Source organism: Tenrec ecaudatus, chromosome 11, assembly GCF_050624435.1.
Source record: "Tenrec ecaudatus isolate mTenEca1 chromosome 11, mTenEca1.hap1, whole genome shotgun sequence".
NCBI lineage: Eukaryota > Metazoa > Chordata > Mammalia > Afrosoricida > Tenrecidae > Tenrec > Tenrec ecaudatus.
The window spans coordinates 68021870-68166048 of NC_134540.1; the positions used below are offsets into that span (position 1 = coordinate 68021870).

The window sequence follows — 144179 nt, forward strand, 5'->3', positions numbered from 1 at the left end:
TCTGGAGTGGGCTGGGATGTTTTCTTCATGTTTAATTATTCTTTATATAAAGCTTTTTCTTATACACAAATGAATCTCCCTGGATTTGTTTCTCTAGTCTACCTGGACTAACACAACTCTCAAGAGAAAACCCTTGAGAAAAAAGTGTTCTATAGAGGAAATTGGAGGAGACTGGAGGTCAATAGTGGCATACACTGCTAAGGGACATAGTTAATAGGCATTTATTGAATTAATAGAGAGAAGTCCTAGATCGATCTTGGCATGCATTTGTGCAGATTGAGGAATGAATGGGAGAGTACAATGCCATTGTAGAAGTCTGTGATAAGGGGAAAAGAAAGCTTCACATCTGATAAGAATGGATCTATTTATGAAGCCATGTTTCTCTTATCTATTGAAGCATACATGAAATATTTAAATATTTGCTATTCAAACTGTCCTAACATTTGCTGTGCATTTATTACGTACCTGGTACTTTGCTAGGCAGCATTTTGATATTCATCATTCCTGCTATGATTCACAGCGAACCTCTGAAGTACCTCTTATAATGCTTACTTTATAGACAAAGAATCCTGGGGGCACTGTGGTTAAGCACTTGGATGCTAACTGAAAGGCTAGCAATTTGACCCCAACAGCTGCTCTATGGGAGAAAGATTTGGCAGTTGGCCTCCATAAAGATTTACAGCCTTGGAAAACATATGAGGCAGCTACACTGTATTCTATATGGTTGCGAAGAGTAGAAATAGACATGATAGCAGTGGGTTTCAGTTTTATTTATTTATTCATCTATCTATCTATCTATCTATCTATCTATCTATCTATCTATCTATCTATCTATCATTCATCTATCTTTAGGTCCTTCTCCAAAATCATGCAGCTACCAAGTTTTGGAACTAGGATTTTAATGCAAATTGGTGGCTTCCAATATTCTTTTTATTTTGCACTCTGTTCAGTGCTGCATGAAATATGGTGGCTACATAATCTGGTGTCAATTTGAGACTATTAAGAGTGAAGGGGTGGAGTTGAGCCTGTTAATAAGACCGTACCTTCATGACCCCATTTGGAGGTGCTAAGGAGATAAGTAGCTCCTGGAGGCCAGCCCCACATTCTCCTTGTTTGGCATTCCTGTTGACAAGCCACATGAAAGTAGGTTGATGGAGCCAGAGCCCTGGAGTTGGAGGAGCCACATGGAGACCCCATGTGCTGAGATGCTTCCACCCCAACTGGATTCACAAGATTTCCCACCCACTGGCCTGTGGTCTTCCTGCATTTGGCATTATTGCATGGATGTGTAAGTCTAAAGAGGAATTTATGGACTAATATCAGACATGTGGGCTAATATCAGACTTATGGACTTGATCTGTCCTGGCCTGAGATGTTTTCTCAATCTACAATTGCTCTTTTATATAAAGCTTGTCCACCTGGACTAACACAGGAAATAGGAGATTATTAGGAAACTCAGCCCACTTTAGAGTACAATTAATTGAGGCAGAAGATTAACTTGAAGCTGCAAAAGAAAATGTTCTGAAACTGATTATGGTGATGATGCTACAACTTTTCTTGATGTGATTGAAGTATTGAGCTGTATGATATGTGAATTATGTCCAATAAAAAGAATATGAGTATGTGGTATTTGCTGTTATGCACACCCAGAGCCCCTTCAAAAATGAAAACTGAAACAAACACCTTTTCATTATGAAGTAGGTGAAGTTTACAAGGCAGATCATCAATTTTACATTCAACAATTCATATAAATTCTGCTTCAACTCTCCATAAACATTTTGCAGCCCTTTTGTATAGCCTAGCTTCTTGGATTATTTGCAGAGTATACACATTGAAATGATAAAACCCTGCCGAACATCTTTCGGACATCTTTTCCAATTCTGAACCACATGGTATCTCCTCATTCTATTCACATGTCTCAATTCATGTACAGGTTCCATGTGAGCACAAGTGCCCTGAAATTCCGATTTTTTTGCTCTGCACGTTGTTAGTCACATAATTAAAAGCTTCTTTGTGGTAGATAACACACCTTTCCGACAGTCTCTGCTTTTGACCAAAATTTATCCGACATCAGGATTGATTTCCCTTACTCCACATTCTCTTTTCATTGAGATTCTCAAGTTTCTGTGGATGGATGCTTGCAGCTGTTTTATTGAATTATCTTTAGCTAAAACTTGCTTACATACATATTAATTCTATTGTTTGATAATGCCTGCTTTAGACTGGAGTGCCCTTTTTGGCATGGGTACAATTATGGTTCTTGTGTTAGGCTGGGTCCTCTAGAGAAGCAAGACCAATGATGCTTGTATTATGTGTACGCATATAGGAAGAGACACATTGAGAAGAGCTCTCGATTTCTACTTGGATAAGCAATCATAGTTTATGGAAGCAGCAGTCAAGAAATCAAATGCTGTATGACCATGGGTAAACCATCCACAAAAGATTTCTTTAAAGTAGTTGTTGTTGTTATTTTTGTTTATTCATTTGTTTTTCATTTCTTAATGTCATTTGTGGTTTACCAAGAAAATCAATTTTCCATTCAACAATCCATACACATTTCTGTAGTCTAACATCACTTTTCCCAAATCCTCCCTGTGTTTTCCATTTCCATTCCTTCTTCTTTCCGAATTATTTTTGCTTCCTGAACTTTGTTCTTAGGGAAAAAACCCAAACTTCTCTTTTGATCTCAAATTGAACAGCCAACGGAGGGGTATGTACTTTTCTAGTGTTACTAGTCACCAGATAAACCCATTGCGTGTGTGAACATTGGGCCTGGAGTGAGCTCAGTTCCAGGCCTGAAGGATGTCTTTGGGCCATGGGAGGGGGGTTCCAACAGTCTCCGTCTGATCACTAAGCCTGTTTTTGTTGTTGTTTTTTAATGATTTTGAGTTTTGTTTCTGATTTTCCTTCCACTTTAGGACTTTCTAATGGGATCCCTTTCAGCATAATCTGTAATGGTATCTGGGCTCCAACTACTTCTGGTCCAAGTGTCTTGGAAGCTGAGGCTCACATGCTCTTATAGTCCCTTGGACTGATTGTTTCCAAGTGCCTTCAGTTTTCCTCACTCTTCTTTGCTGGGAGAGCTCAAAAGTTGCACCCCAGATGGCTACTGACCAGCTTTTAAGCCCATACATTACTCCACAAAGTAGGATCTGGATCATCGTTTTGTGGCCACATCATGCCAATTAACCTTGGTGTTTCTCAGCCCTCGTGTCCACTGACCCTTCTTCAAGGTGTTTGAGGAAAACTTTAAAACATTTATAACTTGGCCCCCTGTCTACTCGACTACATTCCACGGGTATACTTGTGTTTTCAGCCTAGGTGAATTACATATGCAGAAGGATTCTCTGTTAAACCTACCCATCCTCAAGCCTTCTTAAAAGTTTTAAATTAAGGTGTGTCCTCATGTGGGTGTGAAAATTGGATAATGAAAAAGGAATGCCAATGGGGAGCTGACAGTTTTGAACTATGGTGTTGGCAAGGAGTATTGAGTGTTCCATATAATACCCTTCCCTCCAAATAAAGAAAAAAGAACAAGCCAGTCTTGGGAAAAAAAACACAACCAGAATTTTCCTTAGACACCAAAATAGGAAGACTTCAACTCTCTTGCTCTGGACATGCTATCAAGAAAGACTAATCCCTAGAAAAGGTCACCATCATGTTTTTCAAAGCAGAGGGCCATTACAAATGAGGGGCTGAGTCCATTGAGATGGGGTGACACAGTGGCTGAAACAACAGACTCCAAGGACTAACCATCATGACTGGTCTCTACAAGCAGGAGAGAATCGTTTTCAGAACCACCACCAATCCTCACCAGCATGTGGCGCTAGCAGACTGCGGATATCTTATATACACCTCTAGCTCCAAATGCATGGTGTGCACGTTTAATTCAAGTCATTGAAATAATGCATTCAACAAACTTTGTGTACAGTGCCAAGCTAGATATTGCATTTGTGTAGTTTACTTACGATGGACTCAGCAGGGACTTTGAATTGGACCTGTTATCAGGAGGAATCATCCGTGATGAAAGACCTCACGCTTGGTAAAGTCTAGGTCGGTGAAAAAGAGGAAGGCTCTTGATAAGGTGAATTCACACAGGGGCAACAGCAGCGGGCTTACCACCACAATTGTGCGGATGATATCAGCTTGGGCAGGCTTTTAAAAATAATTTTAAATTTTGAAGTAGGTGGGGTTTTACATTTCAAGTCATCGGTGTTGTATTTAACAATTTAAGCTACATGTCAATCTCTCCATATAGCTTGTTCTACACTCCCACCTACCCCCCCCCCCCCCCCGTTTATCTTTTCCCGTTTGTGTAACAAACTCTATCTTCTTATCTTCGCCTTCACCCGAGTTAGCTCTTTAGCCGGCTGCTTCGTCTTTATTTCCCTGCCGCCCGCCCCCCACCTGATCTCCATCAAAGTCTGCGTTCCTTGCCGCCTCCCCACACCTGATCTCCATCAAAGTCTGCGTTCCTTGCCGCCCCCCCCACCTGATCTCCATCAAAGTCTGCGTTCCTTGCCGCCGCCCCCCCACCTGATCTCCATCAAAGTCTGCGTTCCTTGCCGCCGCCCCCCCCACCTACCTGATCTCCATCAAAGTCTGCGTTCCTTGCCGCCGCCCCCCCCACCTACCTGATCTCCATCAAAGTCTGCGTTCCTTGCCGCCGCCCCCCCCACCTGATCTCCATCAAAGTCTGCGTTCCTTGCCGCCGCCCCCCCCACCTGATCTCCATCAAAGTCTGCGTTCCTTGCCGCCGCCCCCCCTACCTGATCTCCATCAAAGTCTGCGTTCCTTGCCGCCGCCCCACCTACCTGATCTCCATCAAAGTCTGCGTTCCTTGCCGCCGCCCCCCCCCACCTGATCTCCATCAAAGTCTGCGTTCCTTGCCGCCGCCCCCCCCACCTGATCTCCATCAAAGTCTGCGTTCCTTGCCTTCCCCCCCACCTGATCTCCATCAAAGTCTGCGTTCCTTGCCGCCGCCCCCCCTACCTGATCTCCATCAAAGTCTGCGTTCCTTGCCGCCGCCCCCCCCACCTACCTGATCTCCATCAAAGTCTGCGTTCCTTGCCGCCGCCCCCCCCACCTGATCTCCATCAAAGTCTGCGTTCCTTGCCGCCGCCCCCCCCCACCTGATCTCCATCAAAGTCTGCGTTCCTTGCCGCCGCCCCCCCCCACCTGATCTCCATCAAAGTCTGCGTTCCTTGCCGCCGCCCCCCCCCCACCTGATCTCCATCAAAGTCTGCGTTCCTTGCCGCCGCCCCCCCCTACCTGATCTCCATCAAAGTCTGCGTTCCTTGCCTTCCCCCCCACCTGATCTCCATCAAAGTCTGCGTTCCTTGCCGCCGCCCCCCTACCTGATCTCCATCAAAGTCTGCGTTCCTTGCCGCCGCCCCCCCCACCTGATCTCCATCAAAGTCTGCGTTCCTTGCCGCCGCCCCCCCCACCTGATCTCCATCAAAGTCTGCGTTCCTTGCCGCCGCCCCACCTACCTGATCTCCATCAAAGTCTGCGTTCCTTGCCCCCCCACCTGATCTCCATCAAAGTCTGCGTTCCTTGCCGCCGCCCCCCACCACCTGATCTCCATCAAAGTCTGCGTTCCTTGCCGCCGCCCCACCCACCTGATCTCCATCAAAGTCTGCGTTCCTTGCCGCCGCCCCCCACCACCTGATCTCCATCAAAGTCTGCGTTCCTTGCCGCCGCCCCACCCCCTATCTGATCTCCATCAAAGTCTGCGTTCCTTGCCGCCGCCCCCCCTACCTGATCTCCATCAAAGTCTGCGTTCCTTGCCGCCGCCCCCCCACCTGATCTCCATCAAAGTCTGCGTTCCTTGCCGCCGCCCCCCCCTACCTGATCTCCATCAAAGTCTGCGTTCCTTGCCGCCGCCCCCCCTACCTGATCTCCATCAAAGTCTGCGTTCCTTGCCGCCGCCCCCCCCTACCTGATCTCCATCAAAGTCTGCGTTCCTTGCCGCCGCCCCCCCTACCTGATCTCCATCAAAGTCTGCGTTCCTTGCCGCCGCCCCCCCACCTGATCTCCATCAAAGTCTGCGTTCCTTGCCGCCGCCCCCCCCTACCTGATCTCCATCAAAGTCTGCGTTCCTTCCGTGAAGACCTTGGTCTTGACTTTTTCTTTCTAATGGCACTGCCATATGAGAATTGTCCTTTTGTGACTGACTAATTTTACGCCACATTATATTCTCCGTGTCCCTCCATGCCACGAGGTGCTTCGTGGTTTCATCTTTCTTTCTTTCCTATCATTGTTGTTTCGGTGGTGCAGAGTATGCTATTGTGAATATGGAGCAAAGGTTCTTCATCCACTCTTCTGCCGCGGAGTACTGAGGTCATCTCCATTGTCACGCTGTGGTCAACAGCTCTGTGATGGGCGGGGTAGGTAGTCGGGAATGGCGTGTCTGGAAGTCGTTGAATGGTGGGCTAGGCTGCTGTGCGAACGTTCACTGAAAATAGAGTAAAACGTCATTAAAAGTAAATAGATGAATAGAGAAAAGATTTCATCCTGTAGAAAAACATGTACAGATGACAAATAAGCACATGGAAAGGTACTCAACGGTATTATCCAGTAGTTACAAAAGATGGATACTACGACACATTAAAAAACAAGGAGCTTTGGTGGTGTAGTGGTTATGTCTTGGGCTGCTCCCTGAAAAACATAAAGCCCTCTATGCCGTGCTACAGATTCGATTCTGACTCATAGCGACCCAGCGGGACAGGGGAGAACTTCCTCCTGTGGGTTTCCAAGACAGTAACTCTTTACGGGAGTAGAAAGCCCCATCTTTCTCCCTTGGAGCAGCTGTTGGATTTGAACTGCTGACCTTGCAGTTAGCAGCCCAACAAGTAACTACTCTGCCACCAGGGCTCCACTACACATATAAGAAAGGTTAAAATGAAAACGATGGATCATATCAGAGGAACTGGAACGTCGTGTCAACTGCCCCTCTCTCCTGTCAAGAGAAGCTGCTCTGAGTCTTTCTCTCAGGGTCAGGAGGGCTCGTTGCCCTCCCCAGCTAGAAGGCCAAGCTAGAGATGAAATCCACGAATGGGGGGATAAAACAAAGCCCCCGAAACTTTACCTAAATAGACTTTTGTTTTACTTCTGTCCATACTGCTTGCTTAGTGATATATGAATTTTAACTTGCTTTTTCTCCTGCGCTCTGTAATCTGTCCTCCCTGAATAATATCAAAGAGGCGTGGCCAGGGAAGACGGGCACTGCAACCTGGTGAAAGTGGCATTTGAACATTTCCCCCTGCGGTCCAGGCGAGCCTGACACTAAAGACTTCACCTCATTCTAATTGGACTTTGTGGTGGTCTTCTTTTATCCGAACCCGCCACAGTCATGAGTCTGGGGTACACAGTGGAATGGCCTGCTTGGTATGTATCAGCTGGGGAGCATCATGCTGGGAAGAAAAAAATGAAGGTTCATGTTGGGGGCCTCTAGTCAACCATAGGCCCTTGAGTGGCATCAGTTGTTTGCGGTCAGTTTCTAACTCAAAGGTGGGTGGTTCAAACCCAGCCAACAGTGCCACAGAAGACAGGTGTTGATTCCAACTCATGGTGACTGACTCAAGCAGCTGGAGGGTCCGAACCATGGACCTTTTGGCTAGCAGCCCTACTCAAGCTCTTTTCTCAAAGATTACAGCCAAGAAAACCCTACTGGGCAGTTCTCCTTTGTAACACCTGGGGTCCCCATCCGGTTAGGATTTACCCCATGGCAATAACTCAGTGCCATTGAGAGAAGCAGATTCACAGAGACCTGATAGGGCAGGGTGGAACTGGCCCTGAGAGTTTCTGAGACTGTCGACCGGGGTACAAAGCTGGTGGTTTGGAATTGCTGACCATGCAGTTAGTAGCCCAAGGAGAAACAACTGTCCCCTGGGCTCCTTTCATGGTAGCAGGTCTCTTTGGTTTGATTTTATAGTAATTCGTCAGAGAGTGTGTGTCCTCTAAGGAGACCCATCAGTCAGGAGGGAACTGGGTTATGACACTCCTCAGCGACTGACAATACGAAGCCTTCATACTCTCTCACGTTTACCTAGATCTTACCTCTGGGACCCAGGCTGACAGATCTACCCTGGGCCAGAACATCACCAGGCTGGTCACACTTCCAGTTTCTGCTTAAAAGTGACACACACATCACATCTGCCCACATCATTTTATTGTCCTAACCTAGTCCCCTGACCTCGCTGAAGTTCAACAGCAGGATCAATGTATAACTCTCCTGTAGAGTGGAGGAAATTGGAATCTTTGGTGAAAAAGTAACATGATCTACCATGGTTACGTTATTCCAGAAGTCAGGAACCTGTAACCCAAAGATAAACCTGACAGAAAGCAGAGGATAACATCAGATGCTATCAGATATCCTCTTCTACTAGGAGCAGCATACAGAGGGCTTCAAAGAGTTTGTGGGGGAAATTCCCCTGTCTTTAAGGCTAGTTGTCTTTATTCTTGTAATGCCACCAGTTGTTGCTGAGGGCTTCTAGCTCCCTGACTTCCTTAGAGGATTGCGATAGGATGCTCTCTAATGCAACTACTCCCAAGAGATCCGTAGTGTGCCCATTCCATTAGGACAACATAGAAAACTTGGATATCATTTTCTTCTTTCTCCTTTTGATAACTTTAAAATACTGGATAAGGGATACCCAAGAGGAACTGAAGTCCTTGAACTATGGTGTTGGTGAAGAATACCGAATATACCACGGACTTACAGAAGAACTGACATGTGTATCTTGCAAGAAACTCAGCCAGAATGCTCTTTAGAAGCACGGATGGTGAGACTCTCGTGTCATTTGGGCCTGTCATCAAGAGGGATGTCTCGAGAGCAGGACATCATGCTTGGTGAAGGACAAGGTCACTGGAAACGAGGAAGACCCTCATGAGATGGGTTGACACTGTGGCTGCAGCAATGGGCTCCAACAGTAATGATTGTGAGGACAGGGCACGACTGGGCGGCATTTCTATTGCACACGAGGTTGCTCTAAGTAATGTCAACTCAGTCACCTAATTACATCAGAATACAAGGGGGCTTCTGAAAATTCATGAAAAAATCCCATTATCTTTCAATCCCATTGTTCCAGGAACTTTTGAGGCCACCTTGTACATAATATTGTAGAAAGCAGTCATTACATTTTGGACTTCTACAAAGTCATAATGCAGAGATCAAACAGTAAAAAGAAAGGAGTCAGATCTAGTTACATTGGATCAATTTTCTTTCCTAGAATCAAGTTATCATGAACTTGGATTAAACTGTGATAAATCAAGTGTACGCATTGCAGAAACTGTTGAATTGGTGTGTATTTTGCTGTGTATATTCTCAATAATAACAAAACTTAAAAATTTCAAGATGTATATTTAATACCTAAGGAACCACTAAGAAAATAGTATGAAAAATATGGTTTGAAAGGTTAACGAAAAATCTTTTTAAACAAGGTTAACCTATTTCAAAATTTTTCAAGAAATGGTACTGTGACAAATTGCAACCCACCGGCGTGCGTGCAGGCCAGCACACGTGCACACACACACACACACGTGCACACACACACACGCACACTATCCCCCAATGAACTCAATAATGGGAGGTAAAAATGAACTCTTTAAATACTTAAATATAACAGCTAAAATATAATTTTAAAATATGGTTTTCTTTATTTTGAACATGTTTATGGTTCTACGATTTTGTTGTTGTTCTATGCTTTTTAATAACAACTCTTTGCTAACAACAGCTGGGCCTTGTCAGGGAAAATTTCTGCTTACTGGATTTCCACCCCCTCATCCCCCACCCCCACCCCTTGCTTTATATGACTTAACTTTATTGTTTGTTTGCATTTCTCACATATTTTGCTGGCACTGGATCACTTAGATAATGTGTTGCAGCAGCCCTGAATTCTGATCTGCCTCTGCCCCTCCCTGGGTGGGTTTCCCTTCTTTTTGTTTGTTTGGTGAATTGCCTGGACTAATTCTGTAGGTGTGTTTCTCCTTGACTGTGTTGACTACTAACCTCTCTTAGTCACTCTGAGAAATTATCCTTGTTACCTTTATTCTCACCCCCACATCAGCACAGCTCAGTCGTAAGTTAGAGGTGACCTTAACAGCTTAAGCTAGTAAGGCTTCCTTCCACCTTTTGCTCATGGATCTGTCTATAACTTGGAAAATATCTTCCAAGTTAAGGGAATTCACAAATCTGTCCCAGCTTTTACCTTCTACATTCGCACAGCTTCTTGTTCAGCCAGATCTGGATATTAGTTGGGCAGGGTCCTCTCTGGTTATATATATATATATATTTTTTTAAGATCTGTAGGTAATTTACTAGTGTTTTTCAATGCACATATGAGGATATTTATTCTCTTTATTTTGGGGGTGTCAACATTGTTCACTTAACCATACTTAAGTATTTAAATTCTTTCTATTTTCATGTCATCATATAATAATCATCTTTGAAAATCTTTCCCCCTGAATTAAAAAAAAAGTTTAATACTTTTTAAAAACATCATTTTATTAGGGGCTCATACACCTCCTATCACAATCCATACATACATCAATTGTGTAAAGCACATTTGCACATTTGTTGCCCTCATCATTCTCAAAACATTTGCTCTCCACTTAAGCCCCTGGCATCAGGTCCTCATTTTTCCCCCTCCCTCCCCACTCCCCACTCCCTCATGAGCCCTTGATAATTTATAAATTATTATTTTGTCATATCTTGCTCTGTCCCACATCTCCCTTCCCCCACTTTTCTGTTATCCATCCCCCAGGGAGGAGGTCACATGTAGATCCTTGAAATAGGTTCTCCCTTTCCAACCCACCCTCCCTACACACTCCCAGTATCACCACTCACACCACTGGGCCTGAGGGGATCATCTGCCCTGGCTTCCCTGTGCTTCCAGTTCCCATCTGCACCAGTGTACATCCTCTGGTCTAGTCAGACTTGCAAGGTAGGATTCAGATCATGACAGTGGGGCGGCGGGGGGGGGGGGCGTGGGGGGAGAAGAAGCATTTAGGAACTAGAGGAAAGCTGTATGTTTCATCGTTGCTACATCGCACCCTGACTGGCTCATCTCCTCCCCACGACCCTTCTGCGAGGGGATGTCCAGTGGCCGACAGATGGGCTTTGGGTCCACTCCACATGCAACTCTGATTTTTCTTGGGTACCTCCTCAGTATGTTTGAATCAACAAATCCTTCCTGCTTATCTACTTCTATGGCTGTCATTTCCATTAATAACATCTTTGGATACATTGCTCACCACTCCAAATCAAGAGCTCTCTTATGTCGTGGCAGAAAGGCTACCTTTATAGAGAGTTCCTGCTGACCGTTCCAGAGGATTGGGGAAGAGTTGAATGTAGATCCAGCCAAGCACACCACCATAGGTTGCAGTTATTGGGGCAATTCTATTCTCTCCGACAGGCTCGCTATGAGTTAGAATCAACTCGATGGCAATGTATTTCATTGTTATCCAAAGTCAGCTTTTTCCCAATCATAAATCTCCTCAGATTTTTATATGCCTTTGGTTGGCGTCCAGAGCACTGAAATGCTTGGTTTTGTTTTGCCAATTTTGCTAAGCTTTATGGGTGATTTTGGAGGAGAGAATCTACTACCCGCCTTGCTTGGTCATAGCTGGCAATGTTAGCCCTATAAATGCTTTCCCTCAGCAATCTGACTCTAAACGAAGCTTTACATTTACAACTCCCCTGGTTATGATTATGAAATTAAAAAGATATCAGAGTTACAAAAGTTTGTTATGAAAAACAATCTTCCTTCTTGGGGGAAACTCAATATAAGCCATCAGTACCAGCAGGGTTAAAGCAGCAGCATGCATTCCCTTGACGTCTTGCTCAGCCTGTTTGGGGTACAGTGGAATTTTTCATTTTCAAACCAAACGGATGGACCTTTTATTTGAAATCATTTGGGGCAGGCCCTTAAAGCTTGCTTCCAGGGAGAGCTCTTGCTTTCTGAGGTTTGCTATAGAGCCTCAACAGCATCTGCAGACTTGGCTGGTCTGCTTCACTGTGGGATTAATGAACTTAAACAAATTGAGCAAGTCAGAGTATTTTAAAAGAAGAGGATTCATTTGAAGCCAGCTGTTCTATCCTCTGGGCTGTTATTCAAGACAGCAGGGCCCAGAGGGCTGTTCTTTGCTGGATTCCAATGCCCAGAACAGAGCCTTCCTCTCGGAATAGCTGTGAATGGATGAGTTGATTCTTTGTGAGCTCAGCTGACTTTTCCAAAACACATTCATGGTTAGGATGTATCGTTGTTTAGTTCCCAATAAATCCACCATTTAATGAGAAATGATCAAGTCCTAAAAGCATCGGTCTTAGCTGCTATCAAGTCGGCTTCTGGCTCACTGGCACCCCAGGCATAATGGAATAAAACGATACCCCATCCTGCACCATGCCCACGGTCAGTTGCAGATCAGACCACTGCGATCCACATGGTTTTCATTGGCTGATTTTCAGAATTAGATTGTTCTTCCTTGCTCTTCTTAATCTGGAAGGTCATTGAAACCTGCTTCACACAAAGCATCATGCAAGCCTCTACGGATAGATGGGGCTAACCGTGCATAAAGCATCTTGGCTGGGACTTGAACCCAGGTCTCTTACCTGGGAGAAAATAATACTGCCACTGGACTCCCACTGCCTTGTACTTACAGGGCTATTAGGTTCTTTCGGGTCATTTCCAGTGCATAGCAACCCTACAAAAAACAGGAGAAAACAGGACCCGGTTCTGTCCCAGCCTGTGGCTACGTTTGAGCCCATTGTTGCAACCACTGTCAGTACATTTTCTGAGGGTCGGCCTCCTTTTCATTGCCCCCCTACTTTACTGAGCATGACGTCTTTCTCCTGGGCCTGGTCTCTCCTGATGACATGCTCACACTGCACGAGACAAAGTCTCACCCTCCTCACCTCGAAGGAACGTTCTGGTTGTATTTCTTCTAAAACAGATCTGTTGGTTCTTCTGGTAGTCCATGGTACTCTCAATATTCCTTGCCAGCGCCGTAACCCAGATAGATTGGTACTTATTTGGTCTCTCTCATTCAGTATCCAACTTTTTTTTTTTTTTAGGTTAAGTACCTTTTAATGAGTGAAAACCAAAACCCCCAAAGTTTTCTGACATTCATTCGGAAGGATCATGTATGTTAAAAAGAGAGGACATCAGCTAAAAGATTCTACAGCTGCATTAAAAAGAACTGTATGCAGTTCTTTTTTAACATTTTATTAGGGGCTCATACAACTCTTATCACAATCCATACATACATAATTGTATAAAGCACATCCATACATTCTTTGCCCTCATCATTTTCAAAACATTTGCTCTCCACTTAAGCCCTTTGCATCAGGTCCTCTTTTTTCCCCTCCCTCCCCGCGAAGTGATTGAAAATGTCATGGCTTGGGTCAGGTGCACCTTAGTCCTCATAATGACGTCCTTGCTCTTTAATACCTTTTAAAAAAAATCATTTTATTAGGGGCTTATACAATTCTTTCTTTCCCAATTTTTAAAAAACAATTTATTAGGGGCTCATACAACTCTTATCACAGTCCATACATATACATACATCAATTGTAAAAAGCACATCTGTACATTCTTTGTCCTAATCATTTTCTTTTTTTTTCTCCTCTTTTACACTTTATTAGGGACTCATGCAACTCTTATCACAATCCATACATATACATACATCAAGCTCTTTAATACCTTAAAGAGGTCTTGTGCAGCTAATTTGACCAATGCAACATTGCACTTTGTTGTCTGATCTCTTGTTTGCTGCTTCCATAAGCAAGTGATAATGGCAACAAATGTGCTTGATACAACGGATGGATATATAGATTATGATAAGAACTGTAAGAACCACCAATAAAATGATTAAAAACTATATAGGAAGGAGTGGTCTATGGAATATACTTTTTAGAAATACTCATTACATTTGAATACCAATAAATTAATTAATTTACTAACAGGGTTTAAAGTTGAGTAGAATGGCAAGTCTACCACTATTCTTTCTTAGAACTTGAAAAAAGGAAAATTAAGTTGAATCATAGCAACATTGGACACTACTGAAATGTTCATTGAAGAAAACAAAAGTTCCCCCTTTTTCACCCAGTGTAACTGTCTTTAGCCAAGTTAAGTTATGGTTTCAAAAACCAAACCAAGTTCACTGCCGTTGAGTCAATGCTGACTCCTGGTGACCATCAGACAAGGGTGAACTGCACCTGTGGGACTCTGAGGCTAACTCTTCTGCGGGAGTCGAAGGCCTCGTCTCTCTCCCTGGAAGAAGCTGGTGGTTTTGAATTGCTGACCGGTACGGTGAGCAGCCCCACTGCTGAAGCGGCTGTTAAGCTGGTTTATTTTGGGGTCCGTTGTTGTTCCATTGACTCAGCAGAAGTTCCAATTCGCCTTTGCTATCATCTCTGAGAAGATACACAGTGGTCATTCCTTCATGAATCAGAGTGGTGTGGCTAGACGCAGCTTGTTCGGTAAGTCTGTGGTCTGGCCAGTTGCCCAGGGAACCTGTGCTCAGTCTAGGGAGCGTGGAGACAAACAGTAAATTTCCCCCTTCCTGTATGGCACTCGGATCTCATTCATGTCCCTAAGGCCCATGTCTAAAGCCCCCATGTCATTGCTTTCCATAACCCTTATTGGACTGAGAGGGCAGAGGGCAGAGGGCAGAGGACGCATCATCACTAACAAATCCCCCGGACAGGAGCAACCGGATAGGCACTCTTGGGCACTGGCCCATAGGGAGTTCCTGGCTGCTGAGGCCAATGGCTGCCTGCTCCTTCCCGCTGCTGCTGAACTGATGGTTGGTGACAAAGGCAAAGGTCATCATCTTCTTAAAAAATTTCTTTAAATCGTGTTTTCAGTAAAACTTTGCACAGCAGTTTAGGTTCCCATTTAACAACTATTACGCAATGTGCTTGGTGCCTTGGCTATATTTCCGCAATCATTCCGTTCCTGAGGCTTCATTCTCAATAATCGGCCTTCCCCGCCCCTTATCCTGTCAGTTTTGTTTACAGTAATTGTTCACTATGTGGGGTCATACGGATGCTTTTAAAGGTGCACAGGGCTCGCGGGTAGTATTCTGTACGTTATAAACCAACCTCTTACGTTGCTAAGCGGCCACTGGGCAGGTGGTTTCACGGGAGATGGAGCATCTCAAGGAGCTAGTCACAGAGGTGGCTCTGGTTCCACCAGTTCAGCAAGTGCAGCTTTTGCCCTCCGCTGCTCTCAGCTTGCCGACGGTGAGCCTGATCCCAGCAGTCGGTAGTGGTCACCATGTGGTTCCTCGGGTCTCCAGGTCCATGAGGCCTTGCTTCACATAGACTGTTCATGCGACAGGCTGAGGAGGCTGAGATTCACATAGACTGTTCATGCGACAGGCTGAGGAGGCTGAGATTCGCATGGACTGTTCATGCGACAGGCTGAGGAGGCTGAGATTCGCATGGACTGTTCATGCGACAGGCTGAGGAGGCTGAGATTCACATAGACTGTTCATGCGACAGGCTGAGGAGGCTGAGATTCGCATGGACTGTTCATGCGACAGGCTGAGGAGGCTGAGATTCACATAGACTGTTCATGCGACAGGCTGAGGAGGCTGAGATTCACATAGACTGTTCATGCGACAGGCTGAGGAGGCTGAGATTCGCATGGACTGTTCATGCGACAGGCTGAGGAGGCTGAGATTCGCATGGACTGTTCATGCGACAGGCTGAGGAGGCTGACATTCGCATGGACTGTTCATGCGACAGGCTGAGGAGGCTGAGATTCGCATGGACTGTTCATGCGACAGGCTGAGGAGGCTGAGATTCGCATGGACTGTTAGTCGGTGCACTCGTGTCTTCTCTGAGTCTCCGTTTCCTTCTGCTTTTGTTGTTCTGGGTGAGCAGAGACTGTAACTTTCTTTCTTTCTTTCTTTTTTTAAAGTCTGTATTATTTTAGAGGGAAGCAATGGTACGGGGAAACAAGTTCTCGTGTGGCAAGGAGGATGGCTCTAGGAGTTTGTACTGCGTAAAGAAGGCTGCCTTGGGAATCCAGGGTGGACGATACCTTCAGGACCAGGGGTGTGAGGGGCGAGGCTGGGAGAGTGGAGGGTGAGTGGGATGGAAAGGGGGAACTGATTACAAGGATCCACATGTGACCTCCTCCCTGGGGGATGGATGGCAGGGAAGGGGGGGAAGGGAGACTCCGGATAGGGCAAGATATGACAAAATAATAATCTATAAATTATCAAGGGCTCATGAGGGAGGGGGAAGCGGGGAAGGCGGGGAAAGAGGACCTGATGCAAAGGGCTTAAGTGGAAAGCAAATGCTTTGAGAATGATTAGGGCAAAGAATGTGCGGATGTGCTTTATACAATTGATGTATGTATATGTATGGATTGTGATAAGAGTTGTATAAGCCCCTAATAAAATGTAAAAAAGAAAAAAAAGAAAGTGATGAGGGCAAAAAATGTACAGATGTGCTTTATACAATTGATGTATGTATATGTATGGATTGTGATAAGAGTTGTATGAGCCCCTAATAAAATGTTTTAAAAAAAAGAAGGCTGCCTTGAACTTGGAAGAGCCTCTGCGAAGTATAAAACTCCCTCCAAGACCTTGTCTCCTTTCCCTCCTCAGCCCTGAGGCCTGCAGTCAGAAGCACTTTTGTTTCACGCTGAGGATGCTCAGGAGAGCCAAGTGACCCGCTCCAGGTTGCCCAGGGAGACGTTGGCAGAATTGGCCCAGCCCATAGGTCAGAATCATTTGGGTTCTTTCAAAACCCTGACTCTGATTCTCCCTTCTCCCTGCTACTTAGTTCAAAAAGCAAGAAGAAAAGGGGGCGTGTCAACCAGCAGAAATAAAATGGAATAACTAAAAATGTCACGAGGCAGATGTGGACTTCTTGTCCTCTGGACTTCCCCAGCCCTGCCCCAGCCCTGCTGAAGACAATGCCCAGACTTGTTTTTTCCTGTTTGCTGTCTCCCCACTTTGTTGGCCATCAGAATCACTTACTAAAGCAATTTCAGTTTATACAAACGAGAACTTGCAAGGCTATTTCAGGTCATGCTTAGAAGACAGACTAAGTGTGTGCTTGTGACTGGCGCTTTACTTCTCCCTGAACTTTCAAACCCTGGAGGAAGGCTAAGACAAATCCTGGCACCTCAATGGGCTCACATGTACCAGGTCGCGCTCGTTCAGCGCCATTCTCCTTGAGGAATAGGGACGTGAGCCGTGAAGGGGTTGCTCTCACAGGACACCTGTGTTGTAGCCAGAAGTGTCACATGACTTGCTGTGTCACCGAGTGCTGGATGACATTCATCTCTCTGCTCTCTTCCTTGATAACTCAAGAAACGCTGGGAGTCACTGCTTGCTCCGCTCCTTACACTTCCCCGGGGCCAAATTGGCCCAGGCTTCCCAGTTTTTTTTCAGACCACAGTGAAAATTCTGAGAGAGCAGGAGAGGACTGAAGCATATCGTTCCCATTGTGCAACACTCACACGATCACATTATAGAATAGAGCAGAAAGGGTGTTAATTTAGAGATATCAGATTTAATCCATGTAAACCTTCCAAATAACACCTTTCAACTTTGGCAATTGCACACGTCATGAGCGGCTAACCGAAGGGTTGGCGAGCTGGCAATCTGCTTCAGTGAAGATTTGCAGACAGCCTTGGAAAGCCCACGGGGAAGTTCTACTCCGTCCAGTATGTGTGGGAATTGACTCTCCAGCAAAGAGTCTGCTCCTTATCTAGTTGATAGAGTTGCTGGGAGGTGCAAACAGTTACCACACTCACACTTTCGGCTGCTAACTGGAAGGTGGGAGGTTCAAATCCACTTACCAGTTCCTTGGAAGGAAAGCCTGCTACACAATCAGCCATTGCACATCCTAGCACAGTTCCATTATGAGACACACGGGGCACAAAGAGGTGGAATGGACTTGACTGCAACGGCTCCTTGGCTTACAAATATGACTCTATCTTTTGTTCTCTCTTACTTTTTAATCATTTTACTGGGGGCGCGTGCGACTCTTATCACTTTCATCATTGTGTCAAGCACATTTGCATATTTGTGGCCATCATCATTCTTAAACCATTTTCTTTCTACTTGAGTCCTTGATATCAGCTCCTCATTTTTCTCCTACCTCCCACCCTCTCTCCCTCATAAACTCTTGATAATTTATAAATTATTATGAATTTTTCATGTCTTACACTGACCAATGTCTCCTTTCACCCATTTTTCTGTTCTCCATTCCCACGGGAAGGGGTTATACATAGATCATGGTGATCGGTTCCCCCTTTCTCCCCCACCTTCCCCTTCCCCTTCTGATATGGCTACTCTTAATATTGGTCCTGAGGGGTTTATCTGTCCTGGATTCCCTGTGTTTCCAGCTCTTGTCTGAACCCATGCACATGCTCTGGTCTAGCTGGATTTATAAGGTAGAATTGGGATCACAATAGTGGGGGGAGGAAGCATTAAAGAACTAGAGGAAAGCTGTTTCACTGGTGCTAGACTACACCTTGACTGGCTCATCTCTTCCTTGTGATCCTTCTGTAAGGGGATGTCCATTTGCCTACAGATGGGCTTTAGATCACCACTCCGCACTCCCCCTCATTCACAATGATATGATTTTTTGTTCTTTGATGTCTGATACCTGATCCTATTGACACTTCGTGATCACACAAGCTGGTGTGCTTCTTCCATATGGGCTTTGTTGCTTCTCATTTAGATGGCCACTTGTTTATCTTCAAGCCTTTAAGACCCCAGACGCTGTATCTTTTGATAGCCAGGCACCATCAGCTTTCTTTACCACATTTGCTTATTCACCCGCTTTGTCTTCAGTGATAGTGCTAGGAAGGTGAGCATCATAGAATGCAAGGTTAATAGAATAAAGTGTTCTTGCATTGAGAGAGTACTTGAGTAGAGGCCCAATGTCCATCTGCTACCTTAATACTAAACTTATAAATATACACACATAGATCTATTTCCCCATCGTCATATATAAATATATTTACATATACATATTACATGCCTGTATTCAGACCTCTATAAATGCCCTTTGCCTCCTTGTTCTTTCCTCTGTCCCACTGTCATGCTCAGCCTTCATTCGGGTTTCAGTAGTTCCTCTCGGTTACATTGCCCTTGATCAAGCCCTACCAGGCCTCCTACACTCTCCTCACCATCGATTATAGATCACTTATCCCCTTGTCCCTGGGTTTGTTAACACCCACTTTCTTTCCCCTGCCTCCCCCTCTCCCGTGTCCCCCTGGAACCATCGGTCCCATTGTTTTCTCCTCCAGATTGTTTATTTCACTTATCTTATCTAGATAGACATGCAGAGACAACAGTAAACACAAAAACAAGACAGAGCAAAACAAAGCAACAAAATAAAACAAAACAACAAAAGAGGAATGACAAAAAAGAAAAGCCTATAAATAGTTCAAGGTCTGTTTCTTGAGCTTTAGAAGTGTTTTTTTGGTCATCTGGTGGGGTGTCACTCCCTGACCCCACAGTCTATTTTTGGTGTTCCCCAGGGATTTCATTGCTCTGCTACCCTTGCGGTTCTGCTGCATGCCCTTAGTAGTTCCTTAGTGTTCCGCTTTGGTGTGGTGGGGTCAGATGGGACAGGATTCCTGGGCTGAGTCTCCATTGTTGTCCTCTGTAGCATTATGGGTCAGTGAGGGACATCGTGTCTCACGGTTAGGCCCAGCCCAATGGTCCTTTCTGTTCATTGGCTGTTCTGAGTGGCAATATCATCCTCAGGGCTTGGTGGGCCAGGATGTACTTTACGCTCTCTTCCTCCCCCTTGATTTGCTCCTGTGTGCTCTGATCAGTCATGTCCCTCTCCCTGAGCTGCAGCTTCATTCCTCTGAAGTGAATTCTTCTGGGAAGTATATCTTTCTTAAGATGAGTTGTTTTACTCCTAAAGGCCAACAAACGATCCTTGAACTAACTACAACCTTTTCTTTCTTATGTTTTGTTTTGTCAGTGGTTTGTTGTTGTTTTGTTGTATATTGTTGCTTGGTTTTGCTCTGTCTTGTTTTTGTGTATGTCATTATCTCCACAGGTCTGTCTAAATAAGATAGGCTGGATGAACAATCTGGAGGAAAAACAACGGGACCGACAGTTCTGGGGGGACTTGGGATAGGGGGAGGTGGGGGGTAAGGAAGTGGTGTTAACAAATCCAGGAACAAGGGAACAACAAGTGATCCAAATTGGTGGTGAGGTGGGTGTGGGAGGCCTGGTAGGGCATGATCAAAGGTAATGTAATGAAGAGGAATTGCTGAAACCCAGGTGGGGATGGAGCATGATAGTGGGACAGGAGGAAAGTCAAGGGAAATAGAGGAAAGAGCTGAGAGGTAAAGGGCATTTATAGAGGTCTAGACATACATGTACATATGCAAATATATATATGAGGATGGGGAAATAGATCTAGGTGCCTATATTTATAGGTTTAGTATTAAGGTGGCAGAAGGACACTGGGCCTCTACTCAAGTACTCCCTCAATGCAAGAATACTTTCTTCTATTAAATTGGGATTCTATGATGCTCACCCTCCCGACACAACCTCTGAAGACAAAGAGGGTGAATAAGTAAATGTGGTGAAGAAAGCTGATGGTGCCTGGCCATCAAAAGATATAGCATCTGGGGTCTTAAAGGCTTGAAGATAAACAAGCGGCTATCTAGCTCAGAAGCAACAAAGCCCACATGGAAGAACACACCAGCCTGTGTGATTACATGGTTCCAAAGGAATCAGTCATCAGGCATCAAAGAACAAAAAATCATATCATTGGTGCACACCTCCATGATACAATTGCTGAGGACAAATGGGAGCATAAGCAAATGTGGTGAAGAAAGCTGATGATGCCCGGCTATCAAAAGAGATAACATCTGGAGTCTTAAAGGCTTGAAGGTAAATAAGCGGCCATCTAGCTCAGAAGCAACAAAGCCCACATGGAAGAAGCACACCAGCCTGTGTGATCACGTGGTGTCAAAGGGATCAGGTACAAGGTATCATCAGAACAAAAAAATCTTACCATAGTGAATGAAGGGGGAAGTGCAGAGTGGAGACCCAAAGTCCATTTATCGGCCACTGGAGATCCCCTTGCAAAGGGGTCTAGGGGAGGAGATGAGTCAGTCAGGGTGCGATGTAACACCGATGAAGAATACAGCTTTCCTCCACTTCCTAAATGCTTCCTCCCCACCAACTACCATGATCCGAATTCTACCTTGCAAGTCTGGACACAGCAGAGGATGTACACTGGTGCAGATAGGAGCTGGAGGCACAGGGAACCCAGGGCAGATGATACCTTCAGGACCAGGGGTGTCAGGGGCGATACTGGGAGGGTAGAGAGAGAGTGGGCTGGAAAGAGGGAACTGATTACAAGGATCTACATGTGACCTCCTCCCTGGGGGACAGACCACAGAAAAGGGGGTGAAGGGAGACTTCGGACAGGGCAAGATATAACAAAATAATAATTTATAAATTATCAAGAGCTCATGAGTGAAGGGGGAGTGGGGAGGGAGGGGGAAAAAAAGAGGACCTGATGCCAAGGGCTTAAGTGGAGAGCAAATGCTTTGAAAATGATGAGGGCAAAGAATGTACAGATGTGCTTTACACAATTGATGTATGTATGGATTGTGATAGAGTTGTATCCCTAATACAATGTTTTTTTAAAAAAAGAATTATATGTTCTCCAGCACAGCTTTTAACTCTCCTCATCAGACTTTGAAGTTGAATAAATTTAGAACTGATTTGTTTCTATTTTCAAATAAAGGTTTGCCTAAAACAGGGGGGAAAAAAGATGAGTTGTTTTGTTTGTTTGTTTTTTGGCTTGTCATGAAGCAGCAGTGAATTATTTAATGTGGCTCTTGTAGCCAAAATCTCTAACTCCCACCAAACCACCTTTCCCTGCATGGGTCTGGTAAGAAGGTGGGGGAAGATACTGATAGAACTCGTCTGTGAGTAATTGTGAACAGGATTCCCTGGAGTGTTTTCCTGCTATGTATAAAATGAGCCCTCTGAGAAGCCAGGAGTGGAGCACATCCTCTGGACATGAGATCCCTGCACAGTGAGCCTCCTTTATCCAGGAGAGAGCTCCATCAGAAGAGCAGCTGCAGAACCAGGAGCCAGAGCATGGAACAGAGTGGTGGACTTCCCAACCCACAGAAGTAGTAAAGCTGAGTGCAGCTGTGCAGGAGGCTGGCTAGTGGAGTGGGGTGCCTCTGGGCACTTAATTGGGGAAGTTGGGCTTGCTGACCCATGGAAGTAGACCCAGAGTGGGATGGCTCTGGGAACTTAATTCAAGGAGCTGGGTTTGCTGACACATGAAGCTTGAGCAGAATGCCTCTGGATTGTGGTATGCCCCTTTGGGCATTTACTAGCAGATCTGAAAGAACTTTGTAACATGTCCTGATTAACAAGTGAACCCTGAGCATCTCTCATGGGCATCGCAACCACTGACTTGCGTAATGAACCCTTTAATCATGAACTGTAGCCGTGGGAGTTCTGTGCAGCCAATGAAGTGGAGATCAGAACCTCGAGATCAAGTGGAGCACACCAAGAGAGCCCACACACCCAGCTCCTGATCAAAACACTCCAAGTAGCAGTTTTTCTCTTGACAAAATGTTAAACTTAAAAAAATATCATTTTATTGGGGGCTCATACAGCTCTTATCACAATCCATCCATCCATCCATCCATCCCTTGTGTCAAGCACATTTGTACGTTTGTTGCCATCATTATTTTCAAAACATTTTCTTTCTACTTGAGCCCTTGATATGAGCTCCTCATTTATTTCCCCTCCCCTCCCCCATGAACCCTTGATACTTTATAAATTCTTATTAGTTTTTCATGTCTTATACTGACCTATGTCTCCCTTCACCCACCCTTCTGTTGTCTATCCTCCAGGGAGGGGGTTCTATGTAGATCATTGTGATCAGTTCCCTCTTTCTCCTCCCACTTTCCCCTTACCCTCCTGGTATTGCTACTCTTAATGTTGGTCCTGAGGTGTTTATCTGTCCTGGATTCCCTGTGTTATGGGATCTTATCTGTAGCAGAGTGCATGCTTTGGTCTAATCTGATTTGAAAGGTAGAATTGGGATAATTCACATTGATATTTTTTGTTCTGGGTCTTAGATGCCTGATACCTGATCCCATCGACATCTCATGACTACACAGGCTGGTGTGCTTCTTCCATGTGGACTTTCTTGCTTTTCAGCTAGATGGCCACTTGTTTGTCTTCAAGCAGTTAAGACTCCAGACACAATATCTTTTGGTAACCAGGCACCATCAGCTTTCTTTACTACATTTTCTTATGCTCACATTGTCTTCAGTGATAGGATACTGTTGGGAAGATGAGCATCACGGAATGCCAGGTTATTAGAACAAAGCGTTCTTGGGTTGAGGGAGTACTTGAGTCGAAGTCCAATGTTCTTTTGCTATCTTGATTCTTAACATATAAATATATGAACAAATATCTATTTTCCTATCATATATTTACATATGTACATGCCTGTATTTAGATATCTGTAAATACCCTTTGCCTCCTAGTTCTTTCCTCTAGTTCCTTGTACTTTCCTCTTGTCCCACTATCATATTCATCCTTCATTTGGGTTTCAGTAATTCCTCTCGGTTACATTGCCCTTGATCAAGCCCTACCAGGCCTCCTACACCCTCATCACCATTGATGTTAGATCACTTGTGGTTCCCTTGTGCCTGAGTTTGTTAACACCCACTGCCTCTCCTCTGCCTCCCCTTCTCCCATGTCCCCCCAGAACCCTGGGTCCTGTTGTTTTCTCCCCTGGATTATTTATCCCACCTATTTTATGGAGATAGACATGCAGAGACCATCATAAGCACAAAAACAAAGCAGAGTAAAATATAACAAGAGAAAACCAAAAAACCAACCAACCAACCAAACCAATGACAAAAGAAAAGCCTATAAATAGTTCCAGGTCTGTTTGTTGACCTTTATGAGTGTTTTCTGGTCCAGTTTGATGGGGTGCCACACCCCGGCCCCAAAGTATGTTTTTGGTATTCCCCAGGGACTTCATTGCTTTGTTCTTCTTGCTGCTCTGTTGCAAGCCCTTAAGCGTTTCACACATACACCTCCCCCCACCCCCCTATACAATTTCAAAACCTATGATTTTGAGGTCTATTCCAGAGCCTGTCAACCTTTAAATTTTATTTAGCAAATACACATCACTCTTAACTATCCTAGGCATGGCACTTATTTAATCCTCTGGTGAATCTTATGTTTATCCCCACTTCACAGTGGGGAAGGCTGAGGAAGGAAGAGGTTAACTTGCTCAGAGATGTTCTGATGATCAGGATAGTAGACAGGGAATCCAGGCCAGATAATTCCCAAGGACCAACATTGAGAGTAGCAATACCAGGAGGATAAGGGGAAGGTGTGGGGAGAGAGGGGGAATCGATCACAATAATCTACATATCTCCCTTCCTAGGGGGATGCACAACAGAAAAGAAGGTGAAGACAGAGGTGAGACAGAGGTTTGTGTAAGACATGAAAAAAATAATTTATAAATTCTCAAGGGTTCATGTGGGAGAGAGGGTGGGGGAGAAGGAAAAACAAGGATTCAAGTAGAAAGTAAATGCTTTAAAAATGATGGCAACATGTGTAAAACGGTGCTTGACACAATGGATGAATGTATGATATGTGATAAGAGCTGTAAGAGTTCCTGATAAAATGATTTAAAACTGAAAAGACACTGTATGGATCTGGATTCCTGCCCCGCCGCTGCGTAGACATGAGCCAGAAGCTCTCCAAACCTTGGCTTCCTGACCCATCATTTGGTGGTAGCACCGGTGCCCATGGTGATGTAAGCATCAAACAGAACAGCTCACAAAGTACTTGAAACACCAGCCGATGGCAGGCAACTAAGCAAGAGGCACAGTGGCCAGCTCTTACTTTAGTCTTCATTGTGTGTTAAGAATCAGCATGAATTCACAAAGTTAGAGAAGTGGATAGGGTCCTCACTTCCCCCTTCTCCATCCTCATTGCCAGCCACTCAAGTGGTACTTTCTCTCAGTCCTAGCCGCCTCGAGTTGGCCAACTGACAAGCTGGTCTAGATGACACCATCTTTCAGGTCAGTTGCCCTCCCAGCATGTCCCCTGATCCTACCATCTGGATCAGTGTTTCCCAAAGTGGGCGTGACTTTGGGGGTGGGGTGGGGTGTCGGGTAGAACACCTGAGTTGGGGGTTGCTGCAAAAGCAGATACCTATCCTTTATCTTGGATTGTGGGCTAAAGTCCAGAAGCTTTTACTTGCCAAAAGGGCACTAAGTCATATTTTTCTGAAAAGGGGTCAGAAGGCCAAATAAGTTGGGAGTTCATGATAATTTCTGGATCAAAAAAAAAATCAAATGGAGTATTACTCTCGGTAAATCTGTGGCCAAAGACCTATTGGAAGTGGGAAAGAGCAAAGATGTTCACTTTGAAGTCTAAGTGCACTTGACCCCTGGCATTTTCATTTGTTTCACATGCTTGGGAAAGCTCGGCAATGAATATGGAGGATGGGGGTGATTGATGCATTCGGATTCTGGTGCTGGAGGAGAATACTGAAAGACGGACAGCCAGAATGCTTCTTAGGCGCAAGGGTGACACACTGTGGATCTCACATACTGTGGGTATGTCATCGGGAGAGACCAGCCCCTGGAAAAGAGGTCAGGCGTGGTCAAGTAGAGGGTCAATGACAAGGACGAAGACCCTCAACAAGAGGGATGGACATGCCGACTGCTCCAGTGGGCTCAATCAGGATGTAAGGACGGGATGGGACTGGGCGGAGCTTCCCATTGTCCGTTGGGTCACTATGCGTTGAAGCTGACTCATGGCACCTAACAAGAGCCCAAACAGAGCTCACGTGTTGGGAGGACCCCTGCTTTCCAACTGCCAACAGGAAGATGCCAGTCCCTGCTGACTCTCCCTGCTCTTGAGAATTGGTTAATTTGCTGGAATGACCCACAATTCACAGTATGCACATGATACTTGTAACCACAAATTATTGCCACCTGAAGGAATGCGAACAAGAAACCCAGAGGATGAGGTCTGGCATGGATGACAGCAAGCACCTTCTAGGACCAAAGAGCGCTCTTCCCCACGCATGCTCACCAACCAGGGAGTCCTCTGAGCCTTAGGGCTCAGGACTATTATTGACCTCGCTAGGTGGTCATGATAGAGTACATTATGCTTCATTAAGTTCGGTCAACACGGGGTATCCAAGTAGTCCTTCTTGGTTTCTTCAGCCCAATTCTTTAGCCTCAGCTGTCGGTGTGACCAGAAAGAACTGAGAAAAGCCAGGCTGCTTTCTGCAAGGCGATTCAACACCTGAGAGATGGCTCTTTACCAAGTGGGGTGTAGCCGGGACCTGAACTCAGGCCTGCTGAGCTCTGTGGCCTGTTCCCTGTCTCACTGCCTCTTCCTGCTTCCCACAAGTTATCCTCCCAGACAGAAAAGGCACAGCATCCATCAACTATCCTCCTACAGTTTATTTTTAATCTTTCACTTAGATTGAAAATGCCAATCTCTTAATATTTCTTCCTACTCATCTTTGGACATGCCGGAGTGGCCTTCCTGAAAAAGCAGCAAATGTGCCGAGGGCCAGGCATGAAAAGAACTGCTGTTCCAAGACCCGAGGCCAGGGCCCGCCGCCTGCCCACGCCTCCAGCCAGTGGGACATAGACGTCCTCCTCCGTGTCGCATCAGGCCGTCACAGCGAAGAGCCAGTCAGGTCGTAAACTCTAAATGCAGTCAGCCACGACCAGAAGGCAGGCGGTTCACAACGAAATGCTAGGTTTCCCAAAAAAAGACCAGAAGCAGAATCAAATAAGGCATTTTATTTTATTTTACAAACAGCCTTAAATTTGATAGTCATAAAAAAAGTACTTAAACACCAACTTTGACTGTACAAATGTTACTCCCCAGGAGCGGCTCCAGAGAGAAGCTGTGTGAGTCTAAATCTGAAGACCTGCAAGGCTAAGGGAAATGAAATTAAGTCATCTTGTATTAAAATATAACATCTGTCTCTTTCGATCATATACACACAACATTTACACATATATGTCTACTTTAATAAATACATATCATGTCTTTTTCCATGACGACTTACTCGACAACCTTCATCTGGTGCTTTGGGGCTGTGGGGTTTCCTCAGTAAGGGACAGAGATACAGAAGTACCAGCGTACACGGATTCTTCAAAAGCAGAAGGATTTTCTCAGCTGGGGACAGTCTTCTCTCCACTCTCCTCACATCATGACGTCGGAATCCTCTGAGGAGGTGTCAGCAAACAGAAGTTCGTCTGGGGAGGTGCCCCCCAAGGGGAGCGTGCTAGCATGGGACCAGCTGGCCCCATTCCTTCTCAGCCTGTCCTCCATGAAAACCCCATCCTTTCCAGGTGTCACCCTGGCGGGGCCGGCAGAAGCCGGGTCTTCCCACTCCTCGCTCCCCGTGTTCAGGATGTACCTCCCCTCCTGCGGGGTGTTCTCATGAACTTCTGCCATGACCACGCTGACTGCGGATTGGGGAGTGCACGAAGCGATGATAGAGTCAGGATCGATGTTCATGTCCAGTTGAGCAAAGGCAGGGCCCTCTGCCAGGCCCTCACAGCTCCCAGGCAACTGGGTGTTGATGTAAATGACGCCTGCTTCGTCCTGAACACCAGGCAGACTTTCCAAGAGCTTCTCCAGCTGCAGCCTCAGCACTGAGAAGGTGGGGCGGTCCAAGGGATCAGCTCTCCAGCATGAGTACATGACTTCGTACCTACAAGTATAAGCGAGTGAGTTATTGCCTGGGACACCCACTTCCCTTCAAGGCACACACCCCTTTGTTCCAAATGAATCTTGATTTTTTTTTATTGCCCCATAATTGTATTACTTCTACTTTGGGGACTTTACTGACATTCTCTCTGTGGCCTAGGATTTATTGAATGTTTGTAGGTTTTCCATGGATGTCTGACAAGAACGCAACGTTTGTTGCCTGGCACGTGAGAACGATATCTCCCTTTGACAAGAGGCATTCATGTGACTTTCTTTGATATCACGGGTGGGCAACTTGGTGCCAGTGGGACCCTCAGTCTGTTTTTGTCAATAAAATTGCATTGGCACACAGCTATACTTTTCATTCATGTGTATTGATAATTTTTGCTTTGGCTGCGATGGTCGGGCTGTGTAGTTGCTACAGAGACTCTATGGCCCACAAAGCCTGATGTATTAACTATTTGGTTCTTTACAGAAAGAGTTTGACGACCTCTGCTCTATCTTTCCTATCAAAGTGGGCTGTCATCAGGTGGGAGAGCCCAGTTAGAAGGGCCAGAGGGGTAAGAGAGAGAGGAACAGCTGGGGGGCGCTTCCTACGTGAGGTGTTTGGTGTATACGATTCCATCTCATCTGGCACTTTGTAATCCTAAAGGAGCGGGACCAGGGATGTCACAGAAGATGCCAAGCCCACAAGGGGAACAGGGAGCCTGGGGACCTGGCTCTAGCTGGACAGTGCCTCAGCCTCAAGACCCCCTGCTGTGTGTCCAGAGGGGGGCTGCTCTCTTCTGGGGTGTCTTCACCCTTGGTGGGTAATACCCTGGGAAAGCACTTAAGTGAACAGTGAAGTAGGGAGACATGGCTGAAGTGGGCCACCAGGCCGAGATGAAGGCTGTGTTACACCAGCATTTCATGATCCTGTCCTGTTGGAAGTCGCTGGTATGCATGCCACTGGATCAGAATGAGGCCATGCTAAAATCATCTGACACAAACAGTGGCTCACTGGCATCTGATATTCATACATGCCCAACGCTCTCCTTGATCCCCAATTGCCTCCTGTGGCTCCTTCGGCTAATTCTACGAGGGCACGGCCCTTTCTTCACGCACCCGGTGCTGATCTCATTTCCTGTAGGCTCACAATCAGTTCACCTGTGTGCCTTTTCGGCTGGTCCACGGACACGTTTCCAGGAGTCACGAGGCTCAGAGTGTGAGGTGTCAGAAGAGACTGGTCACAGACACCCGACTCCCAGAGGGTGGTGGGGTGGGTAGGGAGGGGGGGAGAAGCACATATCTCGGCTGACACCCTGATTTTTCCCTGGACTTCAATTCTAGGGGCTTTTATTTGAGTCTTCATAAGAAGTCAGTTAGGTTTGATAAATAGTTACTGTTTATCTTGTTGAGGTTTCATGGCGCAAATCAATTTTCATGATTCTTTTTTTTAATCTCCCCCACAAAGCCCTCACTGTTGGACGTCTGGGATGAGCTATGAGAGGACTGGGTCGTAGGGACTTTCTCTCTTTTGCTATGTCTTCATCAACTTACTGTGCAGTTTATTTCCATTTAGCCTGTGTCTTGGTAGAAAGTGTTTATCTTTTTCCGTCCTCCCTATACAAAACAGTAGCAATAGAATGTTGAAACGCACTGTTTACTTGTAATCCACGATGACATAAACACCGCATTTCCTGCGAGTTATGTGTGAGTTACATGGTTTTGGTAAAACAGGCTAGCTCCTTCATGAGTCAGCCGCCTGTGCCTGCTACGCGTGCCACGTGTGTTCGATGCTAATGAACACAGCATGACTTAAAGGCACAGCGAGCGCGAGCACTGTCTAAAGTGCTCCCATCAAAGGCCCGCTTCACCGTCATGGGCTGAGGGAGATGAGGAGAGGCCCTGGGCCTGATGGGTAATGAGGGCACTGGTATATCTAGTGCTTTAAATCTTACAGATGGAAAGAAGAAATACGCTTAGTCGTTGCCCGGATAAATGGCCATTTTTGCTTCTCTGGCCACATTTTGCGAACAACGCAGTCCCGTATACTTGCTGCGTGCTCCCTCTGCCCACAGCCATCAAGGCCCTGCTGTGTTCCGGCCTCTGGGAATGGCTCAGAGGAGGCCACCGCCTCCCTCGGCTGCGCTTCTGCCCCTCCGGAGCCAACCCAGGGCGCACGCGCAGCTCTGACAGTCCTTCCATCCCTCCCCTGGGTTCCAGCAGTCCCACGTGGAGCGGAAGAGCGGAACACGGAGGACGGCAGGATTCCCTAGCAGGGAAAGGGGTGTGAGCGGAGGTCCTCAGAGCAGACGAGCAGCAGACTCACCACCTGCTGTCGAGACTCAGCGTTCAAGTTCAGTGTGGGCATGGTCGGCTGTATGGAGACTGATGGGTGCTATTCGGTGGCAGGTGATCAGGGGCTCCTGGTTCGGAGTGAGTGTCTGACTCACAGAGAATGTTATCAGCATGTGCTGGCAGCGTGCAGGCTGGCTATGTCCCCACCATTCAACCCTGCGGCGGCGGCGGCGATGGCTGTACAGGAAGCCGCACAGTGCCATGTTCAGAGAGTGAAGTGAAACCAGATCAGGTCCAGCGAGCATGGGGGCGTGGGAATCAACTGACAAAGTTTTAGCTGTTCAAGTCAGGTGTATCCCTTCGTAAGTTACATAGTGTCCATTTGATACCAGGGCCCACCCTCACCCATGACCTCTGCTATGGATTGAACTGTGCCTTCCCATGGACTACAGGTCAGCAGTTTGAAACCACTGAGCTGCTCCTTGGGAGAAAGAAGGGGCTTTCGACTCCCATAGTCAGTCTTGGACTCTCACAACCCTATTGGTTGCTATGCACCAGGATCAACTTGATGGCAGTGTGTGAGTGAGTACTCCTTAGCACTGACTTTTAAGAAATGCAGGTGAAACTCAACAAAGGTGCAAACTTATCTCAGCCAAGTTTATGCGGAGAGAGAGCTGTTTGTTTGAAAGGAAAATGTCTTGTAACTGGCGATGCAGCGGCCTTTTTGGTGGACGCTGGTGGCCACCGTGCTGAGGCCAGAGTGGCCCGGGGATGGAGGATGGATGACTGGCTTGCCCAGGTCCCAAGACCAGTGCGCGGGTCACAGCATGCTCTTCCAGGCTGGGTCCCACAGCTGTGCTGCTTCTGCCTGACTTCCTCAGCCTGTGACCACAGCGTGTGTTGACTCGGCTCGTTTATGCGCAAAGAAGTTCTACAGAAAGCTGACTCAGCATCCCTGAGGTTGGCTCTATGTGAAACATCTAAAACCACAATATGACACAGTTCAGACCTCACAAAGGCCCAAGAGAAATCACTGCACACTGGCTTCTTTGACACCTACGAGCAGCCAAGAACGAAACAGCTGCAAGACTGCAATGTTTCCTTATTTTAAGAAGCAAACAGGCCATTAACTCGGGCCTTTTAAAAACACCCAGGAAACTCCAGGGGGTTAAGGGCTTTGTTGTTGGCTGGCTTGTTTCTGTTCTTAATTTCATATGATATCAATGACAACAACCTCTGCTACTGTCAAGAAGGGCATCTCGGCTCAAGGTGGCTGCCTTCTCTATGATGCCACAGCAACATGTGGGGAAGAGATCAGATAGAGCCCAGCTCTCAAAGAAAACAGCATCTGGTAGTAAAGGCTTGTCTCCAAACAAGCAGCCATCGAAGGGAGCTGTCAATTAAGCCCACATGGAAGAAGCACACCATCATCAGTCACGGAAGAATTGTAAATCATATAACTGGAAGTTGAAGGGGAGATTAGTATCAGAGCCTCAATTGTGTGAATCTGGTGTGCAGAAGGCTGGGCATGACATTGGGAGGCCAGGAGACAGTTGTGGGACTGCAAAGGGAATAAGCCTCGGGTGATCGCCCTCTAGCCACAATTGAGGGATGGGAGGAAAGTGGTTACTAAATAGAGTGCCTTGGGAGAGGAGTACAGCACATCAAAAGGATAAACCTGACTTGAACAGTTGAAACCTTGTCAGTTGGTCCCCTCTCTGATGCATGCTGGACCTGAGCTGGTTTTCAACATTGTAGGTTTTTATTTGTTTGTTCAATTAGGGTTTATCTCAGATGGGCTAGGTCATCGGGTCACCCTCCTGAAGTTGTGTTTTATGCTTTTCAGTATATGAAGCCCAGGATTGATGAACCTATAGGGACAGCCAGTAGAATAAGGGTTTCGAGGTGGGAAGGTACAGTGGTGGTGGAAGAGTAGAAGGGAGACAATGACAAGGTGGCCAGGAAGGAAGTGAATGTTTGGAAACTGACTGTGGTAGCAACTGTACAACACTGCTGGACGTGAATGAACTATGGAATGACTGATCTATGTATTAACTCCCAATGACGAGAAAATTAAAACGAAAAACAAAATGGTTGTCTTCCATTTGGCTCAGCAGGACCTGGGTGGCTGGTGCACAGAGCAGCGCCTGGCTGCTCACCTGTGTAAGGAACCTGGGTGGGGCCCCAGTGTGGGGGTCCCTGCATGTGCTCGGTAGCACCAGCACCCAGGCAATACCCTAAATTGTGTCTGCTGAATTTTGTGAGAATGTCCCCTTCCAAGTCTGTCACCCCTGTTACACAAGGAGAAGACTCACATATCAGGGAGACCAACTCACCCTGCGGGAGGCAGCATGGACTAGTGAATGTATGTGTCAAGTTGCCTCGGCTCGGATTCTCTTGATCTGGTAGACACTGGACTGATTGTTCATGTAACATAATGTAATCACCATCACGATAAGGTCTGATATGAGAAGCCAGCCAGCTTGGAAAAGGAGCTTCCCTGGGGGTGTGGCCTGCCCCCCAGTATATAAATAGATAATTTATATCAAGGATCACTTTTGCTTTGGATTGTGCATTGGATTCATCATCATCGGTCCTTTGATTTTTGAGACATGAGCCAGCACCTGGCCAGCTGACCTGTCGAGTTTGGGATTTGCTGGCTCTTACAGCTGTGAGCTAGCAGCCTGCTGTCTATACCTGCTGATGTTTTACAGTCTGTCAGCCCCTGCAGTCATGTGAAGCAGAAGAAGCCTCTACCTAAAGTCCTACCTACAGATGTGTGACCTGCCATCCTCTACAACTGCATGAGCCATTTCCTTGAATTCCCTTTCCTTGTGCACACACACACACACACACACACACACGCATGCATTTCACTTCATTTCTCTAGAGTAGCCTAAGACACAGCACCACAAGAAATTATTTCAGGAAGGGCAGCAAGGTGTGTGAGGGAGATCAATTTGCAATGGTGCTATTCCCCATGATGTGGGCACTTACTGTCCATTCCTCAGACGCTTTCTTGTCTAACCCTCCCAGTATCTCTCTAAAGAATCGACAGCTCCACTTTCCTCTTCATGCATGGCTGCAGACACCGAGGCACAGAAAGGTACATTAGGTGCCGTGGCCAACTGCAAGACAAGTCAGGAGGCCGAGGCCAGCCTGTTCACTCCGAGGTCCCGGCGTCCCCCACACTGCCTGTTCCAGAGGAGCCTGGCAGGGCGGGAGCTACCCTGCGGTGCTGCGTGGGCTGGGGCTGGCAGCTCTCTTGCCTGTCTCATGGGCAATGTTCTGAAATACAAACTTTGGGTCCCACTTTGTACCCACAGAATCATCACCTTCACGCACAGAGACCTGGAATTGCGTGGTCGGAACACCCGGCACCCACAAGTGATTCTACTAACCAGCCTGACCTTGGCCTAGATTTCTCAATTTCCTGTTTACGGATCTCACGGTGACTGGTTTGCGTGACCAGCTCTTAGAAAGAGAATGACTACCCACGGAGGGAAGTTGCAGATTTCGAGTCCCTGAGGCACTGTCAAGTAAAGAGCTATCTATTTCTTAGACGGACTCGGAGAACTTCGGAGCGTGGTTGGGGGCCCTGTCTTTTCGGCAGCTCTCTATTAAAGTGAGGTGCTCACTCCCGCCTGCCCCAGACAAGGTGAGGGGCAGTGATGTATGCACCTTCTGTTTCAGCCGCCTGGCTAACCTTCACTCACCTGCAGCCCTCCCCACCCGATCTCTCCCCGCACCCTCTGGCTGTGCCTCCCCGGCTCCGAGGGCCACCCGGCGGCTCCAGCAGAGGCCTCTCACACTCACAGCTCATCCAGGCAGTCCTCGGGCTGCTTCAGCCGGTGGCCATGGAGCAGATAGTCGTACATTTCATGGTTCTGGACGCCAGGGTAGGGTGTCATCCCTCGCGTCACTATTTCCCACATGGTCACGCCAAAGGCCCACTGAGAAAAGAAAGCAACAACAGGTTGGGATGCCAGTTTTTCCAGAAAGCCTGAAGGGACTTTTTAAAATGGTTATTTCCCCCCCACTGGGAAAGGTCATTTCTTTAAGGTCCTGTGGATTGCTCACCAATCACCAAGCTGACAACTACGTCTGAGATATGCTGCTCCCCCAACCCAGAAATGCTGGGTGGTTGAAGTCTCACACTTTGATAGATCGTTTTTACATGGCCCTGCTCGGTGCGGTCATGTTGTGTCCACCTAATGATTGGTGAAACAATGCCAACAAAGTGCTTGTGGCCCACCAAGGGATTGGGCAGTTGGCTGAGGCAAGTAAGGTACATGACACCCTTCATGCATGGAAGTTGCAGGAGGGATTGGCCAGTTTTGCCATCCCGGCAAGCTTTAAAATGAGCCATACCAGAGGCAGACTGGGGGTGGGGGGGTGGTGTGTGTGTGTGTGTGTGTGTGTGTGTGGCGCGCGGGTGAGGGTGGGGGGTGCCTGCAGAGCCTTATTACTACCAAGCAGAAAGGGCTGCGAGTGGATTGGGGAACATAGCACATTCTTTGAACCTGCGGGGTCCCTGTCCTGAGAACCTCTTAGACCAGTGATTCTCAACCTGTGATTCTCAACCAGTGATTCTCAACCAGTCATTTGGGGGTCAAATGACTCTTTCACAGGGGTCACCTAAGACCATCAGAAAACTCATATTTTTGATGGTCTCAGGAACCGAGACAACTGCTCCTCTATCCGTCTCAAGGCAGGTCTGCCCACATGCAGATACGCCCACCTATGAGTACCCGGCGTGAAGACTGTTACCCATGCTACACCATGCTTCACGACAAAACTTCATTGATTTGTCATTAGAAATAAATAGTTCACAATATATAATGACATTGTTTTTGTGATGAATCACTATGCTTTAATGATGTTCAATTTATAACAATGAAAATACATCCTGCCTATCAGATACTTACATGGTGACTCATAACAGTAGCAATGAAGCTCGAGGAGGCCAGACACCCCCCACGCCATTTCTAGACATGCCCCCATCTTCACTACAGCTGGTCCCGGCATGGTGACAAAGGTGGACACAGCTCCATCTTACATAAATGCTCTGCCCACTGTCCTGCCCCAATGTTGCTCCGAAGTGATTTCCTTTACCCAGTTGCTGGTCAAGAGTATAATCACACAGCACAACACATGTAATAGCATCTTGGTTTCAAAAGGCCACTGGGTGAAGCCACCCCATTGAATGTGAATCTGAACTATCTTCGTTGCGGGCCATAAATCCCCACATTGTGGGGGAGAAAATGGGAATCAAGGAAGGGCCCATGCAAAGCCCAGTGCTTCCGCACGCCAGGAGGCCAGCTCAGAGTCTAGGAGTCCGGACAGCACAGGGGTTAAGTACTTGACTGCCAGCTGGAAGGCAGGTGGTTTCAGCTCACCAGCGACTTTGCAGAACGATCTAAGCGTCTGCTCTTTCTCGGAAACACTATGGGGCAGTTCTGCTGTCGCAAGGCCATTATGAGTTGGAAGTGATTTGAAGAGCCATGGGGTTGGGGTTGTTAGTTTGAGTGCTCCACTCACATTCACATACCTGGGTTCGGCTAGTGCAAGGGCCCTAAGCTGCCAACTGACAGGGTGGAGGTTGGCATGCACCGACAGGCCCAGAGGCGCCTTGCAAGACAGGCCCCGTGACCATGAAGAGCACACAGCTCTACACTGACACACACGGCTCACCAAGGGTCAGCTTTGACTTGACAGCAGCCGGATTTGTTGTTCTTGTTTTGTAAGCTACAAAGAGTGGGGCTGAGCATGCTCCCAGTTGATTAAAGATGAAAAAGTATTGGGACACCACTTCAAATAATTTCTTTTTCATGGTGGGGGGGGAGGCGTGAAAGCAAACCTGTGTACGTACCACGTCACTCTTGCTTGTGTAGACTCGATCAGCAAGGCTCTCTATGGCGATCCATTTCACAGGCATCTTGGCGATGCGCCCTTGGCGGTAGTAATCGCCGCTGTAAATCTTCTTGGAGAGGCCAAAGTCTGCCACGCACACCGTCATGTCATCCCGCAACCTACAGAGGGCAAGTCCATGTCCTCAAACACCCCAGAGACCAAGAGCACCTGTCGGTTTTAGAGGCAGTCGAAAACCTTCCTGATAAGTGAGCACAAGAAGATATGGAAGGGCCTGGAGGTGGGGACACGGACGCATCCCTGCTGCCCAACATTGACTCAGCTTTGCAGGGGGAATGTCCTATGTCCTGGGAAGCCCTACTCCTGGGCCAACTGCCACTTGGCCCTTCTACATGGGGCAGGGGACATTTTCATAATTTTCTCTTTCTTCTGGTCAACAAATTTATAATAATAAAAAAGAAAAGAAAATCCCATCTGAGTGTGTTGTTTTAATCAGATGGGAGAACCATGGGTGAGGTTGGGAGGAATAAGCGGCAAATCCATTGTCGTATCTCCAAACCAAAGAAAAACAAACGATGATACATTTAAAGAGCACATCTCTTCTTCCAAAAGCAAACTTGAAAACTAGAACTATCTATTGATTTTGAAGACTGCCAGTAGACTCTTGAATAGCTAGCTCCCTGGAAGCAGTCTGAAGAAATAGGGGGAGCTAACATCCAAAGTTATTGCACCCTATGTGCGTACATTCATAGGTTGAGTATTAAGGCAGCAGATGGACATTGGGCCTCTACTCAAGTCCTCCCTCAACGCAAGAACACTTTGTTCTAATAACCTGGCAGTCTGTGATGCTCACATTCCCGATATGATCGCTGAAGACAAATGTGTGCATAAGCAAAGGTGGTGAAGAAAGGTGATGGTGCCCAGCTATCAAAAGATATAGCATCTGGGGTCTTAAAGGCTGGAAGATAAACAAGCAGCCATTTGGCTGAGAAGCAACAAAGCCCACATGGAAGAAGTACACCAGCCTGTGTGATCATGAGGTGTTGATGGGATCAGGTATCAAAGAACAAAAAATTAAATTATTGTGAATGAGGGGGAGTGCAGATTGGGAACCCAAAGCCCATCTGTAGGCAACTGGACATTCCTTTACAGAAGGGTCTCAGGAGGAGACGAGCCAGTCAGGGTGCAGTATAGCAATGATGAAACATAAAACTTTCCTTTAGTTCAGTGGGTCTCAACTTTCCTAATGCTGCGTCCCTTTAATACCATTCCTCATGTATGGTGACCCCCAGCCATAAAATTATTTTTGGTGCTACTTCATCACTGTAATTTTGCTACTGTTATGAATTGGGCAACCCCTGTGAAAGGGTCATTCGACCACCAAAGGGGTCTTAACCCACAGGTTGAGAACCACTGCTCTAGTTCTTTAATGCTTCCTCCCCACCGCTAGCATGATCCCAATTCTACCTTACAAATCCAGTTAGACCAGAGGATGTATACTGGTACAGATAAGACCTGGAAACACAAGGAATCCAGGACATATAAGCCCTTCAGGACCAATGGGGGCCCGATCACAAGGATCTACATATAACTCTCTCCCTAGGGAACAGACAACAGAAAGTGGGTAAAGGGAGACATTGGACAGTGTAAGACATGAAAAAATAATAATAATTTATAAATTATCAAGGGTTTGTGTGGGAGGGAGGGAAAAAATGAGTTGATACCAAGGGCTCAAGTAGAAAGAAAGTGTTTTGAGAACGATGATGGCAACAAATGTACAAATGTGCTGACACAATGGATGCATATATGTATTGTGATAAGAGTTGTATGAGCCCCCAATAAAATGATGTTTAAAAAAAGAAAAAATCCCATCTCTAGAGTCATCTCCACAGACCCCTCACAAAACTGGCTTTCTCCATATTGTAGAGGCAACTAGCCATCGGCCATACCCCACCCACCCCCCACCCCTCACCCCCCACCTCTGCAAATAGCCAACAGCACAAGGTCCAGCCTTGCAGGATAGGCCGGGATCTTACATGCAGTTCCTGGCAGCCAAGTCTCGGTGAAGGAAATTCCTGTTGCTCAGATACTCCATTCCCAGGGCAATATCCACCATGAACTTCAACAGCGTCTGCAGAGGGATGTGCTGGCGTGGAGGGAAAAGAAGAAAGTCTACTTTGAAACAAGACCCAGCAAGTCATTGCCACCTGGTGGGGGAGGTGCTCTCCTTTCTTCAACGTTCAGTGAAGAACAAGAAAACAAGCCTCTGATAGCCCGTCATTCATCATAGATGGGCGCGCTGGTGGCACTAAGGGAAAGCATTCGGCTGCTAACCGAGAGGCTGGTGCTTCAAGTCCATCAGCCCCTCCCTAGGAGAAAAGATGGGGCACTCTGCTCCCATGAAGACTGCAGCCTGGGAACCCGATGGGGTGGTTCTACCCTGTGCTACACACACACACACACACACACACACACACACACGATGGGGCGGTTCGACTCTGTGACACACACACACACACACACACACACACACACACACATACACGAGGGTTGCACAATGGTCTTAAAAGGAACACAGCCAGAAGGCACCTTAGGAACAGGCAAGATTCCCCTCCCTTACTTTGTACCCATCCCCGGAAGGACCAGTCGCTGGAACAAGAAACTCTAGTTTATCAAGTAAAAGGTCAGCAGGCAAGAGGGAAGCCCTCAATGAAGCGGACTGACACGGCCGCTTTGACAATGGGCTCAAACATCCCGGCCATCCTGAGGATGGGAGCGGGCCAGCAACGTTTTCTTCTCTGACGCACAGTCCTCACGAGTCACGCACGACTCGTTGGCAACTTGGAAGGACCACGGCAGAAACAAACCCAAGCCACCCTTGAAAAATAAAAACAGAAACAAACAAGCCTGGCCTAATACTTCTGGACAAACGTCGCATTCTTTTCTTCCCAGTGTTTAAGAGCATTCGTGGTGGAAAACATGCGATGGTGCATTTTGGTTTTCCACCAGACAGGGTCGTCTCCGTCCCCATCGCAGGACCGTAAGTATTTAGAAACGATTCCATCTTGGTTCCTTAGGGCCCACCTTGCGTTTCATTAGTCTCATGTTGTCTCTGTTATAAAAATCAACCCAGAACTGCTGTGCTAGAAAGCCTGCCCGTAGCATGGATTATGGTCAGAAAACGCCAACTCGGTGAACAGGGAAATGATGACTCAATGGAGACCTGTGTAATCAACAGAGCGCCACCCCCTTCTGTGCTGCAGGAGCCCCGCGAGGCCGCTGGCTCCACCGAGGGGCACAGGGAGGAAGTCGGGAAGGGCTGACCAGTGGGGGCCGCAGGTGGTCGGACACACACACACACACACACACACACACACACACACACAGTCCTTGTGGCTACGCACAGGCACCTACCACTTAGGAAACCTGGCTGGCAGATCATCTTCTTAGTTTCATATAAGACGAACGCACAGGAAACAAAGATTTCAATACCCCAGCACCCATGAATAAACCTTCTAAACCTTAAAATCAATATTGAAAACTGACCCTGAAGAGGGCAAGCCCCCACTTCTGGGATCCCTCTGCTTCTTAGGGGGAACCAAGACGGCCTCTCTTACAGCTACATCCTGAATTATCAGCGCATCGTAGGCCTGGTGGCTGACAAGTCATCACAGGGCGTGGTCACAGAAGAGATACTGAAGTCCTAATCCCCCGCACTTATAAAAGAGGAGCCTGCTTGGAAGTAGGGGTGGGTGAGGGGGTTTCTTGTTTATGTTAATGAGGTCATGGCAGAGTCTGGTGGGTCCTAAGCCGGCCCCTCTCTCAGTGGCATCATTAAGAGAGGACTAGACCCAGACACACAGAGCGGTGATGCCTTGTGAGGGCGGATCTCTCAGTAAGCTCAGGCAGTTGAAGGAGGGCCAGAAGTAAGCAGCAGCTGAGACAAAGAAGGCTCCCCTCCTAGAGCCAGCGCCCCGAATCCAGAGGCCTGGCCTCTACAACTGGGAGGAGCTACATTTCTGTCCTTCGAGATGCCCACTCCTGGGTGGGTGGTGGGTGTTGTTACAGCAACACTGGGAAACTGAGACCAACCCCAACACACCGCAATCAAGTCGACCCCGACTCCCAGAAACCCCAGAGGACACAAGAAAACTGCCCTCTTGCATTTCAGAGACGGTCAATCTTTACGGGGACATAGTCTCAACTGTCTCCTGTGTGCCAGCTGGTGGGTTCAAACTGCTGACCTTGCAGTTCGCAGCACCCTGAATAACCCACAAGGCCAGCATGGAGGCAAATCTTATAAAGGTTATAAAAATACTTACCTTCAGTTGTGCAGTGGTATGTGCTGAACATCTCTGACAGAACCACATTTCAATAGATAAGACTATAAAAATGTATTCATAAAAAGTGAAATAAAATTCTTCAAAGGCTAGAGAGTTCCACATGCCTCAGAAGAAGAGCTGTCCAATGTCTTTTGGGAGATCTAACAATCAGTGGTCTTCAGGCCAACGCCTGTGAGCTGGGGGGTGGGGGGCACTGGTGCTATAAAGAGATGAGATTGGGGGCCTGGCCCAGTGGCTGCATATCCTGAGAGGTTCAAAAAATATAGATTCCTATCCTATGTCCTCCCCCTGTGAAATGGGAGTAACGACACCTTGTTGCAGGCCCGTTGGGAGAGGGATAACTGGATGCACAGTGGATGCTGTACAAAGCCCAGTATGCTTTCCTCCTTTGTTTTTAAGGCTAGCCACTCAGCAGGCCTGGTCCCCCGTCAACCATCCAAGTCCTGCAATTGGTGCCGACGCAGCACAAGTAGGCTATTACCTTTGGTCCTGTATCCAGTCGGGAATAGAGTAAGTAGGTATGTAGATCCCCGTATTTCATGAAGGGCAAAATAACCATGGGCTTTGGAATGCCCTGAGAGCTCATTTCTATGCAGACACCTGAAACGAGAGAGAGAGCGAGTTATAAAGAGCCACTGCTCTGTGTTACCAGAAGAAAACACGGGAACCTTTGGCCAAATTAAAACCACGTGCTCTGAACAAATGGCTTAAAAACAAAACAAAATTCCTGTCCCACCTGGGGTACCAAAAAAACAAAACAAAAACCCAAAGCTCGGACCGTACACACTGTGCCCCCCAAATTTGGAACATACTGAGGTCTCCTTAGGTGCTGCCCATTTCCCCCACCCCCGAAAACACTGTGTGAGAGTTCTCAAAATATTAATCCATAGCTGGCTTAGTCCCTAAAAACCTGTGGTTTTTCTGTTACAGGTTAAGTGAGGGGTAGCGACTGCCTTAGGATTCAGGCGCAAACTGCACGAGGTAGTCTACTAATCATATGGTAAAAGGCTGCTGTGATCAAACACGTAGATAATTATGAGCGCCTACGGGTAGAAGTCCGCAGCCCTACATTTTGACAGTATGTTCAGGAAAAGCTACACGGCCATTCAGCCTGGACTTCTAGAACTCGGACCTGCCAGGTAAGTCTATGCTTCGGAGAGGTCTCCGTACATCGTGGTGAATGACAAAGCGCCTTTGTTCTCAGAATCTGTTGAAGTGACAGTGACAAAGGAGTAACAGCAGCTTCGTTGGACTAATTTTGTATCCAAACCTTAGGTTTCCATCAAGGGAAAGTGGAACGATCACACCGAAGTTACAATGTGCCGAGTCACAGGAGAGTAGAGCAGAGGCCAGCAGAAAATGCAGTTATGGGGACTCATGCTTAGTGTCCGGTCACATGGCTGTTTCGTGATTTGGACGTTGTGCAAAGACCGTGTTACATACTTAACAAATACGCAGGGCTCAATTGAGAGCGATCACGAGTGTTTCCACCTTCATGAATGCTTTCCTTGTGCTCTTGCTGCGGCTGTCACTGGCGCTGGCTTTGATGCATTTGGCAGCCAGGAGGCACTTCATAGTCATATTGACGAAATCAAATTAGACGTAGAGATAACACGATGACACTCAAGAGATGCGCCATACATGAGATTTGATGCTGCACCGTACTAGTTGAAGCATGCCCGTTTTTATTTTTTTTAAGTAGGGAATGCTCACATAAGAATGAACAGTGCACCACATGCATAGATCCGTAACATAGGCACTTAGCATGACGATCAAGGCCCACCCACCACCTGTCTGTCAGTCTGTCCTACTGCGGTGGTTGGTGTGTGGCTAGGAGGCTGGAAGCTATGTCACTGGTATGTCAAATACCAGCAGAGCTTCCAAACCAAGAACTGACTATAAAGAAGACACGGTTGTCCACTTCTGAGTATCAGTCACTGAGAACCTTGTGGAGAGCATTGCAACAGTGTCAGATACGGGGACGTCATGACCAGAAGCAAACACTGCCAGAGACAGTGGGCCAGAAGATGAGCCCCTCAGGTGGGAAGCTCCTATAAAATAGGAGAGGTCAAGGGCTGCCTCCTCAAAGTGGAGTTGGCCATACAGATGTGGGTGGAGTGAAGCCTGGGGGCGTTAACCTTTGAGACCTTCATTTGCATGATGGAGCACAACTCGAAATGAGAAGAATCAGCTGCAAACATCTATTCCTGATCAGAACTTGGCATGTATGAAGAATAAACCTAGAGAAATGGGAAATTGTCAAAAATGAAATAGAATGCATAAAGATGGGCATTCTAGGCATTACTGAGATGAAAGGCACTAGAACTGGCCAATTTGAATCAGCAAATCATATGCCGGGACTGAAAGATTCAAGAGGCATGGTGTCACGTTGGTCGTCAGAAAAAGACATTTCAAGATCTATCATGAAGTACAATGCTGTCTGTGTTACGATAGCTATCTGTAAACAAGGAAATCCAGCCAATAGGCTTTCATTCACATTGAAGCACCAACCACTAACGCCAGTGATGCAGGGACTGAAGAATTCTACCAGTGTCTGTAGTCTGAAATTGATCAAACATGCGGTCAAAATGTATTGGCGATTATTGGTGATTGAAATGCAAAAGCAGGAAATACAGAGAAAGTGACAGTAGTTGGAAATATGGTCTTGGTGATAGAAATGAAGCTGGAGATTGGCTGATAGAATTCTGCAAGACCAATGGCTTCTTCATCACAAACACCTTTTTCGCAACACAAATGGTGACTCTGCACATGGATGTCTCCAGGTGGAATCCAGAGAACTAAAACTGACTACAACTGTCGTGCGTGGCTGCAACAATGGGCTCGGGTACGGGAACAACCTTAAGAATGGTGCAGGACGAGGTGGTATTTCCTTTTGCTGTGCAGAGGGTCACCATGGGTTGGAACCGGCTCAATGGCAACGACAAACGACTGCGATAAGAGACTACGGAGAAGCGCCATATCAGCAGCTAAGACCTGGCCCAGGCCTGACCGGGGTCCAGACCATCAATTGCTCATGTGTAGGCTCAGATAGAAGAAGACCAACTAGAGAAAATCAAAACAAGTCCACGAGAGCCAAAAAACAACCTCACGTCTCTGCCACCTGAGTTTTGAGAACATCTCAAGAACAGAATTGGTGCATTGAACACTAATGAGAGAAGACCTGGTGAGCTGTGGGAGGACATCAAGACCATCACTCATGATGAAAGCAAAAGGTCAAGAAAGAGACAGGAAAGAAAGAAAAGATCAAAGCGGATGTCAGAAGAGACTCTGAAACTTGCTCTTACTCACAGGGTAGCTAAGGCAAATGGAAGAAACGAAGTTAAAGGGTTGCATAGAAAATTCCACAGGGTAGCTGTGGTAGTCACCAATCTGGTGTCAATTTGAGGATTAAGAGTGTAGGGGTGGAATCTGGCCTGCCAATCTGGAGATAGCCAATGAGACCTCTGTGTGGGCATGGCCTTCTCCTGAGAATTCTGGTACTTCCTCCTCAGAGGCGGGAGACACTTCTCTCTCTGACACTCCCTGAGAGACATAGCAGTTGACAAGAACCATGGACCCACCCTGATGCAGAGACCCCTGCCAGGGCTGAGACGTTTCCAATGACACTGGATCCAAAGACTTTCTACCCACAGGCCTGTGATCTTCCACATTCGGCGTCACTGCATGTGTTTCACGAGTCTGAAGAGGACTTTATAGATTGGAATCGGACATATGGGCTAATATCAGATTTAAGGACTTGATCTGGACTGGGCTGGGATGTTTTCTCAATGTTCACTTGCTCTTGTATATAAATCTCTTTCTTATACACATATGTGTGTCCATGGATTTGTTTCTCTAGTCTACCCAGACTAACACAGTAGTTCGAGAAGACAAAATAAAATATTACATACCATGAAATCATCAATGTACCCTGAGCATAAGAAATCACTACTCTAAAAGAGTTTAATGGTTTCTAAAGAGATGTCCTATAGCAGCGGTTCTCAAGCTGTGGGTCATGACCCCTTTGGGGGTTGAACAACCCTTTCACAGGGGTTGCCCGATTCAAAACAGTAACAAAATTACAGTTATGAAGTAGCAACAAAAATAATGTTATGGTTGGGGAGTTACCACAACACGAGGAACTGTATGAAAGGGTCCCGGAATTAGGAAGGTGGAGAACCACTTGTCTATAGTTTCACAGCTTTCAACCCTACTGGTATTTGATTTATGGGTAATCTTAAACCAGTAAGAATGATAGCGTGATTGACTCTCACGTCATACCTTTGGGTATCAGGGTGATTTTGACCCCCTGCCATCTAGAACTCTGTGGACATGCTCAGCCCATCTGTGCCCAGGCAATGCAAACCCCCTTTCACTGCCAGCCTCTGGAAAGGGCACCATAGGATAAGTCAGTCTCTGAGGCAAAAAGCCCAATTGTAATACCTTAAGTTGGGCTTCAGAAAGGGTAAATCCATGTGCCTCACACTTCCCCCGGCCCCTTGGCAGGGACTGCAGTAGCTGGGTCCCTCGGGCAGCCCCGCCCAGCCTGTGTGTGGTGTACCTAAGAGGCTGATGACGTTGGGGTGGTTGAAGTCTTTCATGCACGCAGCTTCCCGGAGGAACTCCTCAATCTCTCGCTGCGAGAAGTTGTCCACTAGAGAGAAGACAGCGCGCGTTAGACAGGAGCAACTCAATCAGGTAGAGAAAGAAACAGCAATCCGTTCCCTAAAACTAAAGCCACCTTCAACTGTAAATGTTGCTGTGGTCAATATATGCTTTGGCTTAAAAAACAGGAAGCAAAAGCCCTTTTGTTTGGCATATGAGTTACAAGTCCGGGTGCAGTCATACTTTGTGAGCCGGGTGCACTTTCATGCCAAATTTTGGAATGAATTAAACCAACTTGAGTGAGACATTTAAAATCCCACAGGCCTGAAAAATGTCTGCCAATGTGGTCCCTTGGCACCACCAGGCAGGTAGAACACAATGAGTCCAAATCGGCCTGCAAACTCTTCCCAAGGGACCGAGCGCCAGGCTAAGCAGCTGAGCCTGGGAATTATACTTCCAACACTGTTCTTTCAAACACCGGTGAGTACGCTGTGTCAGCTGCTGTTCAGCTGGCTCAGGCACTCTACAACCTGGTGCGTATCAGCACCAAACACTGCCGGGCCTGTGTCATCTTCACGGGCCTTGGTCACCTTGAGTCCACGGTTGTGGCCACTGGGTATGTGGAGTCATTTCCAACCCTGGGGGCTCCTCGGCCAGTATGGCACCAGAGGATTTTCTGTTTCGAGCTGTATGGTGGTCACGGGCTAACTTTCAGGAGGAGAATCAACAGGCTTCTCTTCCTAGTGCATCTTAGTCTGGAGGCGCCGCTAAAAGCTGCCCACCGTGGGTGACCATGCAGGGACCAGGAAGACCCCTGGCACAGCGGCCAGCATCGTAGCAGCAGGAAAGCCCCTGCAGTATGCCAGACAGACAGGCACTAATAATTAGCTTGGGCACCACTATATAGAGTTTATTCTAACCAAGGTCAAGTTAGCAGGGACAAAGCTCGGGCAGAAGCAGGGTCTGGGCCCAGCTCTTTATACCCAGACACTGAAATCTGTGTCTTTTAATCTGTAAAGCAGGGGAAAGGAGGGGACCCTCTACAGATCCATTATGGAGAAGGATCAAATGAAAGCATCTGGGAGGTAAAACAGTGCTCAGTCTGGCTCAGCACCCAGACTCCAGCCCACACTGAGTTCAGCTGGAGTGACTAGTCTCATGCCAGAGTGCCTTGACTTCTGGGGGGTAATACTTGAACCTGTTTTCTAGGGATTATTGTACAGATGAAACTGTACAATAGGAATAACTACAGTGCACTATGACACTCATGACCTCTCATGATGCTCTTGGGTAAGCATTCGGCTGCTAAGCACAAGGTTGGCGGTTCAAACCCAGCAGTCACTCTGTAGATTCAAGATGAGGCTGTCTGCTCTCATAAAGATTTATAGTCTGGGAAACCTTATTAGAGTTCCTATAAGTCAGAAGACACTAAATAGCAAAAAGCTTTTTTCCCATCCAGTTTGACACACAGTGAACATTATAGTAGTATTGGACATTGTTATATCTATTAAAAAGTTTTAGAAAGCAAAAAACACTGTCCCCATCAGACTTGGTTATTGTGATTGCTTCTTATAACTGAAATAAATATTGGCTCTAAATTCTGATTAAAAAGTCACAATATGTATTTACAATCTAACGTATATGTTATGCTCTATTTCCCAGTTAACAGTAGATTTGAATTTTGCAAAGCATTAATTTTACTTTACTCCTGTACCAAGTATTGAGCATCATAGGGGCCTGATGTAGCAATAGCAAAAATACTATCAAACCAAGCAACAAATAAGTGTCACCTACATGAATTGTGATAAAGCATGCAGAGAAAGCCTACACGACATTAGTTATGCATCTTCACATGATGGACTGTGGCAGGCAGGAAGCTGACGCGGTGAGAAGTGTTGTTGCGTTCTGCTACTGTTGTCCGCTTGTCTGATGGTAATGAAAACGTCCTGCACGTCCTTCCTCCTTTAACTTATTTCCCTGAGACAAGCCACCACGTGTCCAAGCCCTACCTTCGTTTTTTGCATAAATAACAATACAGATTCTAGAGTGATTTAATGGGCATCTGCCACTATTTTGGCCAACACTGTTCCACCCCAGCACAGACTTTCTCAAATACAATGCTTGTGTTCCTCATTTGTTTAAGACCTTTATAGTAGCCTTTGACTACTGGCAAGATCAGCCTCCTTGTTACAGCTCAGAGTCCTGCCCGGCCTGGCTCTCTTGCCAGCTCTAGAGAGGGTCTACCTTGTGATCACAGTTCTTTAATAGCCTTTGACTGAATCATGTTTCTCCTCTCTTTGAGAGGCTGACCTTCCAGGCAGTCAATGGCTTTGCAATGTCCGTGCAACTGTCCCCAAAGAGGAAAGGGTCTCAGTGAGCTAGGAAGACCCATCTTGGGGTCAGAGGTACCTAGGTCCGTTGGCCTCAGTGATTCGTTCCTTGCTTTGGAGTCATTAGCTCTTCTAGAGGATGGATGGATGAATGGATGGATGGATGGATGGATGGATGGATGGATGGATGGATGGATGGAAGGATGCTGTTGTTATTAAGCTGGCACAATAGAACAAAATACTACCTGGCCCTGTGCCCTTGATCAGTTATGCATCAAGCTATTGTGACTCATCGGGTTTCTACTGGCTGCTTTTCGTGCAGTAGACCGCTTGCCTTTTCTTCTCGGTCTGGAAGCTCTGCTGAAACCTGACCAGCGCCATAGCAATACGTCACCCTCCACTGACAGACTGGTGGTAGCTGTGTAGGAGGCTCACTGGCTGTGAATCAAACTCAGGTTTCCCACACGAAAGGAGAGAGTTTACATCTGAACTACCACCACCCACATCGAGAGACATAAGTTAACAGCAAAAGTAGCCGACACTATTGCTTTGAGTGTAACTCAGATACGAAGCATTCATGACAGTAGCTTTCCTTCGGGGACCGGGGTGTTCTCGGCAGCCTCCTGACCCAGCAGGGACTGAGATGCTGACATAGGCATGCCATCTCTGGACTTCTGGCATGCCTGAGACAGAAGCAGCCATTCTGCACCCAGAAGAAAGGGGTTAATCAGGGATCACTCACACTTCATGGTCTTCACGGCTACTTTCTGAGAAGTCCCATCTGGCTGATTAAGACTTCCTTCCATGACAGACCCAAACTCTCCTGTGAAGTAAAACAACATCTATATTGACCGTGTGCAAAATCTCCGCCGACTACCGAAACGCAAGGCCAGAGAATGACCGGTACCCAGCCAGCTGGACTGCCCATACTGTGTGCCTGCAGGGATACGTGCCCTGAACCAGGCTGCTGCTCGCCATGAGCTTAGATGACTCAGCTATAACTCAGCTCACCCCTGCATTAAGCACGATACGAATCCAAGAAATGTACCGGAGAGCATGGAAACCATTATGGAGGTTCATAAAACATACAATCTCGGTACTATTAATGTTCATCTCCATTCCTATTTTACCAGGAAAGTACCAAGAAAAAAAAAACTTTAAGAATCAGAGGAATACATTTAACATACAAAGGAAATAGACTAAAGAGGCGCATGCTTTTCAAAGAATAAGAACAATTAATATTTTCAAGGGCCTACTCTCTGTACGAGACCTTTCCATCGTTTCCAAAATCACTACTGACTTCACCCAACTTTCAATTATACAGCAACTGCTTGCATGGAAACCCAGTCATTAGAATGGCATTTTGTTTAGGAAATAAACACGTGCTTTAAAAAGACTTCTGGAAATTGCTTACCTTCTCCCAGAATTTTCCCAAGAACTAAAAGGTTTCTGTCCATCACAACGTCTTCGAGTTTATTTTGCAGTTCCTGGCTGACGCCCAAGCTGTGCACTATAGCGGGAACAACAAGGTTTGCGTGAGAGTTAGGAGTGGACTTTCGTCCCTTCAAGGTATTGGAAACTACAGTTAAAGTCCTGTAAAATCCTGACGCCTCTTTTACCTCACACCCATATTTCTCCATCAAAACAACAACTGCATAGCCCCTTCGTTGTTTTATGGTTAAACAGAGTAGACTAATTCTGAAGTACAATTCAGATCAGAACCCTCATCATTGTGCGTTAGCAGCATCCAGCAATCAGATTCAGGTGGGAACGGTTTCCCCTGAACTTAAAGGAGTAAGGAAGAGAAATCGATGGGTAGTTTTGGTGTTATCAATTCACTGTACCAATGAACCACGAGGACATGACTGCTGCCCCCCCCCCCCCAGGCCAGGGAAGGAGGCACATCAACCTCAGGAAACGTCCAGAACAGAGCCAGCTACTGTCCTTCACAGGGTCTACTGCTCTTGTGGGACGCTGCCAAGTCAATTCTGAAGACTCAGCAGACCCGCTCCACGGGGTTTTAAGGCTGTGACGTCATCAAAGAGGTGCCCCGAGTGGGTTTGAACTGTCAATCTTTAGGCTGGTACCGGAATACATAACCTTTCGCACCACCCAGGGACTGCTACCTGTGTACAAGGAGGGGCTTCAAAACGTTCCTGGGAAACCATTATCTTTTCCTTCCATTTTTCCATGAACTTGACAAAAGCCCTTGCGTCTGCCAAACCTCATTCAGGCGAGACAGAAGGCGTTCGAGTCGGGAGTTGAAGAGTACGAGCTTTGGCTGTTCGTGCTGCCGTGAAGCACGGAGAGTAAGACCTGTCCACACGTGGAACCAGCCGGCAGAGGACGAGAGCCGAGTGCCTGCCTATCACGCCATTCCACGTGGGCCCCGGTGCAGACACCAGAAAGCCTTTGAAAGAAAACCAGACCCCAAGCCTGGGGGTAACCAGACCATCTGCGTCACCAGGGACCTGGCTCAGTTAAAAAGCATACTGGCTCCTAAAGAGAAAACCGACCACACGGTCCTATCTTCTCGCCAGAGAAGCTAAGCGCAGCAGCTGTAAGGGAAGATGTCTTTCTTTTCTTTTTCAATGTAAGGACAAAGAGCTAAACATCAGGACCTCCAGATCATTGACAAGACAAGGAAACGTTATGTAAATTTTTATTTCAAGGCAACCTATACTCCAAAAAGTTTTTTTTTTTGGGGTGTTGGGGGAAGTGGTGTCAGGGAGGGGGTGATAGCATTCAAAAGCGTGGCTTTGATCATATTGCACAGGATTTCTACTTTATTTCTGAGATCATTCTGAGTTCATTCTGAACTCGGCTATCTGTTTAGTCTCCCCAACTTCAAACCACTCTCTGGCTGCGCAAAGCCGAAACCGGGGAAGCCTTATAAACGACGGTGTGGGCCAACTGTCCTCTGAGTGGGGTGCCAGGAAAAGGAGAGAAAACGGGAGAGGTCAGGGACTTCGGTGCTTCAAGTCAGTGGTTCTCAACCTGTGGGTCGCGGCCCCTTTGGGGGATCGAATGACCGTTTCACAGGGGTCACCCGATTCATAACAGTAGCAAAATGACAGTGATGAAGTAACAATAACTTTATGGTTGGGGGGGGTCACCACAACCTGAGGAACTGTATTAAAGGGTCGCGGCCTGAGGAAGGCTGAGAACCACGGCTCTTGCCTTGTCCCGCCACCTTCTCCCGTGACCCCAGGGGGTCTCTTTGCCCGCCTTGACTGAGGGCGCCCTGAATGCAGTTCCAGATTACCAGGAAGCCAGCCAGTGGGATGCCCCACAGCAGGTCAGCCTAACCACTTGCTGGTTGCTAAAACCACTTCTAAATTAAAAATACCGATTCTTCGACTTCTGCTAGAAATCGATCCATTGGCTCGGGGCTGTTGCTTTGTCCTGAAAATGCTCTGACCTTTTGCCAAGAAGGAAAGGAAAACCAACTTACAGGTGAGCTCGATGGCGCGCCGACAGAAGGACTTCTTGGCTATGTAATTCACCACCAACTCGGAATCCTCCTCTGCGAATGCGCTCCTGGGAGAGGGAGAAAGAGGCGTCTCACACCATGGTCAACACAGGGCAACGGAAGCAGGTGGGGATGCCACCCGGAGGCTGCAAACACCAAGATGCTGCCTTTCGAAAGTCTCTCTTCTGCAAACAAAGCATTTCCCGGTAGACGAAAAGCATTTCTTTCCTTAGGTCTGTTTTAGGCTCACCCAGCCGTACCCAAAGAACTCCAGCCAAGAGCCCTTAGAGAGGCAGAGACTGATGAATTAAATGAAGCCCATGAATTGCTGTTTTCAACTGACTAATTGGCGGTAAACTCCAGCGTTCTCAGCTCTCCACTCACTCACTGCCAGAGTTGATTCCAATGGGAATGGGGTCCAGTCAAGAGATAAAAAATAACCTGTGGTCAGCTCTTGACCTCTTTTAAATGCTTGCTCGGTTTAATGATCCCTGGGTGCTCCCAGCCCCAGGTTTCTCTCAGTTCTGCCAAGTTCCCTGCCACCACAGGGCCTTAGCACGTGCTACTGTCTCTGGATAGAATCTTTTCATCCCTTTGCCTGATCCAGTTAATACCTGCCTTTCTTTCGATGTTTGGTCGAGGCAGGCCGTAGGAAAATCTATCCTGATTTTCTCATTATACACAAATTATCTCATTTATACACTTTCCAAACCCACACTTCCCTCAGTGGACGTTTTACTTGTGCGGCTGGTTGATTCCTGGCCAACACCCTGTTCACTGGCAGCATAGAAGCAGTGACAGGCTACGCCACAGTGCCTGGTCCCTGGTAGCATCTCGGGACAGGTGAATGAGCTGCCCTGGCGACTTCTTCAGAGGGTCTCAGGACCTGGTTCATCATGAGCTCACACCTTGTACCCAAGTTTCCTATAAATAAATATCTTGACTTTCCCTGAGTGTACTCCAGTCAACTCAATGCTCTGGGTCTAGAATAGATTTTTTTTGTCCGTGTCTCTAGATAACCTTCTTAGAATTTACATAAAGTAGAATCACGTAGAGGGAATCGTGCAAGGGGCTTCATGAAGTTCACGGGCAAGGGAAAGATAATAGACTTTTGCGAAGCCTCCTTAGAGTCATGTATTTCTGAAGATGGAACTCAGAGTGCTGATGTTCGTGACTGGAATGGCCACCCTGGAGCCCCCTCCCCAGCCCCTGGGAGGTCTTGGAGGGAGTTCTAGTAGATGAGCGTCCTTAAGGTGGAGCAATGAGAGAAAGCAGCTCGGCCTCTCCCGAAATAACCCTGCACCTGCGTCCCACCCTGGCTGTCAATAGCTTGCTGCTTACAAAACCCTTCTTCCAGCCATGTGAGACCCAGCTGGATCTCACGGAAATCCAAACTCGCCGCAGAACCACGTAGTGCGTTTCTCTACTAGGAAAATAACGGATCACTACAGAAAAATGTGTACAATAACCCAAAAGGGAAAACCGAGCCACCCATGGCTACGCCCTGCTAGAGTGGCTAATGTTTTCTGCGTTTTCTTCTAGTATTTTTAAGCTATCCTCGCCCCGCCTCCCAAGTAATCAGCATCATTTTAAGGCCTTCTCCTAACAGCCACCCAGTTTGAGTAGTGAAGGCCTGCGGTCTCCTCTCTGTCAACAGGGTGTGTTGGATCTGGCTTTCTCCACTGGCCGCCTCTGTAGGCATTCACCTAATTAAGGAAACCTGGCTCCAGGGCCTGCATAAAACAGGGAATGGGCTGGGTGCAACCTGAAGTACTTGGGCCACCAGGCCAGGCACCATCCTTTGGCACCTTCACCTTGTCAGTAAGACCGGGCAGAGCATTCCTAAAGGGCAAACTTACCCAAACCTTGTTTCCCGGGCTCTCTTCCTGATGGCCAGCGAGATATAGAAAATCAACCCAACTGAAATGAAGCCGCAGATGCAGCCGAGGATGATGACCACGGGGTCCGTGTTGCCAGGCGCCGGGGTTGATGATGGGGCAAAATTGACCCAAGCTGGGAAAACACCGACAGACGCAATTAAAACAGAGCATCTCTTTGGGATGTAAAATCCCTGCCATTGGCTTGTCATGGGGAAGAAGAGACTGCTTGTCTTCCCCTTGCCCACTACGATTGTTCTCCTGCACCCATGTCTGCTGAAACCCCATCTGGCTCCGAGGTAACATGCACAAGGAGAGCCTGGTTTGAATGCCGCCCTCTGCTCACAAGTCCTGTCTCCTCTTGGGTCCAAAGGTCATGTTTGGTAAGGAGTTGCAAATGCATCATACTGATAAGCTATCTGTACCTGGGTTTGACCACAGGTATTTGACCACAGGCATTTGAAATTAAACTATCTAGGGCAGGTCAGAGGCAGACCAAGGTGACTCCTTGGTCTCTGGAAGTGAGCACAGCAGCTGGGCCACTTGGGCCCCTACAGTGGCACCTGGCTAGAGAACACTTCAAACAGCAGGTTGCGCCAGCAAGCACGGCGAGCTATTTAGTTCAATGGCAAGGGCAGTTTTTGTGGGAGAGACTTTGTTATTTACAGGCCAAACTCCCAAGCATCTTCCCCAAGGCGTGACTAGATAACAACAAGGTGAGCAGAGCTTCTTAAGGCATCTCAACACATACACAATGCCAGTGACAGAGGGCAAAGGGCTGGTCCTATGCCCCTTATACATCACTTACACTAAATTCAGTAAGGACAGGAAAACCCGGTCTTCCGACAGGATGAGTCTTCTTGGAGAGTCATATTGGTCACAGTAGCAGCAGTAGGGGCTCTGGGACCAGTAGCTTTGTGACGTGTGTTATCACAACTACCCTAACATGGCCCAAATCTCTTTGGACTTGTTTTTTATCTTGATCAGCCACCGAGTCCACATTACTCCTTAACCATGTGTGCACTGCCTGGACTGACAGGCTCTGTCAGCTGGCCGGGGCCCCGGCTCTCACCGTGGGCAGGGATGAATATGTTCACGGGGCGACTGAAAGGCCCCACGCCCCCTCTGGTGACGGCCGCCATCCTCACTGTGCATGTGGCGTTGTGGGCTTGAACGGGAATCTCAGCGTGGCTGTCATTTTGGCCCACCTCTTCAGAAAGTTCTTTCTGGGGACACAGAGGAAAGAGAAGGGAGCAAAGTCCTGAGGTACTGCAGGATGTCGCTGACTTCCCCGAATTCCTTTCGGAGGAGAGCCATCTGGTCACACGCCTACCGAAGGGGGTGCAGCCATGCTCCATCGCGTCCCTTCCTCACTCTGGCCACAGCCAGCGGAGACGAATGTGGGCAGAGGGACCCAGCACAGGGTCCTGAGACCGAGAGGGGCCATGCAGCACGGGGACATCGACCATGGGAGCAAGACGGCCTCCTGGAGCCTCTGGCCCCACAGAAGCACCGCAGCAGACCATCCAAGAGTCACTCTGGGCCTTCACACCGATCACCCGCCCCTCTCTCTGGCACCAGCACAAGTAGGTTCCCATTCCTTGAAGCGCTAAGAACGTTGCCTAGAACATACGTCTAAGAGGGCAACTCATATGTCCCCCAACCTTGGGTGGGGCAACTGTACCCTTTGCTCAATATTTTTTTTTATCATTTGCTCAATTGTTAAAAAATCTACTTTACTCTTTATACAATTGATGTATGTATATGTATGGATTGTGATAAGAGTTGTATGAGCCCCTAATAAAATGTAAAAAAAGAAAAGGAAAAAAAAAAGAAAATTATTAGGGCAAAGAATGTACAGATGTGCTTTATACAATTGATGTATGTATATGTATGGATTGTGATAAGAGTTGTATGAGCCCCTAATAAAATGTTTTTAAAAAATCTATTTTACTTTTGTTTTGAAGCCACTTCGCTGAAACAATTGAGCCATTAAAATGAAGGGGAAGACATGATGTTTGAAAATGAATTAGCACCAAGTGTTGGTACAAGCCTCTCTCTCTCTGTTCTCAGATCTTGACTGGGGTGACGCTCCCTGTGAAGACGCTGGTTTCATGACCGGCGCTGGCTTTGTAAATGAGAGTGTAGCATGGTGAAGGCAGGAAGGAAGCCCTAAGAAGTCTCTTGTCTCTAAATCGTGGGCATTTGACGAGAGAGAGAGAGAGAGAGAGAGAGAGAGAGAGAGAGAGAGAGAGAGAGAGAGAGAGAACTCTCAGGCATCTGGGGCACAAACGTCCTTGTCATCAATAAACATGGGTGTGGTTTGGGTGATAACTGAATTACCTCATCACTCAGGCTCAGGTCACTGCTCTGAGCAACAGTGCAGCTGGAGCCAGCTCAGCTGTCACTAACGACCAAGGGGACAAACACCTGAATCAGCCATCCAGGACTGTTCATCAAGCTAAACCAACAGTGACCACCACGCCGAGGGAATAAAGCAGAAAAGGCCACCTTGAAAACATCTCAAGTTTCTCAAGTCCAGTGGATTCTGAGATTTACCAAAAATATTTTGCTAATTAAATGAGCAAACTAGCAATGAGTGATTTTTGTTGTGTCCTGGCATTATCCTTTTCTTTTCAAAGAAACACAGCATTTTATTTATGGCAAACCGGGTTGTGATTATGGGTTAATTGGCCCTTTTCTAAGGCGCAATGTTGGCATGGTGGTGCAGTGCTCGGCTGTGAACGAAAGGTCAGTGGTTCAAGCCCACCAGCCTTTCTGCAAGAAGAGGCAATGTTACTTCTGTAACGATGGACCACCGTGGAAACCTCCGGGACAGTTCTCTGTCTGTTGAGTCCCCAGGGGTCAGAATCAACTCTACGGCACAGGGGTTGGTCCTTCTCTAGTTAATGGCCTGGGCAGCGATTCTCAACGTGTGGGTCGTGACCCCTTTGGGGGTCAAATGACCCTTTCACAGGGATCGCCTGATTCACACCACTAGCAAAATGACAGTTATGAAGTAGGAACAAAAATAATGTTATGGTTGTGGAGGGGGTCACCACAACATGAGGAACTGTATGACAGGGTCGCGGCATTAGAAGGTTGAGAACCACTCTCCTAGGGGGAGAAATTCACCTAGTACAGTAACTCCAGGGTCCAAGCCACGCAGTCACGGAGCCCTGCGGTGAGGCAGCCCGAGCTGAGAAACGGGGCACCTGTTTTCCCAGTGTACTCAGCACCCAGCTCCTCAAGGGCAGCAGGACAGGGAACTCTGGGTCTCTGTGTCTATTTTTCCTTCCCTACGAAGACTAAGTACAATGAAGCATCTATGAAGGAAATTGTATCAAAGAAAGAAGCCAGGCACCATCGGGAATGCCTAGAGGACCAGAGCACCCAACAACAGCAGAGTCAGTCTTTTTGGAATAACCATAAAAAAAGTTCATTGTACCCAGGCACTAGGGTCAATATTAGTCCTTCCATGGCCCAAAGGGTTAAGGACTCCATTACGAGCGGAAAGACCGGGGGTTTCATCCCACCCAGGTGACTTCGGAAGACACACCTGGTGATGCGCTTCATGAGGATGCGGCTCTTCGCTGCACACAGGGCTCACCGTGAGTGGTCATCAACTCAGCGGTCACCAGCCACCATGAAAGCTACCATGTCAGGATATCCTCAGAGAAAATCGTCAGGCCTCCCTGGAATCAAATCTCAACTGCCGTGGAGTCAAAGCCGACTCGTAAGTGAGGACGGGAGCAGAAAGCCCCGTCTTTCTCCCCCGGAGCTGCTGGTGGTTTCCAACTGCAGATTGTGCTAAGTGTCCCTCCCCCTGGAATACTTAGCATCGAGTGGCGGTGGGCCTTCGAAACCTTCATGGGGCAATTCCTTTATCTCTGCATTCCATTTTCTGGCCAACTTGTTGAGGCCCCTCACACAACTTCAACGCTTATTCCACTTCTCCCACAGAAATGTGACAATTCCTCCAGAGTATATTCAAAATGCACGGCCTGAAAGCATTGGCCAGCACGGTTGTCCTACTTCCAGGCTCAGGATGAGGACACCCGCAAGGACAAGTGCGACACCTGGGAAGCAGTGCTCTGGAACAGGCCGTGTCAACCGGTGTACACAGATTAGCCCTGTACGCGTGTTAACTTACTGAAGGGCCCCGAACCAAAGCTCACATCGTCGAGTTGATAGCAATTCCTATCGACCTGACAGCACAGAGCAGAGCTGCCCCTCTGGGCTACTCAGGCTATACATCTTCCTTGCTGTTGTTGGGTGCTGTTGAGTGGGCTCCACCTCATCTTGACCTGTGTACCGCAGAACACAACGCAGCCCAGGCTGTGCCAGCCCCCAATGGCTCCTGTCTCTGAGCCCATTATGGCAGCCACTGAGTCCATCCATCTTGTCAAGGGCTCCCCTGGGTCTATACGGGAGGTGGTTAAATAGGCTTATTCCATGCAGTCTAAGAGACTAGCTGGCCAGTGCCCACTGAGTCCTCACCCAGGGGGTGTCAACAGCACGGCTGCCGAGTCCATTCCAGCTCAAGGCAGCCCTATGTGCGTCACAGTGAAACCGTTCGCCGTGTTTTCAGCGGCTCATAATGAAGGAGTCCATCGCCAGCCCTTTCTTCTGAGGTGCCTTGAGGCAGACTTGAACCTCCCTGTATTTTGGTTCCCAGTGAGTAAGCTAACTGCTTACAGCACCAGGGACTCCATGAAGCGGGTATAAGAGGCTATCTTTTAGAAACTTATTTGTTCAATGAATTTTTATCTCACGGAAGGTCCTGACACTTTATGGGGAAATGTATAGGAATGGGTGGGGACTATGAGTCCCTGCTCATTGAAAGCACCAGCCACTCCGAGGGAGAAGGATGAGGCTTTCTGCTCCTGGAAAGAGCCACAGCTTCCGAAGTTAACAGGGGCAACTCTACCCTGTCCTATGGGGTTGCTATGAGTTGGCATTGAGTCCATGGCAGTGCGTTTGTTGCTCGTTTTACTCACTGAAAAGTATACTGCGCACCAGGGCATCTTAAACTTTTCCCACCCCAAACCCAGTTTTATCTGAGAAAATTTTATGCGACTCCATGTACAGGTGGTTATGAGTTGGGCTGCGATCCACGTGGTCAGCAGTTCAAAACCACCAGCAGCACCTTGGGAGACAGATGGGGCTTTCTATTCCCGTAAACAGTTCCAGTCTCAGAAACCCAGAGGGGCTCTTTATGATTCGGCATTCACTCAATGGCAGTGAGCCCTGTCTGTAAGTAAATAAAACATGTATCCAAGTCAAACACAGCTTTTCGTGAAGTGGACGACCTTGCTAGTAGTTCGATGTTTTTTTGGCTACGCGCGCATGTTGTGTGTTCAGAGCCAAGGCTGCAGTGAAGTTTCATGATGCAGCCCAGGCAGGCGCTGCCAGGTTGTTGTGCACCCAGAAACCTTTTACTGTTGCCTAATTTTCCACAGCCCCACATTCAGAGAAAACCCCAGATGGGGTCACAAACTATAGTTTAAGAAGCTCGGCTGTCTGAGATTAAATTGTCAACACCTGGTTTGCAGAAGGCTGTGGATGACACTGGAAGCCCAATATCCATGTGCAGGGTCACCTGGATTAAGTCTCCGGTGAATCTACTCTGCTCAGAGGTGAGGGATGTGGACAGCCTTATCAGACAGAGACCATTGTAAAATTGATTGTTGCAGATGTAGTTAATATCATTTGATCTTCCGTTTGCTCTATTTTGGGGTTGTTCAGTTTAAAAACAAGTGAAGGAGAAATGCATGTAGCTGAAGCCTCTGGGGAAGCCCCTGTGAGCAGAGAGCAGGGAGGAGAACAGGCGGTGGAGGAGTGGACGGCTGCAGATGCAGTGAGGTGGAAATGTACCACTCTGTCATGCGTTCTCCCTTCTGATCCGTTTTAAATTTGTTCTAGCTTTCAATAGTCTGCTGTCTTTCTGATTGTAATTTCTGTGTTTTACTTTGTTATTGTTGTTATTTTTTTTTCAAGATGCATTTTTTCCATCGATGAAATCCAGGATCGGTAAATCTATCGAGATAGTAACTGGATTTGTGGTTTCCTAGGGGACTGGCAGGGGAGGTTAGGGGAAAGCGGGGAGCTAACAGCAACGACTCTAAGAAGGAAGAAAATGTTCTCAAAGGGATCGTGGTGATGATTGCACTCTTGATGTGATCAAACTATTGAGTTATATTATAAAATGTGAATTATAGACCAATAAAAAAAAATTTTTAAAGAAGCTCTATTATCCACAAAGATAGCTGTGGCGGACAGTGCAGCCAAGGCCCCACATTGAGTCTGTCTGGGGCCATCAGCGCCTACACAGCAAGTCCAAGGTCCTGTGTTCCCAATGCACCAAGAGGAAGGAGCGAAGTGCGACGGCTGTACCTTCAAGGGGAACGGATCGCACTTGACTCCTGCCTTTGGATTGTGCTCTGGTTCGGGACGCAGGAGATTCAAAGAAAGAGGACAAAAGTCCTGATCTTCCTTACGGCACTGCGACCACCCACAGAGCCAACATCACAAGTTTCACGGGTGTGAACGTGACAGACAGCTGTGGAATCAAAAAGGGCAGCGAGCAAACCACCCAAAGACCCCTTCCAAGAACGCTCTGAATTTACATGTGCACACACAAGACCCACTCTGACTTGAGCTGTCAGTGAGAAATATCTGTCAAAGGCGTCTAGTTTCGTGAGTGGCCTGCATTCACGAGCGTAGCCACGAAAAGAGAAGCTCCAACACTCTCAGAACGCTTCCAGTTGTACTTCGTTGTGTCGTGGACTTGGAGGATGCCAAGGGAGGTGGAGAGAGGTAGAGGTGTTGATGAGTTCCTCCGTAATTAAACCCAACAAACCTGGAGGCCAGGGGATGCAGCCATTTACCTAAGGCCTTGCCTGCAGAAGATGTCGCGTTGGTAACAGCTTTTCAAAACTGGAGATGAAAGGGCCGTTTTGAGAGATGGCGCTGTGTCTCACTCTTGCCCTTTAGGGGACCCTCGTGACAGATGTCGAGATTCTCTCGAGTGTCACGTTGGGCAAGCGCCCTTTGGTCACTGCTCTGACTGGCCTCTGGCTGTGCGTCATGGCCTGAATCGGGGTTTGATCCGACGTGAGCCATCAAGCCTTTGCTTGTCACAAGACCACCACAAAGCACAGAGTCTAGTGTGAGCACAGTGGAAATGACCTTCTGGCTGGGATGGCAGAGAATCTCAGGGAGGTGACTGACTGGAAAGGTCACAGCCCTCACTGTGGCGGCATTGTTCTCCCTGCACAAGGGACCGCCCTGGACAACGGAGAAGGCACACATAACGAGAGCTAAGGGCCCGTGGGGTGCCAGGCTTTGCAGCCACACTCACTGACGAGCCTTTCCTGAGTCCGCTCTGCCTCCACTTACCCCTTCAAAGAAGTAGCTTCCACCCAAGCGGTGGTGAGAAGTGGAGGATGAGCGGGAGCTCCGGCCACCCACGTGCCTGCGTTTAGACGGTGCTAGTATCTGCTGTGGACCACTATCTTCGATCGGCTGGAGACAAGATAAAATTCCTATGGAAATGACACATAATCGCTGAACCTTCAGGCCTCGATTCTAAGCATTCAGCGCTGCGGAAAAAAAACACCCCTAAGAGGCGCCTGATGCCTGTCGGTCAGCAGACAGGCAAACGCAGTTCATTCATGGGTAAACCACTCCAACTCCAACTCTCTGCCGTTGACTCAATTCTGACTCACAGAGACCCTGTACGACCCCATGGACTTCAGAGACTAACTCTTTACAGGAGCAGAATGCCTCATCTTTCTCCCTCGGAGTGGCTAGGGGTTTCGAACCACTGCACCACGAGGGCTCCCTCACTGAGGGTGCCTTGTATAAATGCCTTGTCACAAATAACTAGGAAAGGCCCGGCTTTTCCTCTCAGAGCTGCTCCTTTTGTGGGAAGTTTTAACGGGCACAAACAAGGGCCTGTGACCGTTGCGAAGAGGCAGAACCGCTGTGGCCGTCTGAGTCTCCTTCTTTCCCTCTGCTGCCATCGCCTACAGCTTCCAACGGCCGGCGAAGAAGAAACAAACAGACCTCAACTGCTCTTGTGGACAACGGCAGGCAGCTTTGGTAAAAGCTACATTATGTGAGGCTGAAGGTGACTGAAACCACGTTTGGACACGATGAGCAAGTTGAGGTTTGTCCGGCTGTCTCTCTCCCCACAGGAGCTTGATGACTGTGGTGCGATGACCTACACAGAAGCCACAGGAGGTCAGGAGCATGACCACACGTTTAGGCTCCCGTGATTGCAGACAAGAGACAATCCAGATATGAAATCATGGCTGCCTGTGTCATAAAAGGAGTCAGTGTCTCCTGAGCCCTCTTCCTTTCTGTGTGGGAGCTACCCACCCAAACACATTCGGGAGTCATCACTCAGATGCCCATTGCTCCCCCTCCGCCCCCCTCACCCCCGCCCACTCAAACACATTTGGTCCCGTCAGAAGTGGTCTTAGGCTTTATATGGAAGTCAAAGTCAGATGCCCTCCGGGTTATCTGCAGTGACTACGAACAAAAGCACTAACACTAGGAAGGTGCCAGCTGGGACCTAGGGAGGCAACCACGATCTCACATGTTGACCCCTTTGCCACTCGCTTTGCCATCGTGAAAGGAAGCAGTCACTTATACCACAGAGCCCCTTCCTTACTGAAGAGGATCCTGGCAGCCTTTGGTTAGAAGGCAGGAACTGTATTTGGCACAGTGGGGCATCGGTAGTGTGATCATGTTCTGTGCAGTAGGGTCAGGTTCCATTCCTGGCCAGTATAACTCAGGCACAATGACTACCCTCGCACGCTGCTAGGACACTGAATGGACGTAAGCAGAGTGTCCAGACCAAGATGGGCTACGAAGAAAGGCGTGGTGGCCGACTTCCCCAAGTGAGCTGGTGGCCACAGTGGTCCGATCGGAAACGGATCATGGAGATGGCGCGGGCTAGGCTGTGTGTCTATTCCACTGGCCATGGGGTCACCATGAGTCAGGGGTAGCCTTGACAGCTAACAACAATGAACCTGATGTATCGAAACACCTCTGGTCCCAAGCACACTAACCTCGCCCCCCTCCTTCCCCAACTCTACAGCAACCTTCACTTCTCTTGTAGCACTCCTCCGAGAACTCCCCTGTCCCCACCACGGCCAGGTTTTCTGCCAGAAGTCATCTCTGGACACGGCCCCGGGAGTGGGGTCCACATGGAGCGTTGGCCGAGATGCATACCGGATGCCTTGGAGTCCAAAGCCATTCCCGCGGTGCCACTCTAAGTTACATCGTGACTGCTTACATTTCTCTGTTTTTTCCTTGGTCGTTCTTGTGGGTGATGGGAAAGTAGAGCTTGCTGATGGCAGAATCAGCTGCCCTGACATCATTGCGTAGATTAGGGGACACGCAATCTAACCAGAAAGGCCAGGAAACAATTCACAAGCATAACAGGTAGTTCCAAAATATAGCAAACTTTAGTAGGAACTAGACAAATTTGTCTCTGGTGAGTGAAAAGAGGAACGAACCAAAAATATGCATTTTAAGGAAAAGCATAAGCCATTTATCCTGCATGTCTCCCTTTTACTCTTCAACAAGGCATATGCCTTTTTAAAAAAATTAAATTCTTTTATTGAGGGCCCTTACAGCTCTTATCACAATCCATACATTCACCCATTTTGTCAAGCACATTTGCACATATGCTGCCATCATCAACTCCTCATTTTCCCCCCTCCCTCCCAGAAGCACACCTTTTAAAGGAGTCAGGTAGCCAGGGCAGATGTTAACCTGTAAGTGGAACAGGCTTGAAGGAAAAGGGTCGTCTCATCAGGTGTTTAAAGGAGTACTTACACTTCAGAGCCCGCTCCTAACCCTTCAGGGTAGAGCACAGATCCTTTAGGGTTTTTGGTTGGTTTTTTTTCCCCACACATTGTCTGAAAGGTCAACTGTGCTATTGAGCCTGGACCCTCTAACTTAGGCAGTTGTTTCCCCCAGGTGTTGAAGATGTATAAAAACTCTTAACTATTTATTTAAACAACCATTGCGTCTCACCAGCCTGTGTGATCCAAGGACTGTAAATAATAAAATCCAAATATCCCTGGGTTTCAAATTTCTCCTAGACTCCCTTGCTAGCTACCCCAAATTCAATTTGACACCTTGGCTACCTTTGAGGACTCTGCCTACTGGGACAGCTCCCTGCCCCAGCTTCACCTGCATCTCTGTGAAAGGATTCCAATTCCTGGACTTCAGACAAGTGGCAGTTCTCCAAAAGCGGTCACATCAGGCCTTCCTTCATGTTATTTTTTCCCACCTGAAACTCTTTTTTCAATACTGATCTGTCCAAGTGATCCCAGGCCCAGAGCGAGGGGTACCTTGCTGACAGAGGCAGGCTGCCACAGGTCCTCGGTGCCCTTGCACATCTTGGCTGAGCATGCCAAGACCTGGCACCTTGAGCCATTGCTGGAGCACGTCGCCACACAGGTCAGTGCCGACTCAAAGCTGGCTCTTCAAGGACAGCGACAACTGCCCATGGAGCTTCCAAGGCTGTAGATCTTTACAGCAAACTGCTCCATCCTTCTCCCTCAGAGCAGCTTGGGGGTTCAAACTGCCAACCTTCTGCCAACAGCCCAACATGTAACCCACAGCCCCCCGGGTTCCTGGCCACATAGGTAAAAAGCTCATCAAGGTGGTCGCAGGTACCTGCTTTGCAGAAGTGGGTGGGCGCATTTGTTCCTGGCTACTGTAGGTCCTGAGCCCTTAGTCCTAGGTCAGACCCCTCATTTGGGTCTACTGTGTCACTACACGGATTCGGGGACAGAGGCCCTGCTCTTCCAGGCTGATGCCACGGGGTGTCCTGTCCTGTGAGGGACACATTAAGCTGTGTTTGCCTCTGGCTAGTCTGGAGCTCTAGTTAGCCCGCCTGCTCTCTAGGCTGGACATTGTCTTTGGAGTCTGTCTTCCCGGGTCACCCTCTGTGAGGGTGGGGCTCATCCCTGGCAATCTTCAGGAAAACACTCGCTGGAACTTCCAAGAGGCTATGGATTGATCAACTGCTAAGCCTTGTAGCTCCTTGGCACTATGCAATGGCTGCTTCAGCGGCCTCCACTGTCTCCCTACTTGGGCCGTGGCTCCTGAAAGCAAGAATTAGGAGACAGCAAAAGACCTCGCCCTTGGAAGGAGTCCTAAATATAGTTACTGAAGACATGAATGGATGGGTCGGTGATGGAATTTTGTACATACACAGCCACCTCTAGGAATTCTGGTGGCACAGTGGTTACGCCCTGGGCTGGAATCTACAAGGTCCACAATTCAAAATCACCAGCCGCTCCATGGGGAAAAGATGGGCTTTCTACTCCCATAAAGAGTTACAGTCTTGGAAACTCACAGGGGCAGTGCTACCCTGTCCCACAGGGTCGCTATGAGTCATCATTGACTCGATGGTAGTGAGTAATCAGTCACTTCTAATCTTTATGACGCTGTTTTTGCCCCCATTAAAGGTACCTCATATGACCCAGTCATTAAAGAATATGGAAGCTTCTAAAACAGTAGTATTAAGCGGTTGAAAGGAGACAGCTAAGCATGCTGTCTCAGGGTTGAGACTTACAGATGTCTCCACACTCTGCCAAGTGTGGGAGATCCGGTACCCCGTCAGCTCCCCATTCTGCCGCAGAAGTGGAGGTTTGATCCATCTGATGTCCACCTTGTTACTCGATTCGTTCAGAAACACAGTGACATTCAGGGGCGCTACTGATGGGGCTACGAAGGAATAGAGAGGGAGCTCAAGTCACAATGAGACACACACAGATCTATTCTCTTCTTGGCTTGTGGGCTCTTGGCTTTCAAATTTTCTAGGAAAAGCACCCCAGTGACACAGTAATTGCAGACCATCCCACACCACCCCCTTTAAAAGCAAATTCGTAGAGGCTCATTGACTTATGAGGCCATGCCCTTAAAACCTATGTATGCATATCATACAGACATAGTTGGGGAATAAGGCCAGGTTATTACTACAGTCTTTCGGGGAACAGGAAACTGACAACACTGCCTGTGGCCAAGGATTGTCACCTGGAGGAATTTATCCTCGGAAGCGCTCTTGTGGCTCGCAGCACCATAGCGACGCCCAACAGGAATACAGATAATGCTCCATCAGTAATCACAGCACAGCGAGTTTTGATGTCTTTATTCAATGGAATGCTTACTCCCAGCCTCTGAAAAGAACTAATGATATCTATGTATACTGATGGAGTTCCTGGCTGGTATACACAGTGAATGAGCTTAGCTGCTAACCAAGAGTCCACTGGGAGGCACTGCGGAAGAAAGGCCTGCAATTTGCTTCTGAATAGTCTGCCTTTCAAACGAGTCCTCCTCTAAAACGCATAGGACTGTCGTGGCTAAGCATCCACTCAACAGCAACTGACACTTGTACGTATTAAAATGGACAAGGCTATGCGATGGAGAAAAGCACCAAATGATTGTAAAAGGTATCTATAAAAGTAAAATGACACATTAGAGAAGAAAGCAATTTAAAATACCAACTAAACCCAACCTATTGTCACAGAATCAATTTTGACTAATAGCAATCCTGTGCAGAGCTCCAAAGGTAATAAATCATCACAGGAGTAGGAGAGCCTCAGATTTTAGGAACAATTAAGTGTTATTGGAAGAAGAAAATCTAATGAAACTGTTACCAAGGGTTATATTCATCTCTGGTGTATAATTTAACCTACTAATATGGCAGTATTAAGTCCTGTGGTGTAGTGGTTAAGCACTGAACTGCGATCCACATGGTCTGCGGTTCAAAACCATGCGTGACGTTTTACTCCATAAACAGTTCCAGTGTCGGAAACCCACAGTGGGTCGCTAGGAGTGAGCATGAACTCGGTGACAGGGAGAGAAGATGACAGTAGTTAAGCAAGCACTCCGCTGTTTTCAAAAGGCCAGCAGTTGAAACCTACCAGCTGCTGCCCGACAGGAGAAAGAGAGAGGGAGCAGTCTGCTCCCATAAAGATTTACAGCCTTGGGAACCCCCTGGGGACGATCTACTCTGCTCTGTAGAGTTGCTATGATTCAGAATCAACTTGATGGCCAGGAGTTTTCATGATAGTCACAAATTAAAAGCAAACAAAAACTATAAACTCAAAGGCAAAGTTAACTATAGAAGATTCCAGAAAGAAAAACCAGAGTCCACAAACAGGAATCATGGCATCAGAAGGATTCTCAGTTCAGGAAACATCACGCAGTAAACCTGTGTCTTCAAGTCACTCACATACTTAAAAATCTGCTGTACAACGTATGGATGCATTTGAGAGATTCAACACAACTTCAGTGGACCCCCACCTAGGACAGTAGCAAATGAAAAGAAAAATTGAAACTCAGAGGCAAAAAGGAGTCAACTGTAGAAGAATTCCAATACATTTTTGGAAGATTAAAAAAGAGTTGATAACCTAGAGTGTGCGCTGCTCTGGCCTGGCCTAAAAAAGTCTTCAAAGAGGCAAGTGGATCAAACTGTTTCCAACTAGCTTGACCTTGTCTCAGAACAAAGCTTACGGCTTAAAGAAATACAAGAGACACCTAACGCTGGACAAGGTAAAATCCACAACATGTGGAATCCATCCAAAGATTATGAGGCAGGCAAAAACAGGAACTGGAATATACCACCCAGCCGGGTCTAAGAGAAACAATGAATCCATTGAAATCATTCCAGAATAACACAAAAGATGGCTACAAAGACATTAAAAATTATAACTGCATTTCATAAGGCCAAAAGGAGAGGCATGGAATAAATGAACACGGGTGAAAACAATCATGTGAGAAAGCAAATATAGAGACATAAAAAATTAAAATAAAACATGAGCAAAACTTCCATATGCTGACTCTTCCAAATAAAACTACCTACCTATGTTAATATTAGACAAACTAGATTTCAGAAGAAACATAATAAAGTCATAGCATAACAATGAAATGATCAAGTGATCAGGAGGACATAAAAATGGTAGACATGTATGCCCCAAATATGAGAACTTAATGACAACGTGAAGCAAAACTAGTAAAACTACAGATAAAATGTGTTGATCTATAATTTCCGTTGAAAATTTCAACGCTCATCTCAATCTAACAGAACCAGTGGTCAGAAAACCAATAAGGAGCACAGGTTTGACACCTACCAGCAATGAACTTGAACTAACTGAATAGGCATTCTCTCCCAGTGGCCACCCATCCTCTGAAATCGATCATAGTTTGAGCCATAAAACAAGTCTCAATAAATGTGAAAGATTTCACATTGTACCAAGTATATTCTCTGGCCCTAAATTAAAATAATAACAAAGACCACTGGGAAATCCCCAAATATCTGAAAACGAATTTCACCACTTAAAAAGCTCATAGGATAAAGGAAATTAGACAGCATTTTGAACCAAATAAAACCTAGAACAGTGGCCCTCAGCAGTAACGCTTGATGGCTTTCCTTTTTTTTAATTCTGGTGATGTGAAGTTATTCCAAGGTCTTGACCCAAACCCCGTAAAAGAATATACTGATCTAAAAAATATATATATACTGACCTATTCACAGGAAGTTTACTACTAAAACCTTTTAAAGCACATAAGGGGGGTGTTCGCAAAAAAAAAAAAAGCACATAAATAAATATACTTTCCCCCCATTTTCATTGGCCACTTCAACTCACATTCTCCTCTGAAGGCAAAGACCAAACAGAACAAAGTTCAAACTGCACGAGGCGAGTGGGGAGGGTTTGTTTAATCACATGCCATTAGGGCAATACCCATCCTGAACTTGGCATTCATTACCTCCTTCAGTTGTGCTGGCCAGAACCCAAGGGCTCCTGGCAGACCAGCCGACTTCGTTCATGCAGGAAACACTGATGCTGTAATTAGCCAGCGCTTGCAGCTGCTCGATTCGATACAGATGTGGTGAAGCAGAGGTGTTAAAGACCATGAGCAAGCCATTACTCAGCAGGTCAACTTCCTTGACCTGCATGGAGAAAACAAAAAGAGGGGACCCGGCGTCAATAAGATGCTGAGAATCAGAGAGTCGGGGCACGTTGTATTCAGTGCCCACAGTCCTTCCTCTCCACCCAGGATATGTACCTGCTTCCTTTCCAGGCCCACTCAATTTTCCCACCAGCATTACTGTGTGTTACTCATGCTACTAGAGCAAGGATTGGGGCCCTGGGAAAAATGCCTAAACATCCCCACTGCCGCAAATAACTGAGTCAATGATTATTGTTATAAAATAAAACAGAGGCATCCCTCCCCCCTCAGATCCACACACTCCATGCCTTCCTCTCAGACCGATTTCTCAGACCTCTCTCCTGACAGGCACCAGCAAAATGACACGGTCCTTCCCTGACAGATTTAAATGTTCTAACACAATGCAGGTCTTCAATGAGTAATGCACACAAGGACTAGAACTCTCAGCAGATGGTAAACCACATCAAGCAGATGCCTCTGGCTGCTCATCCCAAGAGGCTGGAGCAGAGACTGACCAGGACCTGACCCTGTTGGGGCCCAAGGACTGGGGGCTCGTAGGGCAGAGTTCACACACTGGAAGAAACTCAAGCTCCCCTATGTCATTCACATGATGTTGTCCTTTCACATATCTTTATTTTCTCCCCTTTCGATGATGTCCCCACCCCGCATGTTCTTTGCTGAAAGTGAGGAGGACTTGAAGCACTTGTTGATGTAGATCAAGGATCGCAGCCTTCAATGTGGATCACAACTCAATGTAAAGAAGACCCAAAGCCCCCCCCCCCCCACTGGACCAATAAATAGAAAACAGCATGAAGCTGTCAAGGGTTTTGTCTTGCTTGGATGCACAATTGATGCTCATGGAAGCACCACCAAGAGATCAAATGATACATTGCATCGGTTAAATCTGCTGCACATGACCTTTTTAGACTATTGAAAAGCAAGGATATTACCTTGAGGACTAAGGTGCACTTGACCCAGACCATGGCATTTTCAATGGCCTCATATGCATGTGAAAATTCAATATTGAATAAGGAAGACCAAAGAAGAAATGAAGCATTTCAATTGTGGTGCTGCAGCAGAGTACTGAAAGAACCATGGACTGCTAGGAGGACAAACCGATCTGTCTTGGAAGAAGCAGTTGAGCCAGAGTGCTCCTTGGAAGAAAGGATGGCGATGCTTCGTCTTACATACTTCGGACATGTTGTCAGAGAGACCAGTCCCTGGAGAAGTCATTATCCTTGGTAAAGTGGGGGGGGGGGGCAGTGAAAAAGAAGAAGGCCTGTGAAGGATGGACACAGTAGCCTTAACAATGGGCTCAAGCACAGAAACAATTGTAAGGCCGGCCGGCCCAGGACAGGACAGTGTTTCATTCTGTTGTGCATAAGAGGTAGCTATGGACTGGAATTGACTCAATGGCTCCTGACATCTTGCTCCACAGGTGCCCTGGTAGACAGTGGTTACACACTGGGCTGCTACCCTCAAGGTCAGCAGTTTGGCTCCCAGCCGCTCCTACACCCACATAAATTACAGTCTTGTAAACCCACAGGGACAGCCTGACTTTATCCTACACAGTCACTGAGTCAGTCAGTACCAGCTCCGTGGCAGTGAGTTTGGTTTTTTTTAATCTCATGCTCCATCTAAAGTAAGTCTGTGTAACAGAACTATAAATCAGTTCCTTTTCTATTTTTAAATGATACTGCTATGAGACAACCGTGCTTCAACCTGTTTCCAGATGATCCACTGAGATCATTAATATGTTTTCCTACAAAACCTTTTCAGGTTTGCTGAAATCAAATGGCCCTGACCCATATGACTACACACAATTTGCCCACTTGATATCGTCAATGGAGTACTTCCTAGACTTTGTAGCCTCTCCTGGTCAATCTGGGATTTTATTACTCTCAAGAGGTTGTCTTTTTTTTTTTTTTTAAAGTAGAAGGAAGTCCTGCGCCTCTTTTGCCCATCCTCCATCAATGGTAGCGTGTCTCCTCTCGATAGCACAATACCCGCACTAGGAGACTGGCATTGGCGCAAGCCCGAGTGCTCGTGCAGATGACCTTACAAGCACTTCTTTATGTATGCAGTTCAAGGACACGCGCCACAGGTGTCGCTCTATGTAGCTACTTCCACCCTCAAGATCTAGAACTCCGTGGAAGCCACCCAACCGCTGCCCGACAGAGGAACGCATCAACAAAACGCGTGCCACCGAAAGGCGAGAAGTCCCGATACACGCTACTCCCACTGAAACCTCGGAGACAGGACGCTGCATAGAAAAGAGCCGACATAAGTAAAATATCTTCTTGCTGTTAGCTCCTGTGAGTCACACAAGGATGAAACACTGCCAGTCCTGTGCCATCGACGATTGGTTGGGATCCTTTAGGATCTGTGGGGGTTTTCATGGGCTCACTCGTTAGGCCAGGCTTCCTGGTCCGCCTCGTCTGGGAGCGCCGCTGATTGCTGCTCAGCCTGTGTGGTTGTTAGGTGCCGTCAGGCTGGTTCCCACTCATGCTCCCCCCGCCCCCAGGACAACAAAAGCAAACCCCGCCCGGTCCCACGCCCTTCTCACAGCTGTTTTGATGCTGGCTCCCATGGTGGTCAATCCGTCTGATGGCGGGTCTTCCCCTTTTTTGATGCCCCTCCACTTTACCAAGGACCATGTCCTTCTCCAGAGACTGGCCTCTCCTGATGCCCAAAGTATGTTCAGCATCGTAGCAACACACAATCTGTGCGGGCAGACAGGTGGTGGCTGTGCCTGGAACTGAACCTTGATCTCCTGCACCGAAGGCAAGAACTCTACCACTGAGCCATTGTGCCCATAGATGAATAGGCAAATCCATCAAGACAAAAAACTAGCGGTTACCAGGGGCTGGGAGACGAGGGGGCTGGGAGTTTCGGGGGGGTGGGGGGGAAAGTTGGGCTTTGTATTACCAAGTCTACAAGCATTCGATACTGCTAACCGTAACTTATTAAGGTTTCTTCCCTCCTCTGGGTCCTGAAGGATCTCGGCAGCACAGTGGCATTGGTGGCTAACTGCAATCGAAGCCCTCCGGCGACTCCGTGGGAGGAAGAGGAGGCAGTCTGCTCCCTCATGGATTTATAGTATGGGGGTATAGTATGGTATAGTATAGTATTGTATGGGGGTATAGTATAGTATGGTATGGTATAGGACAGCATAGCATAGTGTGGTATGTATAGGACAGTATAACATAATATGGTATGGTATAGTATAGTATGGTATAGCATAGTATTGTATGGGGGTATAGTATAGTATGGTGTGGTATAGGACAGTATAATATAGTATAGGATGGTATGGTATAGGACAGTATAGTATGGTGTAGGACATTATGGTATGGTATAGTATAGTGTGGTGTAGGACAGTATAGTATAGTACGGTATAGGACAGTATGGTATGGTATAGTATTGTATGGGGGTATGGTATGGTATAGGACAGTATAGTATAGTATGGTATAGTATAGTATGGTATGGTATAGTATAGTATGGGGATTTGTAGTATAGTAGGAGCCAACATTGACTTGAAGGCAGTGGTGGGTTTTGGTTTTCTTTAAAAAAAGATACAGAACGGTCCATTCATCACACGATCCCTGTACAGTCAGCTCCACACCTTCCTCCCTGCTAGTCCCCTGGCAATCACGAGCCTGTTTCCAGTCTCTGTAATCCTGTCAGTTTTGCAGCGTCCGGAATACAACCTTTGAGAACCGGCTTTTTTTCACTCAGCAGAAGTCCCCTGAGATCCACCTATGTTGTCCCCTGTGCCTTTGTAGCCCAGAGTCATAGTCCATGGTGTGACCCGGCCAAGTGGCTCCTCCAGAGAAAGCCCTGGCAGGATGTCCCCAGGAAGACTGCAGCCTAGAAAACCCGTGGGGGCAGTTCTGCACCACCACAAAGGGTCGCAGCAGATCAAAACCCACTGAGAGGGACCTGACAGCAGCGATGTGTGGACGGGCCAGCTTGTTCACCGCTCACTGGCGGGAGCACCCAGGCTTCTTTACCATCTTTATCTCTCACGTCGAAATGCTCAAGAGTGAGATTGCCAGGCCACGTGGGATTGTAAGTTCAGGGTTTTTTTTAAAAGAAGGTCAAACTTCTTCAGAGTGGCCGTGCCATCTTACATCACTAGCTTTCCACATTTCCACCAGCATTTGGGGTGCTCGCAAAGTCGGAGGTACAAAGTGTTCACTGATGTCAGTTTTAAGAGTAAAGATCCAGAAGCAACCTGGAAGTCGAATTACAGAATACTCACGTGAACGCTAAGACTCTGTGTGGACCGGACAGCCACGTCCCGGCGCGTGTCACCAACACACGAACGTGACCAAACGCGTCCCATGCAGCGACATGGGCAATGGCAGAGGAGGAAGGCTCAGTGCCAGGGAAAGAGCTGGCTTCATAACCGCTTGAGGAATACAGCTAAGAACTCTGTGACAGTTTAAACTACATTTTGAAAAAAGACACACGTAAGGGAGTCAGAAAAACACGGAAAGGATGTCTTTGCAGCCATCCCGAGTGAAGTGCTTCTGACACTTGTCAGAGGCCGTAATGTAAAATTATGGGGACGACGTGACGGCGCCTGGGCCTGCCCTCGAAGGCTGGGCAAGCTGGCTCTATTCACCATCCGTGCCTTTTCAGGAAGAGCCTGCCAGGCTTTGCTGCGGGAGATGGGGCTCTCGGCTTCAAAACAACAGCCACAGCCAGAAATCGCTGCTGGAAAACCAAATGAAAATCAGGTTTCATTGTGTAACCTGAGGAACCCCTGCTCTTGCCTTGAGGCTAATGTCTTTTATCCCCCTCCCTGGCTAATATAAGTCTGATCCCAAAGCATACATAGAAAATGACGGCTCTATAGGTTTTGCAGGGGAGGAAAAAAAAAATCAGTCATTTGCTTCTCATCCAGCAAACTTTCCTCCAAATCCCCTTTAACCACAGTAGTCTTTCCCATGCATTCTTTGTCCATCCCCCCTCCATGAATCCCCCCCTCTGAACTCTCTCCAAACGGCCTCTGAAGTGACAGGAAAAAAAAATCCAACCTTAAATGCCGAGATGATGCAGACTAGTTATTTTCTTTAGCTATAAGTCCCCCCTCCCCCGACAATGTCTACACGTTATAGTACGTATGCCGTCTGAAGAACAAAAGTCAGATTAGCTACAACCGAACCACCAAAAGCAATTGGGAGAAAAGCAGGAGCAGCCACTTAAAGCCACAAAACGCATTCCGGTTCATACTGGGCTTGCTGTGGGATATGGATACATAACACTGCTATTTCAGAACACATATGTTTGAAATCTAGGTCAAGGGACCACAAAAGAACATTCTGGAATTCCACGTTCCCCAGTGGCTCCCCTACGAGTGGCATCGGGAGCCGGTGTCTCCGCCGACTCAGACCGGGCAGACCTCCCTGGGGGGCAGAAAGGCACGAGTTGCCCGAGGGGCACGGGGGGGGGGGGGGGGAGAGACACCAGGAACCCAGCGCTCTATTTCACAGGTGGCTCTTAGCAGCAATTCTCTTTGCTATTTTCACTTTCAAGTTTGCACCTACTTCCTGGTGACCAACCACTAAAGCTATGCCTGAGGAAAACCTTGACTCTCGGGCTCAGCCTCATTTCCGGAGCCACAGTGTGGTGCGTTTCCAGCCAGGGGACACGCTTTGGGGACATGTTCCTGGAAGAAGTCGGGGTTTCTATAACAGGTCTCAGTGGGTCCTGGGGGAAAAGAGGGCAGAACATGGTAAGAAGTACGTGGGGGAGTTAAAAATAGCCCCAAAATGAATGAAGACAGGAACTGATGTCAGGATTTCACAGGAAGCAGGAGGGTGTGTCCTGCGAGTGTGCCCTGAGTCTCGTCCAAAACATTCATTTGTTACCACGTCAGAGTTTAAAATTGTAATGAACCGGGAATGTGCTACAAAACCTTACTTGGTCCTTTCAAAGATGGCCAACACCCTGAACGTCCACGGACTAGCTACTGGAGTCGATCCTGACGAGCCAGCCACGGCTGTGGGAGAAACTAAAGCATACGCGGACCACCTGGTTAGATCCGGACCTCGGAACACAGCCATTCGTCGTTGGCTCTCATCGCTGTCCCGCACCCAGGGTTGTATGCTCACGAGGCGACTGGAGAGACCACAGCGTGGGTCAGGCTCCCGGCAGTCTTCCAAGTGACATCTCTGTTTTAAAAAGTCTTTTTTTCCCCCCAGTTTGCTCCCTGTAGGATGTGGTTTCACTGCCTGATGGCTGCTCTTCCAAGAACATTGATCCAAGTCAAGAGAAACCATGGACAATTTCATTTTGGTTCTCCATTTTTCAGGAAGTTATCGGTCCAATGGTAAGCTTTGCCATCCTGCTTGGCTTACCATGAGCCATTGCAGACGTGGCAAGGGAAACAAAATCTCACTATCAGAAAGAGAGAAAGAAGAGTCAGAAGTAGAGTGTGTCTTTTAGATCCAAGATCCTTGTACTGAAGAGAAGTTTCTTGATGAAGGAGACAGAGGGCAGCTACAGTAGAGATGGTGAAAGCAGCCGCTGCAGGGGAACATGGCGGCAGAACCAAGAGACCGTCAGAGGCAGAAGGATAGGCTCCCTGGCTCGTGGAGTGGGGAGGAAGCTGAGTGCCTTTGGGCAGGAGGGGTGTCTCCATGCCCTTATCTGGGAGCTACACGTGTTGACCAATGGAACTAGACCTGAGCACTTTGGGGAGCTTACTGGCAGAGTGAGGTGCCTCTGGGAACTGAACTGGCAGAACTAATAAGAGAACTTTGTGACCCTTAGCAAAACAGGGCCGAGACCAGAAAGAGACGTATAGGCCTGTGCGTAGCACTGAGACTGTCCTCAAAGAACTGTATCCTGAGCATTCCTGAACCTGAATTGTAACCTGTTAACTTCTTAAGAAACCCCATAGTCGTAAGTGTTGTGAGTTCTGTGTGGCACTGCCACAGCTTATCACAACTGGCAGAGGAAAAGGAGAGCGCGCCCTGAGAGGGACGTTGGCATCAGAACTGGTGAAAAGGTCTGACTTCTGACTCGTAGGACTTGCACTTAGGCAGTCCATACTGATGAGCTTGAGTCTTCTCTTCTCGTTCACGTAGAGGAGGACAGGCCACACCTCCCCCAAGCTTTGGTCCACCCCCCTCACCCAACTACATATCACACGGAAACATTCAAAATAGGCAAGTCTAGATACACAAAAAATAAATGAATGGTTGCCAGGGGCTGCAGGAGGGGGTGACTGAGAAGTGATTGCGAATGGGCCCGGGGTTTCTTCTGAGCGTGATGAGGTGATTCTATAATGAGATGGCAGCATTTCTAGAACTCTGAATACACGAAAACAAAAACCCAAACTATACTCTTTCAGTGGGAGAACTCTAGCTTTGAAATTTTTGTTTTGTTTTTTAAAAAGACAGCCAAACATAAGAATCCTTAATAGTTAGCAGTCCTTGGGAGGTTTACACATAGAGCTGGGTAAGAGGGAAGCAAGTCTGGGGGTGGTGGGTGAGGGTGGAGGCTATTTTGTGGATAATGTGTTTTCACCCATCAGAGAAACAACAGCTGTTAGATAAGAGTAGGAGGCCTTCCGAGCAGAGAAACTAAGCCCATCTGCTATTACAAACATCAGTTGTCAACACAAAATTATTGGGAAGTCACTTCCCTAAACTGAGCTGGCACCCGCTCCCGGTGAGCCTGCGGCGCCAGTGTGCTTGGTAAGCTAATGGTTGCAGAGTTCCTCGTGGGCACTCTATGGACGGTCCTGGTTTTGCTACTGTTTCCATTTGCAGGTAAGGGACATACAGTGCAGCGCCTACATCCCAGCAAGGCATCACTTTAGGCTGGCTAAGCTAGCTTTCGTTTTATACCAAGGTTGGTGGTTAAAGAATGATTGCTGAAAGCTCATGCCAACGTGCTGGCTTCCATTCCTCCCTGGTCAGCAGTCCAGGAGGAACCAGCAAGAAAAGTGACAGGTGGCCTGAACCCTTGCTCCATAAACCCTGCACCCACTGCCTTCAAGGATGATTCAAATTCCATGTCGCTCAGAGTAGCTCAGCCTCACGAGGTGTCCAAGGCTCTTATCTCTACGGGAGCAGACCACCTCCCCTTTCTCCCACAGAAAGCCTGGTAGGTTCCATCTGAACCTTGTGGTTAGCAGGTGCATCCGTAACCAGTGCGCTGCCAGGACTCCTCTCTGGCCCACGAGCAACTCCTAAGTGATGGCTGTTCGCTGCCATCACGTGGATGTTGACCCCCAGCAGCCCCGGGTGGTAGAGCTGCACTGCCCTAGAGCATGGTCTTGGCCCAGGTCGCCCCGGGGAGCTGCTGTGTAGGTGGGAACTGCCAGGCTTTGGGTTTGCAGCCAAGCACTTAACTCAGTGGGGAGAATGTGGAGATTTGGGGAATCCAGCCACGGAGTCTAAAACTGCAAAGAGGCCTTTGGAGGCAGATCTGCCCGACTCAACACCATTGGTTGATTTTTTTTTTTTACTACTGCTGTCGTGGGTATTGCTGACCGATGTAAATGTCATCATTGGGGCATCAGTTTCTTTATCATTTTATTGTGAGGTTGTTTACTGGCCAATTTGTGAGGAGTTTAATTTTCTTTACATTCGGGTATAATACATATTGACGGTTATAATTCATGCTGGAGGGCTGAATGTAAGGAAGTATATTTGTACCTTAAAACTTGAATGTCCCTTAGAGACATGCCTCCCTTCTGGTTAAGCCCCAGCCCCTGCCCAGGAAGGAGGCAGCCCCTGTGGCAGATGACCATGAAACAGCCCTGCATGGTGAGCTCTGAACAGGGTAGAGGGGTCATGAGAATCAATGGAGGTGGAGAAATGTCCAGTGGTCACCTGCAGAGTGCCCTGAAGAGACTGTCCCCAAAGACTCACATTTTCTCTCATGGATAGAACGGAGATCACAAAACCTTTCATCAAGAAGAAGAATAAAGTAAATCCACAAAGTTCCAAACTATTTCCCCCCCGTCACCTCGGAAGTTTACCTGAATCCTGCAGTTCTGTAAGGGCGAGTAGCCATCAAAGCCGGGCACCCAGGAGATCAGGACGCTGTGCGCAGTGCTGTTGTGAACCTGGACTGCGGTGGGCGGTGAGGGGAGTGCTAAGTAAAAAACAGTAACAACGCACACACATAATCACAATGATAAACCACGACCAGTCAACAAGTGCATTGATACCAAACCCACTAAGAGTCTTCAAGACAAGAAAACGAGAAAGCAGAAGGCTAAAAAACAAAGCAAAACCAGTTGTGCCTCATCAGGTCCATTCGGATCCTGGAGACCCATGTGTGCTCCGCGGCGCGGGGCTTCCAGTGTCCGATCTGTCACACTAGCTCCTCACGTGTTGCTTCCTAGGTGCCTCTGCGTGGATTCCGAGCCACGGGGCCTCTGCCACTCGAATGGGGTATTCCGGGTGGGCAGGGCTCACACCGTGCGGAGCACCTGCACACAACAGCATCCGTGAGCATGAGCTCATCACAGGAAATGAATGGTTTCCCATATTTTTTTCCAGATAAAAGTTCTCCTGACTCAGTCAGAGGCTGGACAGCAGGCCTCCGCTCCATGTTCCCGGGCCAGGCAGGCAGGATCATTCTATCATCAGAAGACATCTCTGGATGGCCTTCGTTACTCCTTCAGCCTGGGCGACTTCGCTTTCAAAGCTGCTGTCCAGCTTCTGGAGGTCCTGGGTGGGCACACGGAGTTAGCATGCGTGCTCGTGACTGCAAAGCTGACTGTGTGCTGCCCGGCGGACCTGAGCACGTTAAGGCTATCGCTGCGAAGAGTGAGAATTCCAGAGCATGCCATTGTGCTCCAGCGGAATCTGTACACAGTCCAACAGGCAGCTCTTTGAACCGAACCAGGGGCACGACGTGGTTTAAAATCAGGAAGTGTGTGTCAGGGTTGTATCCTTTCCATCTGCATGCCAAGTAAATAAGCCAAGAAGCTGGATGATGTTAAGAAGAACTTGGCACCAGAACTGGAGGAAGACTCATTAGCAACCCTGCGGATGACCCAACTTTGTTAGGTCAAAATGAAGAGGATGTGAGACATGTGCTGACTGCAACCAGAACCTACAATTGCAATAAGGATGACATCTCATCACACAGAGTACAAGCCCCCTCCACGGTGCACCGATCGGCAGTATCACGATAAACAGAGGAAATATGGAAGTTGTCAAAGCCTTCATTTCACTAGATCCACAGTCAACAATCATGGATGTGACTCAAGAAATCAAATGACTCCCGACACATGGAATCCAGGTCAGAAAAATCCCTCAGGTACAGAGATGGGAGTAGCGATACCAGGAGGGTAGGGGGAAGGTGGGGAGATGAGGGGAAGAAATGGGGAAACCAATCACCATGATGGACACATAACCACATACCCACCCCTACGGGGAGGAACAACAAAAACCATGCGGGAAGGGAGACAGCGGTCAGTGTAAGATAGGAAAATAATCATCATTTATAATTTATCAAGGGGTCACAAAGGTGAGAGTGGGGGAAGTGAGGGAAAAAAGAGGAGTTGATACTAAGGGCTCAAATAAAGTAAACGTTTAGAAACTAATGATGGCAACATGTATCCAAATATGCTTGATACAATCGATGGATTTTTATAAGAGCCCCCAATAAAATTATCTTAAAAAAAGAAAATCAGATGATGTACTGGGAAAATCTGCTGCAAAACACCTCTCTCGGTGTTAAAAAAGCACAGATCTCACATGACCCAAGCCGTGGAATGTTCAATGGCCCTCATGCCTGTGAAAGCTAGGGAGCCTGAAGAACTGATGGGGATGAGTTATGGTCCTGATGGGGAATATTCAATATCCTGTGAACTGCTAGAAGACTGAACAGTTCTGTCTTGGAAGAAGCGCAGCCAGAGTGCTCCTGAGCAGCAAGAACGGCGAGACTTCGTCTCATGTGCTTTGGACAAGTCATCTGGAAGGGACTAGGCCCTCGAGCAGGGCATCATGCTCGGTAAAGCAGAAGGAGAAACCCTCCCTACTGTCTCGTTGATGCCGACTCATAACGACACTCAAGCGCAGGGTGGAACTGCCCTTGTGGGTTTCTGAGACTGGAACTGTTGGGAGATTAGAAAGCCCCATCTTTCTCCTGAGGAGCAGCTGGTGGTTTCCAACTGCTGATGTTTGGGATTGTAACCAATGTGTAACCAGTATGCCACCCGGGCTCTGGTGGTAAAGCAGGATGTGAGAGAAAAAGAGGAAGGCTCTCAACGAGCTGGATTGACACAGGGATTACACAATTGGCACAAACACCAACGATGCTGAGGATCGTGCAGGAGTGGGCAGTGTTTCTTTCTGCTGAACAGAGAGGGGGCGTCTATGAATCAGGTCAAATCCTTTATGGATGTCACACTTGGCAGCCACTTACTTCATCCCCCATGAGAGAGGAGATATTCTTTTAAAAAAATCATTTTATTAGGGACTCATACAACTCTTATCATAATCCATACATACATCAATTGTGTAAAGCACATCTGTACATTCTTTGCCCTCATCATTTTCAAACCATTTGCTCTCTACTTAAGCCCTTCGCATCATCTTTTTCCCCCTCCCTCCTCCCTCATGAGCCCTTGATCATTTATAAATTATTATTTTGTCATATCTTGCCATGTCCCACGTCTCCCTTCACCCCCTTTTCTGTTGTCTGTCCCCCAGGGAGGAGGTCATATGCAGATCCTTGTACTTGGTTCCCCCTTTACAACCCACTCACCCTCTACCCTCCCACTATCGCCCCTCACACCCCTAGTCCTGAAGGTATCATCCGCCCTGGATTCCCTGTGCCTCCAGCTCCTATCTGCACCAGTGTACATCCTCTGCTCTATCCAGACTTGCAAGTTAGAATTCGGATCATGGTATTTTGGGGGGCAGGAAGCATTTAGGAAGTGGAGGAAAGCTGTATTCTTCATTGGTGCTACGTCGCACCCTGACTGACTCATCTCCTCCCCTCGACCCCTCTGTGAGGAGATCTCCAGTGGCCAACAAATGGGCTTTGGGTCTCCATTCTGCACTTCCCCCTTCATTCACTATGGTGAGATTTTTTTTTTCTGATGATGATGCCTTATACCTGATCCCTTCGACACCTCGTGAAAGCACAGGCTGGTGTGCGAGAGGAGATAGTCTTACAGATGAGGAAATGGGAGCACAAAAGTTAAAAACTGGTCCAAGTTTGTGGAGGCTGTAAGCAGTAGGACCAGGACTTAACTCAGGTCTGCTTGATCCCAGAGCCGTGCTCTTGAACTGACCCTGGGAACTGCTGCAGCGGGCAGTGTAGCCTGAACATCAATGGGCCAGGGAGTCTGGTCTACCATCTTGTCAGGGGTACAGCTCTGGGCAGTTACCGGCCCTCTCTCAGACTCAGCTCCCTCTTCTATAAATGGAGATGGTAACCGGAGTGCCTCATTGGGGGTGGCCAGGACTGAATAAGATGACACAGGCAGAGGCGAGTGGTAGGTGTGGTAGCAATGGGATAAGCAGGAGACAAGGCGGGAGTGGGCTTTCAGCACATCCCGGGCACTGCATTTGCCAGTCTGAGTTCTGCTAGGAAACACACAGTTTGTTGATTGGGAGACCATTAGTATTCATGCTTCCATTCCTTCCCTAAGCAGACTATTTCTAGAACTATGCTAAGGTGTCCACCTTTACAGGCTATAATCTAACCACACGAAGAGGCTAGAAAAAGGGAGTTTGGGAAGCTTGGCCCTTAACTTTTTTAAATAAGTGAAAGTTAAAAGCCATGCGTTTTAGAAAGATGATTTACTAAAAGATCTTAGCTGGGAGTCTATACGAAGCACAGCACTGAAGACAGGCTTCCCCTTTTAGGGATTTGTCATTTTTACTATGGCTTATCCTTTCTGAAAAGGGCTTCATAAATTTACTCCCACACATGAATTCCTGAGATTCCTAATGTTTCCTTTGAACACTGCACTAATGGGATGTGTAACGAAGGAAGGAAGGAAGTTATACAGTGCCTCCAGTAATAACTTTTCCTTTGCTCGGGATTTTATTCCAGTGACTGTTTGGGAAGTGCCCTTTCAGAGCCTTCAGCCCGTGGAGTTACTAAAGGTAGGCATGAGCACCTTTGTGCAGTGTAACGCATTTCAGAATTTTGAGTTGGCCTTTGGGAGGCTGCTCGACTTGCATCTCATGAAACACTTTCCATTTTCTTCCGTGTACTGTTTCCCCAAGGATCAGACTGGTAGGAATAGGAACCTACTGTTTTCGCACGTCTCAAAGTCTACATTGAGAACAAATAGTAACGGTGAAGCTTGTGTGAGAGGGTAGAGAAGATCGCTCTAAAGAGATACATTTAGCTAGCATTCCCTTCCAGGTTTCCTTTTCTGGCAAGGCGCTGTGGGCTAAGCATCGGGTTGCGAACTGCAAGGTTGGAGGTTTGAAGCCACTCGCTGCTCTGCGGGAGGAAGACGAGGCTGTCTTGCTCACACAAAGCGCAACATTCCTGAAAACCATAAGCGACAGTTTTCACTTGGAAGTGCTGGGAAGCTGCTACGAAGTGGAATTGAATAGATGGCAGTGGGTTTTGTTTTACTTTTGTGTTTGTTTTGGTTCTTTACAAGGTTCAGGTTTACATGCCCTTACCAATACAGGGGAGGGAGGACAGGGCAGAAGGATGCAATTAGAATGCCTCTACGCATCCAAGGAGGCTTCCAACAGAGGTCTGGTCTTTATAATCACTCAGAAGCAAGCTCAGCTTATAGGGAAAAGAGGGAGAGGGAGAGGGAGCTCTAGAGAACGGACAGCCCGCGGGCATGGGGTGCAGGCTGAGGAGCGGACCCTGACTGGCTCTCCACACCCTGCTCCCTCAGAGTTGGCCCGTCTGCCTTTCCCTTTATCTGTGCCTCTAAGTCTCCCCTCATCTCGGATGCTCTTCAAGGGGTAACGAGGACAGCTCAGGGTGAAGAAAGGAGAGGGAACAAGATTGCGAAAAAATGATCAAGGTTAAGTATTTTAGTTGGTTTTCTTCTTGGGCTAAACAAGCTAACGTTCATAAAAATACTTCAGTGCCAGGCACTGGAGTGAGAACGTTTTCCTTTCCGGTGTCTCATCTGACCCGTCAACAACAGGTACACTGGGCCATTATCCTCATTGTACAGAGGGGGCACACTGAAGGCAGAGAGGTGACGGGACTTGTCCAAGGTCACAGAAACAGGGGGTGCGGAGCTTGTGTTGGGCCTCGTGCCCCACAGTGGGTCCTTAAACACACCCGGGGGACCCCCCCACCCCCGCCCCGTCGGTCGTCTGCCTACCTTTGATGTTGATGTGCACACCCTTGGTCACGGTCAGCCCTTTATCATTGTGAGCCTCACAACTGAAGATGGCCATCTCCGTCAGACCTGGGGAGGGAGGAGGGGATTGTGAGCTCAGGTGCAGGGGAACAGGCTGCGCTTTCCCAGAATCCCAGGCGGGTCTCCAGCAGCATTTGGTTTCTTGGTTCATTACCTCCGATCTTCAACACAACAGTTGAAACCCAGGACCACAGGAGCAAGGCAAGGACAGGCCCAAGGGGCCTTTCTTCTCAGAGCCTTTCTTTTGCAGTGCAGGCCATCACCCTGACATTCAACACACGGTCACGGTCACGCACACATTATTTCAAACTCAACCACTGCAACCCCCTCCCCGCACCATCACTCACCCCACACCCTCCCTGGGTTTCCTGATCCCGTTCCCCCTTCGTGCCTGAGGCTCCGCACTCTGTTGTTGGGTCAACGCAGCCCCTTTACTCCTCAGCGGTTGAAAAGACACTCACCATCATCGTCCTTAGGAAATTGCAAATGTAAACAAGAGACTACTACACTCCTATTAAAATGGCTCAAATCCCACAGCGGACAGTAACAGGTGCTTGTGAGGCTGTAGAACAAGAACTCTCACTCATGGCCGGCGAGACAGCTCAGTCACAGCAGCACTTTGGTGGAGGGTGAAGCAGTTTCTGACCCCCCTAGCCACAGCCATACCGGATCAGTCAGCTCATAGCAATCCCTGGGGGAACCCCTGCCCCCAGCAATTCCCTCAATTGATTTGAAAACGTAGCCACACAAAACCGACAAACAGCTATTTCGGGCACCTTATTTACAAGCCCCCCAAACCAGAAGCAATCGCATTGTGCTTCAACATGTAAACAGATCACCGTACCACGTTCATTCAATGCTAAACTCTGATATAAAGAAAGGAGCTGTTGATCACACAGCAATACAGATAAATTTAAAAATGGATAAATACGAAACAAACATTGCTAAATGAAAGACTCTAAAAAATCATAAACAAAAACAAGCTCATTGTCAACTAGTTGAATCCTTGAATCCGGCTCACGGCGACCCTCTAGGAGAGAGTAAAACTGCCCCTGTGGGCTTCTGAGGCTGCAGAAACCGCACCGTTCGCCCTCAGATTGGCTGGTAGATTTGAACTGCTAATCTTGAGATTAGCAGCCCCATGCATAACCCAGTAGGCCACCAGAGCTCCCTCAAGCTGTCAGCGTGAAAAGCCTGCACACTGTGTGATTTCATGTGTCGGCTCCATGGGAAACGCAAAGCCACAGAGGCAGTCCTGGGACCAGTGTTTGTCAGGGAGGCAGGGAGGTAACAGGCTAAGAAGCAAGGATTTCTTTGAAAGGGAGGAAGCTCTTCTGTACGACATTGTCCCAGTGGATGCAGGACAGGTGTAGTTAGCAAACACCGCGCACTTTTATTCACGTCACAGAATAGATTCTCAATATATGCAAGTTTGGAAAAAGCCATGAGGAGGTCAGAAGAGCACAGCATGAAATATGAAAAAAAGAACAAACACAGGAAACCCCTTCGCTGATAAGGGCAGGGGACAAGGTGCTGTTCGCAGGGACTTTCAATGTGAGCGGAGATTATGCGACATAAAGGAAATGTATCTAAAGACCACTCTAGTTGATAATGTTATTGCCACGGTGCTTAAACAATTGTGGAACCGCTGCGCACACAGACTGGAAATGAACAATTAAGCAAATGATAGCAGGTGGTGGGAGCAGGTTTCTCACTAATTATGGGGGGGGGCGGTGCAGATAAACTCAGAGAGAAGGCTAGCAAGATGGACGAGGCCAGCGATCAGCATTGAAGACATAATTATGAATGGAAGTTGATGAAGTGATGAACTTAGCTGGATTTGGACTGATGCTTAGCTACACAAATATTTAGACAGTGACACACCAATGCACTTATACACATGTACTTCTTAGCTCCGTCTTCTGAGAGCGTCTAGGCGTCACGACACCGGAACAGCTAGCACGCCTCGTGCCCAGAGCTAGTTCTCTAACGTGACTCCCCAGTGAAGGGAACTAGGTTTCCTGGGGCAGATGGCTAGCTCGAGGACTGGGCGTGGTGAAATAGAAATGAGCCTAAAGCAAAGCATAATCAACACCCCCCCACACACACCATGCTGGGACTATAGTAAAGGGGCATATGTTTGGTGGTTCAAGTTCACAGCCACGCTGAGAGAAAGATCACGCTGTTGGCGCCTGGCATACATACAGCTCGGAAACCCAAAGAAGCAGTGTTCTGCCTCACGAGGTCACGGAGCTGGACGCGACCATGGGTTTGCTCGGGTTTGGTCAGAGGCTTTTTGCTCAAGTATGGCAGTGCAAGGGCCAACGGATCCGTTTGTTTAACGGCACGCACTTCTCTCCAAGGAGCCCTGGTGGTGCAGCGGTCATGCACTGGGCTGCTGACATCAGGGTTGGCGGTCTGAACAGGAGCTGCTCCTCGGGGAAACGAGGAGGCTTTCTTCTCCTGCAAAGATCTTCGGTCTCCGCGTTCCCCGGGGCCGTTCTGCACCGCCCGGTGGGGTCACAGTGAGCTGGCATGGACTTGCTGGCTGTGAGTCTGTTTTGCTGAGTTTCTCCCCAACTAGAGACTAGTTTATAAGCCTGGGGTAGACACAGCGGCTAACACACATCGTCCGAGCAGCTCCCTCTCATTTATTGACTTGTTCTGCTTCTGTGGCCGAGCAATAACCACTAGACTGGAATAGACCGTGAAGTTTTACAGTGCAGCCCTTGTGACTTCCCAGGAAGAAAAATCTCCTCCTCCAGAGTCTCCACCCTTCTCACCCACTCCTTCCTGCATGCCAGCTCTGCTGGGACGGGGCTTTCAGAGGCATCTGCCGGAGACTGGTCCCCTCCTAGTGGGCAGTCCTGTTACAGAAAGATGTTCTCCTCACCCCTCAATTGTGATTTATGCCCCTCTTGCCAGACCCTCTCTGCTGGTTTTAAAAGGAGAGCCCATGACAAAGAGTCTGAAAGATATTTTTAAGGACTGCTCAGTCCCAGATATGCCCTGGAAGGAAGGATCCCCAGGGTCGCTGACCAAGCTGTTTCCAAGAGCACTGTGGGCAATCCTCTGCGTGCAGGCTGGAGCAATCCTGCAAGTCCGCACGATCAGACCATCTTGTTCTTTCACTTGGGCCTAGTGTCCACCTTTGTCCCCACCGGGGAGGATCTCAGAAGACAGGCCTGGGGACCTCCTTCTGAAAGGACAGTCGGGCCAACCCCCTGGGGCGGCTGGTTCTAGTCTGCACCCACAGGGCTGCCGTGCGTTGGAATTGACTTGCTGTCAGCTAACCGTAATGAGAACAACAAATACTGTGCTGCACTCGTGCGGTCCAAGGCATGCAAGTGAGGCTACTATGGTTATGCAGCATGTCCTTCTGTTTGCTACCTCCGTTGCTGGGGAAACGGGCACAGGTACTACGGGCATTATGGTGCCACCAAGAACCTATCAGGAGGCAAGCGCTTAACTGCTCGTACCACCCAGAGGCCCCTAAACATATTTACTAACTACTTGCTCCGTAAGGAAGAGGCTTGGTGGCTTAGTTTTTATGCATGGCGTTGCTAACTGCAAAGTCAGCAGTTCGAAACCACCAGTCAATCGCCATCGACTTGATAGCAGTGAGTTTTTTTTTAAGTTTAGGATTATGCCAAGGGAGGTTGGGGGGAAATGGGGGAGATAGTAACTTTAGGCTACAAGAATGAAAAAGCGTTCGGAAATTGACTGTGATGAGGAACGCACAATTCTTCCTCATAGGCTCACACCATTGACTTGGCTGACACATGAACTACATGATAATTAAGCTTTAAAAGAAAATGTCTAGCAGAGTCATTGTGAGGCTCAAAGTAAACCTTATTTTAAAAACACTGAGAATTGTTAACTGGCTTTACATAGATGCTAATGTTATTGCTACTATTGTGATTACATCGAGTATTGATAACTGTCGAGTTAGCTAAAAAAAATAGCTGAGCTCTTGTTGAAACGTGGCTTAGAATGCAAAGTGGGCATTTAAGCAAAGAACAAAGCACAGAAAGATGAGCCCAAGTCCTCCGTAATTAATAGAAAAGCAGTTCATCAAGATGGGCAGCAACCGTTGCTAATAAAAAAGAACAAACATTTTATAATAGATAATAGCTGAGGCCTTCCGGATCCCGAAAGTTTCTACTCGCTCTTTCACTGGCTCCTCATAAGCACGCCATAAAGGAGACGCTGCTATTAGCTGCTATTATCCTGACTCTGTGCCAAGAGGTGAGCAACTTGCCCAGGGGCAGACTACAGCCTAGGGGCCTCAGCCCACTAAGCGCACCAAGACTGAAGTTCAGAACCACTTCCTCCCTGCAGGAAATGCTTCGAGCAGTTTGACTCTTGATGTGGAGATTTGGGTTTTGCCTAAAACAAAATACTTTCTTTATTTGGCTCTCTTATTCGGAAAGAATTTTAGACTCCCGATAATTTAATATTTTGGGCCACAATAATGGCTAGGTGAAAACCAGTTCTAAAACTGATTGTTTGGTAAACAATGTAAAGTTGCAAAAAACAAAGTCCAGGAGTCCCTACATCCAGCTTCCCAAGGATAAGATCTCCGAGACCCAGAGAACAATGACCCAAATCAGGAAAAGGACTTCGGCCCAACAAGGTAAATGAAAGCACAGACCCTCCTCGGGTTTGGCGGTTGTTTTTGGTGAGGGAGGAGCTGCTGTGGAGGGGACAGTTGGTGACACTCTCACCACAGGTGGAGACTTGTGGAACCCCCACCAGGATACAGAGCTGCTCCTGGCAGAAAGCAACCCCGCCCCCCCCCAATCCCTGGCAAACCCATCTGCTCCCCATCACAACTTTGCCATTTTGAGAGAGTTATGTAAATGGAGCCATATACCAAGTCCCCTCTGAGCCTGGCTCGACCCCACCCCCCTCCCCTCCCATGAATAATGCTTTTTAGACAAAGTACTTCTTTGCTCCCGGCTCTTACGGGCAATTCTTGCATCACAGAAGGAAAAAAAAATCTGCTATCACGAGGGGAAAAGTTTGTGACCTTCCTGTTCCTACATGAACCGGGCGGCTCAAAGTCATCCAAACAGACGGCCTATTTAAGCCACTTCCTTCTTAATGTCTTTCTCATGGGGAAACTTAGGAACCGACTGATGCACATTCTAATGGTGATTATGGTCACCGTTACTAGGCGGCGAAGGTAACTCCTGAGTCCGTTTCTCGATAGGATGGCACCCCCCTGGCAAACACTCACTGTCCTTCATGGGCCCGGGAGAGCCCCCACCAGCCACTCTGCAGGAGAGAAGTGGCCCACTGCTCTAAGAACGACTGATGGTTTTGGGAACCCAAGGGAGTTCCGCTCTGTCCGGTGGGGTTGCTGTGCATCAGAATGGGTTGGGATTAAGCCTGCATGGACCCTAGTGAGCGCTGCTTCAGTAAAGATTACAGCCTTGAAAACACTAAGAGGCTAATGCTACCCTGGCTCCTTCAGCCACTCTGAGCCAGGATCCACTTGGCAGCAGGTAAAGGCCCCTACAAGCACCCCCTTCTCTTTGGAGAAGCTCAGGTACCAAATTCATATTTGCTTACAATGGAAACTGCAGTTAAATGGGATTCTTGGATATAGTTCTATTAAAACGCAAAACACTTAGGAAGAGGAATAGTAGCCAATCATTTGGGCAGCACAGGCCTGTGGGGCGGGGGTGGGTGGGGGGGGGGAAGAGAGTGAGGGGCAGCTGTCAAGAGCATAGGCTTCCAGGTTCCCCAAGTCTTAGTTAGATCCTATCTGATAAAGTCATATAAAAAAGGTCTGTTCTACTAATCTCAAAGGGCTGGTTAGAGAGAAAATGAGAGAAAAGATGGAAAAACGCGTTTCAATGCAAACATAATTATACAAACCTTAGTCCAGTATTTCTGTCAGAGGGCTTAAGACTTGGGGCCTTCATTTGTTCATTCACCCACTCATTTGGTCCATTTACGCATGCCCTTCACAGGTGAAAGGCACTACCCTGGCTGACGAGGCTAAACGAATGAATAACCAAATCAGAGCAATCAGACAGAGGAAGGGACTTTCTCCTGAGGTTGGGGGTGCAGGCAAGTGGCAGCTGCGCCTGTCTGTGTGAAGGGCAGGCGAAGAGTGATGGATGAGGAGTTGCGGTGAGCACGTGGGGCAGGGGCTGGAAGCTCAGGAAGGCTTCCAGAGAGGAACCATCAGTCACTGGTCTGCAGATGACCAGGCAGTTACCAGGTGGACAGAGAGAAGGGAGCAGTCTGAGTCAAAGGAACAGCACGTGCGACAGCCTGGCGAGAGGGCACCAGGCAATCAAGGACTTGCCAGCGTCTTGGGAGGCCTCACCGGTGGGTGTCTTGGCAGCTAAGGCAGGAGGGGACTTAGAAGGGTAAGCAGGAGTCCCAAAGGGTCTTAGACATCAGGGTCAAACGAGAACTGTAGCCTGAATGCACTGATGACTCGTGCAAACAACACGCTGTCCTCAAGAAGAACTTGTCTACTCGCGGGAAGGTGAGGCAGCAGGGACCCCACCTAAGAGCCGATGGCGACAGTCCTGGGATCATAGGAAAGCCGACGTGAAAGCCATCACAGAGACGCAGAGCAAGAGGTGCAGGCAGTTGGCATTTGAGAACAACACCGGGGTCCTGGGGCTGCGTGGGAGATGGGGGCGAGAGAAGAAGCTGGATCCCCTGTTCAGGGTCCTGGCTTGAGTACAATTTCCCAGGCAGACCCTCATCTCACCGTGTCTACCGCACCGGCTACGCCAGCGCTGCCGTCCAACAAGTATTTCGCTAACACTGAAGTCAGCGGCACTGTTTGCTTGTCCCCCTGCATTTTCAGCAGAAGTTAGCAGCCTTGCTCTGCAAACACGCCACAAACAGGAAAAATGTTTGTGCCATGCAGGAGTGCCTTGGACATTCATTTAGAAACAAGATGCAGAATCCCAGCTCAGCAGTTTCAATGAGAGCTTTCATTTTAAGACAAATTTATTTACATTCTTACAATTCTAGTAAACCTTGTGATTCGGATGTGTAATCTCTGAAATGCCAGCAAGCATCTGTCTCATCATTGGCCTCTGGTCAATCCCACCCCCACCCCATCCCCCAGGGGAAGGCCGCTCCTGCCACACACACAGATTCAGAAGCACCTTCATGTAAAGGCCGCCCCGGCCCCGGCCCCGGCCCTGGCCCCTTCCTAGTGGTTGTTTTCACCACCACGGCTTGCCGGGCACTGAGCTGAGCCCTCAAGACGGAGCAAGAAAAGCTTCCATTGTCACCCACAAGAGAAGCCCGGTCATTCTGAAAAGAGGCCAGGGCAGGGGGGTACATTGGACATTCGGACAGATGAGACTGGGAGGAAGCGAGGACTGCAGGTGCTGGGAAGAGTGCTGTTCAGAGACACACACTGTCATCTACTAAGGAGACTGTAACCTGGCGAGGCTTTTGTGGAAGAAGATCACCATCCATCAAACTCGAAACCTTTTGACTTCTAACTTCCCTTTTAGAAATCTTCCCGGAAGAAATCCACCCAGAGACAGACGTGTATGCGAGCCGGCGCTAGAACCAGGAAAATAATTCAACCACCCTAAAGGTTCATTGGCAAGGGTTTGGCGCCATAAATGACGGCCAGTCCACACCAAGGAGCGTTATAAAAGTGTCCCCAACAGGGAGGCAGTAGCTACAGGAAAGATCTGCAGGTCCCAGGGATCTATGCGCATGTGCAGGTGTTGGGAAAGGACTAGAAAGGACCTGGATGGAAGTGAGCCAAGGGTTGGCGGTGCTGTCCTCTACACAAGGGAAGGAAAGTTTGAGAATAAAGGGGGACTTTCCTGTTTTGCTTTGATATGCCACTACTGTTTGAATGCATCCACAAATCACTTGCATAATACATGGGCAAAATTAATCGGCACATGATACTACTTGGAAGCAAAAAAAGATCATATATGTATATACATATGCAGAGACCCAACCCCAACCCACTGCCATCAAGTGTATTCCAACTTGTTCAAGCCACACGAATGTTACGAAGGACTGAGGAACACAGGAGCTACAGAAGTTCAGAGAGGAGACAAGAGTCTCCCTCAAGCGCTGACAGAAAGCAAGCCTTCTCCTATTGCCATTGCCCTGAACTCAGACATCTGGTCCCCTGCACTGAGAAAATAAATCTATCTTCATGAAATCTACTTGCGGGATCTCTGCTACAGCGCCTAAAGGAGTGGGCCGTGATTTCTGGTAAGCACAGACACAGTCATTGTGATGCAAATATCGAGAAAACCTAAGAGGGGCTTACTAACAAGTGGCTACCAGCATGTGAAGACCATTCATAGGGGGTGGGGCAGGTTCCAACTTGCCAACGACAAGGTCTGTGTTCATAACCAAGTCTGAACTAATTTCCTTTCTTTCTGAGATCGTGACTAGCCCATGATGTCCAAGGCTGTTGGAAGCCCAGTGAGTGCAGCTGGACCACGGCTGGACCTTTGCCAAGTCTCATGATAACGCCCAAGATAAGATGGAAAACGAGATGGTGGGAAAATAAAATTCGGTGGCTCGACTACGGGTTGAACCATAGTAGTTAAGAGTGCTGATTTAATGTGCTGGGGTTCACCCAGAGATTGTCTTGGGTTCTGCCCTTGGTTAGATAGGAATCCACATTTCCATCAATAGCTAAGAAGACAAATGGAACACAGCAGGGAGGTGACTTGCTAATCCAATGACAGACTCATGATTCAAAAAGGTCTCAATCGGTTGGAACAACTCGCTGGATTTTCATCGGAATAAATGTCCCCTATGACACTGAGATTCCAGTTAAATTGTTTAGTGCTCAGTCCTGCGCCAGCCTCACAATTGTTCTTATGTAGCCATTGGATGGTTCCACATGGTTGAGGGTTGTGGTAGTCCCCTAATCTGGTGTCAATTTAAGGATTGAGAGTGTAGGGGTGGGGTCTAGGCGGTTAATCTGGAGATAGCCAATGAGACTTCTGTGTGGGCACTGCCTTCTCCTAAGAATTCTGGGAAATCTGGTACTTCCTCCTTGGAGGCAGAAGACACCTCTCTCTCTCTCTCTCTCTCTCTCTGCTACTCCCTGGGAGACACTGCAGAAGACAAGATACATGGACGCAACCAGACCTCAGAAGCTGGAGAAGCCATGCAGAGACCCCTGCCAGCACTGAGATGCTTCCAATGACACTGGATCCAAAGACTTTCTACCCATTGGCCTGTCATCTTCTTCTGCATTCGGTGCCATTGCATGTGTTTCATGAGTCTGAAGAGGACTTTATGGATTGATATCAGAAATATGGGCTAATATCGGACTTATGGACTTGGTCTGGACTGGGATGTTTTCTCCATGTTCAATTGCGCTCGTATATGAAGCTCTTTCTTATACACATATGTGTTTCCATGGATTCGTTTCTCTAGTCCGCCCAGACTCACACACGGGTGTCCCTCTTTTGGCTGCCCCTCAACTTAACACATGTGATGTCCTTTCCAGGCACTGGCCCTCCCTAATTCATGTCTATAGGATATTCGGTGAAGTCTCACCATCCTACTTGCTGAGAAGCTTTCTGGCTGTACTTCTAAGACGGATTTGTTTGTTCTTTTGGCAGTCCACGCTACTTTCTTTCTTTCTTTGTACTTCAATATTCTTCACCAGAACCTTAATTCAAATGCATCGATTCTTCTTCAGTCTTCTTTATTCAATGTCCAAATTTCATGTGCATATGAGGTCATCGAAAGCAGCACGGCGTGGGTCAGGCCCACCCTAGTGCTCTACGTGACATCCTTGCTTTTCCACACTTTAACGAGGTCTCGTGAGACCTTGTACTCACTGCCGTGGGCTGTTTGGTCTATTGGCTGAGTATCTATCATGGTTCCAAACAAGATGAAATCCTTGACAACTTCAATCTTTTCTCCATTGATCGTAATCTTACCTATTGGTCCAGTGGTGAGGATTTTGGCTTTTAAGTGCTTCAAGTCCTCCTCGCTTTCTGAGAGCAAGTTTGTTAACAAGACTTCTTCAAACCCTGATGTACATCTTTCCTGATCTTAAACCAAGCAGTCTTTCCTCCGTTCTGTTTGCACAACTGCTCCTTGTTCAATGCACAGGTTCTGCATGAGCGCAGTTTAGAGGTCTGGGTTTCCCGTTCTTCTCTGGCTATCTATAATCCCAATAAATGTCTTTGCATAGATCATAAAACACAAGCAAACATATGCTGCTTTCCCCAAGATGAAAGACCAAACTCAAACTGAGCAAACTAGGGCTGGAAGAAAACCTCTTCCACCTGATGAAAGGAAGCTACAAAAACCACAGATGGCATCATAGTTAGTGATCAGGGACAGAGAAGGAACGTTGTTCTCACAGCCTCTTATTTAAAATAAGCAAACAAAAACTAACAAAGAGGAGAAATTAAAGGTATGAGAGAACCGAAAAGGTAGAAACAACACTGTCATTGTAGGCTGATGACAAAAGGATCTGAGCAGAAAAGTCAAAGACTTTACTAAAACAGCCCCCTCAAAACATCAATAACCTCCAAATATCGATTTCTATATCTTAGTGATAAACTGGGAGCCCTGGTGGCGTTGTGGTTACAGGCTGGGCTGCTAATGGCAAGGGCAGCCGTTTGAGACGACCAGTCCCCCCCGCCCCCAACCTGGCAGAGAGGTGGGGCTTTCTACTTGGACACCCACCGGGGCAGTTCTACTCTGTCCTATAGAGTCACTATGAGTCAGAATCAAAGGGAGGGCAGTGAGTTTGGTTTTGGGAGTAAAAACTAGTGAAAAATTAAATAGGTGACTAGCAGCATCAAAAACATGAAGTACTTTCCAATAAGTGTAACAAATGGCATGCAACCCCTCACCTAAAACTGAAAACAAAAATTAAAGAAAAATAGTTATAAAATGTCCAAGAATTGGGAGTCTCAATGTTGTAAGTTGTCTACTCCCCTAAAAGTGAGCTGAAGACTCAAAACACCAAACTCACTGCCACAGAGTCGATTCCAACTCCTAGTGCCCTGGAAGGATGGGGTAGAACTGCCCCACAGGGCCCCTAGGGCCATAATCCTTACAGAAGCAGGGGGCACATCTTCCCTTCACAGAGTGGTTGGTGGGTTCGAACAGCCAACCTTTATGTCAGCAACCAAGCGCTTAGCACTATGGCACCATGATGTTTCACTCTGATAGCCAAAACCCCATCGCCATCGAGTCAGTCTAAGCTCACAGTGACCCTATCCTGCGTTTCCAAGGCTGTAAACTTCTAGAGCAGCGGTTCTCCACCTGTACGTCGAGATTCCTTTGGGGGTCGAACAACCCTTGCAGAGGGGTCGCGCAAGACCATCTTTCCGATGGTCTTAGGAACCCCGACATCCCTCCTCACTCCGTCTCCAGGCAGGTCCGTCCACATGCAGATACGCCCACCTACGGGGTCACCACAACAGGAGGAACTGTATGAAAGGGCTGCGGCAATAGGAAGGTTGAGAGCCACTGCTCTAGAGGAACAAACAGCCTCATCTTTCTCCCGAGGAGCAGCTGGTGGGTTTGACCTACTAACCTTATAGTTAGCAGCCCGAGAGCCCCAGCTTCAACTGCAATTCATCTTGTTTCACATACCTGTAGCTCAGAGAACAGGCTCACGGAACACCCAGCAGTTATTCTGCCCAAGGCGAGTCAGAGGTCCCCAAGCGTGCCAGGGGCTGGGAGGGGAAGCGAAGTCACAGGCTAGCAGGTGGACAGGTGTTAGCTGGGGTGAAGGGGATGGCACTATCCAACAAGAGGAAGGTGGGTAAAGTAACACAGAGTAAGACATCGGAGGTTTGAGGCTCAGCTCTGTACACGTTCACCTAATTCACGATGAAAAGATTTTTTTTTAAGGAAATGAAATAGTCTAAGGTTAATGAACATGTCTTGAAGACTCCAGGCGCTACAGCCGTGGCTCATGATCTTGTGATCCGTGTCTTAGCAAGGTTTCTGTTTAAACTTGGGCACTGTGGGCACATATACTGCTCTCGTATATGACTTGTGTTGTGCCAAACTCATCCACTAATGAAAAAATACTTTTGGTGGGGGTTCAAAGTTCCTGACAAAATTCTATATTTTGAGATGTTTAATGAATCGGAGCACGGCTTTGCTCTATAAATGACATGCTTCCTGACCTGCAACTGACCATTAAATCGACACAGCCATCAGCTCATAGTTGTTGCCAGCTGCTCACTCTCGATACTAATCTGGGATGACAAGAATCAGAACCGAAAGCAGATGGAAGCCTGGCTGGAAGGGATCATGAGGGAGCCCCACCCTGTCTAAGTCAGCAACGCTGCTATGACGACAGACCAGCATCCTCATACGGCACGCAGAGCTTGCTACGTAGATGGTGGCACTGGTCTCTGATTGTCCCCTGGAGTGGTGTGCATGTCCTAGATTTTGTTTGAGGCTGTGGTGACATGGGTTGTATCGTTATTAAAACTGAGTTGCATGCTTAAGCTCTAAATATTGAATTATAGGTCACATTTTTCTCAGTGGGGGAGGGGAGATAGACACATACACACACACACACACACACACACACACACACACACACACGACTTCCCAGCAACCACTCTAGAGAGATGATCAAATCACTAGAGAAACTAGTAGACATTTGAGAGCACGGCTGAGAAAGCATAACCTTCCTCCCGGAGCAGGAGTTAGAAGAGCAGAGTGACTCAGAGAGACGAGCTCACGGCCGGCTTGCCTATGTTTATCCATTCAGTTCCAAACCACTGACTCAGGACAACCCTGAGTCAGGCTGTGCTGTGGGCACAGGCAAGAAAGATAAGGTGCATGGCGAACACACAGTAGTAAAAGTCATTCCAGATTACTGTGAACTCCGTGAAGCTCCTTGCATGTCGTTGGGTGTGGACGAGTGGGTTGGGAGGGTCTAAGATAGTCCTGAGTGAACAGAGGAGGTCACATTGGAGTCGGACCACGGGACAAAGGCATAAGGAAGAGCAACACAGGCAGGTAGCAGAGAGAGTGCAAAGGTCTCGAGACAAGAAGGAGAGAATGGGCTGGGACTGAGCTGGGGTCAGGCTGGAGCCCAAGCACGTAGGCCTACGGGCCAGGGACGAGAGAGATTCTGGGTCACAGTCTAAGGCCAGGGAGCCTCACTGAAGGGGCCCAGCAGGCCAATGATGTGACTGGCTGCCCTGAGGAATAGGGACAAGGCTGGAAGCAAAGCGACTCTTTAGAAAGCTGTCACAGTAGTTTTGTCAAGAACTGTTGGCGATTTGGATCAGGGCCTTGGCAACTGGGCTGGGAAGAAGATGGATGTCAGGCACACTGTGGACTCAGCACTGGCAGACCTTGCTGCTACATCCATTCAGTGTGAACAATGAGAGGGAGGGAGGGAGGGAAGGGGCATGGCCATTGGCTCAAACGAGCAGTTCGGAGGGTGGGACCAATCTAGGGAGAAATCAAAGAGTTTCATTTTAAGAAAGTGAATTCATTCCCAGCAAGTGGTCGGATGCGTGAGTCTGAGCAAGTAAAAAGAAGCAGGCCCAGGGTTGAGTCCTGGGTACCCCGACATTATATGTGCCTGTCACAGGCAGAGACCAGGAGGAGGGAGTCGTGGAATAATCGCTAAATGCAGTCACAAGAGCCCAAGAGGAGCCCACCCATTAGTCACAGCAAGGGAAACAGCAACGGTTGCTCAGGAGAAAGTGTCCCAGGAGGAAAAAAATAAATAAAATAAATAAAGTGTCCCAGGAGTAGCAGGAATGAGGCCAGGAGACTCCCGTTTGGATGAAAATCAAAATGGCCATGGAATGTCAATTCAACCACAATCCCACAATGATTCAGCAGCTCCCCACCCATGGCAAATGTGCTTCCTCACGTCTAACTCGTGGCTTTCCAATAACGATTCCTCTGAGGTTAGAACGACCAGGCAGGCAAATCCCTAGCAGCATCAGTGCAGGGTCTCCAGTGGCCAGACTTGGCGAGGCTACTCACTGAACACTTAACTGTTTGCATCCTGGCCTGCACTCACCGAATGCTAAGTCCTGCCAGTGGGGAAACCCTGAGCTTGTGATTCCCACCTGCCTTCCCACTTCCCTCGTCCCCTAACCTTGTCAACACACCTGAGTTTTCATCCTTCTCTGCTATCCCCTGGTGGTACTTAGCAGGGGTCCCAAAACTTTGGATCCCTCCCCTTATCAGATTTTATATCTATGGATGGACGGACTTACCAGGAACCGTTAGAACAGAGGGGGACTGTTCCGGTTGGTCATTAATGCGGCTGCTATTCTGGATCCAGAAAATGCTGACTGGCTCGGGTGGGCCCGTAGCCTGGCAGGTGAGGTTGAAGGCTGTGTTGCGGGTAACATTCAAGCTCTCCGGCTGCCTGGTAAAATGAGGAAGCCCTGTAGAGAAAGCAGGAAAGGAGAGAAAGTTTCAGGACAAAAGCAAAGAGGGAGCTCAAGGGGTGTGGGGATATAACTTTGCCAAGGGAGATTTCTTTACGCATGACCTCAGGTCTACCGGCCAGGTTTCACCTACTTAAGGTTGAGTCAGGGAAAACACAGAAGGTAATTCCTACCAATCTAGCTCAGGCTATTTCCAGAACACATTCCCAAAGGGGGTATGAAACAGGTGAGTGAGAACTGGTTTGACCAGGTGAGAGGCCAGGTAGCTGTTCTCAGCCAGGGCAAGACTGACAGGTTTGCAGTACACTGTACTGAAGTCAACACAAAGTCAAACCAGAGCTCTGCCGTAGGTCCGCCCCTGGGTGAAGATCATCTACTCTGTGGATGACTTTCAGAAATGTGCTCACTGCTAACTGAAAGGCTGGAGGTTCAATTCTATGCCTCAGAAGAAGTTAGCCAAAGAAAAACCATATGGCCTTCTAATCACACACATGGGGTCCCCAGGAGAAGAGTTGCCCAAACCACAATGGATTAAACAGTTGTGTATGACTGAAGGGTTTGGGAGCCCAGTCTCTTCCCACAGGTAGACCTGGAGTCACCCAGTGGCAGCCCTAGGATTTCCTCCCGCAGTCCCGTGGCCTTCAACGTTGCTGACTAGAAGCAAGAAACCTTTGGGCCAGGTGAGTGGCATCTGATGAGCACTGAGGCATGAATAACAGAGTATCTTTTGCTCCCTAAAAAAAGTCTTCAGTTTTTCTCATTGTACATAACTTGAAGACAAACATGTCTGCAAACTGCCTTTATTTTATTTTTTTCTCACCCCTGGGTCTAGCATTATTTGCTCAGCATACAGATTGAGCTAAGTAGGGTAAAAGGACACAACCCCAACACCTACCACTCCTGAATTTAACCATGCAGCAGCATCCCCTCTTCTGTTTGAATGACCCCTGTTAGTCTAGATTCAGGTCCCACATGAGTACATGTGGAAGTTCCATTCTTTTAAAAAATCATTTTACTGGGGCTCTTACAGATATTATAACAATCCATACATGACTTAGATCAAGCAAGTCTGTACATATGTTGCCATCATCATTTTGAAAACATTATCTATTTGATTCTACTTGAGCTCTTATTATCAATTTCTCTGTTTTCCCTCCCTCCCCCACCCTCATGAACCTTTAATAAATTATATATCACTATTATTTTTTTTCATATCTTACACTGCCCACTGTATCCCTTCACCCAAGTTTCCGTTATTTGTCCCCCTTCGGGAGGTGGTGCTATATATCCATTGTTTCTATCAGTTCCACCTTTCTCCCCCTTTTCTCCCTCCTCGTCCCCTTATGGTATCCCTATTCCCATTACTGTTTCTGAATGGTTTATCTGTCCTGGATGCTGTGTTCTTAGCTGTACTGATGTACACACTCCGTTCTAGCAGGATTTGTCGTGACAGTGGTGGGGAGGAAGCAGTAAAGAACCAGAGGAATGTTGTGTATTTTGTCAGTGTTACACTGCACCTGGATGAATCATCCCTTCCATGTGACGCTTCTGTGAGGGGATGTCCAGTTGTCTACAGATGGGCTTTGGGTCTCCATTCTGACTCCTCTCCTTCACATCTATATAACTGTTTGTTTTTGATCTTCTGGACTCTGATCCCATGGACACCTCATGATCCCACAGGCTGGCGTGCTTCTTCAAGTGGGCTTGTTGCTTCCCTGTTAGATGGCTGCTTGTTTAACTTTAAGCCTTTAAGACCCCAGGTGCTATATCTTTTCATAGCCAGGCACATTTTCTTATGCATCCATTTTGTCTTCAGTGATCAAGTCGGGAAGGTGAGTATCATGGAATGCCAGTTTAATAGAACAAAGCGTTTTTTTTTTGTTGCATTGAAGGGGTACTTGAGTAGAGGCCCAAAGTTCATCTGCTACCTCAATAATTTAACATATAAATAGATGTACATAGCTCAATACCCCTAGCCTTATATATTAATTTATTTACATATGTACATGCCTACATGTATACCTCTTTTATGTCCTAGTTCTTTCCTCTGTTTCCTTCTACTTTCCTCCTGCCTCACTATCATGTTCCCCCTTCATTTTGGTGTCAGTACTTCCTCTTGGCTACATTTCAATCGATCAAATCCCACCAGGCCTTCTACATCCTCCTTGCTGTCGACTTTAGGTCCCTTGTTGCCGAGTTTATTGGCTGGAATTTCCATTCTTCTCAATGTTAACCATAATTTGTCATGATCCACCCAACTCAATGCCTTTGGATACTCAATAAAGCACAGCTAAACGTCTTTCTGGTAGTCTCTGCTTTCAGTCAAGATCCACATGCTGTCAACAATGGCATCCCCTTATTCCAATTCCTCTTCGGAATTGGGCTTCCATTTCTGCAGTTCCCTGTTACTGCACTGCTAAAAGGGTATTTTCATTATTGGTAGCAAAATTCTACATGTGTGTGGTATGCACGCTATTGCTCGATAATTTCTGTATTATTTTGGACCGACTTATTTGCTAAGCAATTAATCCAACAAGTTGTACGATATACAGAAGAATGGGAGATCAGGATTACAAGAAAACTCATTAGCAACCTGCAATATGCTGATGATGCACTTTGCTTACTGAAAGCAAAGAGGATTGAGAGCCCTTACTGATGAAGGTCAAAGACCACAGTCTCCAGTATGGCTTATGCTCCCACATTCAGAAAGCAAAATCTTCACAGGTGGACCAAAAAGCCACATCATGATAAATGGAGACAATATTATAGTTGCCAAGACTTTCCTTTTGCTTGGATACACAATCAAGACCTACGGGAGCTGTCATCAGGGCATCGGTATCGCAATGGACACATGTGCTGCTGCTGCGAAAACCACCCCAAGCAAAACCCTTTTAAAGTTTTACAGCGTGAAGACGTCACCTTGAGGACAGAGAACTGTTTAATGTGGCTTCAGCTAGTCAAAGTCCCTAACTCCTACCAAATGGCCTTTTGCTGCAGGGGGTCGGTAAGGAGGTGGGGAAGATACTGATAGGATTCACCTGTAAGTAGCTGCGAACAGGCTTCCCGGAGTGGCATCCTGCTTGTATAAAATAAGCCCTCTGAGAAGCAGGAGGAGGGATTTCCCTCCCAACAAGAGCCAGGAGAGGAGCGTGTCCTCTCGACCTGAGATCCCTCCACAGTGAACCTTCCGGATCAAGAAGACAAGCTACAACACCGGATGAGCAGAAGCAGAACCAGGAGCCAGAGTATGGAGCAGAGTGGCGGATTTCCCAACCTACGAACACATGAAGCTGAGTGCTTGTGTTCAGGAGGCTGGCTTACTGCCATGGGGTGCCTCTGGGCACTTAACTCAGAGGCCTGGGTCTACTGACTCAGGGGGCTTGAGCTGAATGCCTGTGGGTTAACGCTTAACCGCAGAGTAGTATGCTTCTTTGGGCATTTATTAGCTGACCTGAAATCTGGCAACAGTGTCCTGCTACATGACTGCCTTGAATGTTTCTCACGGGCATTCCAACTTACAGTAACAAGCCCTTTCATCATGAGCTTTGCCTGTGGGTTCTGTGTAGCCATTGCAGTGGATATTAGAAGTCGGTGAAGTGCAATAGAGAGCATGTAGTCAACAGACAGCTGCCCCCGAGCCATGGTCATTCCCATGGTCTCCGATGCACGCACGAGCTGCATGGTGACTGAGGAAGACGGAAGGAGAATGGTGCCTTTGACGAAGGGTGTTCACAGAGAACGCTGCCTACACTGTGGACTGCCAGGAGAAGGGGCAAATCTGACCTCGAAAAAGCATAGCTCACATGTTCCTCAAAGCACTCGAGACACTGCCGCTCCTACCTTGGGAATGTTATGGGGAGGACCGCTCATGAGAAAGCTGTCATGCGTGGTCAGCGATCAGGAAGAAGATCCACAAGCCGCTGGACTGACCCAGCGGCTGCAACAACGGGCTTAAACCGAATAACTTGCGTGAGGACGGTTGTGCAGGTTCCCTGTGGCTCGGCACCGACTCGACGGCCTAACCACAGTAACACCAATGACCGCACTATTACGTAACGTCTTAAAAGGAGGGCGGCCTTGGAAATCGCAGTGCAGATGGATGTGTGAGGTTTGCACAGAGTTATAAACAGGCCGGTCAAACTCCAGCTGATTCCACAAGAAGCCGTTCACACAGGCTTGAAGATGAACAGCTGCGTGGCACGTGAACACCACGCCGCGGCCTCTGGGCTTACCTTGCACCTCGATGTCGATGGGATCAGACACAATTTCGTCATCGTCTATTTTCATCTTGCACGTGTACGAGCCATTGTCGGAACGCTGCACATTGCTTATGCTTCAAAGAGAAACACACAGACAGAGCTTGTTATCTTTTGGATTGGTGAGCACCAGGTCCTACTGTGAGAATATCAGAGCGCCCACGTCTGTCACGGCTAGAGCTCCAGCTCAGGTGCCACACTAGTGAGTCTCCCATGGGAGGCATTGTCCCCTGAAGACCTCCTGGAAGCGTGGGGGACAGAAGGGGCACTGTGGCTGTTAGGGGCCAGGAACCACTGGTCCATATCCCAAAAGACATTTTGTGACTAGGACCCAAAAAAGAACTTCATGCCACCGAGTCAATGGCGGCTCATAGCGCCTCTGTGGGGCAGGGCGGAACTGGTCCTGAGAGTTTCCGAGATTGTGTCCATCTTCATGGCTGCAGACAGCCCTTGTCTTTCTTCCCGTGAAGCAGCTGTTGGCTGGTTTTGAACTGCTGACTTGTGGTTAGCGGCCCAACTCGTAACCACCACGCCAGCAGGGCCCTTCCACTCCATTTCACGCCCGGGCAGAATACTTTGCCCAGTTAGAATAGCCAACTGATTTTCCTGGCGGCACGCTGGCTAGGTTCTTGGCTACTAACCAAACGGTCACCGGTTTGAAGCTGCCCAGCACGTCTGCGAGGGGAGATTTGGTCCTCTGCTGCCCCTGTCAAGAGTAAGCCAAGACAACTTTTCGGGACAGGTCCACTCGGTCACATGAAGCCAACAGGTATGACGTTGACTCGAGGGGAGTTCCGCAACAGCGTTCCCCTGGACCCCAAAGACGAGGAAGGAGGAGGGCTGGTATCCTTTGTCCTGCGTGGAGTGTTCTTGTGACTCGGGGGTCACTCTGGAAGACTGCTCACTGACAGTACCCTGCATTGGCAGCTGTCCTGTGCACGGGGAGGGGGGGCTTAGAGAGCGCCCATGTCCAAACATTTCACATCTCTCCGTGTGGCCAAACCCAGCATTTACAGGCTGAAATCTGTAGGATTTTGGCAAAAGCCATATGTCTCTAGTCTTCATAATAGCATAGTTAAAACAATACATTAACAACGATCTGATGTAAAAAGTTGCCTTAGCACTAAGTCAAGACCCTTCTCCCCCACTCCCCCATTTCTAAGGTGTCTACAACAGGAAGTTAGTTACATAGCATACACAAAGCCTGCACTCACTGGGGGTGAGATGGGGAGAAAAATCAGGAACATTGTTAATGCAGTCATAAGCCCTGGTGGTGTAGTAGGTTACACGTTGGGCTGCTAACTGCAAGGTCAGCAGTGCAGATTCAACAGCCGGTATGTGGGAGAAAGATGAGGCTTTCCACTCCTGCATAGAGTTACAGCCTCAGAAACCCATGGGGCAGCCCCTGTCCTACAGAGGTTGCCAGCAGTCAGAATCGACTTGGTGGCAACAAGTTGGGTTTGGGATTTGTTGTTTTAAATATGCTATTCAACCTAAGACGCCTCTACTTCCCCAAAGGCCCCTATTGCCTCTCTCCTTATCAGGCACAGCAAAGACAACCAGGACTGAGGCAGAAAAGAAAAAGACAGATACAAAGGGGTCTGCCTTCCTTCTTGGCAGCTGGCTTCCCTGCTTCCACTCAGCCCAAAGCAAAATAAAGCCTACCCCCAATTGGCAACATTCCGAGGTTTAAGGCTTACATTAGATCTGGAAGCAGTCAAATTCAGAGGGGGCTTCAACCTGGCCCAGGGACCCCACAGGCAACGGGTGGTAATCGTCAGGGATAGCACAGCACATTCAGAACCCAGAGCAGATACGCAGCAGTGAGGTGGGTACCCTGGTCCCCGGGAGCCAGCATTCCCACAGGGTGAACAGTTTTGAGGGCAAACATTTAACAACCTTAACACACGTCCTTCCCCCCCCCCCCCCGACCTCCCCCCCCCCATTGCACAGGTCTGGTTAGCCTCAGAGAAAAACCAGAACTTGGTGCTGTCTAGTTGATTCTGTCCCCTCATAACCACATGTGTGCTCCAGATAACACGGAGCAACTGAAGTACATATCAAAACCTGTGTCAGAACTGGCGGGGGGCCCTGAGGACTTTGGGCTCTTCACTGAGGTGGTGGAGCTCTGGGATCACGTGTGCAGTTACGTGAGTCAATCTGAGCGGTGCCTCTTGGACTTGAAATACTTTTGTCTCCTTTTTCCTCATTCTGTTAGAGAGTGGTAAAGAAGGTCCAAGGAAAGGCCAGATCTTTCCAGGATGAAGGGCAGGCGTTAAATGACACAAGATATCTAGAGGCCATCAGGAATTGAGAGAGAGAGAGAGAGAGAGAGAGAGAGAGAGAGAGAGAGAGAGAGAGAGAGAGAGAACAAGATTTACATCTCAAAGGAAAGGCTTGCTGGCTTATCACACCTGATGGTTTCCCTGGGTGGCGTGGGAGATCCTCGGGGAAGATCAATGCCAAGACACACAGAACTCTCCAAGGAACATCAGGCCCACTGCTGCTGAAAGGGGACAAAGGCCTCCCCCAAGAGCCAACGGAGCGAGAAAGCCTCCCCTAAAGCTGGCACCCCGAAGGCAGACTTCTAGATTCCTAAGCTGGGAGGAAGTTGCTTTTGTTATAAATTTCCGTCTGTTCGAGCCATCTACTCGTGGCATTTCGGTCCCCGCGGCACTAAATAATGAAGACAACGTCCAAAGTGGGCTTTTCTCCATGCCTCTCACGGCTCGATTCAGCGGACACAGAACGTATTTGAGTTAGGCAAAGTCTGGAGGCCGGAGAGAGTGGAGTAGAGGAGATCTGGCAGGCTGAAGATGCCAGCAGCGCCTTTGAAATCCTGGCTTTGGCTCAGGGCCTGGGACTCAGTGTTCCGGCTGGCTTGAGGCCCGAGTTAGAGAGTGTGCTAGTCTGGTTGACTAGAGAAACAAGTTCATGGACACTCATACGTAAATAAGAAAGAGCTTTATATAAAGAGTAATTGTATATTAAGAAAACATCCCAGCCCAGTCCAGATCAAGTCCATAAGTCTGATATTAGCCCAAATGTCCAATACCAGTCTGTAAATTTCTCTTCAGATTCATGCAACACATGCCATGACACCGACTTGCAGGAAGATCACAGGCCAGAGGGTGGAAAGTCTTGTGGGTCCAATGCCAATGGAAGCATCTCAGCATTGGCAGGGGTCTCCACATGGCTCCTCCAGCTCCAGGGCTCTGGTTCCATTAGGGGTCTCCATGTGTCTTGTCAGCAGGAAGACGAAGCAGAGTGTGGGTCTGGCCTCCAGTGAGCTATTCATCTCTGTACACCTCCAAATGAGGTCATCAATCTGCGACCTGATTGACAGGATAGACTCCACTCCTTCACTCTTAATCCTTACAAACTGACCACAGATTATGTAAGTATCACAGGCAGTTTTGTCATCTTTTAGGGTCTCAAGTCATGTTCAAATCTTCTCAGTGTTCCTTGAGTTTTAGGTGGGGAAAATGGGTGAAGAGGTACGATCAGGAATGCAGAGTGGAGGGAGTAAAACTTCCCACCCAAATTCTCCTAGAACACTGCCATTCTCCCTTGCCATTCTCTAAGCATGAGCAAGAGCATTGTTATGGAATAAAAAGTTTTTAAAATTCCTTGGTCCAACTTTCTTTTTTATGAATACTATATTACTATTTTTAATTTAATCATTTTATTGGGGGTTTATACAACTCTTATCACAATCCATACATACACCCATACACCCATTGTGTCCAGCACATTTGTACAGTTGTACATCATTCTCAAACATTTGCTTTCCACTTGAGACCTTGGTATCAGCTCCTCATGATCCAACTTTCTTGGCCTTTTACTTAGCAATTCAGTTTTCTTTAAACTTCTTCCACATAAGCCTAATTAATCATCCCGTGTCCTTTAAGAAAGTATATCAAGAGTATCCCTTTGGAATCACAAAACAAACAAACACACAAACAAACACCGGTTCTCATAACCTTTTGAGCCTCCCTCCCTTGAACGTAACTGTCCCAGCAGATCCCTTTGAAAGACATGGGTTGGACGTGTTTTTATGAAGGACCCGAACTAAGGAGGCAAAGAGCTGTGTCTTGTGGAGACAACTGAGCAGCGCACAGAGGGCTGTCTGGAGTAAGCTGGTGCATGTGTGAACCAGAACTCTGGTCACAATGCTGTTGGACTTAGCCGCACGTGATGCTGTCCTGATTCTGTCACGTATGGCCTGCCTTTTCTCTCTCTGGATGCTTTTGGGACCTTCCTGCTGTCATCGCTAGTGTTGGGACATTCCCTGAAAAAGAGCCTACGTTGTGGGCCTGGTCAGGAAAGACTGTATCTTCACTTCCGGACCATTTTCTTGACTATTTTTTCTCACCCTCTCCTCCCACCTCTGCTCCCTACATGCTCTTGTTTTCTCTTTCTGGAATTCTTTTTCCTCTGTTTTTTAATCTTTTGTTTTGTTTTAATTCCTCAGTTGCTATTTTGAGCTCGGAGCTTTTTTCAGCTGAGTCTCCAGAGATTGGATGCCCTGTCTTGGCTTGGTAGGCACCCAACCCCGCTGTCTGCAGCCCCATCGCCATTCCAGCTCGCTGAATGGGAGCCTTTACTTGAATCTCTGAAAAGCCACAGGTGGGATAATTTTGGAAAAAACGACTGTAGTGGAAGAGAAACGGTTCTTGACTTGCTTGCTTACAATGCAGGCACATATCTGATCGCCAAACTCTTCCTGACCTGTGACTGAAGACACCATTTTATGGTCTACAATCTCCTTTCCTTACTCCTGGGCTGACTTTGCCTTGGTGGCATAGTGGTTACGAGTGGGACTGCTAATTGTTAGGTTAGTAGATTGAAACCACCAGTTGCTCCAAGGGAAAAAGATGAGGCTTTCTACTCCCCGTAAAGAGTTACGGTGACCCTCGGGGCTAGTTTTACTGTCTCGTGGGGTCACTGAGCCAGAATTAACTGGCAATGGTTCTCGGCCATTTGGTGCGGTTTGGTTGCTCCAGTCAAGGGTGTGCTCCTAAAGTGCTATTGGTGCTTGGTGCTGTCTCAAGAACAGAGGTGGCCTCTGCATCCCTGGGCAGGTACTGTGGTCCTTGGCCATCTTTCTGTCTCTGGTCCCTGTTTCCCTGTGGTAGTTACACAATCTGGTGCCAACTTGGGGCTATTAAGAGTGAAAGGGTGGAGTTGAGCCGGTCAATCGGGTCGCAGCTTGATTTGGAGGCACTAAGGAGATAAATAGCTTGCGGGAGGCAGGATACTTGCTCACTCCCTATGAGACATTCATGACAATGAGCCTGATGGAGCTACACCGATGCAGCTAGAGCTCTGGAGCTGGAGGAGCCACGTGGAGACCCCTGCCAGTGCTGGGATGCTGCCACTTCCCCTGGCTCCACAAGGCTTTCCACGCACTGACCTGTGATCTTCCTGCATTCAGCACCATTGCATGTGTTTTGTGAGTCTGAAGAGGACTTTATAGATTGGTATCGGACACAAGGGCTAATATCAGACTTATGGACTTGATCTGGACCGGGCTGGGATGTTTTCTCAATGTACAATTGCTCTTTTATATAAAACTCTTTCTTATCCAGATATGAATGTCTATGAAGTTTGTTTCTCTAGTCTACCTGGACTAGCACTCTGCCGTCTTAACAATTCTTCAGGGAAGAGTTGGCGAGATGGGAACAGCATCTTCCCAAGCGTGTGGACCGATAGAGGCAGGGGAAGAGACACTGAGAAGAGCACTGAGTTGAAAGCGACAGAGGGGCTGCTGCTGTCAACACAATCCTGCGATCGACACACGGACACGTGGACAGACACCACAGCTGAGCATGTGGGAGGGAAGAGTGAGGCGACACCATGAATATGTATGACCTTGAGAGAGGCTATTTCTAGGTGTGCATGTACCTATGAACACTTCTTGTACATAGCTGAGTACCTTGAGAGAATACCTCCCGGGGCCTAGAGACTCAGGACCGAGGTCTTGGGGGAGACCAAGGTCAACTGACACAGCATAGTCCACAGAGAAATGGCCGACCTCCTACTTGGGTGAGTGGTGACTGGGGTCTTAGTTGCTTGTGAATGATCATCTGAGGTGCAACTGTCGGCCTTCCCCCGTCTAGAGGAAAGAAGAGGGAGAATGGAAGAGCCACGGAAACAACTGGCTCAATGGAGCAGCAGACCGTGTAGACATCTGTCACCATCCTTCTGAGGCCAGGCGACCTATACTGCACTCAGCGCCCACTAGCAACTGCTCCGAAAGGGATCACTTTAGAAGGGGCTGGCTGGGATGGACGAAAAATGTGGCACAGAACCCCAAATCATAAAAGACACCAGGCTTCTTGGTTGGATAAAGACAGGTGGAACCCCTAAGAAAATAGGCCTTAGTCACTGTTTATATCTGGAGTTGAACTCACCCTGGTGGCTCAACTTTTTAGCCAAATGGGTCTATAAGGAAAATAAAAACATTAGCGGGGGACACACAACTGTGAATAATCAACCGTTTAAGAGCAAAAGACCAGTCTTGATTTACCTAAGGTCAAAGTTGAGAAGGATTAGGCGAGAGGAAGAATTGGAAGCAGGGAAACAGGGAGCGGGATAAAAGACAGGCGTACCCTGGGCAAAGTGCAGAGAGGAGTCGAAATCAAGGGACAATGTGTTGTTGAGTGTAAAACTGATGCTCTGCTCTGTGGGCCTTCACCCAACTCACAATACAAAGTGTTTCTTAAAAGGGTACAGAGCTAGATGGAGACTATGTTGAGAAACAATAGCTTTACATGCTGATATTTGTTTTTAAAAAGATGAATTAAATTTGTAACAATACTTTTCGATTTGCCCTCTTACTTGTCAGTAGCAACTCTAGAAGCTAAAAGGAAATAAAGCCATGACTTCAAATTCCCAGTGGGAAATAAATTTCCCTCTTTGAAATCTATATCCAAGGAGCCCTGGTGGCACAGTGGTTATGCACTGGGCTGTGATCCGAAAGGTCGGCAGTTTGAAACCACCAGGAGCTCTGAGAAGGAAAGTTGAGGCTTTCTACTCTCATAAGCAGTTCCCGTCTTGGAAACTCACTGGGCAGTTCTACCCCACCCTCTAGGTCGCTATGAGTTGGCATTGAGTTTGGTTTTTGGTACTGCCATCCAAAGTAGCAAATGCATTTTTAATGGAATTTTTCATGCGTACCCGTCCTGGGAAGCTAGTGCAGGATGGGCTCTGTGCCACAGTGAGGGAGAAAGCTGCCAAGGAAAGGCCTGGGCTCCAAGAAACGGAAGCTGGGATTCAGGAAAGCAGGGAGACAGATACAGGATCATAAAGCTGGTGATGCGGGGCTGCAGGCCTGAAGGGCAACCTGCGAAGGTGGGAGGAGGAAGGGAAAGACCCGAGACAGGTGTCTCCAGGAAGAAAACCAGCCCTGATGATCTGGTCATTTTGAGACATAGCCATACATTATCTCTCTCTTTTTTTTCTTTTAGTGTTTTATTGTGCATACATTCTCTTTAGAGTAGGTCACCCATCCTTAGAGAACGAAGCAAATTAAAACACAAAGAAATGATTTAATACAGAGAAATGAAGACGTTAGAGAAGTAAAACTTGAGTACAGTATACACGATTCAGCTAAAAACAGGATTTCCACAGACATGAAAATGTGGACTCTGTATTGATTTAACCACAGCTATGAGTGACACAGATTAGCACACCATACTGGGGGCTAGTGAATGTGTACACAGAGAAGCTTATATATGAATTGAATAATAATTTCTAAAAACCTCACTGTCAAGTCAATGAGACTCATGGCAACCCTTTAGGACAGGATAGAACTGTAAATCTGAGACTGTAAATCTTTACGGAAGTAGAAAGTCCCACCTTTTCCCCAGTGGATAGATAACCCTGGAAACCGAACTTAGAAGTGGGAGAGTTCCTTCCCTCTGGAGAAAGCCACCCAAAGACATAGCCCTTTCATACAGCGCCTCACGTGGTGGGGACCCCCAACCACAAAATTATTTCCGTTGCTACTTCATCACTGTCATTTTGCTACGGTGATGAATCGGGTGACCCCTGTGGCAGGGTCGTTAGACCCTCAAAGGGGTCGCGACCCACAGGTTGAAAACCGCTGGACTAGAGGCTAGCTAGTGGGGTCAGATAGGAAATTTTATTTTTTTTCTCCAGCCTGCACTGATTTTTATATAATGAAAAGGCTTCCAAAATACGCATGGGAAATACGGAGTCCAATCCTGGATCCTGGAGATCAATGGAGATCGCCCCCCTACTTTGTGAAGCCTTCTTGTATACACACCTCATCAGATTGGGGTCACAAGATGGACCAGAGGAGGGATGGAGCTGCAGCCTGCGTGTCCAGACAGGAGCCACCTGGGCAGAGCTGCAGGTCCAGCCGCTGACAAAGGTTAGTCCATCAGGGAAGCCTCCGGCGGGGGGTCCACTGACTCCCCCCAAACATACAACTTTCCCCATCGCTAAGCCTCTTACAGCCAGAGCTCGGAACCCATTTCTTTTGATTCAACCCCAGCTGATCATTTGCCTTTCCGTCCCAAATAGACTGTATCAGAATCTCTATTTCTAACCAGATTCCCAAAAGAACCGCCAGGAGAGCTTGGTGAGATGTGGATTCTGATTCGTGTAGAAATCCTGAGACTGCAAGTTCTCAGCAAGGGAATGAACTGGAATGAACCGGTTTGAAGCCCTGAGTAAGACAGCTTAAGAAAACTCCACCGATGAACGTCCTGTTTTCACTTGTCCCCTTTCGACGAAGCCCTAGTACAAGAGATGAGTGTTCTACTAGAGTCAGAACTAGCTGGATGGCCAGGATTAGGCACCTCAGTGTTTGGACCCAGCCTGTCACTCCCAAAAAGGAAGAGCTCGCAGCCTGCTCCGTCAAGATGACCACCTCAAAAACCCTAGGGAGCCGGCTCGTTCCCCACCTCGCTGTGAGTCAAAGTCCCCGTGAGTCAGAAAGGGCTACCATAAGGCCCACGTGCAGAAATCGCGTAGGAATTCCGCCCTGAAAGGAAGTCTAAAATTGAAGCCCATCAAAAAGGGTCAGGCATCTGTGACTAATAATAACTTTTCCAGCTGGATGTTTTGGCTGGAGCCGGTATGTTCTTATTTCTACATGGTTTATTGATTTATCATGTGCTACTTATATCATTTTCCGTGTCACCAACAGCAGCAGAAAGAACAACCTGCAGTCAGTCAGAACCCCATTCAGCAAGATGTGGGTGAGCGGCTGTCCCTCCTCACCTGCTTCTCCCCAGCACACAGAGCACCTTAGTGGTGGAGGTGGTGGTGGTGGTGGAGGTGGAGGTGGAGGTGGTGGTGGTGGTGGAGGTGGAGGTGGAGGTGGAGGTGGAGGTGGTGGTGGTGGTAGTGGAGGTGGTGGAGGTGGTGGAGGTGTTGTTGTTATTGGTGGTGGAGGTGTTGTTATTGGTGGTGAAGGTGGTGGTGGTGGTAGTGGAGGTGATGGTGGTGGTGGTGGTGGTGGTGGTTGTGGTGGTGGTCGTGGTGGTGGAGGTGATGGTGGTGGTGGTCATGGTGGTTGTGGTGGGGGGGAGGTGATGGTGGTGGTGGTGGTGGTGGTGGTGGTTGGTGGTAGTGGTGGTGGTTGGTGGTGGAGGTGATGTGGTGGTTGTTGGTGGTGGTCGTGGAGGTGATGGTGGTGGTGGTTGTGGTGGTGGTCGTGGTGGTGGAGGTGATGGTGGTGGTGGTAGTGGTGGTGGTTGGTGGTGGTTGGTGGTGGAGGTGATGTGGTGGTTGTTGGTGGTGGTCGTGGAGGTGATGGTGGTGGTGGTTGTGGTGGTGGTGGTGGTGGTGGTGGTGGTTGGTGGTGGAGGTGATGTGGTGGTTGTTGGTGGTGGTCGTGGAGGTGATGGTGGTGGTGGTTGTGGTGGTGGTGGTGGTGGTGGTGGTGGTGGAGGTGATGGTGGTGGTGGTTAGTGGTGGTCGTGGTGGTGGTGGTAGTGGTGGTGGTGGAGGTGATGGTGGTGGTGGTTGGTGATGGTGGTGGTGGAGGTGATGGTTGGTGGTGGTGGTGGTCGTGGTGGTGGTGGAGGTGATGGTGGTTGGTGGTGATGGTGGTGGTGGTGGTGGAGCTGGAGGTGGAGGTGGTGGAGGTGGTGGTGGTGGTAGAGGTGGTGGAGGTGTTGTTATTGGTGGTGGTGGTGGTGGTTGGTGGTGGTGGAGATGATGGTGGTGGTGGTTGGTTGTGGTCGTGATGGTGGTGTGGTTGTGGTGGTCATGGTCATGTTCATGGTGGTGGTGGTCAAACATGAGGCATCTCATCTCACCCCACCTCACCTCAAACTTGCACGGGGCCAGACGAGCCCTCAAAGGGCTCAGGAATTTGAACAGCCCCTAGCTACCCACTTAGCATACTTGCAAAGACAATCAACCAGAAAGTGAAATCCTCCCACCGTCGCGCCCAGGCACCCGGGGCCCGACATTAAGAGCAGAGACTAAACATGAACCAGCACCAGGCGCTTCCCTTCACCACAGCCACCCAAGCACAAAAGCAGCAGGGCCTGCCGGGGAGTCTGTCCTTGTGTTAGTCCCCAAGGGTTGGGTATTGCCAGGCCCTTTCTGGGTGCTTTGCCTGACAGAGTGGGAGCCCTGGTGGAGTAAGGTTGATTTTTGGGGGAGGCGGTTCCACAGCTTTATTTCTGAGGTGACTTTGCAGTTAACTGTCAAGCTCATTAACCCTTTGCACCACCAGAGACATCTAGACTTCATCTAGACTCACCCAATAGACTCTACTCAGGAGACCGCAGCGCCCGGGGGTGCAGCTGCTAACCAAAAGGCTGGTGATCTGAACCCACGAGAAGTTCCACAAAGATCTCCAAACCCACGGCCAGGGAGCCATTTCTGACTCACAGCGACTAGACACCAGAAATCTCTATGGGATCGGACAGCCTCACCTTCCTCCTGCAGGGGCGCTGGTGGGTTTGAACCACCGATATTGTAGTTAGCAGCCCAAGGCCTAAGCCACAGCGCTCCCAGGGACCCTGATGTAAGCAAGCATTCCTGGCCTCAGCAACCTGATGGGGCAGTTCTGCTCTGTCCCATAGGGTCTGTACGAGTTGCCATTGATTCCTTGGCTGGTGTGGCTTTGGTTTGGGTTTTAGAGTCTTGGCCAAGCAGTGTCCTTCCTGGGCCAGGACCAATGGATGTGCTACATTTATAGGCTGCCAACAGACACTGGAAGGAACCCTGGTGGCATAGCGATTGCATGTTTGGGCTGCTAACCTCAAGGTCTGCAGTTCAAAACTACCAGGTTGCTCCATGGGAGAAAAACAAGGGTTTCTACTCTCTTAAAGCATTACAACCTCACAAACCCACGGGGGCAGTTCTACCCTGTCCTATAGGGTGGCTAGAAGTCACAGCATCAACTCAACGGCAGTGAGTGTTTGAGCGTTGTGTCAGACACTGAAGAGGCAAGTGAAAGGAGAACATCCAACCTGCTGACTCCACGCCCTAAGGAGGTCTGGTCAACACTACGGAACTCTCTAGCATCCAGGACTGGCTGGGGGTGGGGGGAGGGGGTGGCGAGTACTAATCACAGAGCCATACTTAGGTACATACCAGGTTCCTAGCAGATGCTGAGTGTTCTCTATACCTATTGATGAAAGACGACATTTTGCTCTACTAATAACAGATGCTCACATTAAAATCCAGCCCCAAAGCATCCATGTAGGCCAGGGTAGAGCTGCTCCGTAGGGCTTCTGAGACTGTAAGCAATGTAGCAGCACATCCCCAGGTCTCTTCTCCCATGGAGCAACCGGCGGGCTCCAATCACCACCTTTCCGTGAGCCGGCATGCATTTCACCATGGCATCGCCAGGCACCTTGTGGTCCATATCAACCGACTGCTCTGGAATCAATTTTGACAACTAGCGACCCTAGAGGTCAGAGTAGGACTGCTCCAGAGGGTTTCCAGGGCTTTTCAGGGCTTTTTAGGAACGCAGACCGCCTCCTCTTTCTCCTGGGAAGTTATTGGTAAGTGCGAATCACTGGCCTTTCATTAGCCGCCCAGCATATGCCCACTGTGCCGCGGGTATTTTCACGGCAACCCCAAAACATTGCAGGCTAGTCCACTCCCAAAAAAACTGCATCCATTAAAAGCCTCAGACATTTTTTTGTTTTATTTTATTTTTGAACTTTAGACTCTTAGCTCTTCCTTGGAACAAGATTAATTTAGGGCCTGGGAAATGTGAAGAGAGCGGGCACTGCAAGTGTGTAAATGGGGAACCTGGTGTAATTACTGATTGGGTCCCTATATCCTAATGTCCTGTGAGCCCCCCCACTCCTTAGGACGTCAGTGTCCTCATCTGAAAGGCCAAAACGTCCAGGTCAAAGACAGTGTTCCATATCCTGCTTAGGTTTTATTTGTAAACTTTTACGTGTGAATTTGGTGAAGATTTACAGGGAGATCATGGTGCTGCATTCAACCACAATTCATGCACATTCTGATCCAACTCATCCATGATACCCCTTTAATGCACCATTGCGTATTCCACTTCCTGCCTGAGCCTTGTCATTCCCCGTTCTTTCTGAACCCTCTGACCTTTGTCCTACGTAAAGGCTGCCCTTTCTACACCCTGCTCTGGTGAGTACTGACTGGGTCTTAAAAGCTTGTGCTCAGGGAGTGAAGATGGCGCAGTGAGGTGCGCCTGGCCGGCGGCCGTCGAGTCCCGCGTCTGACGGAGGGTGGGGCTTGCTCATCATGAGAAGAACATTTTCCTTGGCCTTTAGGTGCTTTTGTATCTTCTTCATCTCAGAAAGAAAACAACCATTCTGAACTCAGGGCTCCGCAAGCATTTCCATGCTATGTCCTGGAGCAGGCAGTCCTGCCTCTTATCCAGCCACTTTCCCTCCTCGTCAAGCATGGGATCTCCTCTCTACCGTTGACCTCCAGGATTTGAAGTGGAAAAGGCTGCTTTCCCTTATTTTGTCCCACCTCTGAAATTCAACCCCGAGCAGCCCTTCGGATGCCAATTTCTCTCCAGAAAGAATCAACTGACCGGGGACTTCAGCTGTTGGTGGCTTAATTGTAAAGAAATTACTTTGAAAGCCGAAGTCCAACATAAATTTGAAGTGCGTGCTTTGATGATGGTATTGTGAACTCTTTACTTTTTGTTCCCTGTCAGAAGACCAACGAAAAAGCAAACATGGATGACTTCAAGCCCAGATGAGAAGGTCGTGAAACAAGTAGGAGGGGGAAAATGTAGAACAAAATTTAAAAGTCTAAATAGGACCAGTAAATCTAAGAATGTGGCCTTGGAACACCCTTCAAGCCCAGATCAGAAGCCAACTTTCAGGGATTAACTTTCAGCCAAATGATGAACAAGGGCATAATATGAATAACGTCAGGGAGGAACGCGATCCTTGGTACCATCCACCATCTGAGAAGACAAGGAGAGCATTTACTGAAAATCAAAGCTCAGAAGGCAGGGAGGGACAGGGGAGAATGAGTCGAAACAGGGAACCCAGGGAGGAAGTGGGAAGTTAGGCTTGAGAAGATTGCAACCAATGTCATGAAACGAAATCTCTATAGATTGTTGAAGGAAAAGCTAATTTGCTCTTTAAACTTCCACCCCAGCCAGAAGATTGGTGATTGAAACCCATGCAGCGGTTTTGAAGAAAAAGACCTGGAAACCTATTAAAAAATCCCAGGATTACGTTCTGCAACATACTTCTCCCTTGCCAAGAAATCGATGCTTATCACCTTCACTAGTCCCTATCATTGATGTCACTGAATTACTTGGCAGTTATCCTATGCCACCTGAAAATACTTTAATAAAGCTGAAGAAGATGATAATGATGAACTCTATCATCCTTTAAACAATCAGTAAACACGTTGCTGCTTAGTAGATTCCAACTGGTGGTGACCCATGTGCAGGGTAGAGCTGGACCCCCGAGGGCTCCCCAAACTGACACTTTTTGGAAGCAAGCAGGTCGCCGGGGCTTTCTCCCAAGGCACCTGAGTGGGTCTGAACGACCACCTTTCACACAACCATCGGAGAAAGCTCAAATGCAGGGAGAGCCCGTCAAGAATTGAGGTGAGAACCTTTTCTCTGTGACTCTCCACTAAGAAATGAAAAACCAGGGGATCTGTTACCCCCCCCCCTCTCTGGTTGGGTCCATGGCGCACTCCCCCCATGCCCTGGTGAGTGCCTTCTGGTGAGTCACTGTGTATTTCCTTTTCAGAAAGCCACCTTGAAGTCACCACAGGACTAAGGTCGTGGTCAGAGTTTGGTGCGTCAGTACTTCCACAAGAAGCAAACAAACAAACTCACTGCCATTAAGTCTATGCCACTGCATAGTGACCCTCTGAGACAGGGTGGAACTGCCCCTGTAAGTTTCTGAGGCGAACACTTTTCAAGAATAGAAAGCTGAGTTTCTCTCGAGAAGCGGCTGGTGGTTTCAAACTGCTGACCTTGAGGATCACAGCCCAATATGTAACCTCCCAGCGTTTCCACAGATATTCCCCACCACCCCAGCACACACATGCTTTTTATATTTTCCCCCCAATTCTAAAACTGTACCCACAGAGAAATACCAATGCATAATCACCTGTCTGAGAGTCGAGGAGGAAATGGGCCAAGAAAAAAGCCAGTATCTCATTCTCTACAGCACTCGGAAATACGCTGGCTCTGTCTGTGGGGCAATGGGGTATGGGAGACACATGTCGTGACTTGACTTTTCCCTGTAATCTTCCATGTCCAACTCATCTGGCTAGCCAGGGACAGAATGAGGGGGCAGACCTGGGATGGTGAGGAAGCCCCGGTGACCCCTCGGGGCAGCATTCAGATGCTAACAAGAAGGTTAGTGGTTCCAACCCACCCGGCAGTCCCACCAAGGAAGAAAGAGACCTGGGAGTCTGCTCCCATGGAAGATTCCAAATCAATCATGAATCTCACTGCCATCGAGTCAGCCAAGAGCGCCCATGGGACAGTCTCACAAACTCCACTCACCAACACCGAACCACCACCACCACCACCACCACCACCACCACCACCACCTCCACCACCACACCACCACCACCACCACCACCACCACCACCACCACCACCACCACCACCACCACCACCACCACCACCACCACCACCACCACCACCACCACCACCTCCACCACCACCACCACCACCACCACCACCACCACCACCACACACCACCACACCACCACCTCCACCACCACCACCACCACCACCACACCACCACCACCACCACCACACCACCACCACCACACCACCACCACCACACCACCACCACCACCACCACCACCACCACCACCACCACACCACACCACCACCACCACACCACCACCACCACCACCACCACCACCACCACCACACCACCACCACCACACCACCACCACCACCACACCACCACCACCACACCACCACCACCACCACCACCACACCACCACCACCACCACCACCACACCACCACCACCACACCACCACCACCACCACCACCACCACCACCACCACCACCACCACCACCACCACCACCACCACCACCACCACCACACCACCACCACCACCACCACCACCACCTCCACCACCACCACCACAACAACAACAATGAAGATGCTGAACCAAGTAGCCAAGGGCTCGTAGCTTCTCTCCAGCCTTGAGATCATTCACCTTTGCCTTCCCAGTAGCATTCGGGGCCACATTGGTCCCAGGACTCAGAGAAGGGAGTGTTGAGAAGTCGAAGGGGAGGCACATGGAGCCTTTTGAAAGGCATGGAAGGGCTGCATTGTTTTAAAACCCCACGCCCCCTGGGTGAAGCTGCCCAGACAGCCTACACTCTTCAAGAAGCACTATTCCTTCTCAGAGGAGAGCTTCTGACAGGATCCCTGGTGGCCGGCATGGTGGGTGACGAGTGGGGCCAGTCGCCGAAAGGTCAGCAGCTTGAAACCACCAGCCGCTCCGGAGAAAAGGAAGGCTTACTACTTCCGTCAAGAGAGACCATCTCGGAAACTGGCAGAGGCCGTGCGAGCCTGCCCTTCAGGGCTGCTGTGGGCAGAGGTGACCGATGGCAGTGGACGGGCTTCAGAGAGGAGAGCTTCTGAGTCCGGCCGCACGCAGCTAGGCCAAGTGGGGCGTAGCCTCCAGCCCCTGAGTACCTGTCAACAAACCGTTCCCGGGAGGGCAAAGCCAGCCTATCGGCTGTGAAGCTGCATCCTACACGGACCTGTGGGGTGCTTACGCAGAACATACAAGTCCCTTTTCTACATGTAGGCTCTTGACATCAACAATAGCATGACAAGGTTAAAAAAAAAAGATGAAGAAAACTTACCTGAAGGAAGAAATGATGGCTATAATTTCATCATCTGGATAGAACTGAGTGATGGCATGATGCGCCCCAAGCAGCTCCTTCCCATCTTTCCACCAGGAAATCTGGACGACGTCCTGGTAGACAGTAGGTATGCTAATTGAACAGTTAAATTTGACATCTTTATGTTCAGAAAGTATGATGCGCCCGACTGTGCGATTAAACGCCAGAGACGGATGGGACTTGGACCTGGCAGAGGTCGTCCTGTGAAGGTGTGTGCTTCCTGTACCTGGGCTTTCAGGCTGGGTGGGAGGAAACACCAAAGCTGTCTGGTGCCCACTGGCCGGAGGAAAGGAAAATGGCGTGTGGTCAGCTTGCAGACTCCCTGGGAAAGGTCCTGGGCCTCGCAGGAGGGACGTGGTTCCTTCCTTCGCCTCAGTGATCGCTGCAAAGCAAAGTACCCGACATTTAGCCTTTGAGAGAAAGGCCCTCAGTGACGTCAGAAAATATAGCCCCTACCCGTGGCGATACGGACACATGGACCCTGGAGTTCGGAGTAGAACTGCCCCCATGGGGTTCCCCGGGTTGTATTTTACAGGCGCAGACTAACTGGCATCTTTACCCCAGAACTGGTGGGTTTGAACCAATGACCTTTCAGTGCTCAGGCGACTGTCTCACCACTATGCCATGAAGGCTTCTTAGAGAACAAGAGCAGCATGGACTTAATTTACATGTCTGGATAGACAGTCTCATTGACCAGCTCCATTATCTGCAGTTTTGCCTTCTAAAGAGCATTTACCAGAAACTGTAACTCCCCAAAGGAGTTGCTAGGCTTGGGGACTCAGGACCACAGTCCTGAAGGACATCAATGGGCATGACATCGTCCACAAAGATAATGCTCTAGTCCCTTCTCTGCTGAGTAGCTACTGCCTGGGGCCCTGAAGCTTGTGAGTAGTCGTCCAAGGTGCAGCCACTGGTCTCTCCCCATCCAGAGCAAAGAAGGAAGACCAAAATCAAAGATACAAGGAAGCGATTTGTTCTAAGGATTAATGAGCCTATGAATACCAGCCTGAGACCAGGAGAACTAGATGGTGCCTGGCTACCCCCACTAGTCACTCTGATTGGTAGGGTGGCAGAAAAACATGGAACAAAATGGAAAACCATAAAAGGACCAGATTTACTGATCTGGTGGAGACGGGTGGTGGCCCTGAAACTATGGCCTTTAGGTGCCCTGCAGGCTGGAACTGAACCGAAGCCTGTAGCCCAACTTTGGGCCAAACACCCGACAGGACTGTAAAATGAACTAGAAACGCCCATTAAGCAGCCCAGACCAAAAGGGCAGCATGTGCCAGGGGATAAGGTTCAAAAGGCAGGAAGGGACAGGAGAGACAGACAAATGGAAACAGGAAATGTCCTGAAACAAAACGTGTGTGAACTCTCGAACGTAAAATGCAGTTGCTCTGTGAACTTCCACTTATACCCCACTGAAAAGGCGTGTGTGTGTGTGTGTGTGTGTGTGTGTGTGTGTGTTTTTAAAGGATAACAGTGATCTGTCTGGTGATTCAGATAATGGTGATATTTGTCATGAACAAGTTTCCATGAACGAAATCTTAGAGCTCGTTAAATTGAAATGCTGTCGGCCCATTTGATGACGGCCGCGTTGGAGGCAGTTGTCAAAGAAAGTCAGTTTGCGATGTATTAAAAATCCGCAATCAGAGCAAAGGGCAAGACTGATACAGCATACCTCGGAGAAACTGAGTTCGAGTCTAGGCCACTGCAGTAAAAAGGGTCATCAAGGGTCTGGCCAAAGCAAGAGAACAGACCACCACACACAGGCACCACGTCCCTGTGAGGTCTCAGCACACTGACAACAGAGAAAGGAAAACGAGTCCATTCCAGTCTCAGAGCTGCTTCAGATTCCCCTGCAACAGTGGTGCCAGAAGACAGGGAGATCCTGCCACCCAGTCTGAAGGAAAACGGACTCCTATCAAGTTTCATTCCTCTCAAGTCATTCCATCCTGCAATGCCAACCCCAGTCAGGCCACTCCATTCTAGAACTTCATCCTCCCCAGTCAAAGAAAAATTGATATTGCAGTCCAGAGACCAAAAAAAATGAAGAAGGAGAAGGAGAAGAAGAAGTTGTTACATTAGGTAAATAAATCTGTTGCCCAAGAAAAAAAAATCCTCAATCAGAGACTTAATAAGAATTTGGTCCTTTCTAGGCAGGCTGCCTTTGGCTGTAATTTGGATGGGATTCAGGGGGAAAAAAGGCTTCTTCCCCTCTTCCCCCTGCCACCTCCTCTCCAGATTGTTTCCTTCGGTGGGTTTGATAAGCGGCTTACATGCGCTGTTTAATTTCCCCAAAACAGACGCTGCTCAGCAGCCCTGGATAAAGGGCCCCCTCACGAGGGCCCTTGGGCTCCAGGGGCTGCATCTGCCCATCTGGGGCTGCTCCTCTAGAGTTGTGGTGGGCCCATATGTTTCCCATCACCCCACCACATGCTCATGTGTTTCCAATCATCAGATTCCAATGTCAGCTGAAGGGCAGAGGCTATGTCTGCCATCTCCTGTGCCCAGCACAGGGACAGACCTTTGGAGGGGGTTAGCAAATGTGTACGGGTCTACTAAGGAGCCCTGGTGACACAATAATTACACATTCGGCTGCCAACGGAAAGGCTGGCAGTTGGAACGCACCCAATAGACGCCCCCCTCCCAAGGGAGAAAGACTCGGAGATCTTCAAGGTTCACAAGCCCCAAGACCAGAAAGGCTCCAGCGTAGCAACCCGGGGTGGGAGAGGGGGAGGCTGCAATGGATGAGTTGAAACAACGTGTATGAAGTGTGGAGTGTGAAACTCGTGATCTGCTCTATAAACCTTCTTCCAATTTCCAAGAATAAAAAATAAAATAAAACGGAAGCGCGGGGCTCTGAGCCCTGGTGGTATAGAGGTTACACACTGGGCTGCTAACCACAAGTCAGCAATTGGAGACCAGCAGGAACTTTGTGGGAGAAAGATGGCGTTTTCTACGCCTGTGAAGAGTTCGTCTCACAACGGGACCAACGATTTCAGGGGGACATGGGAGAGGAGGAAGGGGGGGAAAGGAAGTGGCGTTAACGAAACCAGGGACAAGGGAACAACAAATGATCCAACACCAGCAGTGAGGAGGGTGTCAGAGTCCTGGTAGGGATTGATCAAGGGCAATGTAACCGAGAGGAATTACTAAAACCCAAATGAAGGCTGAGCATGATAGTGGGACAAGAGGACAGTAAAAGGAAATAGAGGAAAGAGCTAGGAGGCTAAGGGAATTTACAGAGATCTAAATACAGGCACGTACATATGTAAATATATTTACATAGGATGATGGGGAAATAGATTTATGTGCATATATTTCTAGGTTCAGTATTAAGGTAGCAGATAGACATTGAGCCTCCACTCAAGTACTCCCTCAATGCAAGAATACTTTGTTCTATTAAACTGGCATTCTATGATGCTCAGCTTCCTCACACAATTGCTGAAGACAAATCGGTGCATAAGCAAACATGGTGAAGAAAGCGGATAGTGCCCGGCTATCAAAAGATATAGCGTCTGGCGTCTTAAAGGCTTGAAGGTAAACAAGTGGTCATCTAGCTCAGAAGCAACAAAGCCCACATGGAAGAAGCACACCATCTTGTATGACCACAAAGTGTCCAAGGGATGAGGTATCAGGCATCAAAGAACAAAAACTCATATCATTGTAAATAAGGGTGAGTGCAGAGGGGAGACCCAAAGCCCATCTGTAGGCAACTGGACACCCCCTTACAGAAGGGTCGCAGGGAGGAGACGAGCCAGTCAGAGTGCAGAGTAGCAAGGATGAAACATACAACTTTCCTTTAGTTCTTAAATGCTTCCTCCCCACAACTATCATGATCCCAATTCTACCTTACAAATCTGGCTAGACCAGAGGAATGTGCACTGGTACAGATAGGAATTGGAAACAGGGAATCCAGGACAGATGATCCCTTCAGGACCAGTGGTGAGAATGGCACTACTGGGAGGGTGGAGGGAAGGTGGGGTAGAAAGGGCGAACTGTACAAGGATCTACATATAACCCCCTCCCTGGGAGATGGACAACAGAAAAGTGAGTGAAAGGAGACGTCAGACAGTGTAAGATATGACAAAATTATAATAATTTATAAATTATCAAGGGTTCATGAGGGTGGGGGTGGCAAGGAAAGAGGGGAAAATGAGGAGCTGATACCAAGGGCTCAAGTAGAAAGCAAATGTTTTGCGAATGATGATGGCAACAAATGTACAAATGTGCTTCACACAATGGATGGACATATGGATTGTGATAAGAGTTGTAGGAGCCTCCAATAAAATGGTTTAAAAAAAGGAAAGGAAGGTAAAAAAAAAGAGTTAGTCTCAGAATATTACATAAAGCAGTCCTCCTCTGTCTCATAGGGCTCCTACAGGTCAGTGTTTATGGGGCAGTTGTACTCTGTCATATGGGGCCACCATGGGTGACAATTGATTGCATTGTATGCATGTGAAAGTCGGACATTGAATTAGGAAGATCGAAGAAGAACAGATGCATTTAAATTGTGTCGAAGAATATTCAAAGTTCCATGGACTAATAAAAAGACAAACCGATCTGTATTGGAAGAATTAAGGCCAGCGTGCTCTTTGGAGGCAAGGATGGCAACAGTTCATCTTACCTACTTTGGGCATGTTGTCAGGAGAGACCTGTCCCTGGAGAAGGACAGCATGCTTGGTCAAGTGGAGGCACAGAGAAGGCCCTTGATGAGATGGACGGACAGTGGCTGCATCCAGGGGCTCAGGCACAGAAAGGATCGTGAGGACGGCGCAGGGCCAAGCTATGTTTCATTCTGTTGTGCAAAGGGCCGCGATGGCCGCTAACAACAACAACAACAACATGGATCTGCATGAACTACATAGAAGCCAACAACACCTACAAGGATCTAACCAATAAGCTAATCAGGTAAACAGCTCCTTATTCCACACGGGCTTGCCTTCCGCTGCCTGGGCACGGGGCAAAGTGGTGTGAGCTTCTTCAAAGGCTGGGAGGCGGCATTGCCTGAGCCCAGCATGCTGCAGACTGTGGAGCTGGTGGTGCGTGGGGAGCAGGTTTCGAAGGGTAACAGAACAGCTGGCTCAGGTAAGAGCGCTCCTGGGGCTGGGAGCAGGAGAGCTGGTGGGCTATGCTGAATAGCCTCCGGAGTGGCACCTGTGCCATGGTGGCAGGTCAGACACGTAGGGCTTGGAAATGGTCTTTTAGACTCAAACCGGTCACGTGGAACGCTGGCATAAAGAATCTATTTTCTGTGGGATCAACTAGTTCATTCCCCCCACCACCCCTCCTGCCACCACACCCTTTGCACGCAGGGATAGCTGCTGGGTGCTTGCTGAGCTCGTCACCTGGCTGGCGAGCCGGCGAGGCAGTGCTGCTCACTGGCTGATGCGAAGCTCCTCAGGCAGAGAGCTGAAACCCACACCTCGTGCCGTCCCTCGCTGCCCCGTGACACGACCCTGGGGAAGTTCTCGCCCCTGAGTCCCTCTTGGGGACAAGGAGTGATGTGGGTGGAGTCACCGGTGCACTCCAGACAAGGTGCGTGACGCTGCTGCTATTGACTTGCACCTGAACTTTGGCCGGAAAGCCTTCTGAAGAAGGGATTTCTGAGTCAGGCCTGGGCTCTGTGGGCTTGAGTGCGTGACTGACCAGGAATGGCCATCTAGGACAAGGCACGGGGAGTGGTGACACGGGAGCAACAAAACTGGCAGCCATAAATGAGAGGAAGGAAGTTACTTGAGGGCTTGTGATGGCAAGGGGGCGCTCGGCTCGAGGCAACGTCTCTGTGGCTTTTCCCTAAGGTGAGCCCTTGGGGAGTCTCTTGGAGCCTCCTGATCACAGTACAACGTGGACAAAGGAAGGGGCAGTTGCTGAACTCAGGGCTGCCCAGCTGGCGGGTAGCGTGGCAGCCTTCGCAGCCTGGCTGTCCCTGGAATCCTGTCAAGGCTGTGGGAAGAGGGCCGGGCAGAGCCAAAGCTCTGCAGGACACAGAGTGCTGGCTGTGCAGCTGAGCTTAATTAATTCCATCACACCCTGGGTGCAGCGGGCCACCGACCTCCTTTACGGGCTGTGTATCTGGGAAGGGGGAGGGGAAGTGTCGGTCGATGGGGACTCATGCCCCCCCCTTTCCACTCGTTCTCAAATGAAGCAGACAGATGTGCTCACTGAGGTCTAAGAAGTTCAGTCTCAAAATCAGAAAGCCCAGATGTGCTGCTGTCAAAAATGTAGTATGGTCCTTCTAGCCATTGTCTTAGGAGCCTCGGTGGCCTAGTGGTTACGTAGTGGGGTTGCTAACTGCAAGGTGAGCAGTTCAAAACCACCAGTCTTCCCAGGGAGAAAGACGGGGCTTTCTACTGCCGTAAAGAGTTGCAGTCTCGGAAATCCACAGGGTTGCTTCTACGGTGCCCGACAGTGTTGCCATGAGTCATACTGACTCGTCGGTAGTAAGTTTGGGGAGCAATTGCCTTTGTAACTCCCAACAAGGGACTATGTGATTGCGAGGTACTTGTGGCCCACCAAGGGGATTGATAGCTCCTTAATAATGTAAAATTAAGATGCATGGCACCCTTTGGGTGGCACCATTCAACTAAAGGCATACGGGACTCTTAACTAGGATTAGTCCATTTTGACATGCCGCTAGGTTTAAAATGAGACATTCCAGAAATGGAAAGGGGGAAAATATCACTACCATCAAAAAAGAAGCTTTGGGAGTGGAGTGTGACCCCAAATCCCTGGGCTGAGCTTCCTAGGTCCAGGAGACAGACAGTGTGACACAGGGACATTAGGGGATGGTGAGCAGAAGCAGCTGTAGCAGAACAGGAGAGGACAGTGAGCAGGCTCGTTTTGGAGAGAGAAAGCTGAGTGTTTTGAGGAGGAAGCTGGTGGATGAAAGGCTGCCTCCAGGCCATTACTGGGACCCCTGGGGCTAGCTGTGTCTTCAGGCTCAGAATGACTGACTGACTGACTAGGTGGAGCACCTTTGGGCATTTATCTGCAGAGTTCTAAGAGCTCTTATAACACTTGCCCATAGCAGAGCAGGGACAGTTCTACCTTGTTCTGTAAGGTCGCTATGAGCCGAAACCAACTTGATGGTAGGGAGTCTGCGAGGATTAGTAGACTATATGTTGGCCAGCTAATCATAAGGTTGGCAGTTCAAAACTACTGGCCTCTGGAGAAAGATGAAGCTTTCTACTTCTGTTAAGAGTTAGTCTTGGAAACTCAGAGAGGCAATTCTACATTGTTCTATAGGGTCAGTATGATTCCACATCAATTCAGAGCAGAGGCTAAGGGGCAGAGAGGCATGCTTTTTGAGCACGCCTGAGAGGAGGCTGTCCTGAATAAAGAGCTGTCCCCTGAGCCTTCCTGAACCTGAATTGCCCTCAGTTACTTCCTGTATAGAATAAGCCCTGCACCTTGGAGTCTGGTCTGTGAGTTCGGTGTGGCCATTGCAATGAATCAGCGCAACCACCAGAGAAGCAGAATGCCGGTGGAAGGCCCAGTGTCAGAACTGGTGAATGGGTTGACTGTGCCTCAATGATATCAGCCTGGGGCTGATGCTGATATGTTCCCCACCACCACCACCACCACCACCACCCCTACATACACAGGCCCCTTTCCAAATTAGAGAAGGTTCCAGGGGGGCTCTGCAAGAGAGTGGAGGGATCCTGAAACTCCTAGAACAGTAGTTCTCAGGTGCCCCCCAACCATAAAATTATTTCCGTTGCTACTTCATCACTGTCATTTTGCTACTGCTATGAATCGGGCAACCCCTGTGAAAGGGTCGTTGGACCCACAGGGTGAGAACCGCTGTCCTGGAGGTTATTTTTGCTTTCCTTCCCTGGAGAGTATACAGGGGGCTTCAAAAGGCCTGGGGAAATCCCATTGTCTTAGAACTCAATTATCCACAAACGCTTAGCGCCCCTTGTACGCAGTGGGGCAGCAGGTGGGTGGGGGTGGCCACAGGGGCAGCAGCATGATCTGCTCCCAAGCTGCAAAGCTGGGAGAAGAGCTCCTTTTCATGGGGCCAGCAGTTTACAGAAGCCTCTTTCTGCCCACGCGCCTCCAACCTCATCCTCTGCCAGCTCAGTCAGTCCCTGGTCACTGGGACCTGGGCTACTGATGCCTCCCATTCGGCGTGTGCCCCTTTTGCCCTGTTTCCCAGGCTAACGTTTGAAACACATCCTCTGAGCAGCTTCCCAGTCACCCAAGAGAAAGGTTCCTCTTCCTCACCGCCCCCCTCCCCCCCCCCCCCCCCCGCCAACCCTGCGCTCACGACGGACAGAGGCCAGGCGCAGGACAGACAGAATTTTTATACTTCAGCACTCTCTCACTGTAAGCAAGTGTTCAAGATCTCCAATGGAGAGAGTAGCAACCACACTCGAGGGGCAGGGGGAGCCTCCAAACCTCAATCTCTGGACCTGCTGATCCCTCCGTATTATAACCAAACTGAAAAATGGGGACAATGTAGCATCCTGGAGTGACCGGCTGCGGGCCGCTCAGGTGACGTGACACAGTTCCCTCATGGGATGAAAGTGACTCTCACTGGAACAAAGGGCGACCTACGCAGCCGCGGGAAAACTAGAGTCAGCGCCAGAGGGGCATGGAGCAGGGGTTGTATGGAAAAGGAGGTGAGTCATTGGCTGGGCAGCCTGTGGCCGAGGTAGCCCCGACAGCCCACGGAGACAGGCGAACCGTGTGAAGCGGTGAAGCGTGGTGTGACATGTGGCACTGGGGTGGTTGGCAATTGCACAGGGACTAAGGGATGGGGAGGGGGAGGGGGGCAGGCAAAATACAGGATGTCCCATCAAATGTGGTGTCCAGAAAAACAGCAGGCACATAAGGCTTACTGGACACGTCCAACAGGCAATCATTTCGCTCAAGCTGGCTGTCTGGTGGGAGGGCATGGGAGTCCACTGCTGCACCTCCCACGGGCTGGCCCCAGGGAACAGAGCAGAGAGAAGTCGTTGTGGACAAGCTAGGGAACCACACCAACCTCAGCCCTGCTGTGGAGGGACAGGAAGGGGCTCTGATCTGTGAGCAAAATTGTCCTGGAGCTTGTCATTAGAGCCATACCTCCGTACTTTCCTTTTGGCCCCCCACAGTTCCCCCAAAAGAGCAGTGCCCACATGCACCTCTCTCTTTGGCCTTCAGCACATGCTGCAGAAGCCCAAGCCAGGCCTTTCCATCCCCATCAATTCATTCCCACAGTTTGGCACATGGGAATTTACCGGTTTCTTTCTCCCAAACAAAATGTCCCAAGCACACTGTACCACCCCGCCCATTCTCTCTCTCTCTCTCTCTCTCTCTCTCTCTCTCTCTCTCTCTCTCTCTCTCTCTCTCTCTCTCTGTGTGTGTGTGTGTGTGTGTGTGTGTGTGTGTGGTGGTGGTGGTGGTGAGGGGATAGGTACTGCAACCAGAAAAGATCATTCCAAAATCTGACTTATAACTCACCATCCTGCCACCACAAACACCTGTGGGTGCTTGGGATGCACTTGAGGGGAGGGACCCTCAAACCCAGCAGAACATCAGACTCTGCAAGAGAGGGGCTAAAGCACAGGATATCTGGTCCTCAATCGGAACCCCGGCAGTGTAGGAGGTTACACGTTGGGCCGTTGATCTCGAGGTCAGCAGTTTAAACCCACCAGCCACTCTGTGGGAGAAGGATGAGGCTTTTGCCCGTGAGGAGTCACAGTCTTGAATCCCTCAGGGGCGGTCTAGCCTGTCCTATAGGGTCGCTGTGAATCAGAATCGACTTGACAGCAGTGCGTTTTTGTGAGTTTAACCAGAGGCTGAGAATTAGCCGAGCTCATGGTGACGAGTTGGGCTGCCAACTGCGAGATCAGCAGTTCGAAACCATTGGCTGCTCTGTGGGAGAACGATACAGATGAGACTCTGTAGTCTCGTGAAGAGTATGCCCACAGGGGCAGATCTACCCTATTTCACAGGGTCCTTTAGAGTCAGCACAGACCCCATGGCAGAGTGTGACATAGCCGAGGGGGCAGCGCGGGCCCTGGGAGTTGAAACCATCTCCAGTGAATCCAATACGCTGCTCCCCTCTTCTCGGGAATGGCCCCGCGGCCCAGATCCCTCCTGAGGGGCCAGGCTGACCATCAAGGTGGAGACTCCCTTGAGCGCATGTGCCTTGGGAGACAGAGGTCACAGGAGCAGCACGGGGAGAACAAGAGCTCCGGAGTCGGACGGATGCCCTTTCATGCCGGCTCAGCCACCCAGAGGGCAGCGGCTTTGTGCAAGGCATTGGCCAACCCACACAAACAGCTCGGCTCTCAGTGAGGCTGGTCAACAACTACTTCTTTGAAAGTCGGGGCAGAAGGCAGCACCTAATAAGGCACTCGGCACAGCGCCTGCAGGGCCCAGAGATGCAGTACACGGTAGATGTTGTTTTTATGCGTGAATCGTCTAACCTGCCTTATTTCAAAAGTACAGCTAGTCATGCCTAGCCTGTCAATGCCAAACATGTGGAGCCAATTATACTGAAATAAACCATTTCAACCCCTTGCAGTGAAAGATGAACATATAATGTTTACTTAATCGAACATGCCCCCTTTGGCGGCAGATCAAGTTTCACAGACAAGCTGAGGCAACACTTTCTGACCAGGGCCAAGAAGCAGCTTTTTCTCTGTGTGTAGGGTTGGTACTCCCCGAGGACCAGAGGTGGTTTGCTACTCCCGTAAAGAGTTCCAGGCTTGGGCACCCACGGCGTCAGCTCTACCCGGTCCCCTATGAATGGACATCAACTCAACGCAGTAAGTTTGCATGTGCTTTTTGTTCATAGGACTCTCAGAACTACCCCCCCAATTTAACTACTTCCTTACACCACCCCCAATAGAGATTCACCAGCCCATGAATACCTGTAATCCATTCTCTTTTTTAAAAAAAAAAACATTTTATTGGGGGCTCATACAACTCTTATCACAATCCATACATATACATACATCAATTGTATAAAGCATATCTGTACATTCCTTGCCCTAATCATTCTCAAAGCATTTGCTCTCACTTAAGCCCTTTGCATCAGGTCCTCTTTTTTTCCACTCCTTCCCTGCTACCCCCTCCGTCTTGAGCCCTTGATAATTTATAGATTATTATTTTGTCATATCTTGCCCTATCTGACATCTCCCTTCACCCCCTTCTCTGTTGTCTGTCCCCCAGGGAGGAGGTCACATGTGGATCCTTGTAATCAGTTCCCTTTCCAACCTACTCACCCTCTACCCTCCTAGTATCGCCCCTCACACCCCTGATCCTGAAGGTATCATCCGCCCTGTAATCCATTCTCTTAGGGAAAAACAATCACTTGAAATAGGACTATCTGGAGGAGATAAATCCCTCTAGCAAGAATGGATGGCTCAAGTCTTTCCTAAGTGACTAAGGGCAAAAAAAAAAAAAAAAAGTCCCCTGGGGGCAGCTAGCGGGGGGGGGGGGGGGGGGAGACGGGACAAACAGACGAAAGGTATTTTATCCTAGTTTTCTCACTACGCATAACTAAAAACACTGAATATTACATGTGAAATAAATATTTTAAAACAAAGAAATATCTAAAAGGAGGAAGGAACAAAGTAGACAAGCTCAGGGCCCCTGGTCCCCACACCACCTTTTTGTCCCGCCTATTCCAGACTTGGAGCTGAAAACACTGGCAATCTGGAAATGCCAGGGACTAACAATGAAAAGCCTCAACAGAAGCCTGCTCTCCGGGGAAAACAGACAGGGAAGTGGCAGTTTTTAGACAATGACGGCTTTACTTTCACCAAATAGCCCAGAACAAAAGCATGGCCCCTTCCCTAACCAGCAAAGGTCAAGTGGGGAATCTAGCTTTCCACCCGCCTCAGGTAATAACTGCTAGGCACAATTGCCTTAGGAGGAAGTCTCCCAGAAGCCTGCAGGCCGAGAGGGTCTCCATTCACGCAGGCTGATTTCCGTAAAGACCGTGTGTGGAGCCTGGGTCCCAGCTCAAAGCAGCCCTCGATGAGGTATCCCTTTCCTGCCCACAGGCGCAGGGTCCCAGCGTGGAGAGGGGGCGCTTTCCAAACTCCCCCTCCCATACACCTGTTGGTGGTGGAAGGCTCTCCTCACCCACAGTCAGGCAGGGAGCAGTGGAAATCTGGAGACCGCGGCTCCAGAGCCACTTGACACCAGAAGTAAAAAGGACTCTCTCTCACTCAGAGGTCGATGGAAGCTGAGTTCATTCTGGCATCAGAAGACCCCAAACAAACACACACTCTATCAATGTGAACTGGGGGGGGGGGGTCAGAGTGGAGTTGCAGGGCTCATCTGTAGACAATTGAAAATCCTGTCACAGAAGGATCACCCAGAAGGGACGAGTCAGCCAGGGTGCAGCAGAACACTGGCAAAACACACAATATTCCTCTGGTTCTTTAAAGCTTCCTCCCCCTCCACTATCATGACCCCAGTTCCACCTAGACTTGAACATGTACACTGATTCAGAGAAGAGTTCTCGACACACAGAATCCAGGACAGATGCCCCCGCCCCTCAGGAACAGTAACGGGAGTAGTGATACCAGGAGCATACGGAGAAGATAAGGGGAGAAGCTGAGGAAGGGGCAACCGGTCGCAATGATCAACACATAACCGCACCCCCAAGGGGACAAATAACAGAAATGTAGGTGAAGGGAGATAGTGGATGGTATAAGATGTGAAAATAATAATTTACCAAGTGGTCATGAGGGTGGGAGGGAGGAAAAAAGCAGAGATGATACCAAGGGCTCAAGTAGAAACTGTTTTAAAAATGATGATGGCAACATATGTACAAATGCGTCTGATCAACGGATGTATAGATTGTTGTAAGAGCTGTAAGAGCCCCCAATAAAATTATCTTAACAACAAAAAAAGCACAAAGAAGCCTTTCAGCTGGCTCACATAAAGAACTAAGACCCTCCTCCCACCTGCAGGCCCTGACTTCATAAGAGCAGTTGTTGGCTTATTCCTTAAACAGTTGCTTCTGGGACAATGCAGCCCCACCTTCTCACCTTGGTCCAAGACTGGCCACCTTCTCAGGTAAACATAAGCATCGCATGCCTACCCTGTCGGCTCCATTCGGATACACAGCGCTCTTTGGAGGGACAGGGCTGGCTACCCAAGCCTTCCCTGAACCAGTAGAACAAAGAAGGTGGTGCAGAATGGTTTTTGGGCACACACAGGGCAGCACCCCAAAGATTAAGTCGAGAAGTCCTCGGTGGAACCTGGTTCTAAGGCACACCTCCACTGGGAATTCTTTCCATGAACGTGTCTTCCCAACCCAAACACGTAGGAGTCTCACTTTCTACAAGCTGGATCCCCAAACTTGTTGTTGTTAATTCCCAACAATAAAATTACATGATCATAAGGATTGAAAAAAATGTTCAAATGACATCCTTCTTCCCTCTACCCCCTCTTCACCTCAGAAAGACCAGTGGAGCATGCACCAATGACCTATGACCCCCTCACCCCAATGACTGATGTACCCCGTCCCCCTACATCCCTGGAAGCCCAAGACCTCATGCTCTCAGCAGGTGCTGATGCTAAGAGGTCATGCTTTGCTTGGAGAGTTCAGTCTTTTCAGAAGTTTACCTCCATGTTGCCAAACCATTCTGCCCCATGCAGCGTTCGAGGGGGTGCCTCAGGGGATCCGGAGGAGACAGCCCAGCAGCGGGGACGGTAGCAGCCAACATTAAAGAGCCTACAATGTGGCTCGTTCTTCAAGAAGCCTCTGCCCGGCTCTGGGCCTGTTTCGACGTTTATGATGAAGGATTCGCACCCTGAGAGTGAAGGCTAGATCCTAAGCTCGTGCTCCAGCCCGTGCCTGGACCCTCCCTGTGAGAAAGTGGCCCACCTTGTCCCCCTCGTCAGATGGAATCCATTTTCTGCCCAGAAGGGGCCTGAGACTCCCCTATCTGCCCTCTCATTTGACAAATGAGTTGAAGTTTCAGAGAAGTTAAGAACCCACACCCCGGGGTCATCAGCAAGTTAATATCAAGCCTGGGAGGAGAGCTTATACTTTTTCAAACTCTCGTGGTGGTGTTCTTTTAAAAAAAACTAATATTAAATCGAACGAGCTTCCCAACTTTTCCTTCTTCTTTGCTCCGAAACTTTCAGAGAATAGTATTTACCACCAGTAAATCTGCAAATCACATGCCAGGATTGTTAAGGAGGAAAACAAAAAAGCCTCCATTTAAAAACCGGCTTCAAAAAATAAATAAAGCCCGGCTTCACTTCCTGTGTGGAGGCAGCCTGTCACTAACTGTCCCAAGTGGAAAACAACTAGGGCATCCCAACACAGGCCAGGGCAGAGTCCATGAATATGCATCCCCTCCCTGGGACTCCTCAGCTGTGCAGAGCCAGAAAACAACTACCAGCAAGTCTGCTCCTTCCCCCCCACTCCCCCCCTCGTCTGCGGTAGGCCCGCCTGTTCATACTTGTGAACCTGGCCGGCTTCAAAGCCCTGCTGAGGGCAGGCTCTCACCGAAGGCCCTGCAGCTTGAACAGTCAAACAACCCCTTCTCCAAAATAAACAAGGCTTTCCTTTGTGGGCCTAATAAGAGGCTGGACCACAGCTAAGGCAACTTCTAAGATGCTGACTCTCCTGAGTGCTGAGGTAACTGGAGCCCCCAGGAAAAAGCTGCTTACACAAGGGAGCCGTCAGAAAACATTGCCATTCCCAGGTCTGGAGGGTGGGCCACCGCCTCCAGTGTGCCCAGGCAGGGGCACTACCTAACCGCCACGGCTGCCCTTGCGGGGGGGCTGGCTGCCCCCAGAGGCCAGAGAGAGCCTCGGAAGGGCCTGGCTGCGGAACGGTTGGAAGATCCGGCTAAGGATGGAACACGTGACCATAACATTGCTCATCGAGAATCCCAAACAGTGGTCGCTTTGGGTGTCAAACTTCTCACATACGACCTTGGTCTCACTAGCACGTCTCCTTTCCCCCATCCCCAAGACCCACTGGAATCCGTCTGCCGAACTTCACAGCGGTGGGGGAGTGGGGACTTTCACCAAGCCGGGAGGCCCCGCCTAGGGCGGTTCAGAAGGCCCGGTCCCTTTCAACAGCCACGTTTGGGAGGGAAAAGGAAACCGAGGAGGCGACAAGCGCCAGGTGGGCACGTACTCTCCGCAGTGCAGTCTCCAAGAGGCTCGCTGCTAGGGGTCCTCAACCTTCCGAAAACCACGACCCTTTAATACAGTTCCTGGTGTTGTAGTGACCCCGTATGTGGGCTTATCTGCATGTGGGTGGACCCGCCTGGAGACATAGAGGAGCCGATAGATGGTCTTAGGCGACCCCCAAAGGGTCGTGACCCCCAGGTTGGGAACTGCTGCGACTCTAGCAGATGATAAGGAAATACTCCATTCCTGCCAGTCTGCAGTTCAGTGGGAGGCGGGAGGATGGGAAGAAAGGTAGGGTGAGGAGAAGGAAGTGGGCTACCACCCCGGCAGGGGTTTCAGATGCTCAGGGTTCCCAAGGCGGAGGAGCCTGGGGTTCAGTCCCCTTTGGGTGCCTGGAGGCAGGGGCTGGGCACCTGCCATCAAGAAATACCCAGGAAGGCCCGTAGGAGCGCACTGAAGCTCAGTGCTCCTCATACATGTTTCAGAACCACCCTGCACACACGCATACAGAAAAACTGAAGCTGAGACACAAAGGCAGTTTCTCTTCACTGCAGGGGGATTTGAAAAAAAAGGCTTCATTTGGAAAACCAAATTTTAACAGATGAAAAGCAATTATTTGGATGTCCCTGCTCCCAAACGCCAAAAAAAAAACAAAACAAACACACCCACGTTGGATTCCCTATGTGAAAAGGCTGAGCAGGAACTGGGTTTCATTTTTATACTTTCCTGAGACGCACATGACAGAAAGCTATTTCTGTACAACATTAGGTCTGAATTCAACAAGTGACGGTATTTGGGTGGAAATGGGAGGGGAGGGAGAGCAGAGGGCAGGGCTTTGATACTGGTCTGAACTGTTGAATGCTCAGAAGATCCTCGGAGATGCAAACACCTCCCCCCTACCCCACCCAAATAATGCACGATTTAAAATTCCATTAAAAAAATAACAGAATAAAGACTTCAGCACCCTGGGACAGACACCTCACTGAAGAGCTGGGAACAATGGAGAGTGGGCCAGAGTTTGCCACTGTATTTCAGTGTCATTTAGCATGCATTTCAGTAAAGAAAGGAGGAACTCAGTCCCATTTTTTTTTTTTTTTTTGTCTAGGAAAGACAATGACTCCAACTCTTGAGTTCAGAAGAATAGAGGGAAATCATCGGTAATAAGAGCTAATAATTTTCAAGCATGTACCACGTCACAAAGAGTCCTAGGGGGGTTATGGGTCATGCATTGGGCTGCGAAGCATAAAGCTAGCAGTCTGGACCCACTTGGTACTGAGAGAGAAAGATGAGGCTTTGCGCAACGGGAGTTACAGCCTCAGAGACCTGCAGGGGCAGGGTTCTACCCTAGCTATAGGGTCACGATGAGTCCGTATCCACTCGATGGCAGTGAGTTTAGTTCTTTGCTTATGTTTTTGTCTTACCATGTGACATTAGCTTATTTCAGCCTCCCAATGGCTCTCTGTAGAATTAAGAGTCTCACTGTGCCAGCAGGAACTAAGGTCCTGAGAGGTAACCCCTACCCATTAGCTCACCCCCACCCCACAGGGCTCCTTACGGGTCAATAGGGTAGAACTTGAAGCTTAGACCACTAGCGTCTCAGCCCATCTGAGCCCTTGGTGCTGATTTGGAGTCAGAGGATTTCAAGGGACAGAGCAGAGCTGCCCCACAGGGTTTCCTAGGCTGCACTCTACAGGAGCAGGTCACCGGCCTTGTCGCCCATGCAGCCACTGGGTGGGTTTGAACTGACAACTTTTTGGTTTGGCCACAAGGGCTCTTCTCAGCCCCATAAGCCACTATAAACACTTCCATTCTAGCCCCAGGAAGGGAACATGGGGAACCTGCTTTTTCCATTTTTTGTAATCATTAACCTCCAGCCGAGCACGCGTCCTCCCCAGGCATGTGCTTTGAATTAAGATTAAACTAGAGACGATGCACCGCCTCTCACTGGGCTAGTGGGCACCATGCCTCCTGGGAAGAAGCAGCTGTTCAAACTGCGATTTTAACTCCCGACCTGCCGCCCAGTCAAACTAGTTAAGAAGAGAATACAAATTATGTCTGGGGTTAATATGACCTATCTTCTTTAGTTTACTAGCTTCTCTAGTAGTGACATCATTTTGGCATCACAGTGAAATAGCAGGTGGCTTTCTGTCAGCAAGTCCCACAGACAAGGGCATAAGGAGCTCCAGCAATTCTGTTTCTGGAAAATCCAGTGGGAGGAGAGTCGGGGAGAACGCAGGGGGAGACACGCAGAGGCCTGCTTCTTCCAAACTTCCCATGGATCTCCCCTGGGTGCCTGAACTGAGTGAGCACAGTACTGAGCCCCACACCTGGAGGAGCTTACCTGGAAATCTGTGTGTTTGGGAGCCCTGGTGGCACAGTGTTTGGTAAAAGTGCTGAGCTGATAACCGAAAAGCCAGTGGGTAGAACCTCCCAGTCACACCAGGAGAGAGATGAAGTCGGCTTCTTTAAAGGCTTACAGCCTGGCGCCAATTAAGTCCACATGGAAGAAGCGCCCCAGCCTGTGTGATCCAAGGATGGTAAATAATAAAAGCCGAATCGTAAGGAGGGAAGAGTATCATAGCTTTAATTCTGAACATCCCATTTGCAGAAAGCTATGGATGACAGTGAAAAGTCTAAAATCCACTTGCAAGGTCCACCCATGGATTAAGCCTCTGGTGAATCCCTTCTGACCACAGTCCAGGCATGTAAATAGCCCGCTGTCAGACAGAGAGCATGGTAGACTCAAGTATGGCAGATGTAGTTAGGTTGAAATGTAATTTGATCTTATCATTTGATCCCTTTGACCCACTTAAAAATTGTTTTTATGTTTTCTGCTTTTTTTTTTTTAATTGAGGTTTTCCTATGTTTTGTCTATTCACTGTTTGGGTTTTTTTTTTTTTTGTTTGTTTGTTTGCTTCCAGTTTGTGTCTTGGATGATTTTCTTATATATGAAATACAAGGGTGGAGAGCAAATGCCTTGAGAATGATTGGGGCAGGGAATGTATGGATGTGCTTTATACAATTGATGTATGTATATGTATGGAGTGTGGTAAGAGTTGTATGAGTCCCTAATAAAATGTAAAAGAAGAAAAGAGAAAAAAATGATTAGGGCAAAGACTGTACAGATGTGCTTTATACAATTGATGTATGTATATATATGAACGGTGAAAAGAATTGTATGAGCCCCAATAAATTGTTAAAATTAAAAAAAAAAAAAGAAACTGTGAAGGCAGTTATCAGAGGTAAAAAAAAAAAAAAAAGAAATACAAGGTAAGTAAATATATAAAGATAGTAACAGGATTAATAATTACCTAGGGGCATGGCAAGGGAGGCTGGGTGGGGCAACTAACATCAATTAGTAAAAGCAAAAATGTTCTGAAATTATTTGTGGGGATGAAAGCACAACTCTTCTTAATATGTATGCATGATTAAATTGTATGATATATAAAGACTATGCCAATAAAACTATTTGGAAAGAAAAAAAAAGAAAGCTTTGAAAACCCTAAGTTCTACACTGTCCTGTAGGATTCCTCTGAACTGGAATTATCTCTCATCAATTTATAGTGTACCCACTATAAAGGAGTTAATAAGCCATCAGGTAGTGATTAAGTGCTATCAGGCATGGGTGTCCTGCTGTGCAGTGTTGGCTGAGCAGTCTTGGCGATCATCTGAGTTAAAATCGATCAGGAAGAAGGAGCCAAGGAAAAAAGAATTATTGGAAGAAAAATTCTGGTCAGAGGATGAAAAGAAACAAACTCACAGCCTCCGAGCAATCTTGTAGGCCAGAGCAGAACTGCCCCTGCGGGAGCAACAAAAGTAGAACGTTTCAACTTTCTCCTGCGGAGTGGTGGATGGATTAGAACTGCTGACTGGTGTAACCCCCTGAAGCCACCAGTCAGGGGGAATACTAACTGAAAAGGCTGTTCAAGAGCTGGAAAGAAGAAGGCCCGCGTAGCTGGAATAGCCGGAGTAAGACACGAGAGGCAAAGATGGAGGGCGAGGCCTCCTTGGTGAGGAACGGGAAGTCACTGGAGGATTTGAAGCAAGGGACCATAGTATCAGATTCACATTTAAAATGTTCACTCTCGCTATGACTTTAGAAGTAGCTGTGACACATGTGCCACGTGAGTGTTCATCTGTAGGTGAAGGAAGCTTACTTAACCAAAGTCTCCGCTCCGTCTTTCTGCTATCACCCATGTACCCGACTTGCTAGTGTATAAAGATTGAAACTTTATGACTACTTCTGACTTTGTAGATCACTACACCTTTCCCAATGATTATCTGGAAATTGTTTCTAAAGATAATATCTGCAAATATAATTATTGTTAGTTTTCAAAATAATTGTGTTCTACTCATTAGGAATAGAAATGGAGCCCTGGCGGCTTAGTACAGTGGTTCTCAACCTGTGGGTCGTGACCCCTTTGGGGGTCAAACGACCTTTCACAAGGGTTGCCCGATTCATAACAGTAGCAAAATTACAGTTATTAAGTAGCAAGGAAATAATTTTACTGTTGGGGGGGGGGGTTACCACAACATGAGGAACTGTATTAAAGGGTTGAGGCATTAGGAAGGTTGGGAACCACTGGTTTAATAGGATATGCATTGGGTGCTAACTACAAGGTCAGCAGTTCAAAACCAGTAGCTGCTCATAGGGAGAAAGACGAGGCTTTCTATTCCCGTACAGAGTTCAATCTCAGAAACTCACAGGGACAGTTTTACTCTCCCCCATAGGGTCGGAATTGGCTCGATATCTGTGAGGTTTTCAACATTTATTTATTTACTTACTTTTTAAGAAAACCACTCAGAATAATATTTTCTATACAATTTCTTGCTCACTTCCCAAATGCATTTGGGACTAGTTATGATAAAGCCATTGAGCAATGGGATGGATAACTTAGAGTTAGCAGTAGGAAATATTATGGTTGTTGAAAAAGAGAACTACAAAACAATGGCATTTTTCCATGAGCTTCTGAAACTCCTTGGTAGATTGTGGGAGAAAGACAGGGCTTTCTATGACCATAAAGAGTTACAGTCTCAGAAACCCACAGGGTCAATTCTACCCTGTCCTATAGGGTCGCTATGGATTGGCATCGACTCGATGGCAGTGAATGTGGTATACTATAGTACGTGTAAGTGTCATTTTGGAAGATCAAAGCTAACATTCAAGAATTATAAAAGCCCAATTGCCTTTGTGCTAAGGGTGGAGCTTGGCTGCACAGTCTCGCTGTGGGTTTCTTCATAACGGCCTGCACTTTCATGCACTTTGCTGTTTCTCCTCCTCCATTCGTTCCCCCTTGGGCCTCCAGAGAGCCACCCTTTGCCTTCTTTTTCTGCTCACTGGCAGCCCCAGGGAGATCAGGCCCAACGGCAGGAACTGAAAGCACTCAACTTTACCTTGTTCAGCAGTTCCAGCTCTCGCTGTGTCAGTGTGAAGCGTGCCTGTGAGGGGGCGGATGGGGGTCACTGGGGGGCAGGTGTCCAGGAGGAAGCTTACATTTTCATTATTTAATCATTTCCTACAGTGTCATGTGAGGAGCCCTGCGGGCATAGCAGATTTGGAGTTGGGCAACTAACCACAAAGACAGCGGTTCGAAACCTCTAGCCACTCTGGGAGAAAAAGGAGGCTTTCTACTTGAGTAAAGATTTCTAGCCTTGGACACCCCAGGGGCAGTTCTACTCTGGCCTGCAGAGTGCCTGTGAGCCAGAATTGATCCCTTGGCAGTGAGTGTTCTTGAGAGAGAATATAATCGAGTCTACATGCGCGTTTACATCCCCTCTTTCTTTCCTGTCTGGTCAGCAAGCCACTTGGACACACAGCATGAAAGATGAACTTAAAGATGAACTTAGAGCTAGACAAGTGTCTCATGTCTGTCTTTCATCCGCAGCCCTCTTCTGTCTGCTCTACTGCTCACAGCGATATCCCTCCGTAGAAGCTTTTCCCAGTGCCAGACCCAGCACTGCCCCTTATCTCTGTGGTCCAGCTAAAAAAGCAAATGGGAAAATTGTAAAAAAGAAAACTTTTCTATCCTCTCACAGGGTGGATTTTAACGGATCTTTTAAGATTATCTGATGAAATTGCTTGACAGCTAGAAATGTTTTCGTTGTTGCTGCACCTTTTAAAAACTTAGAAAGAGAAAACTGCTCTGTGTGTTTGGTTATCCCATTTTATACTCAAAAGGAACATTCCCATTTACTTTCCCCAACATTTTAATCACATTCACTACCTCCCAGGCTATGTGGCCAGCCTTCACTGGTAACAAAATGTAACAGATTGGCAGCAGATTATGAAAAATGAGTCTGGCAAACATGCGGAGGAATTTTCGGAGCAAGGGGGGCGGAGCTGCTTTAGTTCTTTGCTTGGCTTTGGCTCAAGATCGTGGTTTCAAATTGTTATGTTGCCCCAAATTATAAATTGCTTATGTAATTATTGTGCAAAAAGGGCACATTCCTCAATTATTTTTCTTTTCTTTTCATTTGAGCAACTGAGTTTTCAAGGAAAAATCTCAAAGGGGGAAACTTTTAAGTAAATTGCTTAACTGTAAATGGAGCTTTCCAGGTATTCTTAAAAAAAATCTTTGACTCTAAAAGATGAAAAAAAATCATAGCTACACAGTCATTGGTATTCATGGACAAAAACCACATGCGGAATGAAAACAGAACCTTGTCGTGAAAGGGAATGAATGTCTGGGATGTGTTTACTTAGCCGTACTCTTTTTCTTCTTCTTCTACTTCTTTTTCTCGGTAAAGTCTGGTAAGTTCTCTTTCAGCTGCCTCAAAAAAAGGGTACCAGCACTTCGAACTCGCCAACTCCAAGTTAATCACTCTCTCCAAACAAATGGGTGACGCTGAGTGCAACTGGCCTCCCTCTCCTCGCCTCCATTTACCAGCTCCCCTCTCCACTCTCCGCTCTCCACTCTCCCTCCCTCCCTCCCCCTACCACCGAGTCATTCCAACTCTGGGACGGTACCTCTTGATCGGAGCGGGAAGCCTCATCTTTCTCCAGCGGGTCCAGGCTGGTGATGTCAAAACGCAGACCTTGCAAGGTCAGCAGCCCAACGCGTAACCGCTCTGCCACCTTAGTCTACTATAGGGACGTGCCTGGTACCGGACTTGGGGCAGAATCGGGATACCCTAGATGCTAGCTCGCACACCACGGTCTGCGCAGCTACAACAGGGGTGTAAACAACACACGCTCCCTTTTCAGCGTTCTCGGATCCTAAGGACGACCTGCAACAGAGCGCCCAAGTGGCCCGGCGAGACCAGACGAGTGGGCGCAGTCAGGGCGGCCGTCCTGCTGTTGGTCCTGGCCCATCGGGGCAGCAGGACTTCGACTGCAAAGCAGGCAGTCAGCTGGTCGGCCAGGCATTGGCTCCTCGGAGACCAGGTTGCTGGCTGCCAGGACCGTCCTCAGACGCACACTCCGCCGCGCGCGGAAAGTTCTGCGCGTAAAGCAGACCGGTTCCGAGCCTTCCATTCCGAGCCTTCCATCCCCGGAGGCTGTAAACGTCTGCATTTCACCGTGCGCCCGGCCGGGCTCGAGCCGAATGCCCCCTGATGCCCACCTTTACCCAGCTCCACCGAGGCGCACGCCGGCGACCCAGACGAGATGGCAGTACGAAGGGCAGCAGCCAGTGGCTGGGTGGGTGCCCCTGCACCCCACTCCCCTCGCCCCGCAGGGAGGGAGGGAGCAGAGTACAACCCTGCCCAGCGGCCCCCCGCGCCGGGCCCCGCTCCCCGCCGGGCCGCACTCACCTCCTCCCCAGAGCGCCGGGAGCCAGAGCAGCAGAGGCGGCCAGGTCCGCCCCATCGCGGGGCTGCGGACCTGGGAACGCTCGCCCACACCGACTGGCGTCCGGATCGGCGTCGCAGCGGGCTGAAGGCGTCAGGGAAGGGTCCCAGAGCCCGCGGCCCGGGCAGCAGGCGCCGGAGGGGCCGAGTGAAGTGCGGGCCGGAGGAGGCGCGCCGGGGGCCGGGCCCGGCTCCACGGGAGCAGGTTAGGGAGGTGGGGTGAGCGGGAAAGGGGAGGGCAGTGGAGGGGAAGGAAGGGGAGGGGGCTGGCGAAAGGGGGCGGGCCCAGGCGGTTCTCGCTGGGCTGGGACCCAAAATGAGCCGCGAGGGGCGGGGACGGGAGAGGACCGCGGTGGCCGCTCGCCGGAGGCTGGCTGGGGAGGGAAGGGGCGTGCGGGGCCGGGGGCTGCCCGGAGCCGGCCGCGAGGAGGGCGAAGGCGGAGTTGGCTGGAAGAGAGGCAGGGAATTGGAAAGTGGAGCTTGGGAGATCTCGGGGCTTTACTGCTGCGTGGGTCCCACGTCCAACACAGCTGGATGGGAGCGAAGGAATGCGGGGGGAGGGGACGCGGGGTGGTGTTGGAAAGGAGCACTGGGCGCCCGAGGCAGCCACCTCCCAGACCGGAGGCGACAATCCAGCTTCTCCCCCCGCATTCCTAGCGTCGCTGACTGCGACCACGCTCCGGGAGGTCAAAATCACTGTGACAGCGCTCCCTGCTGATCGCCCCTGTGCTTCAGCCTCCTGGGTCTTGGGCCTGCGGTGTGGGACCAAATCCTGCGCCCAAGAAGTCCTGTTTTCCTGCGGAGGGGGCGCATCCAGCAGCCCTTTGGGTGAAGAACCAGAGGGGAGTGATGGTTATCGAGAGAATTGGCAAGGTGCTGAGCAAGAGCGGCTGGAGGTGGCTCCCCGGAGATTCACAGTGCAGAGACAAGCGCAACTACATCACGCACTGCCAGCACGTCCATCTCCCCGCAGAGCGACCCTGGGAGACAGCGCCAGACTGCCCCTGTGGGTCTCCAAGACGGTACATCTTCTGGGGAGTAGAACGCCCCCCCCCCTCCCCTTGGTAGAGAAAGTGGAGCTGAAAGAGAAAGGAGCGGTCCGCAGAGCTGGAAAGGACTGGGATTTTGAATCAGAAAATCTTACCGTTTATGAGGCCGGGAAGGGCACCGTCTAGAAGAGGAGTGAGTGGTCTTGCAGTCGCGTCAGAAAGGGCATTTCAAGATCCACCCAGAAGCACGATGCTGTCTGTGATGGGTTGTTATCTGTCCCCTTTCAAGGAAATCCAATCAGGGCAACTAGTATTCAGACACATGTACCACCACCAAAGCTGATAATGAGGACATTGAAGAATTCTACCAAGGTGTTCAGTCTGAGATTGATCAAACATGCAACCAAGACACCGTGATCCCTGTTGGCAATTGCTGAATGCCAGAGTTGGATGCAAAGAGGATCTTGGTGATCAAAACTAAGCTGGGGATCGCATGGCAGAATTTTGCAAGACCAGTGACTCATTCATCACAATACACAGAAAATACACAAAATACCATTCATCACAAATACACAGAAATCAAACAGATTACAACTGTGACTGCAACAGTGGGCCCATAGGAGCATTGTTAGGAATGTACTAGGATGTCAGAGGATGGGTCCGTGTTTCCTTCTGTTGTACCTAACTATGGATCAGAACCGACTCGAGGACACCTAACAACAACAGCAAACTGTGGGGAAAGACAATGGAGAAACTCAGTATCAGCAGCTAAAACCAGGCCAGGCGCTGACTGTGGAACAGACCATCAATTGCTCATAAGTAGGTTCAGGTTACAGCTGAAAAAAAAAATGAAAACAAGGCCATGAGAACCACAATACAACCTTGGTTTATCCCACCTGAATTTCGAGAACATCTCAAGAACAGATTTGGTGCACTGACCACTAATGACAGAACCCGATGAGCTGTGGGAGGACATCAAGATCATCTCTCATGATGAAAGCAAAAAGTCCTGTAGAAAACAGGGAACAAAGAAAACATCAGAGTGGATGTCAGAAGAGACTGTGAAACTCGCTCTTACTCACAGAGTAGCTAAAGCAAATAGATGCAATGAAGTTAAAGATCTGAAGAGAAAATGTCAAAGGGCAGCTCGAGAAGAGTTGGTCCAATATAATGAAATATGCATAGCCCTAGAGTTAGAAGACTATAAGGGAAGAACACACCTATCATGCCTTTAAACCGAAAAACTCAAGAAAAAAATTCAAACTTCAAGTTACTAGGTTAAGAAAAAAATTCAAGCTTCGAGTTGCTAGGTTAAAAATTCAAGCTTCTAAATGAAGGGGGAAGTGCAGAGTGGAGAACCAAGGCCCAAGTGTTGGCCAATGGAGATCCCCTCATAGAGGGGTTTAGGAGAGGAGATGGGTTAATTAGGGTGCGAGGTAGTACCAATGAAGAACACAGCTTTCCCCCAGATCCTAGATGCTTCCTCCCCCCAACTACCATGATCCGAATTCTACCTTGCAGGACTGGATAGGGCAGAGGTTGTACACTGGTGCATATGAGGGCTGGAGGCATAGGGAATCCAGGGTGGATGATACCTTCAGGACCAAGGGTGTGAGGGGCGATGCTGAGAGAGTGGAGGGAGAGTGGGTTGGAAAGGGGGAACTGATTACAAGGATCCACATGTGACCTCTTCCCTGGGAGAGGGACAGCAGAGAAGGGGGGCAAGGGAGACTCCGGATAGGGCAAGATATGACAAAATAACGATGTATAACTTACCAAGGGCACATGAGGGAGGGGGGAGAGGGGAGGGAGGGGGTAAAAAAAAAGAGGACCTGATGCAAAGGGCTTAAGTGGATAGCAAATGCTTTGAGAATGATTGGGGCAGGGATTGTATGGATGTGCTTTATACAATTGATGTATGTATATGTATGGATTGTGATAAGAGTTGCATGAGTTCCTAATAAAATGTAAAAAAAGAAAAGAGGAGAAAAAATGATTAGGGCAAAGAATATACAGATGTGCTTTATACAATTGATGTATGTATATGTATGGACTGTGATAAGAGTTGTATGAGCCCCTAATAAATTGTTTTAAAAAAAGAAACAAAAAAAAAATTCAAGCTTCGAGTTGCCAGCTTTGAGTTGCAAAATAGAATGGTGGCATAATAGTTACACATTGGGTTTTGAACCACAAGGTCAGTAGTTCAAAACCATCAACCACTCCTTGGGAGAAAGACAAGGCTTTTTTCTCTCAAAAAGTGTTACAGTCTTGGAAACTCGCAGGGCAGTTCTATCTACCCTGTCCTGTAAGGACTCTATGAGTCAGAATGGATTTCATAGCAGTGAGTTTGGTTTTTGTTTATATGAGCAAGGTATGGAATGGTGCTGGAAGCATTAAAAGATGATGGCAAGAATACATAAAGTCACAGTACCAAAAAGAACTAGTTTACATTGCACTATTTCAGGAGATAGCACGTAAGCCAGAACCAGTGGTGCTGAAGGAAGAAGTTAAAGCTGGACTGAGAGCATCAGCTAAAAACAAGGCTCCAGGAGTTGATAGAAGACTCACTGAAATGTTTCCACAAACTAATGAAGCACTGGAAGCACTCTCTCATCTATGCCACGAAATGTGGAAAACAGCTACTTTGCCAACTGACTGGAAGAGATCCACATTTGTGCCCATTCCAAAGAAAGGCAGCCCAAAAGAATGCTCAAATCATAGAACAATGGTAAAATATGGTGAAGACCATCCAATAAGTTGACAGGGAACTTGCCAGAGGTTCAGACTAGATTCAGAAGAGGACATGGAACAAGGGATGACATTACTGATATCAGATGCATCTTGGCTCAAAGCAGAGAAGGCCAGAGAGATTTTACTTGTGTTTTATTGACTGTGCAAAGGCATTGAACTGTGTGGCTCATGTATGCCTTTGGAAAGATCTGTAAGCCCCCTTATAGATGTGCATTGGAAAATACATTCACTCTCTTGGTCCTGACGCAGGGACAAAGAGCCCCTGTGCCCCACTGTCTTTAATATTTTGCATAATCGCAAAGTCACTCCTGAGTGTTGGGGACACTTGTACCCTGACAGAAGTCATCAGAGAAGCTGGATTATATGAAGAAGAATGTGGCAACAGGATTGGAGGATGATATATTAATAACCTGAGATGTGCAAATGATACAACCTTGCTATTTCTTCATCCAATTAGATGATCATGTGGTTCTTTTCCTTTGCTCTATTGATTGTAGTGTATCATGTTTATTGATTTTCTAATGCCAAACTGTGTTAGTTAGGGTAGAATACAGAAACAAATTCAAGGATACTCATAAGTGTATAAGAAAGAGCTTTATATAAAAGAATAATTGTGTATTGAGAAAAAATTCCAGCCCAGTCCAGATCAAGTCCCTAAGTCTGATATTAGCCCTTATGGCTGATAC

The 144179-nt window shown here is 48.3% G+C and overlaps 1 protein-coding gene across 1 annotated transcript; it reads right to left on the bottom strand.

Moving 5' to 3' along the window:
* Positions 1-26817: 26817 nt before the first annotated feature.
* Positions 26818-117230, bottom strand: MERTK (MER proto-oncogene, tyrosine kinase). Its single transcript, XM_075562548.1, has 18 exons — positions 116816-117230; positions 100480-100580; positions 96071-96244; positions 81819-81905; positions 76521-76636; positions 67337-67520; positions 64140-64291; positions 53607-53760; positions 52517-52670; positions 50640-50725; positions 48600-48695; positions 47928-48008; positions 44812-44904; positions 40732-40850; positions 37944-38053; positions 35909-36068; positions 33853-33989; positions 26818-27760 (listed from the first exon to the last, which is right to left on the bottom strand). Exons 2-18 carry the CDS (start codon positions 100532-100534, stop codon positions 27247-27249), a joined length of 2472 nt encoding a protein of 823 aa, XP_075418663.1. The 5' UTR covers positions 100535-100580; positions 116816-117230; the 3' UTR covers positions 26818-27246.
* Between the last annotated feature and the right edge of the window lie 26949 nt (positions 117231-144179).

Bases quoted from the DNA above. Each gene is read 5' to 3' on its own strand.
- MERTK (XM_075562548.1), bottom strand. From the start codon at position 100,534: ATGAAAATAGACGATGACGAAATTGTGTCTGATCCCATCGACATCGAG. The intron at 81,906-96,070 runs GTAAGTCCGTCC...CTCCCTCCCCAG, and splicing joins CTCTGTTCTAACGGTTCCTG to GTCTGACGGAGATGGCCATC. The intron at 48,009-48,599 runs GTAAGCAATTTC...TTTACTTCACAG, and splicing joins TGGGAAAATTCTGGGAGAAG to GAGAGTTTGGGTCTGTCATG.